Source organism: Bos indicus x Bos taurus, chromosome 9 (genome assembly GCF_003369695.1).
Source record: "Bos indicus x Bos taurus breed Angus x Brahman F1 hybrid chromosome 9, Bos_hybrid_MaternalHap_v2.0, whole genome shotgun sequence".
In the NCBI taxonomy this organism is placed as follows: domain Eukaryota; kingdom Metazoa; phylum Chordata; class Mammalia; order Artiodactyla; family Bovidae; genus Bos; species Bos indicus x Bos taurus.
Genome location: NC_040084.1, coordinates 31322334 through 31444229, shown reverse-complemented (window position 1 = coordinate 31444229; position 121896 = coordinate 31322334). Strand labels below are relative to the sequence as shown.

General features: G+C 38.4%; 1 long non-coding RNA gene across 2 annotated transcripts; it reads left to right on the top strand.

Annotated features, from left to right (window-relative positions):
- Positions 1-372: 372 nt before the first annotated feature.
- Positions 373-74327, top strand: LOC113898182. Of its 2 annotated transcripts, none has more exons than XR_003512560.1 (8): positions 373-1099; positions 4120-4670; positions 19267-19418; positions 22133-22185; positions 30225-30370; positions 33060-33168; positions 35375-35459; positions 74240-74327. It is a non-coding gene; the product is annotated as an uncharacterized LOC113898182 (long non-coding RNA). The 2 variants fall into 2 exon arrangements; XR_003512561.1 differs by having other exon boundaries at positions 386-1099; positions 4522-4670.
- The last annotated feature ends 47569 nt before the right edge of the window (positions 74328-121896 follow it).

The window sequence follows — 121896 nt, the reverse complement described above, 5'->3', positions numbered from 1 at the left end:
ATTCAAGGACAGAGGAGCCGGATGGGATGCAGTTCATGGGGTTGCAAAGAGTCGGACATGAGTGACCAGGCACGCATGCATGGCTACAGTGAACAAGTCAAATTGCTGCCTTACCCAATATTTCCTTTTGAGGATTTCCCAACACCACTATTATTATATCCCAGTAGGAGCAAAACACATCGTAATGCTGAGTGGTGAGAGAGAACGTCTGGTGAAGTAGTTCAGTATTGCACAGGGTTCCCAAGGAAGATGGAAGGAGATGAGGAGGGAAGCTGAGTAGAGAATAGGTAATTAGGAACTTCGTGTGCTATTTTAGAGAACTTATGTTTTATTCAGTAGTATCCACTGGTTTTAAGTAAATTAGTATTATCAGTTTTATAGTAAAGAAAATTCATTCTTAAAATGGCATACTGTACCTGAAAACCAATTTTTATAATGTGTATTAAGATAATTAAGGGATTACAGGACTGAACCTTTGTTACTTTGAGTAGGAGAGATCTGAACATAGTTACGTAAACTCCTAAACATGAAAAGGCTGAATTGCAAGAGAGAGATGGGATAATTGATGGAATAATTTGCCAGAGGCATAAGATGCCAGCTGAAGGATTAATACAGACAGAACAAGGAGCATCTCAATACTAGGTATGAAGAAAGGAGGGGAGAAGAGGGGGCATCTCTGTGCATATCGAGATGGACAAAGGAAACAATTCTCATGGGCTTTACTTAATTTGTGAACTAGGAAGTCATCGGTCATCTAAGAATGATGAAGGGAGTACTGGCAGATGGAGCTTCACTGAGACTTTGGGATAACAGTTGAGCAAAATGGGAGCTAGAGATAAACGTGGACAAACAGAAAGATTATTTGGCAGTGTTAAAGATGAGCAAAATGGGAGCTAGAGATAAACGTGGACAAACAGAAAGATTATTTGGCAGTGTTAAAGATCATCTGAGATGGGATGTCATCAATATATAGTGACTTCAATAGGAATCTCTTCTGCTGACAGCACCTGGCCAATCATAGGAGACTAAGGAAAGCAAGAGGCAGCCATTTGATTGGACAAGTACAGGCCTGGAATTTCATCCTGTGAAGAGGGCACAGGTAATGGGTATTGACAAATGCTATTTCTGAAGCCTGAATCATAATGCCTAAGGCTGGCTGCGGACGTAGTTAACTGTCACAGATTCAGAATTATGATCGGTACACAAAGCAAAGCCCTAGTTGCTTTGCATGTTAAAACAATCTATTGGTAATCAACTTTAATGTCCTCCAACTGTCAGCTCTCTTTTATCTAACAGTTGTGGATGTTTTGAAAGGAAGAATTCAAATAAAGTTGAGAAACACTCAGTTTATGGAAGCAGCCAACTTGCCTTTTGTTCTTCTGAAAATGTTTCCTTATTGTCCACAAACTTCCTTCACACTCTTCTCTTTCGGAGCTTTTTGTTGTTCATTTATTTAGTCAATGAATATTTGAGTGATATGCTCCAGGCATAATAATTAAAATCCAATCACCTGAGCTGGAAAGTTTGTGTTAGTTGCTCAGTCATGTCTGACTTTGAGACCCCCTGGACTGTAGCCCACCAGGCTCCTCTGTCCGTGGAATTTTCTGGGTAAGAATACCGGAGTGGAGTGCCATTCCCTTCTCCAGGGGATCTTCCCTACCCAGGGATCCAGGTCTCCTGCATTGTGAACAGATTCTTTGCCATCTGAGCCACCAGGGAAGCCCTGGGGTCGAGCTGGAAAGTTTAGTCTTAGTATTTTTGAACATGGAAGAATTTGAGAATTATTCTTGGTTCTAACATGTTGGGAGCAACCAGATATTCCTGAGGCTTTTTCAGAGCTAATGGGTCATGCTGTATAACAAGGTGTCAAAAACTCATGAGGAAAAGTAAAATCATGATATGACACTACCAAGGGCAAACATCTCCTACTTGGAAGGAAAAGACTCATTTGCACTTTCAGTCTCTTCCTCTCTCATAATCTCTCTACATGAATTATGAGATTTGATGGCTGTGGTGATGGGGGTTTTAATGTATATAAAACTGTCTTTTCTTTTAATAATTTTTATTGGAGTATAGTTGCTTTACAAAGTTGTGTTAGTTTTGTTGTACAGCAAAGTGAATCAGCTATAAATGTATATATGTGTGTGTGTGTGTGTGTGTATAACACCACCTCTTTTTTGGATTTCCATCCTGTTTAGGTCACCACAGAGGTAGAGTTCCCTGTGCTACACACTAGGTTCTCATTAGCTATCTATTTTATATTTAATTGTGTGTATATGTCAATCCCAATCTCCTAATTCATCCCAATATATAGCTAAGACATTTTCAGAGCTAATGTCATCCATATGTTTATCTCTACATTTATGTCTCTATTTCTGCTTTTCACATAAGTTCATCTGTACCATTTTTCTAGATTCCATATATACGCATTAATATATGATCTTTGTTTTTCTCTTTCTGACTTCGTTCTGTATGACAGTTTCTAGGTCCACCTACATCTCTGTAAATGGCACAATTTCATCCCTTTTTATGGCTGAATAATATTCCACTGTATAAATGTGCCACTTATTCTTTATCCATTCCTTTCTTGATAGACGTTTAGGTTGCTTCCATGTCCTGGCTATGTGATGCAAAGAGTGATGCAATAAATATTGGGGCCCTTATGTTTATTTATCTGAGCTAGACTTGAGATAGCCTTTTTCTGCCTCTTCTCCCACCAGACTACAAGTCCAGAAGGACAGTGAGTGGCTCAGAAATATTTGTTAAATGAATGGATAAGTCATGCTAAATAGATATCATGAATCTAGTAAAGTTATCTAGGCTATGCAAGCCATGGCTGGATTCTGCTATAATCAAGTGACCCCTTAGGGGACCCATGGCTCCTGGGGAGTGAAGTTTCTGAGATGAAACTCTGTGATGTGAACTTCAGACAGGTCAGCCATTCTCACACCCTCTAATGTGATTGGTTGCCTGTTCTTTCTGCATTTTCATCTCAAATATCCTCTAGGCAAATTGCATCTGAGAAACTCATCTGAAGAATCCAAATCATTATAAATTATTTTCTGCCTACCATTACAATCACTGTTAAAGCCTTCACCCACTTCATTTACTCTGTTTCTTCATTTCAGTGCTATCAAGTTCTGGGAGAAACAGAATAGTGTGATGATGTGCTAATTATATTTTTATGCCTTAACAAATATCTAGTGCTTAGGACACAACTTAGTTTCCTGCATATGTTAAAAATAAGCAAATGAACAAAACAAAAAGCAAATAAGCAAATACAAATTACCAAATAATACTATATTCAGATCTTTGAAACATATGTGTTTCAAAGCCATATTCTGATGCCTATGACTATAGCTGTATCATATCTTTCTCTTTTTTCCCCTCCCTCTCAACAAATGTAAGTCAAGAATTTAGTTATCTTCTACCATTCCATAATTTTTTACCCAAGTGGGTTTTGATAAACAATATAGCTTGGGGAGGTAATTTTCTTAGGGGCCTTATTTAATTCTCATCCTAAACCTATGAGATTAGTGATACCTACATTTTGCAGGTGGGAGAGCAGGTTCTGAGAGGTTAAGGAACCTGATAATGAAAACAAGTATTGTGACAGAAGCATAGCATTCAAATATATGATTATTCCAACATCAGGCTGGTTAGGTACTGTTATCACTATTTTAATTAGACAGTTTCAGATCAAGGAGAGAAAGCACTCCACTCAAGGCCACTCAACTAGTAGAGATGTATGACCAAGGCTAGGGTTCCTGCCCAGTCTGTCTCACCCCAGCACGTGCTTTTTCCTAGCTGACTAGCTTGTTTAACTAAGGGCTTTCTCTCAGCAGGGGGCCATTCTTGAGCATGTACAGCTTCCCTGTAACAGGGAAATTACTGGATAGAATTGTATACTGTCTTGTCCAATTAAAAGACAATCAGTGCTGAGAACACCTTACTGGCTGAAAGTGAGTGTTAATGCTTCTATTCTTTAGTCTTGCTTTCAGGAAATATAGTTTATATAGTTTAGGCTTGCTTTCAGGAAACTAAAACATGATAAGCAAAAACAAGTGAAAATTCGATGGCTGCTTACTGCCTTTGTGTTTCCCTTTCTTTTCTCCTTAGCTAGTGCCAAAGTAATCACCTAATACACAACCCCCAGAAGCATTATGCTGACAGATCCTGATGTTCCCCTTCTGTGTTTTCATTGGAGCTGTGCAGTTATGTCTTCAATCAAATGGAAATATGCTGTGAGAGATGCTGAATGGAATTTTTTAAAAGGCAATGAGGATCACAGTGACTACTCCTTGCTGATTTCTGGTGGGGAAGGAATAGCAGGAAAATAAACTAAACACGAAAAAATCGTTGTTTCTTCCACATTGCCATGTAAAGATACTTTGCTTGCTGTGTTCTATACACATTTAATCAGATCAGTCTAGCTGATAAAATAAAAGCTCCCCTCCCCTGGCCCCATGCTAATTATTCTTGTTAATTATTTTTTAATTATCTTTCTATCACTGCTTCTAGAACAACTGTCATAATTTCCACCTCAGAGGCTCCAGACATGACATACCTATAAACGTAGTATCAAGGATGGTGGCTGGTGTGTGAATGCTTTCAGAAGAAACACAGAAGAGAAATCAAACCCAAATGCCATTCTTAGCACATTACGATGGGTGAGTCTCTCAAATTGCTTCTGTTAATTATTCATTAGAGGAACACACACACACACACACTAAACCACTTAACTATTTGAGGGTTCATGTTACCTAGTTCAAATCTGTATCTGTCAAGTGTCTCACAGCATGTTGGACAAAGCAGAGCTCAAATAGTCTGCTATATTGCGTAACCTTACTTCCAGAAATAAAAGAAAAGATAGGCCACACACCAAGTAATTGTGTGGACCTTTGAGGTCTGCCATGTATTAATGATAACTAGCTCTTCTGTGTTGAAGTCATTAGCACTATGCTAGGCACTCTGGAAGGATACACAGTCATTGGATTTTTGTTCTCTATCTCAATTATTTTAAAATGTTGATAGCAAGGAAAAACATGCACGTGTGACATTAGAAAAAAATTAGAGACCAAAGGAGTGAGAGAGGAGACTATCAGGGCAGTTTTCCTGAAAGACGTTTAGGTGGGCGTGCATCATCAGGCATGGATAAAAGCTTAGAGGGTGTAGTGGTGGCAGTGAGCATGGGCTCTTTAGTGGGCAGCTGGCCTGATTGAATTGAGGACTATGTATAAGAATCTTATAGGTAAGGTAAATATATAGCATATATATCATATATGGTATTATCCATTTGCTCAGAATGTCCTTAGTCAAATTCCATTTCAGAGGCCTGAAACCCTGCAATACTCACAGTATAGTAAGTTTTTCTTCTCTAATATGAGATTAGCAAATTGTACCTCAAGCCAGTCTCATCTGTGTGCTTGGTTTTCAGAAAAATTAATTTTGTATCATTGTTGCAATTGGAATATATTATTCATAAAGTGTCATGCAAACTCTTTGTCCAAAAATGGGACCAAACTACTTGTTTAATTAATGTGAAAGGTCAGGGAAGGAACTGCTGCTTAAAAATATTCCATATAAGATTATCGCATTTGCTTGATGCCATCTCTGCTTATCATTTCTAAGGAGATTATAAAGAGTTCATTTCTCCTACCTCAATAAAGCAATCAACTGAAGGCAAGCGTAGCCTACTCTCAAAGAGTTGGAGTATCTAGTTATTCTTGAACATATGAGAAAATTGATCATCTTTAAAGCCCAGAGTCCAATATAGTGCTCTAATGCCTAAAAATCTTCAAATGATTTGACGATGGGATAACACTGGTCTCAGATTTGTTCAGTTTCTAAAAATACAGCTTCGTTGCCTGTTTTCCCCAATGAGAATTAGAGGTCAAGCTTAGAGAAGAGTTATTCCTAATTTTGATAGTGGTATAATTCATAATTCACATGCATTTCATATTTATTTCCTACACAATTCTATGAGATAAGTAAAATGATCACAATCATTCCTGCCCTTAGACATGACTAAGAAGGGCATCTACTAGTCAGTACCTTGAGCTTTAGAAGACAATGAAAATTATAGATATTAAGACACAGTTTTTCCTTTTCAAGCTTTTCTTTTATTAATTTTTTTATATGTGTAGAATTAATTTGATTACAGAGAATTATGGAAAATAACTGTGTTAGCCACAGTGCCTGTTCAAGGCCAGAGGATGCTGGTCTGAGTGTGTGTTTGTGTGTGTGTGTGTGTGTGTGTGTGTGTGTGACATTTTTTGCCCTGGGAAACTAGAGAAAGAATCATATGGAATTTAGAAAGATGGTTAACGATGACCCTATATGTGAGACAGCAAAAGAGACACAGATGTAAAGAACAGACTTTTGGACTCTGTGGGAGAAGGCGAGGGTGGGATGATTTGAGAGAATAACGTTGAAACAGATCGCCAGTCCAGGTTCGATGCATGGGACAGGGTGTTCAAGGGTGGTGCACAGGGATGACCCTGAGGGATGGGATGGGGAGGGAGGTGGGAGGGGGGTTCAGGATGGGGAACACTTGTATACCCATGGCTGATTCATGTCAATGGATGGCAAAAACCACCACAATATTGTAAAGTAATTAGCCTCCAATTAAAATTAAAAACAAATCAGTGCTGTTGCTTACGTCCTAAATCACCAAAGTGGTATGCCTAGACGTTCTCTTCCTCCCTACTTCACCCCCTCTCCTTGGATGGTCTAGTTTTGGTAGATGCTCAGGCTCATCGGCAAATCCTGGCACTTCAGTCATCAGCCACGAGGTCTGGGAAGTTTCTACCTTCTGGCCCCGGCAGATCCGTAATCCCATACAGGCTTTGAGTGGGGCAGGGGCAGGCCCAGGGAGAGCAGAGTGGCTCTCTGTCCTCTGGGTGCTCAGTACTTTCCAGAGGACTAGGCTTGAGGAGGGGGGGAAGGGAGGTTGAGTGGAAAATAGGCCACTTAGGGGGCAGAGTTTATGTGATAACTTTTAGGTATTTTGACATATGCTACATTGGCCTTCATTTGTTGTTTTGCCTTAGTCCATGCTAATATTGGGGAAGACCTGTTCTTTTTTCTACAGAGGAGCAAACTGAGGCTAAAGGGAATTAAATTAATTGACCAATGATTGGTAAATAACAGAGCTGGGATTTGAACATTGTCCTACTGAATTTAGAATCTCAAATTTCAGGTGGAGTTGAAGATAGTTTATGGAGGGAGCACCTTGAAAAATGTAGACTTACATAATAAATGAAACTTCTTGTAGAAGTCCAAGGAGAAAAGCCACATGGGAAAACCTTGTCCTGGAAAGATTTGTCCCCTGGCCTAGAGGCTATTAATCTTAGATGCATGAGGATCAGCCTTGGTTCTTAATCTAAAGGTTTCCAGAGGATTATTTCTTAAAGCTTGAGTCACCAAACGTGAATAGTCTTTACATACATGCACAATACAAAAAATGATCTCAAGTTGAGAAGAGTAGGAAATTCAAAATTAAACCAAGGGAAATAGCGTTCTTTATTGCAGTGCTTCTGAGTCTTAGATTTACTTATTTGGATTTCTCTGGAGTAAATAAGAAGCATAACTTCCCCAAACTGCTTGCTGGTTGGCCTGTTTTGTGGAGCACTTTGTCGTTGTGGAAGTAGTAATTCACAGCCCCTCTACTGCTTGCTCTCCCACTGCAGGCAGCAGAGGGGAGCAGCCTGAGAGCTGCTCTGTCTGACCCATGGCAGCTGAAATTAATGGTTCCCACGTCTGACTAGCACTCAGGCCCCTGGCAAGCAAAGGAAAGACTGATCAGCATGGTTCTGCCATAAAACTAGTTCTCAAGTTACAGTCATGGTGCTGAGAGCCAAAAACACCTGGTTTGAACAAAAGCTTAAGAGTGCTTGCTTTTGGGGGTTAAGCTTCTAGGCTTTCCACATAAATGGAAAATAAACAGAAAGGCAGTACCGTTATTTACTTTTATATTTCCGTTTTGGGGAAAATAGGAGAGGAAATGATCATCCAAATAAATTTGGACAAAGTCAGACAAGTAGAGGAAATGAAAATTATTGAGTGTCTGTGCCTGTAGGCTAGTAGTATTAGAAACAGAACATCCACAGCATGGGTGACAGAAGAAAATTATGAGAAACAAAGATTTTATATTTGAAAAGAAACAGTCTTATTGCTGCAGGATAGCAGAAATGTCTAGAACATGTTATTATGCAATGTGCTTGCAAGTGGAAGGGGTAATTGAAGGGGTATAAATCAGAGCATTACTGACTAATTTTCATGTAGGAAGAATTTGTTTTAGAGACTAAGTTAGTGCTTCTCTAAAAGGTTTAAAAATAAAGTGTCTAAAAACAGGTACACTATAGACTTTTAGGAGAGAATAGACAAGGCAAAGAAATATGTGAAATGATAAGAGCAAGAGAAGATAACAGGATTAGTCATATGGGAGATTTCAAATTCCTTGTTGTGATGTGTGATTTGTGAAACTTTTGAGACAAGGTTAGAATGAGGGAAAAGGACATGATGGATTTTCTAAATGCAGATCATAGATTTATTTATTTTTCAATGTACAAAGCCACAACTTACAAGAGCTGCCCAGAAAAGTTTTTAGGGTAAAATGTTCAGTTCAGCTATAAATAGATGTCCAGAATTGCCACATTCATCAGGAGACATATAGGAAAGTGGAAAATGCATAGTGAAAGTCAATCAATCATGTCCAACTCTTTGTGACTCCATAGACTAACCCATGAAATTCTCCAGGCCATAATACTGGAGTGGGTAGCCATTCCTTTCTCCATGGGATCTTCCCAACCCAGGGATCTAACCCAGGTCTCCTGCATTGAAGGCAGATTCTTTACCAGCTGAGCCACCAATCAGCACAAACTTTTGTAAAGTAGCATCTGTTCCCACAAAATATTCCTTGTGTTATGCAAATATACAGCAGTAATCTCTGCCCCAAGAGTCACCTGAAGCTCTCCCCAGCATTCAGTGTTATTCTCAGCGTAGTATTAGCTGGCATGCCCACAGCGCCTCATGGCAGCTGTGAGGAAGATGTCTTGAAGTTGAATGCATGTAATATGAGGAAGTGCCTGCTTGGGCATCAAAGTTCTGGCCAGTAGGCTTTCCACAAACTCCTGGAGATTAGGAAAGAAAGGAATCAGATTATAAGAACAATATAAACAGCTTATAAAGTAAGTAGTTAACCTTGTTATGTGTATATATGTTTAATTATGAATATAGTGCTGAGTTTTATGTACTTTATATACAAGTAAACTTGTTTATTAACAATCCTTCCAGTAGGGCTTGGTCACATCTTTCGGACTTCTGGGTGGGTGGGAGCCAAATTGCAGCCATGGTTCACAAATTTATGTCTTCTTTAGCCTCCTTGCATTTTGTTTCTGCTCAGTGACTTGCTGTTTTTTTTTTTTTTTTTTCCATAAGAGATCTAGCTCGGAAAATATCTTAACTCGGTAACCCTTCAGACTCCTTTTTCATTTTATTTAAGCCTTGATTTTATTGTGCAAGTGTTTCTGCCTTTAGCACCACTCCTGCTAGCTTATTGCTTCTGCTAGACATTTTCACTGAGCTCTGTTTATGCCACACACTTGCATTATACTATGGAGTTAGAGATATTTCTGTTTAGTCAGGAAAAATGGGAACTTCTCTCTGTTGCACTAAGAATTTTCTAGCATAAAATTATGAGCTATCAAAGCAACAGTTCCCCCCCTCCCCACCAAATAGCAAATTTAAACATTTAATTGCAAACCACACATATTCATTGATTGCTTGATATGGGCCCACTACTAAGTAAAATACAAGAAGATATGCCTGCCTTCAAAAACCTCATAATCTAGCAGAGAAGCTAGGTAGGAATTATATAGTGTGAGGGCTGTCATAGAGGTGATTCAACAGTCTCCTTGTCCTCTTTGACAGAACACTCTCTTGACTTTCTCCCTATTTCTCTGGCTTCTGTTTATTTTAATTTTTCCAATGCAGATTTATACTCTACAGCCAAGAATCTGGAGTTCCTCTAGGGTAGATCATAGCCCTCTTCTCCTCTCTATATATTCTCTTCCCAGTTTGTTTCTCTGTATCCATGTCTACTATTTTAATTTATATGCAGAAGACTCATAAGTTTTCCCTTTACTAAAAACTCTCCTCTGAGTTTCAGACCTATATATTTTCATTTTTATTTGACATATCTCCAGGGAATGTCAGACTTTAATATGATATGATAAAGAACTGAACTCAAGATCCAAACCCCTCCTCTCAAAATCTGATCATCTGCTAGGACCACAGTGAATGGCACTGAAATCCATTTCCTTGTTCAAGCTAGAAAATGAGGGACTATGCTTTGACATCTCCTTTTTATTTGTCTCCAGTACTCAATCTATAGTTAAGCTCTATTGGTTTTCCTTTCTTAATTACTCTCACTTGTATTATTATAATAGCCTCCTTTCTCCACTCCCAGATCTGTATTTTCACTCTGAAGCCAGAGTGATCCTTTCAAAACTCTAATCTTATCAGAGGATTCCTTTCTTAAAATCTTTTCCCACTTAGTTTTTTTTTTTTTAATAATAATCTTATCAAGATATAATTTACATACCATAAAATTCACCCTTTTGAAGTGTGCAATTCGGTAGGTTTTAGAATATTCACAGAGTTATGCAATTATCATCTCTAATTTTAGAATATCTTTTTCTTCTCAAAAATGAAACTTGTAACTAATACCAGTCACACTCCGTTCTTCCCTTCCCTCAGTCCCTGACAACTACTAATCTACCTCTGTCTCTACAAATTTGTCTACTTTTTATATTTCATATAAATTAAATTATACAATCCCATTGTTTTTTGGATAAAGACAAAAATCATTAACCTTGGCTTTAAAACCCTGTGGAGCCTGGTCTCCATTTCTTCTCGTGTCTCATCTCAAATTGTATTCTCCTCCATCTCTTGAATCCATTCACATCAGGCATCTTTCTTTATTCCCTACTTAGAATGCTTCCTGCTGCTAAAGGTTTTTGCATGTGTTATTTTCTCTTTCTCTTCTTATCCAGTAAATTCTGTCTCATTGTTCAACAAGAGCCCAAATGTTACTCTTTCAGAATGGATGCTCCTGACCCTTCTGACTGTATCAAATCTCCTAATCACAGGGTCTGATGACACAGGATGCTTCTTCTACTTTGAAGCCTTTGTCACAGTTGCAGTATTCATTTTTCTTTTGTCATTATTTGATTAATGCCTTTTCTTCAGTGGTCCAAGCTCTGCCTTAGTATCTAGCATAGAGTCTCACAGATGGTACAGACTGATTAATGTTTACTTAATGAATAAAAGAAGATTGGAATAAAGATTTGTGGAAAATAGGTGCTGAAGTTGAGCTGACATTAGAAAAAGATGAAAAATGGAATGCAAAGTTTGGTAGGGGAAGTATGCAGCAAATATTTTCAGAACTGGCCCTTAGCATCCTGGGATATAAATGTAACTCAACCTTCTGCACCTTCTTACCTCATCTTCTCCATCTATAAAATGAGGATTACATTTGTCTTTGTATGCCACAGACTAATTCAAAGACTCAATGAGGTAATGTATTTAAACAAGTTTTTTAAACCATATATCAGAGTTATTAAATTAAAAGTGTTGTTCTTATTAAATAATCTAGAAATATATACTCAATAATCTTGGTTATTTATAGGATATAAAACTAGGTGGTATGGAAAATAGGGAGAATGATAACTTTTATCATTTGTGTATGTAACACATATATTTGTCAATTATAAAGTTTAAATTTGTTTCCTTGATTGATAAGAATATGAAAGGCATTTTGCTATTTTATGAAAAAGAGAAGCAATCGGATCTAAGGTAAGTAAGATGACATATGTGACAACAGGATTCAGTTCAGTTCAGTCACTCAGTCGTGTCCGACTCCTTGTGACCCCATGAATCGCAGCACGCCAGGCCTCCCTGTCCATCACCAGCTCCCGGAGTTCACTCAAACTCACATCCATCGAGTCGGTGATGCCATCCAGCCATCTCATCCTCTGTCATCCCCTTCTCCTTCTGCCCCCAATCCTCCCAGCATAAGAGTCTTCTCCAACAGGATTAGAAGTAGCCAAAACATTGAATACTGGCAGAGATCTTAGATAACAGCTATAACTGAACCAATAAGAAGTTCAAGGCTTGTGTGAGATTTAGTCAGGAAAAAAAAAACAAAAGCTGCATGTGAAAATGGATGTTTCATTTGAAAACCCAATTTTTTTGTTTCATATTGTTGATTAAATATATCATAGCACTGTAATCTAAGAATTTCTCTGAGTTCTGTGTGATTAAAAACTCATCAGTAGCTTCTGTGGGATAAAAAATTTATGTGGAGACTAATCACAGTATCCTGGAGAGGAGAAAAATTGGCATTAGCACTAAATACAGTGCCTATTTAATAAATATGTGTGTGTATATATATATATGTTATATACATTGATATGTCATTTCTATGGTATTAATGATTGATTTAGGAGAAGGAAATGGCAACCCATTCCAGTGTTCTTGCCTGGAGAATTCTATGGACAGGGGAGCCTGGTGGGCTGCAGTCTATGGGGTCCCAAAGAGTCGGACATGACTGAAGGACTAACACAGAATGATTGATTTGGTTGTACATCCAAGGAGTAGAAAGACTATTTATGATCATGTAAATTCCTATTATTACAGAATTTGGGGATAGACAGGGCCTCAAGCATCATCATATTTTAATCCAAGCAGGGTATGGCTCTCTTACAGGTTTACGTTAGCTGTTAGTTGCAGAAACAGGCCTAGAGTACGGGCATTGAGATTTCCAATCTAATATTGTTACTTTACTACTGTCACTAAGACAGTGGCTTCAATTATCTTATTGGGTCCATCCTTCATGTGGCTATCCTTAGTTCTAGCTCTACAACCAGAGATTGGCTTGTTTACATTTCCATTTGCAGGCTATTGTACAAGAGCATCTAATCTGGTTTCAGCATTATTACTCTTTGAATTTTAGGGCTATCAAGATTAATGCCCATTGCATAACTCTTCATGTCTAAGAATTTATAAGCAGCCAGTCTTTAGGTTCACAGAGAAACTTCTTGAATGTCAGAACTAAGAAAAATTTAGGGAACTCTTGTGCTGTCTTACTGGGACTGTTAATTGGTACAGCCACTATGGAAAATAGTGTAAGGTTTTCTCAAAAATAGAACTACCATATGATCCAACAAGGTCAGGAGGGGTGGCGGTGAGGAGATACCCCTCGTCCAAGGTAAGAGAAACCCAATTAAGATGGTAGGTGTTGCAAGAGGTCATCAGAGAGCAGACACACTGAAACCAGAATCAAAGAAAACTAGTCAATCTAATCACATGGACCACAGCCTTGTCTAACTCAATGAAACTAAGCCATGCCTTGTGGGGCCACCCAGGACAGGCGGGTCATGGTGGAGAGGTCTGACAGAATGTGGTCCACTGGAGAAGGGAATCACAAACCACTTCAGTATTCTTGCCTTGAGAACCCCATGAACAGTATGAAAACGCAAAATGATAGGTTACTGAAAGAGGAACTCCCCAGGTTGGTAGGTGCCCAATATGCTACTGGAGATCAGGGGAGAAATAACTCCAGAAAGAATGAAGGGATGGAGCCAAAGCAAAAAAAAAAAAATACTCAGTTGTGGAGGTGACTGGTAATAGAAGCAAGATCCAATGCTGTAAAGAACAATATTGCATAGAAACCTGGCATGTTAGGTCCATGAATCAAGGCAAATTGGAAGTGGTCAAACAGGAGATAGCAAGAGTGAACATCAACATTCTAGGAATCAGCAAACTAAAATGGCCTGGAATGGGTGAATTTAACTCAGATGACCATTATATCTACTACTACGGGCAGGAATCCCTAAGAAGAAATGGACTAGCCATCATGGTCAACAAAAGAGTCTAAAATGCAGTACTTGGATGCAATCTCAAAAACAACAGAATGATCTCTGTTCATTTCCAAGGCAAACCATTCAATATCACAGTAATCCAAATCTATGCCCCAAACAGTAAGGCTGAAGAAGCTGAAGTTGAACGGTTCTATGAAGACCTACAAGACCTTTTAGAACTAACACCCAAAAAAGATGTCCTTTTCTGGAATGCAAAAGTAGGAAGTCAAGAAACACCTGGAGTAACAGGCAAATTTGGTCTTGGAATACGGAATGAAGCAGGGCAAAGACTAATAGAGTTTTGCCAAGAAAATGCACTGGTCATAGCAAACACCCTCTTCCAACAACCCAAGAGAAGACTCTATACATGGACATCACCAGATGGCCAACACCAAAACCAGATTGATTATATTCTTTGCAGCCAAAGATGGAGAAGCTCTATACAGTCAGCAAAAACAAGACCAGGAGCTGACTGTGGCTCAGATCATGAACTCCTTATTGCCAAATTCAGACTGAAATTGAAGAAAGTAGGGAAAACCACTAGACCATTCAGGTATGACCTAAATCAAATCCCATATGATTATACAGTGGAAGTGAGAAATAGATTTAAGAACTAGATCTGATAGACAGAGTGCCTGATGAACTATGGAATGAGGTTCGTGACATTGTACAGGAGACAGGGATCAAGACCATTCCCAGAGAAAAGAAATGCAAAAAAGCAAAATGGCTGTCTGGGGAGGCCTTACAAATTGCTGTGAAAAGAAGAGAAGCAAAAAGCAAAGGAGAAAAGGAAAGATATAAGCATCTGAATGCAGAGTTCCAAAGAATAGCAAGCAGAGATAAGAAAGCCCTCCTCAGCGATCAATGCAAAGAAACAGAGGAAAACAACAGAATGGGAAAGACAAGAGATCTCTTCAAGAAAATTAGAGATACCAAGGGAATATTTCATGCAAAGATAGGCTCGATAAAGGACAGAAATGGTATGGACCTAACAGAAGCAGAAGATATTAAGAAGAGGTGGCAAGAATACACAGAAGAACTGTACAAAACAGAGCTTCATGACCCAGATAATCATGATGGTGTGATCACTGACCTAGAGCCAGACATCCTGGAATGTGAAGTCAAGTGGGCCTTAGAAAGCATCACTACGAACAAAGCTAGTGGAGGTGATGGAATTCCAGTCAAACTATTTCAAATCCGGAAAGATGATGCTGTGAAAGTGCTGCACTCAATATGCCAGCAAATTTGGAAAACTCAGCATTGGCCACAGGACTGGAAAAAGTCAGTTTTCATTCCAATCCCAAAGAAAGGCAATGCCAAAGAATGCTCAAACTACCACACAATTGCACTCATCTCACACGCTAGTAAAGTAATGCTCAAAATTCTCCAAGCCAGGCTTCAGCAGTACATGAACCGTGAACTTCCTGATGTTCAAGCTGGTTTTAGAAAAGGCAGAGGAACCAGAGATCAAATTGCCAACATCTGCTGGATCATGGAAAAAGCAAGAGAGTTCCAGAAAAACATCTATTTCTGCCTTATTGACTATGCCAAAGCCTTTGACTGTGTGGATCACAATAAACTGTGGAAAATTCTGAAAGAGATGGGAATACCAGACCACCTGATCTGCCTCTTGAGAAACCTATATGCAGGTCAGGAAGCAACAGTTAGAGCTGGACATGGAACAACAGACTGGTTCCAAATAGGAAAAGGAGTTCGTCAAGGCTGTATATTGTCACCCTGCTTATTTAATTTATATGCAGAATACATCATGAGAAACACTGGGCTGGAAGAAGCACAAGCTGGAATCAAGATTGCCGGGAGAAATATCAATAACCTTAGACATGCAGATGACACCACCCTTATGGCAGAAAGTGAAGAGGAACTAAAAAGCCTCTTGATGAAAGTGAAAGAGGAGAGTGAAAAAGTTTGCTTAAATCTCAACATTCAAAAAACTAAGATCATGGCATCTGGTCCCATCACTTCATGGGAAAAGATGGGGAAACAGTGTCAGACTTTATTTTTTGGGCTCCAAAATCACTGCAGATGGTGATTGCAGCCATGAAATTAAAAGATGCTTACTCCTTGGAAGGAAAGTTATGACAAACCTAGATAGCATATTCAAAAGCAGAGACATTACTTTGCCAACAAAGGTTCGTCTAGTCAAGGCTATGGTTTTTTCAGTTGTCATGTATGGATGTGAGAGTTGGACTGTGAAGAAATCTGAGAGCCGAAGAATTGATGCTTTGGAACTGTGGTGCTGGAGAAGACTCTTGAGAGTCCCTTGGACTGCAAGGAGATCCAACCAGTCCATTCTAAAGGAGATCAGTCCTGGGTGTTCTTTGGAAGGAATGATGCTAAAGCTGAAACTGAAGTACTTTGGCCACATTATGCGAAGAGTTGACTCATTGGAAAAGACTCTGATGCTGGGACTGGGGGCAGGAGGAGAAGGGGACAACAGAGGATGAGATGGCTGGATGGCATCACTGACTCAATGGGCGTGAGTTTGAGTGAACTCTGGGGGAGATGTTGATGGACAGGGAGGCCTGGTGTGCTGGAATTCATGGGGTCGCAAAGAGTCAGACACGACTTAGCAACTGAACTGAACTGAAATATGATCCAGCAATTCCACTTCTGAGTATTTATTTAAAGAAAAGCACTAACTTGAAAAGATACATGCACCCCAATGGTCATTGCAACGTTATTTACAATAGTCAAGTTATGGAAACAACCTAGTGTCCATCAATGGATGAATGATAAGAAATTGTGTGTGTGTGTGTGTGTATAGTATATATATTGCATATATATACAATATAAGGCCTCCCTGGCAGCTCAGCTCGTTAAGAATCTGCCCGTAATGCAGGAGACCAGGGTTCAGTTCCTGGGTTGTCAAGATCCCCTGGAGGAGGGTATGGCAATCCACTTTAGTATTCTTGCCTGGAGAATCCCCATGGATGGAGGAGCCTCCGGGCTATAGTCCATGGGATCACAAAGAATCAGACACAACTGAAAGACTAAGCACAGCACAGCAGAACATATACAATATAATATTCAACAAAAAATGAAAATTTCCATTTGTAACATATGAATAGACTTCAAGGGCATTATGTTAAATGAAATAAGTCAGACAGAAAGAGATAAATACCCTATGATCTTTCTTGCATGTGGAACCTAAAAACGAATGAAACCCAAGCTTATAGAGGTGGAGAACAGATTGGTGGTTGCCAGAGACAGGGGGCGAGGGGTGGGAAAAGTGGATGGAGGAGGTCTAAAGGTAAAAAACAAATAAAAAAACGAGGTTCTGTTAGGATTTAAGTTTATGATACCTTTAATTTCCATGAATAAATACAATTAATAGGGAGAAAACAGGGTTTATACCCAAGGGGAAAAAGTAAAGAATTTTCATTGCAGCAAGACTTCTGAAACATTATCAGTCTGGTCTCTGTGTGAAGTGGGGCTTCTCTGGTGGTGCTACTGGTAAAGAACCCACCTGCCAGTTCAGGAAACATATTTTGCAGTTTCAATCCCTGGGTTGGGAAGATCCACAGGAGGAGGGCATGGCAACTCACTCCAGTATGCTTGCCTGGGGAATTCCATGGCCAGAGGAGTGTGGCGGGCTATAGTCCATGGGGTCGCAAAGAGTTGGACATGACTGAAGTGACTTAGCATGTGTGAAGTGATGCTGCAGTGGTGCCACGCAGGACAATACCATGTGGCCTCATCATACGAGTGAAAAAAAAGAAAGCAGTAGGATTCTAAGAATATTGTTTTCAAGGAAAAAAAAAAATCCATTCAACATATTTAATTGATTAAGAAGCTGGACGACTTAGTTGTTTGGGCGAGGAAGGAGACATTTCTTTGATAAGAAAATAAATGAGAGAGTGGGTGGGGGGAAACGTTAGGCTTTCAAGAGAAATCAAGCAAACGTCTAACAAAAAAATCATCTTAAAAACATACAGTGAACTGAGTAGCTGAGAGTTTAAAATAAATAACTCTGGATCATGAGCCTTTAATATTCTTTAATATGGCTTTCTTAATAAAAGTATTGGTCTTTTGGTTATTTGCCCAATCACTATACTTGGTTCTGTAGTGAATGATATTCACATAATGATAATATTAACATTTTTCAACCTTTAGAATTGAAACTCAATTTTAGTTATACACCCATGTGATTTAATTATGGTTGCATAAAAGAATATAAATGTTATAAACTTTGATAGTGGATAAGCAATGGTATATAATGACAAAAGCTGACCAGTTGAAGCGTGGGAGGCATTAGAGAGTGGAGTAACAGTTTCTTCATATTCCAGTGAGAGTGTTAGTCATTCAGTTATATCCAACTCTTTGTGATCCCATGGACTATAGCCTGCTAGGCTCCTCTGTCCATGGAATTCTCCAGGCAAGAGGGATCAAACCTGGGTCTCCTGCATTGCAGATGTGTTCTTTACTTACTGAACCACCAGGGAAGCCCTGTCTTCAATTGTGTCTAGTTTCCTGGGCTAGCTTGGTCACTAATTCAGACAAGAAAAAAATCACTTGTGATAATATTTCAAGCATAAAATAAGGATTTTGGAGTATATAATACCCATGGTCATGGAAGTACTATCTCAATTTTAGATATATATTTTTAAATAGCAAGATGAAGTGAAAAAGAAAACTCTTAATAAAAATTTAAAACTATCAAACCAACCAGTTCTCCTAAAAATATTAAAAGATAGTTAAAATATGACATATATAAAAAACAATGTGTATGAGATTGATAACAAAGTGTCCTTGAAGTATTTATTGAAGAAAACAACATTATAACCATAAAGGCTAACACACTGATTGAGCATCCAGGTGCTAGGTATGTTGTGAATAAATAATATATATGAACACAAAGTAAATGCAAGTTCATAGTTATTGCCAGAATTTGAAAGGATGGAGATGATCCCTAGTAGACAAGTGGTATATGCTTTATGCAGGCTTCCGTGATGGCTCAGACGGTAAAGCGTCTGCCCTCAATGAGGGAAACCCAGGTTCGATTCCTGGGTCAGAAAGATCCCCTGGAGAAGGAAATGGCAATCCACTCCAGCACTCTTGCCTGAAAAATCCCATGGACGGAGGAACCTGGCAGGCTACAGTCCATGGGGTCGCAAAGAATTGGACACGACTGAGCGACTTCATGATTCAAAATAAACTGAATTTTAAAAGTAGGTTGGATTTGCCATGTATTAACATGAATCCACCACAGGTATACACGTGTTCCCTATCCTGAACCCTCCTTTATTTAAAAAAAAAAAAGGAAAAAAAAAAGTAGGTTGGAAAAATACTGACTTTGTCAAAAATTCTTTTCTTGATATAGCGGAGACACAGAGGGCAATATTCAGGATAATAGGAGAAGAGAAGAGGAGGGACACCGCAGAAGCACAGCCATGAGACGGCAGACACGGGTAACGGTGGTATCAGATTACAGTAGCCTTTACAGGATGATTCCCTCTGGCCCTGTTTGAAGCAGTTAAGTAACAGTGTTTTTAAAAAAATTTAATGTAAATATGTATACTGTGACAGAAATTGCATCTTTGGTAATCATTTAAACTTCAGATAGAAAAAAATTATGTCAATTAATGTTTGAACGAATAAGAAATTATTCAGCATTATGTGGGGTAATGCAGGCAAATGTGTGAAGATCAGTTAATAGTTAATCTTTAATTTTTCTTCCAATTGTTAAATTCTGTGATTCAAGGCACTTTTATTTGAAATATACAAACAAAATTTAAATAAATATTAAATTTTTTTTTCTTCTTGAACTCATAATTCCATTATATTTTTCCAATAAACTTTTACTCTAATATTATATACTTTTATACTTCTGAAAGTCTTTTACTTGTCACCTATAATATATCTCAGGCTTCCCTGATAGCTCAGTTGGTAAAGAATCTACCTGCAATGCAGGAGACCCTGGTTTGATTCCTGGGTTGGAAATATCTGCTGGAGAAGGGACAGGCTACCCACTCCAGTATTCTTGGGCTTCCCTTGTGGCTCAGCTGGGAAAGAATCTGCCTACAATGAGGGAGACCTAGATTTGATCCCCGGGTTGAGAAGATCCCCTGGAGAAGGGAAAGGTTACCCACTCCAGTATTCTGGCCTGGAGAATTCCATAGACCATATAGCCTATGGGGTTGCAAAGAGTTGGACGAGGCTTTCATTTCACTATCACGTATCTCTGCAACAAATTTTTATAAATTAAAATTTAATTATTTTTTATTTTTCTAGCCATAAGGCTTTAAGTATTAAAAAAATTCTTCTAGATTGAACTTCATGAAAATTATTATTACAATTCAATTGGCCAAAAATTACTATATTATAAATTTTAAAACTTATTAAATGCAAAAAGAAAAATAATATTGACAATCTCAGTAAGAATAGCAGGTTTTTCATGTATGAATATTGGATATAATTTAATTGAGGCCAAGTTCAGCATCAATTATATTTTTATATTTTATATATATGTAAGCACTGAGAAAACTTTAAGTAAGAAGATAGAAATAGAAGTTTTGGTATAATAATATCATTCAATTTTTTGAGCTCTTTCTGACTTATGTGCCAAAAATTCATATAGTGATCTATCATGAAAAATATTTTTATTAATCTAACATCTGACAATTTAATTATGTTCTCTCCAGTTTTGATCCTGACTTGCAAAAGGATTTGTCATCCTGTCATTAGAGTCATTTTCTTTCTCAATTTATAGGCATTACACCTAAAAGGCTTTACTGAGATGTATTCAATCACTATTATTAACAATTCTGATACACATTTACCAATAAACAGTTTTGATAAAAAGCTTTCTTTTCATGCATTTTAAATATACTATTGTTAAAATCTCAGAGCTACAGAATTAGCTAATTTATGGAAAATATTTAAGCTGCTTATTTGGCAAAGCCAATCCTCAAATCAAATCAATCAGCCAAATGACATATTTACTGTCAGAAAAAGTCTGACTTTTCCCTGGTGGTTCAGATGGTAAAGCGTCTACCTGCAATGCAGGAGACCCAAGTTCAATCCCTGGGTCAGGAAGATCCCCTGGAGAAGGAAATGGCAACCCACTCCAGCATTCTTGCCTGGAAAATCTCACGGTCAGAGGAGCCGGATAGGTTACAGTCCATGGGGTTGCAAAGAGTTGGACATGACTAAGTGACTTAACTGTCAGTTTCATTTCTTAATTCAATTACATGCATTCATACGTGTCTTCATGAAACCCTCTCACATCTGAATTCTAATTCTGAGGGAGATGGTCATAGGACTGAGCCCGGCCAAAACTTTATTGCTTGGATGAAATAGAGCAATTTTGAAGTTGTGGTAAGTGATAGAAGTTTGGGGTGAAAATTTCTTAAGATACATAAAAAATAAAAAGAAAATACTAGTCTTAGGCAAACATATCTCTAGTATTTATGGAAGCCTCACTCCTAAAAGTGGAAGGAAAAAAAAGAACATAGGCACATCACAGAACCAGACACTCCTAAAGGGAGACAAGGTCCTCTAAAAATGAGAAAATCTGTTAGTAAGATTTCTAATTATTCTTGGAAGAAAAATAAAGAGGAGACAACCAAAGAAATCAATGACACTTCACATAAAATGTTTTGATGATTCAGGTTCTAAGGAACCCCAAAGATGGGAATGCCACGTGCATGTAGAAGTGTGGCAGAAGGCTGAAAGAATATGAAAACAGGCAAAGGCTAGAAGGGTAGAGAATTATAGAAGACTGTGACAGAAGGCAAGGAGCAAGATGGACAAGGACGAGGCAAGACCACTGTTTTCTTAGATGGTGTGTTACTCAAGATGGTAGATACGTTTCTACTCAACGTATTCAAGAGCAAGAAAATTGGTTTTCCAACTGGAAAAGTAGAATTAAAGTCTGAAACACATGAAACAATAAGTGACACTGATCACCTTTATACAAAAATCTTAGTTTCAATAAGTGACCTTATAGACTGTTGAAAGGACTTATAAACACAGTTGCAGAATTTCTATCAGCAATATTCTATAGTCATGATTAATTGGGAGACAGCTCATGAAGAGACTTATAACTTTTTAAAAAAGTTTGTCAAAGTGTCATAAAAATTGGGTGTTGATATACTTATCAGTGCTAAATGCTGTCTATAATTAGAAACCATAATAGTTTACTAATGATCTCTTAGAAAAATGTTCTTGTCTTCCTTTCTCTCTAGCACCAGTCAGATTCTCTAGGTGGAAACCACAGGGAACCAGATGGCAAATTAAGGTAAGAAGAATTTCCTTAAAATTTATTTAGAGTGGCCCAAATCTGAACCAGCATCACAGTCATGTTCTCAATGCCTGCAGTGGACGGACTGAAGTGGGATCATCATCACAATTGGGAGGGCAATGAGGGGATTCTTTTGGGGTGGGATTGAATGTAAGTGATCTCAGATTTTAGCCCTAGTTCTTAGTTCCTTAGAATTCTGTACATCTGTCTTGGGTGAAAAGAATACATGCACAGGTGCTAAGTCACTTCAGTCGTGTCTGACCCTTTGTGATCCTATGGACTAGAGCCCGCCAGGCTCCTCTGTCCATGGGATTCTCCAGACAAGAATATTGGAGTGGGTTGCCATACCCTCCTCCAGGGGATCTTCCTGACCCAGGGATTGAGTCAGCCTCTCTTGTGTCTACTGCATTGGCAGGTGGATTCTTTACCACTAGCGCCACTTGGGAAGCCCGGGGTGCATAGAATAGACTGGCTTAAAAAGCACACATTTCTTTGAATGCTTTCTAGGTGTCCCCATTAGAACTTAGCAGGAGATGGTGTGAGTTGGTAGTTCCAGAGGAGTGTGGAAGCACATGTGTACATCACTGGTGAGGGTAGGCATGGAGAAGGGGTGCTCTCTACACACCTAGGCTGTGTGGATCATCAGCAGAATCCACAGGGAAGACCAATGGGAGGTGGGGCCTGGATTCCCCGGTGTTGAGATTTATCTGCTTCACTTATGGCCTCTGGCAGAACCCTGCTGCTTTTGTGGATCTGGAGGTCCAGGACAGTTTGAGCAGTATCTGAGTTATTAACAAAATCTCCCTTTTTTTGTTTGCTGCTGTTGTGTTTGCCCCTCATTCCTGCTGGGAAAAAAAAAACAAAACAAAAACAATTGATGTGTTTCATTAATCATTCCTCGTGCAGAGACCTATATTGGCCTCATCCCCACTGTGCTTTATGGCTTTTTGTTTCTGCCTTTTGGGAAAAGAGGGGCTATCCAACTTCCTTCCACATTTTGATTACATGCATTTTTAACAGTTCATTAGTTTTTCCATGGGAAAAATTATTTGAACATAGAAGCCTTGTTAAAAGTAGATACAGAGTAGCTGAAAAGACAACTCTAAGGGAGGGTGTGTGTGTGTGTGTGTGTGTGTGTGTGTGTATATTGACATGACTAGTTTCAGGCATCCATTAAAGTGAAGTTGCATTTTTGTGTGTGTGACAGACCTGATTCAGCAATCTCTTAGCTTCCTTTATTTACAAACCAGAAGCTTCTGCTGTTTTATTAAAGACTGGAGGTAAAAGCTGAAGTGCTTTGCCATCACAGACATCAAAGGGACCTAAGTGTACTTTTCCCCTTATGTTTTAGGTAGTTTTTCCCTTCATGCCTGCTATCAGTCAGAGAGAGTGCTAGAATGTAATACCTCACACCTTGAAGATTAAACACCTTCTCAGCTGGTATTTCTGTTTCGACTTCGTTTCCTGCTACCCTCTATCATAAGCACCTTGCACCATGTCATGTTCATTCTTGGTTCTGTCTGAGCAATGAGACTATGTTTTCCAAAAGCATTTTTCTGCAAATAAGTAGACTCTGCCTTGTCTTTGACGTGAGCTTAGTTGCTGAATGAATTGCTTTGTTGGACAGCAAGATAAGATTATAATAGAGTCTGTAATAACGATGCCAATCACGAATGGCAGGAAGGCTGTTATTCTTGGACGGGTGTATTTGTAAATCATGCTAGATTTCCCACGGCTTAATCTAAAAATGCCACCTTGTCAGTGGTAGAAGCTTACATTTTGAGTTCCCAAGAAAACTGTTTCATAAAGAGCATCCTTTTCTTCTTCATCATGTAATAAATAAGTTCCAGGAAGGCTTCCTCTTATCTAAGGAATCAGTCAGGTCCCATTTTCACTTCTGTACCTAACCCTGTGTGAGTCGGGCAGTTGTCACACATTTTCTTATGTGTAGAATGATTCTTATTTGTATTCGAGGTTGTTGTTGTTTTCGCTTTAGTTTTCTTTGTGCTTAAATTGGAAGCAAATGTTCTAAGGTGGGCTAAGGAGTGTATTTCAGAGCTCTGTGGCCACAGGACAGACCTATAACGAAGGAGAAGCAGGTTGGAGGAAGAGTTTGGGGTGAGGAATTGCCCTTCAAAACAGGAAAACTTGAAGTTATGTATTAAAAGAAAAGGAAAAAAAAGGAAATGCTTCCAAAATTTTATAGATCTTCATGCAATTGATATGTTATGAAGAATAGAATAAAATAGATCTTGTATTTTATTTGCCTTATACTTTCAGAGATGTTCCATTTTTCTTTTCTTTTTTTTTTACATCCTGAGAAAGTAGCTTCTCATGTTTTGGATTTAAATTTTTCTGAACCTTTTCTATGTACCCCAGTGACTAAAAAGAACAGTCACCACTCTGTAGTTCTAATAACAAAAGGACTGTGGACTGTTCCTCTATAAGTAAATGACCTATTTCAAAGCATGTTTCTATGTAAGGTCCAATTAATTGTGAGTTTAGGAGTCTAAAAGCCAGAAATGGCAGCTGATATTTTGTAAATAACCACTATTTATCAATATTTAAGGGGACGCTTTAGGGAACTTATAAGAAAATTATAGGAAAATTTGGATTAAGAAGGAGCATCAGATTATTTCAGTCTACCATTGTAGTTGAAAGACAAACAAAATGAGGCTCAGAGAAATTGAAAATTGTGTCATAGGTTTTGTTGAATGAACTAGCTGTGAAGTCCTGGTCTCTTGAATGTCTTTTCTGTAGTCAAGCTCTTTTGAATATGTTTGGTATCTCCTGTAATATGTTCATAACCAAATATACCTACTTTGGAATACAAACAAAACTTTTTCCAAACCAGAAACGTGTCTTGAGTTGTAAACTGTCAATTGTAATAAGCTAGCAGGAAAAAAAAAAAATTAAAACATGACTAATTTCCTCTTTGAAAAAAGAAGTTCTGAAAGGTTAAACTCATTTAAAGAATAGCATGTTACAAAATGACTTATTGTATATGATAAATTTTAATTATAAAGCACTTTCACAGATATTTCCTTTATTAAAAAACCTGTGAGGTGGTTGACTATTAGCTGCATTTCACAGATAAGAATCCCGGAGCTGAGAATTGAAGAGGCACATCTGAGACAGCAGCACGGGGTTTGCAGGTCCAGGTTTTCTGACTGCAAATCCCAGAGCTCTTGTCACTGTCTCCTAGTTTGTTCCTCAGCGGAAAATGGACCCACTCTTCTTCACCAGCATTCTTTATCTCTCAAATTTCATTCCAGTGTAGGAAGTAATAATGAGAATCTTTTAAAACCAAAGAGGTTATAGTAGAGAATTTCCAAAATCATGCTGCAGCTGAGGAAATACTCCTAGAAAGATGGTTAGAAGGGCAGGATACTGTTCTTCTGGAGGCTGGGATGGGTAGAGGTAGTTGGCATGCTCTTGCTAGCTCCTACGGGCTCTCAACAGACAAATTATTAAATTTACAGCGACTTTGCTCTTTGTTAACTAGCCATTAATAAAAATGAAATTGTGTAAACAGCATTGAATATTATGTTAACAACAAAGATATTAAATATGAAAGAGTTGTTACTTCTTACTTATCTTAATATACTTTACTATTATCTATGCTTTTGATGTTATTTACTTATCTAGTATCTGTAAGGTGGAAATGCTATATAATACTATCTGCTTTTCCCAGTCCTGCATTGATAGTTTGAAATCAACTATGATGGAAGTATTTATACTGTGAAAGTCATCAATGCTAAAAATTATCTCTTTGTTCATTGTCTAGACTTAAACAATTAATATTTTTAGCATTAATAATGCAGCTTAAATTTTAAATCGTGTTGTGTCTGCAGCTGTTACATTGTAAATAGCACAGAAAATTGAGAAAATATTCTTCTAGCATTTGAAAACTACTATCTGATTTAGCAAAGAAATTGCTCATGTCACTGAAAACTGAATGAATTCTGACAGACATCCTTGTTGTTTTATTTTAAACTCACCCTGTAATGTAAAAGAAAACATCAACCGTCTGTGTCAGAACTATACTGATTTGTCAATGACATGAGAATTTCTTTTTTGAATCAGATTGTAATCAAACATTTATACATAATCTATTGTGGCATCGTTGCTGGGGACAGAATGAAAAAGAAACTGATAGTGTTTTTTTTTAGGAAAAAACTCTTTAATAGGAAACAGCAAGTTGCACTGAAGTCATTGGAATGGAATTTATTAGAGTGATGATTGCTGCTCGGTGCTTAGATGCTCAGTCATGTCCGACTCTTTGCAACCCTGTGAACTATAGCCCACCAGGCTCCTCTGTCCATTGGGATTCTCCAGGCAAGGCTACTAGAGCAGGTTGCCATGCCCTCCTCCAGGGGATCTTCCCAACACAGGGATTGACCCAGGTCTCCCGCATTACAGGCAGATTCTTTACCATTTGAGCCACCAGGGAAGCCCAAGAACACTGGAGTGGATAGCCTACTCCTTCTCCAGGGGGTCTTCCTGACCCAGGAATTGAACCGAGGTCTCCTGCATTGCAGGCAACAGTGATTTTTATATGTTTTATCATTGTTTGTAAATTGGGTTGCTATGTTTTTAAAGCAGGAAAATTTATATATATATATATATATATATATTTGGAAAGTCAGTTGTTGAACCCTTATCAGCACACCATGGATAGAGGGCATGTTGTTGGAAAATGAATACTCCTTGCAGATGAGAATATGAGAGAAATTCATGCTTGTCCCTTCCCTTGAACACCAGCTCTGTCCAAGTAATGTTTCCAGTTTTATATAATAGACCTCTGTGACCTTTTCCTATATTGTGTGGAGAGGGACTCTTTTCTGTTTGTGGCATCTCACTTCAAATTCCAGAATGCATTTTACATTATAAAAAATAACCAACTTAACAGACAAATGGAAGACATAAAAAGCTCTCATTGCTGCTGCTGCTAAGTCGCTTCAGTCGTGTCCGACTCTGTGTGACCCCAGAGATTGGCAGCCCACCAGGCTCCCCTGTCCCTGGGGTTCTCCAGCTAAGAACACTGGAGTTGGTTGCCATTTCCTTCTCCAATGCAGGAAAGTGAAAAGTCAAAGTGAAGTCGCTCAGTTGTGTCTGACTCTTAGCGACCCCATGGACTGCAGCCCACCAGGCTCCTCCGTCCATGGGATTTTCCAGGCAAGAGTACTGGAGTGGGGTGCCATTGCCTTCTCCGGTAGTTGAAGGTAAACTTCTGGTGTTGACCTCAATATTCTACCTCGGCTCTGTTGTTTATTTCGCTTTTCTAGTACCCAGTCCCTAGTACAGTGATTCTCCCATCTGAAACTAAAACATATAGCTCAGGTGCATTTTTGGTCCTTTACTGCATTGATTTGACTTCTCCAAAATCAGTCAGAATTTACCTTTCATTCTATCCCCTTGGAGTTCTGTGTTATATTATGCTATCGTCTTAATAGTGGCCCAGAAGTTACTGCTACCCTGGCTTCGAGTGGTACATATTTACATTAATACCTACTCATTCTCTGGTCATGCTTTTATCCCAATTGATAACTCAAGGGTTGGGATCCAAAACACTGTGGCATGATAGTAGTTAGTGATGGTGGGTATTCAATAAATAATTGAGGATTGACTGATAAGATTCCCTTCTAGACTCTTTCAATTATACCACTTCCGACTCTTCCTGCACTGACAGGTGAGTTAGTTATATGATCCCTTCTCTTTTTTTACTGACCTTTGAATTAAAGTTAATTTATACAAAATCCAAAATTACAGATTGAGCATCTACTAGTTTTCTGATAAAACTATCTTTGGTTTTAGAACTGGCTTGCTTTGCCATTCATGTATGCTTCATTGGTTTGTATTTGGGTTTGGCTCGTGCTGCAGTTAATCATATTTAAGTTCCATTTGTAAAGGCCTTGATGAGACAGCAGAAATGTCAAAAGAGAAGAAGAAATCATAGGATGCTATGGTCATCTGACTTCCAGTTGAAAAGTGGAGATTAGTTATAGGTCAAAGTAAATAAAGGATGTCTTTATAGTCTCAAGAAGCTTGCTAAGGTAAAACAGGGGGATCTTACTGAAAATACATTTTTACTTTTAAACCTTCCATGACTCCCATAAGGTTAAAATAGGAGTATAAGGATGCTATGGCTTCCCAGGTGGCGCTAGTGGTAAAGAACCTGTTTGCCAATGCAGGAGACATAAGAGATAGGGGTCTATCCACTGGAGGGCATGGCAATCCACTTCAGTAATCTTGCCTGGAGAATCGCATGAACAGAGGAGCCTGATAGGCTATAGTCCAAAGGATCATAGAGAGCTGGACACTACTGAAGTGACTTAGCACGTATGCACGCGTACGGAAGTGAAAGTGGTAGCTGCTCAGGCGTGTCTGGCTTTTGCGACCCCATGGACTAGAGCCCGCCAGGCCCCTCTGTCCATAGAATTTTCCAGGCAAGAATACTGGAGTGGGTTGCCATGCCTTTCTCCAGGGGATCTTCCTGACCCAGGGATCAAACCCAGGTCTCCTGCATCACAGGCAGATTCTTTATCATCCGAGCCACTTGGGAAGCCAGTGGGAAGGTTGCTAATATATATTTAATATATGAAACAGGTAACTGAATATGAGCGTTGCAAAGACAGGTAGATTAAGTGAAGTGCTTTGTAATAAGATTCCTGACTTCCAACTCTAGCTCCACGTGCTTAGTATACTTAATTCACTTCTCTTAACCTCAGTTTTATTATTTGTAAAACTGGAGATTATTTATAGTGTTTCACATTATTGGACTGTTTTAATTATTAAATACAAAGTGTTTAGCAAAATTTCCACTCACAGATATTGGTGACAACATATGGCCAAGAGGGTTTTCATGATGTGAAATCTTATCAATAGACAAGTTAGGAATCATTTCTCTTTAGAGAATCTTTTCTTTCATGAGCCACATAATGACATTATCTATTATTATTACTAAAATGGTGGTATTTCACGAAAATATTTTAATTAACTACAAATAGACTTAGTTTAAGTTATTTGTTCAGTTTTGAAGGATTGCTCAAGTATTTTTATTATAGGCAATTTGTGAAAATGGAAATTATTGAATTTCACTGGGAATTCTTTTTGTTACAGAGATCATGAAGACCTGAGGGCTATCTGAGATATGACGGGGAAGGTTATGGTACAAAGTGCTGTGGTCTGTCATGGTGCATGGTTTAATTCCAAATCCAGCCTAAGAGTTTCCATTTTATAGCCATGTATTCTGGGAATTTAAACTTTTTGAAAATCTGATGAAATGTTATTAGTATTATAGTATGTTTTTATCATTGGGACTTCCCTGGTGGCTCAGACATTAAGGAGTCTGCCTGTAATGTGGGAGACCCTGTTTCAATCCCTGGGTAGGGAAGATCCCCTGGAGAAGGAAATGGCAACCCATTCCAGTATTCTTGCCTGGAAAATCCAATGGATGGAGAAGCCTGGCAATGGATGGAGGAGCCTGGCAGGCTACAGTCCATGGGGTCACAGAGTGGGACACGACTGAGTGACTTCATTTCTTTTATCATAGGTGCATTTTGTAGTGACTCTTGAAAGAGTTATTTCTTCCTTGTATTAGACGTAATTGTCTGTATTATCAAAACACAATAAGTCACGTAAATATCAAGCTTTTCTAAAATTTATTGTTTAATCTCTGCTATATAAACAGATTGTAATTGGGAAGTGCATACAAAGACTAAGATGATCAGATCTGATTAACCTGGTCTGCTGAACCCTCTTCCCCACCTCTTGCCCGCGCCCCCCCCCCCCCCCAACCTTGGGACATTGCCTCCTGCAGTTTGCTCCTTGGAAGTCTGGATGTAGGCTGTTACAGAGGGTCACCTTGGAGGTCCAAGTAGTTATGGAAATGCTGGTTTTGGAGATTTATGAAGCATATTAGCTTATTGAAATCTTTGAGAAGTCCAGTAAAGCAAGTCGTTTGAACCAGTGTTTTCCTCTTTTATTGCATACTGCTTATAACTTGTATTATTTTTTGATGAAACATGTTTTAGGAAGCTTTACTCTGGATTACAAATTCCTCAGCCAGAAGCACAAAAAAACCTGAAATTGCTTTGAACAAAGTCCTTAGAGTTGATTTGGAATGAGAAGAATTGGGTTTGAGACTTTATGCAATAATTTTACAGCTAAGTAACACTGGGTAAGTTATTTCATCTGTCCAAATCTCAGTTTCCTTTTTGGTAAAAGCATAAAATACCTAATATTTATGTACAGGTTTTTAATCAATATTACGTAAGTTAAAGGAAGTGAAAATAATATATATTACCAGTGGATGAAATTTATTGACTTACATACATACTCCCCTTATAGATTTACTGGGCCTTTTTTAACACACATTGGACCTTATGCACATGTTAATGAACTTAGGTCTCCAGGTCTCAGCCCATGACAAACCAGGATTAAGAAAAACAACTAGAAAGCAATTGAGGCTGTTGTGGAGCAGTGACAAGAAGATCAGTAATTGGAAATCGAAAAGCAGACTGATTATATTGATACATGGCATGATAGTCAGTGTTTATAGTTCATCAAGAAATGGTTAAATAATGAAGGAATCATCCATCTAAAAAGAGGTAGTGCCTTATATTTTAGGGAAAATACCATAAAATAGTTCCTTTAAATCAGGATCTCTCTTCTCTGTACTTGAACACCTGTTTTTTGTACTGAGGTCAGGACATACTGAGATCTCTAATTTTCTGCTTAGAAAAAAATTTCAGGATTAGTTGACTAGCAATGTATTTGTTTGGAGAAACTCTTTCCCTGATTGATTCCCTAGACTGATTTTATTTATTTGTATTGTCAAACATGTCTGATAGTTTATGTAGATTTTCTACGTATATATATGGAGAAAGAAATGGCAACCCACTCCAGTATTCTTGCCTAGAGAATCCTGTGGACAGAGGAGCCTGGTGGGCTACTATACACAGGGTTGCACAGAGTCAGACACGACTGAAGCGACTTAGCATGCATGCATGCATTGGAGAAGGAAATGGCAACCCACTCCAGTGTTCTTGCCTGGAGAATCCCAGGGATGGGGAGCCTGGTGGGCTGCTGTCTCTGGGGTTGCACAGAGTCGGACATGACTGAAGTGACTTAGCAGCAGCAGCATATATATATCAGTTCAGTTCAGTCGCTCAGTCATGTCTGACTCTTTGCAACCCCATGAATCACAGCAAGCCAGGCCTCCCTGTCCATCACAAACTCCTGGAGTTCACTCAGACTCACATCCGTCGAGTCAGTGATGCCATCTAGCCATCTCATCCTCTGTTGTCCCCTTCTCCTCCTGCCCCTAATCCCTCCCAGCATCAGAGTCTTTTCCAATGAGTCAGCTCTTCGCATGAGATGGCCAAAGTACTGGAGTTTCAGCTTCAGCATCATTCCTTCCAAAGAAATCCCAGGGCTGATCTCCTTCAGAATGGACTGGTTGGATCTCCTTGCAGTCCAAGGGACTCTCAAGAGTCTTCTCCAACACCACAGTTCAAAAGCATCAATTCTTCGGCGCTCAGCCTTCTTCACAGTCCAACTCTCACATCCATACATGACCACAGGAAAAACCATGACTAGACAAAACTTTGTTGGCAAAGTAATGTCTCTGCTTTTGAATATGCTATCTAGGTTGGTCATAACTTTCCTTCCAAGGAGTAAGCGTCTTTTAATTTCATGGCTGCAGTCACCATCTGTAGTGATTTTGGATGCAATCTCAAAAACGATAGAATGATCTCTGTTCGTTTCCAAGGCAAACCATTCAATATCACAGTAATTCAAGTCTATGCCCCAACCAGTAACGCTGAAGAAGCTGAACTTGAACGGTTCTATGAAGACCTACAAGACCTTTTAAAACACCCAAAAAAGATGTCCTTTTCATTATAGGGGACCAGAATGCAAAAGTAGGAAGTCAAGAAACACCTGGAGTAACAGGCAAATTTGGCCTTGGAATACAGAATGAAGCAGGGCAAAGACTAATAGAGTTTGGCCAAGAAAATGCACTGGTCATAACAAACACCCTCTTCCAACAACACAAGAGAAGACCCTATACATGGACATCACCAGATGGTCAACACCGAAATCAGATTGATTATATTCTTTACAGCCAAAGATGGAGAAGCTCTATACAGTCAGCTAAAACAAGACCAGGAGCTGACTGTGGCTCAGACCATGAACTCCTTATTGCCAAATTCAAACTGAAATTGAAGAAAGTAGGGAAAACCACTAGACCATTCAGGTATGACCTAAATCAAATCCCTTCTGATTATACAGTGGAAGTGAGAAATAGATTTAAGGGCCTAGATCTGATAGATAGAGTGCCTGATGAACTATGGAATGAGGTTCGTGACATTGTACAGGAGACAGGGATCAAGACCATCCCATGGAAAAGAAATGCAAAAAAGCAAAATGGCTGTCTGGGGAGGCCTTACAAATAGCTGTGAAAAGAAGAGAAGCAAAAAGCAAAGGAGAAAAGGAAAGATATAAACATCTGAATGCAGAGTTCCAAAGAATAGCAAGAAGAGATAAGAAAGCCTTCTTCAGCAATCAATGAAAACATATACAAAACAAAAATCTGAAACCTATTCATCTTAACATCCCCACAGGACCCTTCAAGAAGCTTCCAACCCTTATATTAAATAGTTGAATAAAATGAATTAAAAAGACAGAGAGAGAGAGAAAGAAAGGACCTTGTGACAACTGTAAACAGTTTTGTAGATTGTCTTTCCACTGAGCTCTTCAAGCAAATGTGGTTCTAAACTTTTAATGATTATTCAGTAGGTATTGATGTGATACTATCAGTGACATAATACAGATATAAAAAGCTTTCAGCATACGATCTCTTACAGATAAATCTTGAAAGGTACCAAGGAGGACTCATCAAATATCATCTGAGTGAGATAGTCCTGAGAGCATAACCCATGAATATAATCCATCTGAGACAGCGCTTAACTCCAGGTAAGAGGATAAATGACATAACCAAGAATGTACATGGTTCTCGAGAAACTTTTATCATTCTCCATTATTCTCCTTTGTCAGAGAGAATAAAATCATAGGCTAAAATTTACTTTCCCATAACTCCTACAGAGCATCCTGTTCTTGGTCACTGCGTTTATATTTAATGATGAGGAGGTTGAGGAAGGCTCTTGTGTTTATATTACTGTCAGATTTTTAATTCATTTAAGGTTTTTGTGATTTGTTGAACTTAGGAAATTAATGAATTTTTTATGTTGCAGCAGTATGAATGAAGCCTTAGGGCTGATAGGCCAATTATTGGTTATAAGTGGAAGGACAGTTTATACACTTAAAGCCACATATTCCAAAATGTAGGTAGTTTCTGCTGCTGCTGCTGCTAAGTCGCTTCAGTCGTGTCCGACTCTGTGCAACCCCATAGACGGCAGCCCACCAGGCTCCCCTGTCCCTGGGATTCTCCAGGCAAGAACACTGGAGTGGGTTGCCATTTCCTTCTCCAATGCATAAAAGTGAAAAGTGAAAGTGAAGTCGCTCAGTCTAGATACAAGCAAATTATAGAAATACATAATTTTAAAAGCCAGGTACTTTGATGTCTTTTTATGATTATCAAAGGAGAATTAAAAATCCAGTATTATTTAAAACCTTGTCTTAGGCTTGCTTTTATGCAGACGTTTCTATCTCTGCCGTTCTCTTTTATTTTTGTTTATTTTCTGTTATTAGCCAGATGAAATGTGGATTTGCAGCAGTAACCCTGGCCAGAGATGGCCGAAAGTATGTATAGTCCATACATATTTTCTTCTTGTTCTCATCCTTAGTTCACTGGCTTTACTTTTCTGTTGCTTTCCTTCTATCTCCTTTCCCTCCTCTGTCTCTGATTAATTTTTATTCTCTTCTGCTCCATGACTCCCTTTCCTTTTATTTTCTCAAATATTTCTCTTGTGTCCTTCCTATTCTCCTCATTTCTTTTTTTTCTCTGTGATTCTCATTTCCCCCTACATCACCGTCCACGTCCTGTTTCCTAATCACCTCCTCCCAGCAGTGCTTAGTAATTCTTCCACCGCATAGATGCTTCTTTTCTGTTCCATCATCTCTCTTCCTTCTGATCCCCATGGAGCCACTTGGACACTTTCATCCGTGTGCACTCTGAGACAAGACTCATTTAGATTTGTCTGGTATTGGCAGCAGAAGAGAGTTCTATTTAGAGCAAGGGACATGAGGTACAGTAAGTGTCTCCTGTGTCCAGCTTAGCTGTGATCTGGCTTCTTGCCAGAATCAGGAATCAGTCAGTGTTCAGGAAAAATGAATTTTAGTTACAGGGACCGGGCTGATGTGTGAGGCTTGCTGTGTAGGGGAGGTGACAGGGAATGAACCCTGCAGATCTTTAGGTCCTGGACTGACCAGGTGTGTTTCATTGCTGAAGGGCATCATGCTGATTGTAACAGGCAAAGTTATCATTTCTGTCTGCTTCTTCATTCAATTTATGCCACATATCATTGCCAGACTAATTTACCACTTTGCTGCTTTACTCTCGCCTCTCTTGAACCCCATGCAGAAGAAACTCTGGTTACTGCTTTGTTCACACCTCCGTTCCTTAGCACCTTGCCTGCCACCAGATGAGAGCCCTGGCTTCCCTCTGCACTCCCCTCGCCAAGTTGTCTGCCTTCTTTCACTCATACTCTTTGCATCTGTTTATTTGACCTTTCCTCTCAGTGTCCTTCTCATTTTTTGAAAGACTCAGCTCAGCGTTTTTTGGAGGATGTGTTGCATTTAAGCAACTGCATCTGTAACCTCTAAATTTTTAGCACCCTTATAAAAGCTTATCATTATGATTTTCCTACATATTAGTTTTCATCCTGTCTTCCTTCTCTCTCAAATTATAAGCCCTGGGCATAAACTTTGCACCTATTCTGCCTATATCTAATAAACATTAGAGGATATAATTTCACATTTGATGAGGATATAATTTCACATTTAAAAATGTTTGTGATTAAAGGGGACATAATTTGATGAGGATATAATTTCACTTATTAACATTTTTGTGATTAGATTAAAGCTATTTTCGTGTTTCTACTGTTGTGCATAAATAAAAGTACTTAAAAGAAGGCAGTGATCTTGGAAGGATTGTATAGTATTATGTTTAATTTTTAAGTATTATATATTCTTATCCAGGCTTTTTTTTTTTTTTTACCAGAAAAAGTGTTGGTGAAAAATACATCCTTTGGTGGGCCAGGGTCTCCATCCAAAGTCTTGATGTCAAGTCCTTCCACAGGCTTCAGGTGAGTGTTTTATCGAGTGGTCACTTCGTGGAACAGTCCAGTAGTCCTTGGCTTGGACCGTTTATCTCTTTGTAGGTGATGTCAGGGGCTCTTTTCATGTTTTAAAAAAGCCTTTTGTTTTTATCCTATGGTATAATTTTCTGGACTGGTTTTTGAACACTATCTTTAATGTCAGAATCAACTGGATATTTCAAGTACCTTAATGAATAGTTGCTAGGAGAAAATGATGCTTTGGGTCCTTAATAGACATGTAAATAGACATGTTTCCCATAATACCTATGTCCTTCTCAGAAAGTGTGTTCTAATAGCCACTGTTGAGTGGGCAACCATATGTGTGACACTCACTCCAAACCAGCCACAGCTTAAAATCAGTGGTCTGTTAAGCTGTTCCCTCTTCTAGAAATTTGGAGTGGGGACACAGGTCTCCTCCCAAATCAGCATTTACATTTGTAAAGAATGCTAAGCCTGGAGTGTAAGTCTGTCTTCGACTCATATACACATGGGTAGCTAAATCTGGACAACACACAGGGAAGATAACAGAGACATGGAGACAGAAGCAGAGATAAGACCTCATGACGTGAGCGACAAAAACAAAAAGATATAGATACAGAAATACAGAGATAGAGGGAGATTCATCAGCCAGTTGGGGGAGAGAGAAAGAGGGAGAAAAAGAGAAAATAGAGAGGGAAGGAGAGATACACTTGGAACAGCACTCAGATCCAAACAACTCACTAGTTCTTTATTCCACAAAAGGCCACTCCTCCTCCCTAATGAGGACAGAAGCAGAAACCCTTGTTCTGAAGCCAGGTTGAATTGATTCTATTCCTCTATTCTGGGTATCCAAAATAGTCTAAGACAAGACAGCCTTCCTTTCGTCTGTGCATCTCTAACTCAGAACAACTTACGTTGTAACAGTTTCATGTTCTGGCTGTGAATGAAGGTTCATGCATTCTGTCTTGGTATTTAATAGCCAAAGCTCATTAACAGTCATTACTATAGTAAATCCACAATGAAGATTTCTCCCTGAATAATATTGAAACATTACTGCCAAGTTTTATAATTTCGGGTTCTTTACTAAATTCATTGGTTCATCAAAATAATTAATCAGTGTTTAAAAAAGAATTATCTAAAAATAAGTAACATTAACAATGACAAAGACCCAAATAGTGGTTCATTGTGTTCTAAAGCGTCTGTGTAAAACATATATTTTTTCCATGAAACTAAATGGTGATTTGCATTAAGTTTAATTAAACCAAATAAACAAATATTTGTTATACTAATTTAATGTTTTAAATTACAATTTCATTGGTTTTGTAGTTTTGCTATCATTTAATGTAAAATTGCTTTGGTATTTTATATGATTATAAACCTAAGGACTTGATACCTATTTTTATATTGTATATAAAAATACATACAAATACTTGGATGTATGCAAATATTTATACATACGGATGTTTGTATGCATATCTGTATATATACAGATATTATTAGGAAAATAATTTAGGTAATAGTATAGGGTATCTAATATTTTTCCCTTCAAAGAAGTTCCATGTGTTATCAAATTTGAGAAATTCTGAATTCAGTAGTTGTTTTGAAATGAAAGTTTTTCTTTATTCACTTGACTTTTTCAATTTTTAAAAGTAAATTCCTAAATTTATCCAGTGCACCCAATATTTTATGTATCCTATAGCACTTTCTTAGGGTCCAATACATTTGTTTTGAACAGTTATGTGAAATTTCTCACTGTGTCTCTCTGCATTTTCTTCAGTAATTTCAATCTTTTGTCTGAACACCAAGAAGCAGCTTGTCAGATCTCTTGGTCTGGACACTATATCAATGAGGCCAAGTTTATGGCATGAAGATAGGAAGCTAAGTGGTTTTCACTTGTAGTTTCTAGCTGCCCACGGCAGCTATCCAGCCCTCCTGGACATGTTGTATTATGGTTCAGCAGAGCACCCGTACAAATAACCCATCTTAGCTACAGGTAAAACAGCTCACATTACTGGACCCAAAGCATCATGTTTGTATTTGCAGTTCAGCATGCCACTGTGAACTACAGAAAACTGATGCAAGTAGCACCAATAAAATGAGAGATCATCACACATGCATGCATAAAAGTGTAAATATATACATTTCAGGAGTTGGCTATGCTGGCAAGTCTAAAATCTGTAGAACAGGCCAGGCCACAGGAGCTGATGCTGCAGTCTTGAGGCAGAATTTCTCCTGCAGGGAAATTTGTTTGGCTCTTAAGGCCTTTCCACTGATTGAATGAGGTCCACCCACATAATCAGGGATAATTTTGTTTACTTAAAAGTCAACTGATTGATTGCAGATCTTAACCAAATCTAAAAAGCACCTCCACAGGAATGCCAGAATTAGTGTTTGTTTGGGTACCTGAATCCAGTGACATAGCCAGATTGACACCAAAAAATAACCATCATGGTCTCCAAATCTGATCCTAGTCTTACACATGCCCACTGGTAGGGTCTCGGCTTTCCTGTTCTGAAATGCCCTCAGAATCCCCAGGAGGGGAAGATCTGATTCACATTTATTTCAACTGCTGTACTGAGCTGTTCTCATTTCAGTAATTCTCAGCCTCCATACTGCAGTTGTCTTCAAACATCTGGTGCTTTACTGAAATTCCTGGCCCTCTGCTCAGGCTGCCCTACCAGGGGTGCTGATGAGTCCATGATCTTTGACATCTTTGTTTTCCAGCACCCACTCTGAGTTCTCTCTCCAGTGATTTGACTGGTTGGGTTCTTTACCCGGTGTGGTGGCCCTAACCTCCGTCCACCATAGGGTCTGAACCCTTTGTGGCTTTACCTTTGAATTTCTGCAGATTCCTGTAAAAAGTATTGTGAGAATAAGAGGAACTCCAGTGAGTCTACAGGACTCCCCATATCTCCCCTTATTCCCATTCTGCAGCAGTGGTATAGTCCGCCCATAACAGTTGGAATGGATCACTCCGACAGTGTTACGCACTCTCTGCTTTCAATTCAGCGGCACAAGAGCTCTAAATTATCAGGAAGTATAATTAGTCTCCAATAGAATGGAAGATGATTTCATTCCCAGTTGGAGGCATTTTTCTCTTAGGAAATCATATTTTGAAATTTGTAGAACCCAAGGGTGCAGGAACAAGAAGCAAAATTTTCAACGTAGAAATTTCAGGTTTAATATTGAGGGACCACTACCAATTTCACCCTTTGGTTCTGGGCCTTGACAGTAGAGTGGAGTAGGGACATTACTATATGTTGGTCACTGGTTTAAAGTACCCTAGCCCCACCCTTCTCAGCCAGTGCCATAGCTGTCCACTTCTAGATGATGGGACGTGTGGTAAAGCTCATGAATTTCATAAGTGTGAGAGTATCATTGTTTTTCATTATAAAGTGAATTTCTTGGTTGAGGTCAATGTTTTGTGGTCTAACATTTCACTGAATAAGGCATGAGTAATGATGTATTGACTATGCCAAAGCCTTTGACTGTATGGATCACAATCAACTGTGGAAAATTCTGAAAGAGATGGGAATACCAGACCACCTGACCTGCCTCTTGAGAAACCTGTATGCAGGTCAGGAAGCAACAGTTAGAATTGGACATGGAACAACAGACTGGTTCCAAATAGGAAAAGGAGTACGTCAGGGCTGTGTATTGTCACCCTGCTTATTTAACTTATATGCAGAATACATCATGAGAAACGCTGGAGTGGAAGAAGCACAAGCTAGAATCAAGATTGCCGGGAGAAATATCAATCACCTCAGATATGCCGATGACACCACCCTTATGGCAGAAAGTGAAGAGGAACTAAAAAGCCTCTTGATGAAAGTGAAAGAGGAGAGTGAAAAAGTTGGCTTAAAGCTCAACATTCAGAAAACGAAGATCATGGCATTTGGTCCCATCACTTCATGGCAAATAGATGGGGAAACAGTGGAATCAGTGTCAGACTTTACTTTTTTGGGCTCCAAAATCACTGCAGATGGTGACTGCAGCCATGAAATTAAAAGACGCTTACTCCTTGGAAGGAAAGTTATGACCAACCTAGATAGCATATTGAAAAGGAGATATTACTTTGCCAACAAAAGTCCGTCTAGTCAAGGCTATGGTTTTTCCTGTGGTCATGTATGGATGTGAGAGTTGGACTATGAAGAAAGCTGAGCACCAAAGAATTGATGCTTTTGAACTGTGGTGTTGGAGAAGACTCTTGAGAGTCCCTTGGACTGCAAGAAGACCCAACCAGTCCATCCTAAAGGAGATCAGTCCTGGGTATTCATTGGAAGGACTGATGCTGAAGCTGAAACTCCAGTACTTTGGCCACCTCATGTGAACAGTTGACTCATTGGAAAAGACCCTGATGCTGAGAGGGACTGGGGGCAGGAGGAGAAGGGGACGACAGAGGATGAGATGGCTGGATGACATCACTGACTTGATGGACATGAGTTTGAGTGAACTCCGGGAGTTGGTGATGGACAGGGAGGCCTGGTGTGCTGTGATTCATGGGGTTGCAAAGAGTTGGACATGACTGAGCGACTGAACTAAACTGAACTGAATGATGTATATTGGGCTTTCTAGGTGGTGCTAGTGATAAAACACCCACCTGCCAATGCAAGGGATGTAAGAGATGTGGGTTCAATCCCTGGGTCAGGAAGCTCTCCTGGAGGAGGGCATGGCAACCCACTGCAGTATTCTTGCCTGGAGAATCCCATGGACTGAGGAGCCTGGCAGGCTACCGTCCATAGGGTCACACAGAGTCGGACATGACAGTGATGTGTATTATATACCTAGGGCTGCTGTAACAAAGTGAAAGTTGCTCATTCATGTCCACTCCAGTATTTTTTCCTGGAGAATTCCATGGACAGAGGAGCCTGGTGGGCTATAGTCCATGGAGTCGCAAAGAATCGGACGTGACTGAAGGAGTAACACTTTCACTTTTTCACTGTAAGAAACAAACACGGTGGATTAAAACAACAGAATTATATTCTTGGACAGTTCTTGATGGAGGCTAAAATCTGAAATCCAGGTGTCAGTATAGCTATGATCTCTCAAGGGACTAGGAGAATCCCTTCTATGTTATTAGCCTCTGGTGTTACTGACGTTCCTTGACTTATAGCTGCATAACTAAAATGTCTGCCTCCAATGTCATGTTACACTTTGCCCCTGTGTCTTATACCATCTTCTCATAAAGACATCATTAATAATGAGTTAAGGGCCCATTTTGCTTCATTATGACCTCATCTTAACTAATTACATCTTCAGTGGCTCTATTTCCACATAAGGTTGCCTTGTGAGGTACTCAGGGTCAGGACTTTCAACGTATTTTTGTAGGGATAGAATTCAACCTACAGTAGGATGCTGGAAGAAGCACTGTGGATTGGGAGGCCAAATGCATATCTGAGACAGGTGTTTAGGTTCCGGAGGACAAACACCTATCCCACTCATAAGTAGAAAGGGTAATTAACTTCCCATCGGGGAGCAGGCTGGTCCTTTTGGAGAATGTTGGCATATCAGAACACGTCTTTGGTTTCTATGATTGAAAGTCTGGGTACCTTAGGCATTATAAGAGCTAGATGTGCCTTGGGGATAGCAAGTCTATGTCTCTGAGTTCCTTGTCTATCCTTCAACCTTGACACTATGGCCATTTTGAACAAACACTGGATTGGCTGGGTAAAGAGGCTGAATAGCATCACATCTATAACAGGAATCTCTCTGATCATTAAGAGACTCCTCAGCAATAGATGCCCTCTGGAGGACTTTTATATAGGACATAAAATGCCTAATAGTCCATGACTATCATCTATCCATCTATCACACACCTTTCCCCCAGAACTCCTCTTACCAATCCTCTAATCTTGCTTTTCAAGCCCCTGATGGAAAAGGAATCCCATCAGCTCCTCCCAGGAGTCATTATGAATCTATTCAGTGGACCATCTCTACCGCCACACAAAGTGTACAGATGAACAATACAAAATTCTGCCTACTGGAAATACTTCCCTTTAGGAATTTCAGGCTGACACAAATGGGGCTAGAGTGTAGCAGCTATCTGCTCCTGGATGGGGTCAACATCCATCAAAAAGACAGGTAATTTTTTCCTTCTTGGCTTCTTGGCCAATAGTCATGGATAAATTCCCAAGGGGCCCCAGTGTATGGTTTGAGGAACTGCTGACAGCAATAAGAGTATTACTTTGTGTGTATCTGTGTGTGTGCAACTGGCTTTATTGCAATATTCACTTTATTGCAGTGGTCTGTAATTGAGCTCACAGTGTCTCTGAGATCTAACTGCACTTTGTTATGGCAGCCTGAGCAAACTAACACAGAGGGGAAATTAAGGATTTTACAAAAACTAAAGAGAAATAAAATGCGCCAACCCCTATTCCTTCCCCTACCCCACTGCCAACATCCATTTTAAAACTGTACATTACTGACAGAAAGGGGTGTTTTTAAACTAAGAATCCTGTCTACATAATACCTAGGAATATGAAAAATTAATCTTTAGTTTTGAACTGTGGTGTTGGAGAAGACTCTTGAGAGTCCCTTGGACTGCAAGGAGATCCAACCAGTCTATCATAAAGGAGATCAGTCCTGGGTGTTCATTGGAAGGACTGATGCTGAAGCTGAAGCTCCAATACTTTGGCCACCTCATGCGAAGAGTTGACTCATTGGAAAAGACCCTGATGCTGGGAGGGATTGGGGGCAGGAGGAGAAGGGGATGACAGAGGATGAGATGGCTGAATGGCATCACCGACTCGATGGACATGAGTTTGAGTGAACTCCGGGAGTTGATGATAGACAGGGAGGCCTGGCGTGCTGTGATTCATGGGGTCACAAAGAGTTGGACACGACTGAGTGACTGAACTGACTGACTGATGGCACACTTAATATGACAATCCCTAGGTCCTAGGAGTATGTACTTTGAAGTCTGATTCTACTCAAAGGGATTATTTGAGTTTCCTGGACTTCTTTGGGTATGTTAGATACATTCCATTTCAAATTTAGTCATTCAATGCACACATCTACTTTTAGGGCTTAGTTAACCAAATAAATCCAATTTGGGATGAGTAGCTCAGGTCATATGGTCCCCTAGATATGTGCACAGGTGTTGTTTGGTTGTACCAGGGTCAGTAGCAAACCAGAAATAGTTTTACAAATGGAATAAGTTTTTGCAGGAGAGAGTTTGGGTTTGCCCTGTAATATTAGGATCTACACCATGTTTCTCCTATTGTGACACATTGGAGGTCCCAAAGGGAGCTTTTTTAGTTATACCAGAGAGTTCAAGTACCATTTAGATATTCTGGTTTATGAAATCCAAGGAGGGAGAAGCTTGCATTGTAACCTGATCCTATTGCTATACCTTGTTTGCTCTGGGAAACAATGAAAATGGTGACATTGTGGATTATTCAGGAAATGGGTTACAATGGTATTCCCAATTATAGTGTATTCTTTCTCCAGATTCTAGAGGCTTAAGCTTAATGTGGTGCTCTTTCTTCACAGCAGTAAATTCAAGGTGCAATTAATTGTAACTTGCCTTAGAGGGAATATCCACACTTGTTTAGTCACTAAGTCCTGTCTTTTGTGACTCCGTGGACTGTAGCCTGCCAGGCTTCTCCATCCATGGGATTTCCCAGGCAAGAATACTGGAGTGGGTTGCCATTTCTTCCTCTAGGGGATCTTCCAGATACAGAGATGGATCTCCTGCATCTCCTTCATTGGCAGGCGGCTTCTTTACTGCTGAGCCATCAGAGAAGCCCACATGTGCTCTACAATAAAGGATTGCTAGAAATTTTATAATTTGAAAGTATCCCAAAGCTTTGTGGGATCTATCTTCTACTCACTAGTGCACATGGTTTTGTTAATGCATCTTGGCGCTTGTGACCTCCTGGTTATCAGGTCCAGTCAGATAATATGTCTTCAATGTAATAGATCACAGTGATATTTTCTGGGATTTCAACATGGACAAGATTTTTTTAAGACAGTTATAGGCCTGAGGTGAAACATTGAAGGTACCATTATGCTCCTACTATTGAGATAAAGCTGAACTGTTTCTGACTGTCTTTACTAATGAACATGTGGAGAAAAAACCCACCACAAAACAAACCACTTCCTAGATCAATAACTCCATTCCTGGAGTGATCAGCTGTGTTGGTTTGCTCCAGTATGGGCACTATGTCTTAATTAATCAAAGTAATTCAGGATCATTCTTACCCATCCATTTGGCTTTTGTTAACAGCTAAACTGAAGGAGTTGGTATAAAATAAGGAAGGGACAGGAATTACCATTCCCGATTCTTTTAATCTTTGATAGTAGTACAAGTTTCTGCAGCTTTTTTCAGGTTATTGATTTCTATTTACTACTTGATATGGGACATTCCAGAAACTCTACTTGGCTGTTAACATCATGATAGCATTAATTTCAGCTCAGACAACCAATGTAAGGGTATTCTCAGTTGTTAAGTGTATACAGTAAGGAGCATGGGAAATAACAATCCAAAGAGATACAGCCCACTGACCACTCTAAGGTGGATGTGGAAGAGTCCATTTGTTTCCTGACCTTATGCCTACACTGATTAGTGCTAAATTGTGGGTAATAACTCTTAGGTAGTATGGTTATTTCTCCTCCCCAGGTCACTGTCACTCTGTTAAATGGCCATGGATCTTCTGAGGGAAGGTTTGGAGGAAGATTTGCAGTGTATCTTTGTGTCCACCTTCCAGAGTGATTCCTTTAAAACAACAAAACCAAACAAACAAACAAAAAAACTTGGCTCTATCTGAAAAGGCTCTGGGTTTGTGAACTGGGTAAGAGGCCATGAATTCCCAATATAGTGCTTTTATTTGGGCTCTGATAACATAGACTGAATAATATTTTAGAAGGTTGACAATCTGTTTCATTCCTAAAATTCTCTCACACACGAAATTAACCGCAACCATGTATCCATGTAGTCAAAAGACTTGTATTGCCGATCTTTGTGTGTGGTTTGTTGCAGTAGTGGTGACAACATCACCCCTGAAACTGGGCACTGCCACCTGGCCTCTACCACTCTAAGACCCCATCGTTCTTATTGAGAGTAGGGAGCCCGGTTCTTCAATAGCATCTCTAGCCACAGAAGGCAGCCATGGCAGAACTTTTGGGGGATACTGGTACTCACCACCAAGTATTCCTTTCTGCTTTAGGGAAGAAAGTGTCCTTTGGTCCTTCCTGGAGGTTATGGTAAGAGTGGCTGAATAGTTTACAGATAATAGGTCCACTCCAGCGTCCCCATCTCCCTAAGCCTTTAATTTCTTTCCTCTTTGTTGCAGAGAAGTCCCAACATCTCACCTCATTACTGAAGGTCACCATTGAGTTCAGGCTTTAAGCAAACTAATTAGAGCTTCAGCTGATATGATGTATCTAGAATCTTAGATAAGCTTTCCCATACTGATAAATTCTTCTTGAACCAACTTGATATTTTTAGTTCCTTGATTTAATTCCTTGAGAGTCTATTTATAAACATGCTTTCTCCACTCCCATTTCTTGACTATAAAAATTGACAAGTTCCCATCCACCCTTTCATGCTCAAGCTATCTTATCTTTAAGAGAACTTTTCAATTCTCCATCTAGGCATGGAAGCAATGATTGATGGTGGGGATTAGCCTTGACAGTAGGGAAAATGTCTTCTCAAGGTAATCATTCCAGATGAAGTCATTGAAAGTGATTTTTTTTTTTTTTTTTAGTTTGGAAAGACTGTATTAACTGGCAAGAATGATTAGAAGAATTTGAGAATTCAAGTTAAGGGCCTCATTTCAAGTCTCAGGGTTCCCTCTGTTTTCAACCAATGTTTTATTACAACAAATCTCTTAGATAGCAGTTATAACCCTGGATACAAAGAAGTGGGATCCTGAGACTTGAGATGGGGTGCTAACCTTAATTTAAATTTGGACTTCCAAAACCCCCCTGAATATTTCATTGGTATCTGCAACTCATATCACCTTGTCATGCTTCTGATCATCAGCTATGTCTGTGGTACATAGACTCAAGGTAAGAGATTCATTTAAAGCTAACTAGAACCTTTCTGGTTCTCTATCACGCCTTGAGTTGAAAATTCAAGGTATTTAGCTTATATTTTTGTTTTTGCAATCTCTCCAGCAGCCTACAATCTTTATCACCATAATTTTCAAATGAAACAGATACAATAGATACTTAGTCTTCCAAAACCTTGTCGTCTTCTCTTTACCCTCCCCTGTCCTCCCACCTGAGTAGGCAAGTCATCTGTGTGTTATCAGATATGTGTGGAGTCAATAGTAGAATTTCAATTTCAGGGGCTGTTTCTTGAAACTACTCCTGGAACCAATTACTGTATCAGCCAGGGGCCCAGTGAGAGTCAGAAGACACAATGATGGGACTGTGAGGAGAGTTTAATGAAAGTCCTTGCTAGAGACATGTGGGACTGGGGAGGATAACAAACAGGAGCAACAGTGGAGAGGTGTTCCCATCCCTAAGCCTGAGGAGCAGAGCACACAGTGAAGCCCTGTAAGGGATGGAGCCTCAAGGAGAGGCCGCCTGGCCAGAGCTGTGTTCAGAAGGCGTGCGTCTACTGTGAGAATCCTAGCACTGACTCCAGGCACGAGTGAGAAGAACCCTGCCCTCTTCCTCTTCCTCTTTTTTTGATTTCCTGCTGGACTGCCACTAGGCCAGGTGATATGGTGGGCCAGCCCACTATAGGCATACACAGAGCAGAGCAGAACATGGGTCTAGCTAGTGGAGACTGGAGAATGGCTGAATGGAGAATAATCACAGTATGATGGTGGCAGTATGGTGGCTGTGGGAGTTGGCTGTGCAATCGTGGTGAATTCAAGAAGCATCTCCAACTCTATTCAGAAGTACTATTCCCTTTGGTAGAAGCTGTATTTTTTCAGGCTCCTTGTGCCAACATAACAATCCCTTTTCATACCACATCCCACCCCCAACCCCCCATCCCCCAGTTGTCAGAAATTCTTTCCTACAGGCCTCATAGTCCCCAGGCAAATCAGGAAATATGGCTAGAACTCTTTAAGTGTCCTTAAGAATTCCCAGTTATGGTGACTGTATGTGGTTGTGGCACGTGAGAGCCTCCAGAGAGATCGTTGCCTAGCGCATCTTAGTCTGAGCCAAGATAACTTGTTAGAGTAGTGAAGTAAAAGAAAATTAAGGTGAGCATTACTTGGAAGCAAGATTAATTTATAATGTGATGTGGCAGCAGAAAAGCTGAATGTTTTTTTTTGAAGAACTACATGAAGAATAATCACAGTCCTGACTGTTTCTTCCCACACAATTCAGTTATAATGCTTCAGACATCACATCTGATTTGAAATGTCTGAGTTACATTAAGTTGCAGACATTTGGTGGAAGAAAGGGTGGTGGAAAGGGAAAATGTACAATTAAGTAAAAGAAAAAAGCCTTACTAGCCAAAAATATTTTCCTCTCCTCCCAAAACCCAAAGTGAAATAGATTAATTGGCTTGACTCTATAGGTGGAAAATTAAGTTTTACCTTAACAATCATAATAAGTATAATGTAATTAAGACATATTTCATAGAGACTATATATAGGGAATGTGTACCTTGAGCATGAGAAACCTGGCTAGAAATGATCACTCCTATATCAGTAGCATAATTTTTTCTTGAGAAAAATAAATCAGTCATACACAGAAGTGAGGCGGAGGTGTTGATTGTCATTTCAAGTATAGCTTGTTTATTCATAGCCATGTATTCCTTTCTATGATGCGTTCTTAACTCTGTGAAGGTGAAAATTCACACTGGGGATAGATCTGCAAATGAGGAAACAGGAATCTTTACTCTCCTTCCATTCCCAGAAGTAGAACAAATTTAGCTGTATTTTGCTGAAGGCATGTTTGCTGAACTTGAATAACCTTTACATTGATTGCTATAGACATACAGGTAAGATTGCAAAGCTTTTTCTGTGGTTTCGCAGTTTTACATGGTGTAGGGTTTTGGTCATTGTGTCAATCTACATTGCTTGTCTCACACCATCTCTATTTGAGTAGAAAGTGGCCTTTACTCGAGATACTGGGTTTCTCATCGTTGTGTTGTAGGGGAAAACATGCAAACTTTGAAGCCATTTGGCCACAGTTTGAGTTTTGCTTCTTCTGCTTACTAGCTGTGTGACATTAGGCACACTTTTAGCTCCTGTGAGCCTTGGTTTTCTTTTCTGCAATGTGAGATTAATGCTCATAGTAATGTTTTGACACATCTAACATGGCTGGCATATAGTGGGGATTCAATAAATAAAAGCTGCTGTAATTCTTCATTGTTGTCTTCTCATTTCTCAATTATGGAATTAATATACCTTCCCAGTGGAGTAGACTGGTGATATTTCCAGGAGAGAGAATGTTGGCAGGGCTGGGACTTCTCTCCTTGCCTGAGTGAGACACCGTTTACCCGAAGTAGTCTCTCCATTTCTACTTCTCAGAATAGACTGATTCAGCACCCCCTGGAGGTTTTCACTTCTTCCCTATTAAATGAAAAGTTTGAATCTGAAGTCAGGTAACATTTTGCCTTAAAGCATTGTCTTAAATGGATTTTTTTTCCTGCTTAAAAGAAACTCAGGAAAGATTTATTGTAAATGCTCCCATGAAACCTCTTCCAAAATGCTTCGCTTTAAAGGTAGTCACAAAAGGAGCATTGAACATTGCCGTGGAGATTTGTAAAGTGACAGCAAAACCATTTTCTGCATGTCTATTAGTAGATTTGGGATGAGTTTGAATATGCTAAGAATTAATCTAAAATTCTATGTGCAATTAAATTAAGATCCACATGAAAAGACATGGATAATAGTTCATTTTTAAAAAATGAACTGATTACTAAGAAGAGATATGTTTTAGAGAACTGATAAGCAAGCCAAATTATATTCAATAGCAGTGTATAGTTACATCTTTAAGGCCTGTATATCTTTAAGAGATAATTTCACCAGTATTTAGTTAACTTATATTTATATATACATTTATCTTAAATAGCAATTCTGAATTTAATTCAGATAACATAAGTAAATTTTTCTTTTATTCTTTGAATTTTTATAAATCTCTGCAAATAATCTTTTCATTTGGGGAGAGAGTGTGGATAAAAATCAAGAACATGAATTTTGCCTTTTTAACTGCCTTTTTCTGTTTTTGGGTTTTGAGTAATTTTTGAATATTTGAAGGACGATGAGAGCTTGAAGTTTACAAGTTTGCTTCATCTATATCCTAAGCTCTATCAACTGCTTAATATCTGTTGCAAAGGAATGCTGTATATCTAGGGATTCTTCCTAAATTGACTTCTTTGAAACATAATAATAGCCTGATAGATGAACTAATACTGATCAGGAAATGCTAGTCCCTCTTACAGGCATAATAAATTATTTCTTTTTCTAGTTTAATAATTCCTCATAATTAATACAGAATGGCAAGTTGGAAGGGCTTACCTGATAGCTCAGTTGGTAAAGAATCTGCCTGCAATGAGGGAGACCTGGGTTTGATCCCTGGGTTAGGAAGATCCTCTGGAGAAGGGAAAGGTTGCCCACTCCAGTATTCTGACCTGGAGAATTCCATGAACTTTATAGTCCATGGGGTTATAAAGAGTTGGAAAGTATTCTGGTCATGGCATAGAAATTCTTAGGTTTTATTCCTGGTGATTCAGTTTATTTAACATTGAAGTCTTGTGCAAGTTACTTAAATTTTCTGAATCTCAGTTTCCTCATCTGTGAAATGGAAGTACCAAAAAGCTCCCTATGGAGTATGGCTGATTGGTCTATCCTCAGCATCCACTTATAACTCCTTCTGCTTAGCCTTCTTGCCCTGTAGAAGCTGGAAAGCTAAAAATCTGTATTTCCCAGACTGCCTTACCACTAAGATTGGGAAGAAAATTTGATCCTATTATTTAGATGTATTTATTCAAGATTTTTGGCCACCTCATGTGAAGAGTTGAATCATTGGAAAAGACTCTGATGCTGGGAGGGATTGGGGGCAGGAGGAGAAGGGGACGACAGAGGATAAGATGGCTGGATGGCATCACTGACTCGATGGACATGAGTCTGAGTGAACTCCGGGAGTTGGTGATGGACAGGGAGGCCTGGCGTGCTGCGATTCATGGGGTCGCAAAGAGTTGGACACGACTGAGCGACTGAACTGAACTGAACGGATTCAAGATTTATAAGGTAAAAGTAATAAGACATTCATCTTCCTGCATCTTTATTTTTTTCTTTAGACAAAGGATTGTAAAGATTTGGGGTTTTTCTCTAGGAGTGTTCTGGTGTCCAGTTTTATGTAAGTAGCTAAGGTGACAACAGCAATTGTGTTCTCATTTCCAGGTTACAGCCATAGCATAATGTCCTTTTTTTATGTTTTATTTTACTTAAAGACTTAAAAAATTTATTATAATTTTAAAGATTATTTTACAAAATCTTGGCTATATTCCCCATGTTGTACAATACATTCTTGAGCCTATCTTATATCCAATGGTTTGTACCTCCCACTCCGCAACTCCTATATTGCCTCTAGTAGCCCCCCAGTCCCCACCACTGGCAACCACCAGTGTGTTTTCTATATCTGTGAGTCCATAGCAGAATGTTCTTGACTTAATAATAGTTTCAGTTGTAGCCTTTTGATTTTTACCTTCTGACTGTGGCAGAATCAGCAGCCCTCCTGGTGTTTCAGTTGTGTTGTGTTTGGTGGTTATTCCTGGAGGCCCAGTCTAGAGCTCATTGCTTCTTCTCCCACATTGTAGGCAGACGCTTTACCATCTGAGCTTCCAGGGAAGCTCCATCGCTTCCACACTTCTAGTTATTTTGTAAGCATCTTATTTCTTAAACCCATTTTTCTGAAAACATCTAGTGTTTCTATTTATTGTATTGAATTCTGATACTTGGCCTAAAGCTTTACAAAGATCACATGGAATTAATCACATATTTTAAGATGCTTTGTTAAAATGCTATATAGATGTAGGGATTATTACAATTAATACACTCATAAGATTTGCTATGTTATCCGACTAATGGAATTTAACCAAAACATACCCTATGATATGTCCCCTAAAGCTTTAATGGATTAGGTCAGAGTGGGTAACTCTTCACAGAGGGAAAGGAATAACTGTATTCCTTGATTCCTGAGGAATCAAGTTACATTAAGTTTTCTGCTTAAGCTTTGGCAGTGGAGTCAGGGCTGAATGAGTAGGTAGTACAGGAGGGTAGCCTAACACTTCTTGAATAATTTAGGATCTGGCAGTGCAGGAGCACTTGGTCCTGGGTGACTTCCTTACTTTTATGCTCTATTCCTGATCTCTACTGCCTTTGACTAGAATTTTCTGCAGCACTTGTATATTTGAAGTTTCTGAAAGTCAGAGTACTGGGCTATTTCTTGCTTTCTTCTTTTTCCTATGGATGATGTCCCTTGGGAAACTTAAGGGTTTGAAATTGTAAAGGATTGAACCAATTTCTAACATCGCTGGTTATTCCAAGATGCAATCCTAGTGTATTTCCTGCAAGAAGTCAGATTATTCAGTTAGAAAATACGATGATTCTTGAAACATAACAGAAACGTTATACCTGCTAAATCAGCACTCTGGGTGTTGAGATTTCTGAGTTACGATTAGCTATTTCAGAGTTACTATTCACTTAATGTAGTTGCCTTTAGCATTTGTGGCTTTGGATTTGTGGTTAGTATGATGAGTCCGTCATAATCTTTTTTCATATCCTTGGGGAAAGTACGGTTTATAATCAGTGGGCTGCTGTGATCAAGCACAATCAATTTTAAAGGAAAGACGTTCCTAATACTATTCTGAATTGAAAAGCACTTATTAAAAAACAAATGTTAGTTTTACACTGAATAATGTATAAATACTTGGTGTTACTATGTATCAAAATGATGCTAAAGAGGTTTCTGATTGCAGCACAGTGGTAGGAATTAGAAAGATAATACCTGGTAACCCTGCTTAACTGCCCAGTGGCTTTAATATCTGGAAAGTAAAGCAGGATTTTACTTTACAGATTCTTTCTGCTTTGCCTAATGAAACACATAATTGTACACATTCTGATGTAGTCTCTTTTTCTCCTAGAAAGAATTTTTCAAATGAAGGCTTAAGCCACACTGATAAATGAGGCTACATGAGTCAGTGGTTTTCTCAACACTTTTGAAACATAATTGCTACCCAGGTGAATTAGAAGATTGCCTGGACAACTATGAATTTAGAAAATCACATTTTAAACCCTTTTTTTTTTTTTAGTATTTATCTAAAATGTAATAAATGTTGGGCAAGTGTAAAACACTTCTCAACCTCTGTTAACATTTAGATATGTATCATTTGCAAGTGGGGCTTCCCTGGTGGCTTGGTGGTAAAGAATCTGCCTGCCAAAACAGGGGTCACAGGTTCAATCCCTGGGTTGGGAAGATCCCCTGGAGAAGGGAATGGCAGCCCACTCCAGTCCTTTTGCCTGGAGAATCCCATGGATAGAGGAGCCTGATGGGCTACAGTCCATGCGGGTCACAAAAGAGTCAGACACGACTGAGTGACTAAACAACAGCAACATCTGCAAGCTAATTTCTAGTTATCTCTTTTTCTCTGTGTATCTATGGCTACATCTATCTCTGCATCCATATCAACAATATTTATAAATATGTGTATATACAGATATATATGTAAAGAATGAAATATGAAATAATAATTCCTTATAACAACTTGCAGTATCAAAGAACGTGTACTTCTCGTGACCATCTCCCATTTAGGTCATGAGTTCTTATGGAGCAGGAAGGGCTACTGAGACCAACTACATTTGCTGAGGTAATGAGATGAGGAACCTCCTTTACACTGCCTTTCACGTAATAAAGTACTTTGAACCATGTGGAGCATAGAGAGGATTCGAGTTTTAGATGAAGGAGAGAGGGAAAACTGGCCTGACTTTTCCGTTTTGTTCCCTGACTCCTTGTGCTGTGCTTTGTGCGTGCTAAGTCACTTCAGTTGTGTCCAACTCTTTGAGACCACGTGGACTGTAGCCTGCCAGGCTCCCCTGTCCATGGGATTCTCCAGGCAAGAATACTGGAGTGGATTGTCATGCCCTCCTCCAGGCATCTTCCTGACCCAGGGATCAAACCCACATCTCTTACATTTCCTACCTTGGCAGGCGGGTTCTTTACCACTAGTGCCACTTGGGAACGCCTCCTTGTACTGAATACCAAATTGAAAACCAGGACAGAAATATAAGAAGCCCCCAAGGAGTATGCAGATACTTGAGAAAAGAAGTTGGATGCACTGTCTTCTGGCCACAGTTTAAAAGTGGCAGGCAGTTGTGCACCACACCATCCTGCATTGATAAAGCAAGGGGGGTGGCCACCTGGTTCATTTAGATACGAGAGGGGCCTCCCACTGCCCCCTACCCTCCACTCAGTCTCCAGGGTACTAGCTGGTCCAAGAGTGCCATGTCAGGGAGTCGCTGACAGTGAGCTGAACAGGGATGAACCTCATGACTTGCTTGAGAGGGGCACCCCATGTGCGCACGAAAGAGAGAGGAGCAGAGCTGCTACATCTCTGAGATGCCACCCTTCCAGGTTGCTGCCAGCAGCCAAATGCGGCCCCTGTCAGCACCCCTCCAGATGTGGTTCAGAGACAATAGACTACACTGACAGAAGTGGCGGAATCTAGCATAGAAAGGTGATCTCATCACTCCTCCTCACAGCTTCTCTCCACTATACGTAGGTGGCCAGCTGCTGCCCGCGGAAGGCAGGTGCTTGATACCCCGGAACACTGAAAATGTTCAGCTAGAAACAGCTGGAAAATGAGGGGAGAAAAATATCTAGGATGCACTAGAGAACCAAACTGTAACTGATTTACACAATCCAGATCAGATCAGATCAGATCAGATCAGTCGCTCAGTTGTGTTCAACTCTTTGCGATCCCATGAATCGCAGCATGCCAACCTCCCTGTCCATCACCAACTCCCGGAGTTCACTCAGACTCATGTCCATCGAGTCAGTGATGCCATCCAGCCATCTCATCCTCTGTCGTCCCCTTCTCCTCCTGCCCCCAATCCCTCCCAGCATCAGAGTCTTTTCCAATGAGTCAACTCTTCTCATGAGATGGCCAAAGTACTGGAGTTTCAGCATTAGCATCATTACTTCCAAAGACATCCCAGGGCTGATCTCCTTCAGAATGGACTGGTTGGATCTCCTTGCAGTCCAAGGGACTCTCAAGAGTCCTCTCCAACACCACAGTTCAAAAGCATCAATTCTTTGGCGCTCAGCCTTCTTCACAGTCCAACTCTCACATCCATACATGACCACAGGAAAAACCATAGCCTTGACTAGATGGACCTTTGTTGGCAAAGTAATGTCTCTGCTTTTGAATATGCTATCTAGTTTGGTCATAACTTTCCTTCCAAGGAGTAAGCGTCTTTTAATTTCATGGCTGCAGTCACTATCTGTAGTGATTTTGGAGCCCAGAAAAATAAAGTCTGACACTGTTTCCACTGTTTCCCCATCTATTTCCCATGAAGTGATGGGACCAGATGCCATGATCTTCGTTTTCTGAATGTTGAGCTTTAAGCCAACTTTTTCACTCTCCACTTTTCACTTTCATCAAGAGGCTTTTGAGTTCCTCTTCACTTTCTGCCATAAGGGTGGTGTCATCTGCATGTCTGAGGTTATTGATATTTCTCCTGGCAATCTTGATTCCAGCTTGTGTTTCTTCTAGTCCAGCGTTTCTCATGATGTACTCTGCATATTAGTTAAATAAACAGGGTGACAATATACAGCCTTGACGAACTCCTTTTCCTATTTGGAACCAGTCTGTTGTTCCATGTCCAGTTCTAACTGTTGCTTCCTGACCTGCATACAAATTTCTCAGGAGGCAGATCAGGTGTTCTGGTATTCCCATCTCTTTCAGAATTTTCCACAGCTGATTGTGATCCACACAGTCAAAGGCTTTGGCATAGTCAATAATGCAGAAATAGATGCTTTTCTGGAACTCTCTTGCTTTTTCCATGATCCAGTGGATGTTGGCAATTTGATCTCTGGGTCCTCTGCCTTTTCTAAAACCAGCTTGAACATCAGGAAGTTCACGGTTCACATATTGCTGAAGCCTGGCTTGGAGAATTTTGAGCATTACTTTACTAGCGTGTGAGATGCATGCAATTGTGTGGTAGTTTGAGCATTCTTTGGCATTGGCTTTCTTTGGGATTGGAATGAAAACTGACCTTTTCCAGTCCTGTGGCCACTGCTGAGTTTTCCAAATCTGCTGGCATATTGAGTGCAGCACTTTCACAGCATCATCTTTCAGGATTTGGAATAGCTCAACTGGAATTCCATCACCTCCACTAGCTTTGTTCGTAGTGATGCTTTCTAAGGCCCACTTGACTTCACATTCCAGGATGTCTGGCTCTAGGTCAGTGATCACACCATTGTGATTATCTGGGTCGTGAAGATCTTTTTTGTACAGTTCTTCTGTGTATTCTTGCCATCTCTTCTTAATATTTTCTGCTTCTGTTAGGTCCATACCATTTCTGTCCTTTATCGAGCTCATCTTTGCATGAAATGTTCCTTTGGTGTCTCTGATTTTCTTGAAGAGATCCCTAGTCTTTCCCATTCTGTTGTTTTCCTCTATTTCTTTACACAATCTAAGAGGACTATTAAATTAGGGGATGGGGAAGAATTATAATGCAAGAGCTAAATTAAACAGCCTGATGTAAGGCTGGCTAATTGGTAATCCAGATTTAGAAAATAAACTTACTTCAAGACAAAAGAGCTTTATGTTTTTAAACATCCAACTTTGTAATTGTATAATACAGTCATGCTTTTTAAACATATACTTATTTATTTTTTCCAAAATGAAATCATGCTCTCTCTCTCTCTCTATATATATATATGCACATAACCTTTTTGCTTGCATATATATCAATGCTATAATTTCAGTATATGTCTAATACAAATGTTTTAAATTTATGTGAGGTCAAGCATATTTTCTTTTATGATTATCAATTTTTATGTTGTGTTTATATTTCTGCATCTATAATGTGACATAATATAAAATCATATAATGTATTATGCGAAGCATATAAATATCATCTCTATATGCTTGTGGCACTTTTATGGTTTTGCTTTTAAATTTAATCTTTATTTCCAACTCATTTTATGATAAGTATGAAGCAGGAATCTATCTGATACATTTTTCCATAGTACTTGAGCATTATCCCAATTCTATTAAATTATTTATCTTTTCTGTGTTAACTTGAAGTCATCTTTATCCTTATCTATCAAATTTTATATATTTGTGTTATTCTTTGCTTTGAAAATAACACAATTTCTCAATTATGACAAATTTAGGCTACATTTTAGATTCTGAAAGAGCAAGTCCTCTCTCATTCTTCCTTTTCATAATTTTCCTAGATATCTGGAGAACTATAAGATAATTTTTATCAATTCACTGAAAAAATATTCAGTATTCTGACAGAAACTGAAATAAATCTATAGTTTAATTTGGATAAGTTCTATTTTTATTAAAATGTTCTTATCTCATTATCTGTATGTTTTCCACATATTCATTTGGTTCTTATGCTTCTGACTAAAATTTTATAATTTTCTTCAAAGAAATGATCTAATTTTTTGTGAAGTTAATTTCTTCTCTAGTTCTTTTCCATTTATTATTACTATTCCATGTGAAATATTTTTTCTTTATATTTTATAATTTGGGAAACATATTAATTTTTTGGCTTAGGTGTCCAATCACTGAGTTCACTTTCTTATTTCTAATGGCTTCTTAGTTAATTCATTTATTTTTTTCCTAGGTAGACAAATATTTAAATGTTTTCCCCTATTTCATTACTTTTCACTTATATTTTATTTTCTTATTCAATTGCATTGATTGGCTGATTCAGAGTAATCGGGTATGCATTATTTGTAGAGAGAATGATTATTATTTGGGACCTACTAATATTTGCTATTATCTGGCATGAATGATCAGGCATTCAGTGTTTAAGTATGAAGCCGGACAACTTGTGATTGATTTTAATATTCATCTTTCTATTCAGTTTTTAAGAGTGGGTATTAAATTTTATCAGATGCCTTTTTTCAATGTATTACAAGTTGAGTTGTTTTTTTCTTACTTGATTATTTATAGTATGAACTTTATTAATACATTTCTTAATGTAACACACTTTTGTGGAATAAGCACAAAGAATATTAATTTTAAATATTCAGCTAGATTTGAGTGGTTAATACCATATTTTGTTTGGGGCTTCCCAGGTGGCCCTAGTGGTAATGAACCCACCTGCCAATGCAGGCGACATAAGAGACACAGGGTCAATCCCTGGAAGATCCCCGAGGGGAGGGCATGGCAACCCACTCCAGTATTCTTGCCTGGAGAATCCCATAGACTGAGGAGACTAGCAGGCTCAGTCCATAGGCTTGCAGGGTCAGACATGACTGAAGCGATTTAGCACGCATGCACGTATCTTAAGATTTTGGTCCATTGCATTCACCATTCACATTAAGGTAGGGTCAGTTTTACACGGGTTCAGAGTTGGATATGGGTACACAGATTTTGGGATATTGACTGTGTATCTTGGAATTTTGGGAGGCACAGATGCTGGTACCAGGCTTTTTCAGCCTGGACAAGTCTGCAGAGTAGAAGCTTAGAGTTGAGGGGAAGTCTGGACTTCTAGACTTTGTAGGGTAAAAACCGAGCTGTTGCTAGCCCATTGTATGAATAAGGTAAAACAGTCCTCGCTCCAGGCACGCACAGCCCTGTTCCAGCTCACGCAGTTTGATGTTGAGAATGAGGGTTTCTCCCTTGTCTGGTACTGTGCCCTGAACACTGTGCATGGTGTTCCCTGACCACTGTGTTATCAGGGCCAAAGAGTCATTTCAGAAAAGAACCAAGTTAGAGACATTTTGAAAAGATCTCATTAAATAGGACTATCTATTAAAGGTGAGAGGATAGGAGCAGAAGAAGAATGCTGGTCTTATAGAGAAAGGATTAAAAAAAAATGGTAGGGATTTTTACTGACACAAACAAAGCTTCTCCATGGCCTATGGAGATGATTGTGTAAGTTACATATGAAACGGCCAGCCAGCAGTTATAGAACAGAAAACTAACTCTCTGCTTGGAACAAAATGAAAGCAAATCCATGGTGCAGTTTGGAGCAGGAGTCTGGTGTGAACAGATTCGGTATAGAATTAGCAGATCTTGTTAAATAGCCAGGGATTGAATGTGCCTCTGCTTGTCCTCTAAGGCTGCACCACTCCCTGCCAATAGTAGTATTTTCTTGAATCAGCCCTTAACTTAGTTTTTATTCCAGGGAGAAAAAAATAGTCTCCTAGTTTTTACGTTAGTGTATGATTTACGGCTGGCCTCTGTGTGTTCAAATGAAAAAATAGCACAGAATATTACATGGAAACTTGGGAAGTCAGTGCTCTGAATTTGTTCCAGAGTATCTGATTTATGATAAAAGCCTGTGGCACATTGATGTTGCCTGACCCTATGTGAAGCTGCATTTGATATTTGGACTGTAAGTAGAATTTCCTTCATTTACAATAACATGAAACTCAGCAGTAAATCTTCACAAGATTATTGTAACTCAGACCAATTGGAAGCTATCCTTAGGGTTTACTGAGCAGTGTAATGGCAAAAATTTCAAATCTTAGGTGATAAATAGCAAAAGAAAATTCCCCCTATTTCCCTTCCTCAAAAATTTTATACAAATGGAATGATGCTTCTTGTTCCAATGTCTAGTCTTTGGATCTTTATAAAACCATCAAGAAACAATGCTTTATTACTTGTCTAGAGCTTTGAATTTAAGTGTCTAGAATATTGCTAAAAATAGGTTAGTGCACATTTCTTAGGTGTAATACTTTACATCAGAGAAGAGAGGGAAGCAGAAGTCCCTACACTGTTGTAACTTGAAAAATGAAACAAATTTAACCTACTGCAAATGGGCTGTGTGGTTGTAAGAAAGGACATATTAATCAAACCTCACCAATTAAGGAACAGGTACTTCACTATTAAACTCTAAGATGAATTTCCAGGGCCTGGCTTGATGGAATGGATATTTATGTTATTAAGATATCATAGCAACCAATCTTTATTCTGAGTGCTACACAGAGGTCAAGTTGAAAGTTCTCAGCTGATTACAATCGTGACAATTAATAAAGATGATGTAGCTTTTCTGTTCTAACTTCTCTGAAAACATGAGTATCTAGAGGTAGGAGAGTCTTTTAATGCTAAACAGTAATGTCTTCTGCTAAATAAGTGAGAGATAAATGAATCAAATCATTGTTAATCATCCAACAGATAACTTTAAACTGATTTTAATTAATGTAAGAGCTCTTAGAATTTGTGAAGTTTGAAGTTAAAGTCCTGCAATTGTCTGAAATGATTTTCAATTATGCTTCTTAAAGATGATTTTTCTTGGGAAATTCTCTCCTTGTTCCTGCTCTGATTACTATTGCTACTTTTAAAAATGCTACAGATCTGGAATTTGAAGCTATGTACTCATTATCACTTATATAAACAGCTTGCAGTGGTATTAATTTGTAGTTTTTTGTTTTTAAATTATCAAATTAGCATTTGTAGAGCATCTGCTCTTGGGAGCCCTCATCTAGGCTTTTCTCCATGTCTTCTGCATTTCATAACTGCACACTATTCAACTCTTTTCAGGTTGATAATCTAGAAGGCAACCTCAATTCTTATTTCCTCATGATTAACATGAAAACCGTTAGAAAGTCCTGTCTTATGGCTCCACTTTCAAAGTATGTTCAATATCTGATCACTTCTTATCACCTCTAGGCTACTACCCCAGTCCAAGGCACTGCCACCTCTTGCCTGGGGATTGTAATATCTCTCAACTGGTCTAGCTTCCATTTTTGCAACCCTATAACCCACTAGCCACAGAGCAGCTAATCTTAAAAGACAAATCAGATTATATCATTCCTTTGCTCAGAACCTTCCATAAGCCTCTCATTGCATAAATATAAAATCTAAATTGCTTACCATAGCCTATGTTGTCCTTACATGATCTTGCTCATTCTAACCCCATCTTATACCCCTCTGCCCTTCTCTTACTCAACTTCAGCGACAGCATCTTTCTGATGCTCTTTGAACACACAGGGCTCATTACCACCGCAGAGCCTTTGCATTTTTGTTCTCTCTGCCTGAAACATTCTTCTAACCAGATCTTTCAATGCTTTCCAATAATTCTGGTTTTTGCTTAGTTGTTCCTTGGCCATTTCATCTGAAACAACTCTCAGGATTATCAATTCATAGCCCTTTGGCCTGTTATGTAAGTTTTTAAGCACTTTTTCTAGCTAGCATTTTTCATACTTGTTTGTGTACTTGTTTAATATTTGCTCCACCTCACCTCCCACATACACATTCAATATGGCTTCATGGGAGCAGGGCCTTTATCTTGTTCTCTATAGCATAAGTCTAGCAGAGTAACTGACACATAGCAGATATTCAATAAATATTTGATGAGCAAATGTATGAGTTGATACAGTAAGAAAGAAGGTCAAATGATAATCAAAAGGCGTTAACTAAAAGTCAAGTTATTTGTTGTCAAGGAATTTTAGGTCTAATCAGAAGAAAGAACCCACACCTATGCAAAAGAATATAAAGCATTACAGATTGAATGCATAATACCCAAGTAAGGCAGAGCAAAGCAGGACATTTTGTTATGTATTTTACATGGAGCCATCTGTCTCCCTCCTGTTTCGCTTGCATTTTTCCATATTGCCTAATATGGTCTCTGCACATAAATGTTGACTATGACTAATTGATTATTTTTTGAAATATGCAAGTATGAGTAGAAAGTAACATTGAAAGCCAAACTAAAGTGAAGGCTTGAATTACTCTGAATTACCTGTGATTTAATTTTCCCATGCTTGATAATAAACATAGATAAATATGTATTGATTTTTGTTTAGCTGCTGGACATACATCAAAGCAATTTTTTATGGCATGGTACCATATTTTCAAGATACTACTAGTGAAAAATAAATTATACTTAAAAATCTATATTCTCAATGCTTTCTTTTACTCTTCCATGTCTGTGAAACTTATAAAAATTTGGGGAAATTAGGTTATACACGTTCCTTGAGAATCAAGATTGTTATAATGTGACTGTATTTGTAGAGTTATAAATGAATAGCATACAGTTTACTGAGTTCATCATTGATTCAAAAAATTTCCACTACTGACTTGGATAGACTGGGCATAGTAACTTGAATAAGATATGGTTCCAGCTTTCAAGAAGCTATGATGCACTTATTTATTCACCCAATGTTTTCACAGCTGAGAACTAACAAATTTCAGGCACTGTCCAAGGCATTAGGGATGCAATTGTAAGCAGGGTTGTTAAGGTCCCTACAGAATTTAAGGTTTGGGAATTAGAAATGGTATAGATGCTGACATGTGATTTTATATAAAGGAATAAAGTAGAATAGGATGGGAGCACATAACAGAGAAAACCAACTTTGAGCCTTCAGGAAAGGTCAGCCTGAGGAGTGACATTAAGATTAGACCCAAGAAAAAATCTAAGGGCAAAGGTAGAGCCAGGGTAGAAGGATGGACGTGTATGTGTTAATATATCACCATAGGGCAGCGTAATCATCAGGGATCTAGTGGAAGAAAGGAAGTGAGTGCAGAACCTGCTGGTTGCAATGAAAAAGGGAAGATAAACAGTGCCTTGTGGCATCAACAAAGCCTTGCCCTGGGCTGCTTGCACTTCAAGAGAGTGGATTTTCCAGGTGGATAAGGGGGTCAGATTCAGCATGAGACCCATTTGAAGATTATAACATCATATGAGACAGTAAGCAAGTGAAGTGACCCAGCCTCAAGCAAAGTGCAACTGGTTGTGTGAACTGGTCTAGGGAGCGTGGCTGGTGAGGTCCTGCATTTCTGTCCTCATGTCAGGCACTGCGACCTTTAGAAAGGTAATTAATACTTGAGAAAGTGTGCAAGGCAGCGTTCTGGGCTGACCTGGCTCAGGAACTGCCTGTGGTTAATTCTGGGAGTGATACAGTGCTGTCGCTGGAGACCAGCCATTAGCATTTGCCCGGTTGCCTTGTTGGCTGAAAAATGGGTAGTTAAAGGAGAGAGAATGGACTTTGTTATTCTAGACAGCACAGCACTTGGTCCTGGATATGAAAACTGAGAAGTAGAGCTAAAAGCTTTACAAAATATTTGGGAAGTACCTATTTGAGCAAATTGTGTTAGATAGATGCACATTATGCTGATATCACATACGTGTAGATTAGGATTTCTTTTTATTTTAAACATGAGAAATAAACAAAGCCCATTAATTCTCCCTTTATGGAAAGTAGTTAAGAAAATGGTTAATGATCTGTCTACTGAAAAAACAAAAACAAAAAACAAGTAGACAATCAGAGATTTTTTTTCGTAAATAACAAAATATACATCTAGTATTGACTTCCATTTTTATGGACAAATATGGAGTAGATTGGGAGGAGGGAGATTCATGAAAACAACTTGAATATTCTAAGGCAGGTTTTTTAAAAAGGATTTTATGTGCTTTAGAGAGAGTTGTTATTTCAAAAGACTATGATTTTCTCTCTGGTGCCCTGTTTTGAGAACATGGATTTACTTGGCTGTTATATGCAATTGCTTGCCTTCTATGGTTCTCTAAGTACCAGCATTTTTCATATATGCAAAAAAAGAGGCAAGTGAGTTTGTGAGATGCTGTCTTGTTGTTTGATTAGCTGTGTGAAAGCTGCCTTGTCATGAGAAGTCTTAATTGTGATAATTCTTTCACAGAACTCAGTGGTATCTTTTAGGCAATGCTACTATTTAAGGCTTTGCTTGTGCCCTAGCCAAACAGATGTGTTTATTTACATGTCTGATCTAAACGGGAAGACAAAGGGGACTCTGCCCACGGCGTTATACTTCCTCTAATACAGATAAAAGGGGAGGAGAGAGACAAGCAGTTGGGGCTCACAGAAATGAGAGTGGGAATGAAGAAAAGCCTGTAGGTGTGAGTCAAACTGGGGCAGCTGGGCTTTCCCACTCAGCACTGTAATAGCTGCGTGGGGGCTGAGGAGAACCAGGGGGAGAGCTCGCTGGTGGCCCGGGTTTGGGGCAGGTGGTCTCTTCTCTCTGCGTGCCTGAGATGCTACTGCGAGGGCACTTTGAATCCATGTCAGTTCAGGTGCAGGGAGGCACGTGGGCATGTTCTGTTGCAAGCTGTAACTGCACGTGGACTGAGGGACGTGAAGAGATCGCCCTGCCTGCGTGTGCATGCTCAGTCCTGTCCGACTCTTTGCGACCCCATGAACTGTAGCCTGCCAGGCTTTTCTGTCCGTGGAGTTTTCCAGGCAAGAATACTGGAGTGGGTTGCCATTTCCTCCTCCAGGGGATCTTCCCAACGCAGGGATCGAACCTGCATCTCTTGCATTGGCAAGCAGGTTCTTTACCACTAGCACCACCTGGGGAGCATGAAGAGGGTGTTTTCTCCAAGTTGCAAAAGCTTTGCAAGTAGAGAATTCAACACTTTGAACAGTTGCAAAAGCTTTGCAAAAGCTAGGCAAATCTAGAGTAGGCAGAGTGGAGAAGTCAAATTGTATAATGAAGTGGTCTCTTAGGGATAAATGGAGGGTGGTGGGGCAGGGATGGGACTGGGTCCTTGTCCTGGGTAGGAGGAGGCTGGGGACTAGGGGATGGAGCCATGTGTGCCGGTAGAGAAATGAGAGTGGTGTTCTCATTTGGAGGTTTGAGATTTTCATCTTCTGCCACTTCTTAATTCTTTTCTTCATACTTCATAGCATTAAACTATAATGGAAACCTTAAGCAGAAAGCAAAATCTAACAATGACAGAACCAACAATGACTTTGGAATTTTGTCCCCTGCTTCTACTCAGTGAAGGAAATGATGTTATCATTTGTAACTATTCCTTGAAAAACACATTTATTGTTCTTTTAGTCATAGGTTAGAAAAACAGGTACAGAATCGTGTTTACACACACACACACACACACACACACAACTACAGAAAAATGTACCCTGTAGCTTTGTGAGTGAAACTTATCACTTAATTCTGACTAATTTGGCTTTTTTTTTTTTTTTTTATCAAATTTTGTCCCCCAAAACTCATTCTCTTAGGAAATAAGGAAATAGCTTTACTAAATAGAGCTAACAGCACTAATTTGATTGTGCTGTTTCTCTCCTATGTGTTGAAATGGCACCAGAAGTCAGTCACCTCTCAAGTGTAAGATTAGAGTCAGTCTTGATTTTTTTCCTTTAATTGGTTTGCTCGCTTGCTAACTTAGGCCAGAGCTTCTCTAGTTTCATTCTAAATCTTTAGTACTTACTGTGGGCAGCAAGAGAGGGAGGAGACCTCTATGCCTCATTTGTCACGTCTGTGATGATGCAGAGTCCGAGGCTCAAAGGTGAATATAACCTTCACTTAGCATACCTGTTTCAAATTTGAACATACCTTGACAGGCCAAATACATGGCTGTGCGTGGTTGCATTGTGGATTTGAACTGATTTTAATACATACTCCAGATAGCTAAAGGTTCCCTGAAAATTGTGAATACATTTTTGGTGTGTGTGTGTGGTTTGTGGTAATGTTGAAGACTGAAATGGAAACTTGTTTTACTTATAAGAGGACCCCCAAATATAGGTTTTTTGGGGATGGTGTGAAACTGTATATTCATAAAACTCTGTTTCCATCAGTAAAGAAAAACACTACTCTTATTTAGACTTTTCCTTGCTTGGTCTTTAGAAAAGAAAGAGCAAAAGAAGGACTAGCAAGAAGTAACAGGGTTACGCTATGGTAGCCTTTGTATTTTGCTAATGGTGAAGCCCCCAGTGCCTACCAGGCCACTGGGGGCTGACAGTAATATGAATCTGCTTGGGTGTTTAGTGGAAACAGTGTTTTTCTTCAGAGGGAATGTAGTTAATATATGCACTGCCTTCAGTTCCACTGAGCTTGTTTCTGTGTAAAGGTTCTTTCAAATATAGTAGGTGCTTTCTTGGTAACCAGAGCATTCTAACCGGTGAACTGCCTTGATCTGTGGCTGGCTGTTCTGTTCTCCTGGTTAGTGTACCAGGAGCTGCAAATAAATCAAAGCAGTAGTTAGTTTCCAGTGATGGGAGCACCAGCACTCTGCCTCTTAAGTGATCATTTTTACAGCACAACTCTTATTCCTTAGTTTAGTTATAGCCCCTAATTCTTAGACATAAAGATATGTCACCAGTCAGTGCTCCAAACTGAAAATGGGAAGGGCTAAAACAGCAGAAGAGAGAAAACAATTTTCCTGTTTGGAGACTCTCCACATTCTGCCCTGTGGTTGTTTCAAATGTTTGCTTTTGTATAGAGAGTAAAGTGGTGTTTCTCTCTCAAAATATAAAAACATGTTCAAGTAGAAGGGTAAACAGTGGGTTGCACTAGGGTCTACTTTTATTTCTGAATTAAAATTAAATTGGTTTTATCACATGTAAGAACTCTTTTCATTTTACATTTTAAGTCAAGTATTTTGACTACTTAAGTACAAGCCAGATAGCTTGTCAAGAGAGTAATAATCTGATAAACTTGGTTTAAACAAAACAGACTCCTGGGAATAGTCATAAATGAAGATGACGTTGCCTCCATATTTCTCGTCTTATCCGAGATGATATATTCAGGGGATGTTCAGTAGAAAGGTTTAGTGTAGGATTTCCTGGGCTATGAACTTGATATGATGTTTTGGAAATGGTAATTTAGCTCCTCATTTCAGTTCTGAACTTTTTCTATTTAGTTCAGCAAGCTGGTTCCATTTCCTTTTTTTCCCCTACTCAGCTGAGAAAATAGATTTGGAAATTAACTGGGTACTCTGGGTTATTTCAAAGATCAAGAAAGACAATTTTTGTCTTCATTCTCATAAGTGATACATAAAGGCTGGGAAGTAGGAGAATGATAACTGAATATGGTCAGAATTAATTAAAATATTATATTCAAGAATGAGCTTGAAAGGCAGCTAAAGAAAAAAAATCCTACAGATGCTTAAAATCTGTGAGACGTCAGAATTAGCTGAATCCCCTGTGAATCTTTATTATTGACTAGAGGAAATTGTATGGTATTCTCCTTCTTTGCAAGGCTTGACAATTTATTGAATTGCTACCAAAAGCTTACAGAAGGTAAGAGGAACTTCCCAGAGGCAATTATGCTGCATTTTGCCACTGAAATTTTCTAAGTTTCTCCCTTGTGTGATAGCGTTTTAAATGAAACTAAGGAAAACAACAATGTTAAAATAGACCAGCATGGTCTTGCCTAGAATTAGTGCACATTCACAGAGTTTGAGAATGGTGGTTGAATATAGATGTCTCGGAATATGGCTTAGCTGTCATTTGACAGACGGTCCAAAGCCAGAAGAGAAACGCTCAGGAAGATGTAGTCAAGGCTAAAGCTGATTCTGGGAAGAGCTGAGCAGCTGTTTAGTGGATGTTTTAACGCTGATCATTAGTACAGCCTCTTTTTCATCCTGCCACATTAGTTTGTGATTGTTTTCACTTTTGTGATGATTCAACTAGGCTCTTGATTAGATAGGATGACATCTGCAAAAAGGTTAACTGAAAATATTCTGAAATAATTAGACAGAACTAAATATTTTTTTAGAAAGGATCTTAATGCTCTATATCACACATTAGTTAAAAAAACTTGAAAATTGATTTTTTATTGTCCTTCATAATGCTGCTGAGACATGTCAATGTTTTGCTATTAGAATTCAATTAAACGGGACTCTGGAGAGGTAAGTAAGCCAAAGAAACTTTATCATGTGTAGCTTGTCAGTTGTCGACTCTGACCTTTGAAATCACTAAGTACTTATCTACATATTTGTTTGCTTGTTTTAAGTCAGTTTTATCGACTTAATAAAATGCACGCCTTTTAAGTGTACATTAATGGAATTTTGACAAATTTAAACGCCTGTGTCAACACCACCACAATCAGAGTATATCTAAAAAATACATATCACCTTCCAGAGTTCTCTTACGTTCTTTCTCACTCAGTCCATTTCACCTTGCCCCAGGTAATTACTGATCTGTTTCCTATGTGTTAGGTTTGCCATTTTTAGGATTTCCTATTAAATGGACTCGTACAGCATATACACTTTTCTTTGTAGCTCTCCTGGTTTAGTCAAGTGCTTTTATTTATATTTCAATAATTCACTTCTTTTTATTGATGACTAATATTTCATTGTATGCATATGCCACAAATTACATGTTGTAGGACATTGAGTTGCTTTGGCAAGTTCTGAATAATGCTGTTTCAACATTTGATTATAAATCTTTGTGTGGGCATATGTTTTCACATCTCTTGGATTGATACCTAGAAATGGAATATGATAACTGCATATTTAGCTTTATTAGAAAGTGCCAAACTATTTCCCAAGAAATCGTAACATTTCTTCTAACAATAATGAGACTTCTAGTTGTTCCATTCCCTTGCCAAGATTTGGCATTGTCGTTGTTTTTATTTTTTTTTAATTTCCCACTTTAATGTGTGTGTAGCATTATCTTCTCATGGCCTTGTTCCTGTTGGAGGCCTTCCCTTGTTCCCAGGCTGAATTTTGTTGCTCTGTCTGCACTGTCCATTCAGTGGGGACAATAAATGGACAGGTAATGATATTTTGAGAGATTAGGATTAGTGCCATGGAAAGAACTTCATGAAAGGAGCACTTTCAAATGGGGAGTATATTTTATACTTCAAATATATCCTTTACAATGTGAAACTTTGTAATTATCCCTGTATGCACTCCCATACATTGCCTTCCATGTGCTAAAATTGGAACAATTTAAAAAAATATTTTTTTCTTTACTGTGGTAAAAGTCACAGATATAAAACATACTATTTTAACCATATTTAACTGTATAGTTCAGTGGCACAAGTACATTCACATTGTGGTAAAACTCTCACCATTATCCATCTCCCGAATTTTTCACCTTCCTAAACTGAAATTCTATCCCCATTGAACAGTAACTCCCCAATCCCCCTCCCCAAGTCCCTCTGGGCCCCGGCATGTACTTTCTGACTCCGAATCTGACTGTGCTAAGTGTTTTGTGTAAGTGTTCTCAATGGTTTTCAATGGCTGTGAATCAGGGTCAGTGGGTAAAGTGAGCAGAGGCCCTTAGAGGGCAGCAGAGGACCACACACCAAGAGAGTCACGGGTTGGGGGACAGGGCAGGTGCTTAAGTAAAGGGATCTGTGTCTGTCACAGGCTACAGGGTTAAACTATTTGCCCTTCGATCCTCAATAGTGTGTGCTCAGTCGTGTCCAACTCTTTGAGGCCCCGTGGACTGTAGCCCACCAGGCTCCTCTGTCCATGGGATTTTCCAGGCAGGAATACTGAAGTGGGTCGCCATGCTCTCCACCAGGGGATCTTCTGGACCCAGGGATCAAACCCATGTCTCATGTGTCTCCTGCGTTGGCATGTGGATTCTTTACCAGTAGCACCACCTGCAAATCCTTTATTCTTCAATAGTAAATAAGGATAAAAGCTAAAGGAGTTGGGGTATAAAAACTCACCGACTCAAAAGCCTGCAGGGGTGTGACAAGAAATATACTTCTGAGAATGTGACCGGTGTTAAGACAAAGGGTGTTTAAAGGTTTGTGGTCAACTTGAAACTACAGGGCTCCACCAGGAGGCCTGCAAATTCACGCAAAGGGAATGAAATGAGCTGTGCTAGTCAATTGCTTTGCAGCATCTCTGCACATGTGCTCCAAATCCATGACCTTCGGCTATCACATGATTAGGCTTGAGAATGGCAGACCACACTGAGACACATAGGGACTCCATCTAGAGATGAGGGAGAAGGCAGGAAGTGTCAGCAGGGAAGAGCTGAAACCAGGTATGGACCAAAGCTGGAAATGAGGACTGAGCTGAGGTGTGTTATAAGGGAGGGATGAGGACTGTAAGTGATGGTGACATGAACGAATGCATTCTTATTGGGCACCTACTATGTGTATCTAGACAGGGGTACATGCTTTCTGCTAATTCTCAGAGTAACCCGTGAGAACAGGAGTTACTAAACTCATTTATACGTGGAAACATTGAGTCTCCTTGTACAAATTCACACAGAACTAAGGCCTATGCAACTCTAACTGTAAATCTCTAAAGCAGATGAGAGAATTGGTAAACTGAGACTTGAGAATCAAAGCAGTGTGAAAATAAGGTGCTCTCAGGTTTGCAGGTCATTGCCGCTCAAGACTTAATATGCCACTGAATCCCTGGGAATCATGTTAGGAAACAAATTCCAGCTCAGGGACCTGGTTTGAGGACTGAGACTCTGCATTTCCCAGGTTATATCCACGTCACTGTCCTGTAGACTATTTGTTGAGAAGTTTGTGGCCTTGCTCAACTGGACCTTTTGTTGCACCAATCAGTTTTATTCCACTCTCTCTAACTTGAAAATCCATCACATATTGAAGAATATCACTTCTGTGGGTTGGGGGTTAATTGCACATAGGCTGTTTTATACTATGAGATCTGCTTGTTTTCTGTCAGAACACTTGGATTTTAACTTGTACTTCAATACCTGAGTGACCTCCTGCAAAGCTGCAGTCCTCTTGAAGAATTGCTTTCCTCATCTACAAAATGGGAATAATGATAAAGGAATCTACTACTACACAAACAGCAATGCCCCCCTTTCAATGTTATATTTCACACTGTAAAATATTAATAACTTGACAGATAAGGACCTTGACACAATGTCTGGCACATAGATGACGATCATGGAATGTTTGCTGAAGATTGGATGATTATGTATAATTGATAAAAACTGACATAGCATGTAATAAAAATGTCTGCAAAAAATATTGTTAGTACTTAAGTTGGTTGATATTTTAAACTATACAGTTATAGATTGTGACCAGAGTGAAAAATACTGTAAAGCAAAAATTTTGTTTCATTTCTCTATTTCTCTTTAAGCAAAGAAAGTACATATAAAACCAATCTGTTCAGTGCATCTGAATTATGGTTTTGGAATACTCACAACATTTTTAACTGGTTACTTACATTGAATCAGGCACTGAAGTGAGTGACTTACATATTTTATGTAATTTAATTCTCTGAAAAACATAGTGATATAAGTATTATTTTTCCCCATTAAACTGACAAAGGAAATAGAGGAAGGACATGGAGCTTTAGAAAGGTAAAGTGATTTGCTCAAAGTCAGGGCTAGACCCCACAGAGTGTATATGTGTGTGTGTGTGCATGCTAAGTCACTTCAGTCATGTCCAACTCTTTGCAACCTTATGGACCATAGCCTGCCAGGCTCCTCTGTCCAGTGGATTCTCTAGTCAAGAATACTAGAGTGGCACGCTGGTCAGAATGGCTGCTATCAAAAAGTCTATCAACAATAAATGCTGGAGAGGGTGTGGAGAAAAGAGAACCTTCTTACACGGTTGGTGGGAATGCAAACTAGTACAGCCACTATGGAGAACAGTGTGGAGATTCCTTAAAAAACTGGAAATAGAACTGCCATACGACCCAGCAATCCCACTGCTGGGCATACACACCGAGGAAACCAGAATTGAAAGAGACACGTGTACCCTAATGTCCATCGCAGCACTGTTTACAATACCTAAGACATGGAAGCAACCTAGATGTCCATCGGCAGATAAATGGATAAGAAAGCTGTGGTACATATACACAATGGAGTATTACTCAGGCATTAAGAAGAATACATTTAAATCAGTTCTAATGAGGTGGATGAAACTGGAGCCTATTATACAGTGAAATAAGTCAGAAAGAAAAAACACCAGTACAGTATATTAAGGCATATATATGGAATTTAGAATGATGATAACAACAACCTTATGTATGAGACAGCACAAGAGACACAGATGTAAAGAACAGACTTTTGGACTCTGTGGGAGAAGATGAGGGTGGGATGATTTGACAGCATAGCATTGAAACACGTATGTTACCATATGTGAAACAGATGACCAGTCCAAGTTCAGTGCATGAAACAGGGCACTCGAAGCTGGTGCGCTGGACAATCCAGAGGGATGGGATGGGGAGGGGGGTGGGAGGGGGTTTCAGAACGGGGGGACACATGTACACCCATGGCTGATTCATGTCAATGTATGGCAAAACCACCACAGTATTATAAAGTAATAGCCTCCAATTAAAATAAATTATTAAAAAAAGAAGAATACCAGAGTGGGTTGCCATGCCCTCCTCAGGGAATCTTTCCGACTCAGGGATCAAACCTGTGTCTCTTACACCTCTAGCACTGGTAGGCAGGTTCTTTACCCCTAGTGCCACCTGGGAATTCCATATGTGTATGTGTCTAGGGCAAACACTTTTTCCTGGGTCCCTATCTGTATAAGCAATTTCAGATATCTCAAATCACTTGGAATCAGTCCACTAGCCGGGTCATTCTCCTACAGTCAAGCCAGCCACACAGCCCCAGGAGGAGGCAGTAGGCATGAGTACTGGAGTCCCTTGGGGGTATCTAGTTCATTCAGCATGTGAGAGAGAGGAGGAAGGTGTTGTAGAGGACTGGAAAGCTCCTTGAAGGAGAAAAACAGGCTAGAGGAGATGACTGGATGGGGAACTTGAAGATGGGTGCTCCTGGTGAACAGGACCCATGTAGGCACCCTTTCTGGAAGGCTTCAGTTTCAGGCACTCTGTGGGAGTCTTAGACAATTTTAAGAGCAGTACCCCACAATGTAGGGCCTCCTACTCATGGGCCCAGGGCAGGTGCCCTGCTATCTGGGTTTAAGGGCAATGTTGCCCTAAAGGTACACAGCAAGTAAGACCATATAATCCAAGTCTTTCTGTCCCCTATACCCATGATCTTTACCCAGAAGAATATCATTCACAAGCTGGAGTTAGATCAAACTTTAGAGAAAGTACAAATCATCTTTACTGTGCCTTTATTTTGTCTTCTACCCTGGGCCCTGGTCAGGACATTAGTAGGACCAAATGTGTAGTCTAACCGAAATTTCATCATCATCATTATCCTTATTACTTTAAAGTCACAATATGTTGAAGATGGACACTTCTATGAAATATAATAAAAATGTCCTGGCAATATCAAATTTTATAAGAAGTTATAGATGTTAACTCTTTCTAAACTTTCTTCACATGGACCTCACAGGTCTATGGCTCCCACTTTAAGCAGCCCTGATCTAATCCAACTTCTGGAACTTCTCCCATTTACCAAGGACTCCTGACTGCCATGTTTCCATAATTTGCTATTGAAATAAATCAATATATAATGTGATTTGCAAAGAATTCACAGTGACGACTCATTAATTCATATCCAAATAGGTAAAAATTAGAGAGGCCATGCCTTTGGTTGGAGCTGTCTTCACTTTTTGTTTTTATCTCTTGTACCATTTAGCTGAGACGTTTTGGAGATTGTGGCAATATTTATGATCGAGGCTATTTTCATCTGTGGAGTAAAGGATTGGAGATTGATGGGTCCCTGTGGTTGATCTTTCAAGTTTGACTTGTTAAACTCCCAAAAATCTTCGAATGTGGATGGTTAACTGCATCATATACCTATTAGAGTATTTTTGTAATTTGCATTTGAGTGACTTTTCCTGGATGCACCTGGTATCATGAAATATTGTTTATGGATAAAGAAAATTAATATTGTGGTAGCTATGTCTGCCAGATTTTTACATCTCCCTATCCATGTAATCATTTATATGAAGCTTCCTTTGGTGGGCAACAACTCACAGTTGAGGGAATTTGTCTATAAGAAACCACTTGGCTTATGTTACATCAAATTAGATCAGATCAATTTCCTTCATTCTTAATTCCTTCCACATCACATCAGAATGCTTCTTAAATGAGATGCCTGTAAACAGATCTGAGTCCGTAAGGGAGATGAAGAGATATGAACATAAATGTCAAACTGCTTTTTGGGAAAGGAGAGTTTCCTTTTGTGAATGATCATTTGAGGAGTGGTAGAATGCAGAGCTAGGTTTAAGGGGATATTTGATGAAGAAAATAAGTATCCAAGATATAATGTTTGTATTTTTTGCTAAATCATTGTATATATATATACACACACACACATACATATATATAGATTATTCATTCAGTCTAAAAACTTGCCAAGTCCTTAACTTTTAAGAAAATGATGTTGGGGCTTCATAGAAAGTATAGAAAAATCATGTTTTATTTATAAAAGAAATGAGAGTCTAAGTGAGCATTACAATATTGAAAGGCCTCCTGTGGGTAAACCACTTTATAACACTGATTTCCTGCAAGCATATATCAGCTCACATTAATGCGCATATAGATAGGTGTGACATCTGTTATAGTTTTAGATGATAGATAACATTTCTATGGATTTTCTTGAATCATACTAATTCATAGAGTGTCTGTGATACTTGATTAAACTTGCTGACCAAATAAGCTCAGAATAAATTGTTTTCCTCCTAGAAAACGTTTGCTTTTTTTTTTTTTTTTTCCTTTCAAACATTACTTGAGATCTTGCTGTCCTTGACATCCCTACAGGATTTATTGTCTTATTTCTCATTTGGAGTTTTCATTATACTTTCATTCATCCTAATGATTTTTCATATATATTTGTATTCCTTCTCTGTATAAGTATCAGACAATAAAAACTAAGTGATGTCTCTGGGGGTTGAATTGCTGAACCTATTTTTCTCTGGTCAGAAAAATGAATATTATAATCTAGGTGTTAAAGTCTGAGAGAGACCAGTTTATTTCAACTAATTTCTACCAAGATAAAACCATAAGATGAAACGTTATATTGTGGTTGAATGTATGGAGTACCAAGGGATTTATTAGTAATGATAATTTAAAATGTCAAAAAAAAACGTCAGATGTTCTGTACCATTTTTTTAGATTCTACTTATAAGTAATATTATATGATATTTAGTTTCCTATTTCTGACTTACTTTACTCTATGTGACAGTCTCTAGGTCTGTCCATGTCTCTGCAAATGGCACTATTTTGTTCCTTTATATAGCTGAGTAACATTCCCCAGTATATATCTTGCACATCTTCTTTATCCATTCCTCTGTTGATGGACATTTAGGTTGCTTCCACATCCTGGCTATTGTAAATAGTGCTGCAATGAACATTGGGGTGCATGTATCTTTTTGAATTACGGTTTTCTTTGGATGTATATCCAGATTAGGAATTTCTGGTCATATGGTAGTTTTATTTTTAATTTTTTGTGGAACCTCCATACTGTTCTCCATAGTGGTTGTACCAGTTTACAGTCCCACCAACATTGTAGAAAGGTTCCCTTTTCTTTCTCCACATCCTCTCCAGCATTTATTGTTTCTAGACTTTTTTGTTGTTTTTTGCTGATGGCCATTCTGACTGGTATGAGGTTAGGTAGAGACATGGATGTCCCTTGGACTGCAAGGAGATCGAACTAGTCAATCCTAATGGAAATTGGTCCTGACTATTCATTGGAAGGACTGATGCTGAAGCTGAAACTCCAATACTTTGTATATTTTATATATTCAGTTTTTTGTATACATAAAACTGAATCACTTTGCCGTACACTTGAAACTAACACACCACTGTTAATCAGCTGTATTCTAATATAAAATAAAACACTAAAAAATTTCTATGTCTTAGGGCATATCTCACATCCTAGGAGAACTGTGTACTATAGCTTTCTGTCACAGGAAAATAAGTAGGAAGGGAAATGAAGACTTGTGGTATGTTTGAATCAAGTGATGTCATATTTTAAGCTATTTCCCCCTTTTTTTAAAAACCAGGTGAATATACTAATGTTAATATTGATACTCAGAAATGGGTCAGCTGATATCCTGGGAAATTTTTGTTTTGCTTTGCTTTGTTTCTAAGTTCACCGAGGACCGGTAGTGCGTCATTGGAAGGACTGATGCTGAAGCTGAAACTCCAATACTTTGGCCACCTCCTGTGAAGAATTGACTCATTTGAAAAGACCCTGATGTTGGGAAAGATTGAAGGCAGGAGGAGAAGGGGGCAACAGAGAATAAGATGGTTGGATGGCATCACCAACTCAATGGACATGAGTTTGAGCAAGCTCTGAGATTTGGAGATGGACAGGGAAGCCTGGCGTGCTGCAGTCCATGGGGTCACAAAGAGTTGGACACGACTGAGTGACTGAACTGAAAGACAGATATACAGAACAAACGTATGGACAGGTAGTGCTCTAGACTCTAAATGTCTCTAAGGGCAGTTTTTAATTTATTCCATGTGGAAATGCATGAGAAGACCCTGAGCCTGATAGAATGCTTTAGCATATGATAGACATTCAGTTAATATTTGGTAATGATGATGGATTTTAGGCCAAATATGTTTTGAGAGTTGAAGTCTTCTTGTGAACAAGAGTAATAAAAATGATGAACCTTTATTAATCACTTGTTTCAGGCAAGATGCTAAGCATTCCACATAGATGTTTAAAAATTCATTGTTAGACCAACCCTAAAAGACAGATATTATTACACCTCTTTCAGAGATTAAAGCAGAAAAAAATAAAAAGCAAAGAAGTTGAGAGTTAGAGGTACTAAATAATATTACAGCTGTAAATTGGAATACTTGTGCACTAATTGGAATCAAAACACTCTTAACTCCAGAGTTTATACTCTTCATCAGTCAGTATGCTATTCTGACTTGCCACATGATGTCCCATAGTTGTGGTAATAGCCATCAAAAAGGTAATTTAAGGGAAGGACTGATTTCAAAAAAGACTATCAAAGAAAATCCATATTTGTGGGACATTTTGCCATGGCAGTTGGATGTCTCGATTTTACAGAAGATGACTTGTGAGATACCAATTTAATTAGCCAAATTCCTCTTGGTTCTCTATATAGTTACTGTCTTCCTTTATCATGGAAATGACCCTGAAAATTGTGTCCACCTCTGGCTGTGTTTGTACCCTAACGAAATATTCATGTAGTAGGTCAGTTGCTTCCTAAATGTTTCATGCCATTTTCAAAAGCCATTTTCTGATCACAGAAATGAATGGAGTCCTCTGAGAAGTGACAGGTGGTATGAGAAGGCAGATGATTCCACTTAGCCATAACCTAAGTGACATGCACAATATTAAAATATGTAAGTTTATATGCTTGGACTCTTGCACAGCCTTTCTCTCCTCTTTATAACACTGAATGTGACTGGTTCTTAGCAGCCTATTAGAGACCATGGAGAGTCTATTCTAAGGCCATGATTTATCATGGCATTCACGTCAGGATGCAGCAGACGCTCATCCTGTTGTAGGCCTGGGGAGGGAGTAGATGGCTCGTCCATTTGCGTGACTTGCCTAGCCTGCTATTCTCTCATGACGTCTTCTTCAGCAGAGGGATTATAGACTTTCTAGAAGTTAAGGACCATGTTTGTCAGACAGGGTGTATATATCTTATATCATTTCTTATAGGTAAAACTGTTTCTTACAGGCTGAAATGTTTAGAGTTGCTGTGTAAATGAATATAGAATAATGCCATCTTCCTCAAGGAAAAGTTTGGGAATTTAAATATCAGAATTCTTTATTTTTAGTTTGTTTCTAGCTGTTGTCAAGTGGGGATTTAGCTTTTTTTTTTTTTAGAATACCTCAATAAGTGTCCAAAACTTATATGACATTTCTGTTTTTACAATCTAAGCAACACTCTGGTAGATTTGACATTCATAGAGATTCTTCTCTTCTTCTGATTTTTTTTTCACCTGGTTTATATATTTTGCTATATTTTTACTCTGTACCATTGCATCTCTCTAAATTGCATGTATCTTGCCTTTACTCTCTTATTTTTCTTATTGTAGTTTATAGATAATAATGTAGTTGTATAATGTGTTGACAGTTTAATTATGATTATTGTGCCTTAAAGGCTGGAATAAACACAAAAGGTCAGAATATTCATTATTATCATTGCTATTATTATTATCATTCTGAGCTACTTGTTATCTTTTTTGCTGTGTCAAATTGTGCACAGATGCAGAACTAGAATAGGATCAAAATCAGCCATGTCTTGCAAAATAATTTCAACTTTTGTGCTGTTTTAAATTTATTATTTTTTATGCTGCAATAACATCGAATGTTTTCTTTAGGAACCAAAAAATGCATATTTTTTTTGACAGTAGCTGCCTTCCAAACCTCTTTTTTGATCAAGTTGGTAGGCATAGATGTCAAGCTAAATCGCTTTTTACTTCAAAATGCTAGTGTTCTGTGTATTAGAGGTAACCTCCATGCAGTATAAGCTACTTACTTCAGTGACTTCTTCTGACAAGCATCTGCCTCTTTAACATTTAGTGCACATTGGTGAATTTTACTTGGTTTTGGATGAAGAACTGGGAAAACCAATTATCTCAGTCTTGCACCTTTACCCGATGAGAGATCGGTCATGTACTTTAATCATAGTGTCATGTCATGCCCAAACTGTTTCTTGCTTTGCACTGAGTTGCTGCAACTGTCCATCTTACTTTGATTACTCTCAAAAATGTATCCACATCTATCTGTGTCTAATTTACAGGCATAAACTGCACACTGGTAACAGCAGAGTATGATGAAGGGAATAGTAAAAATTTAATGTCAGAAAGTCTGATTGCAGTGCTGGCTCTATCATTTATTAGATGTTTGATGTTGGGTGTGTTGATGGTCCTCTCTGTGCTTCAGCAGCTTCAATGATAAAGTTTAATTATTTATTAAAATAATAATTTTCAGGATGTTTATAACATATTTTGTGTGTTATACATTATACAATTATATATAAATATAATCTTAAATATGTTACAAATTAGGTATTATATATTACACAAACATCTTGTGTTGAATATATTTATATATTTTATGTGTGATATATATTTTGTTTCTCCTTTCAGTTTCATTTCAAAGTTGATGTGATTTATCTCAGATGAGTCAGTGTTTTCACCCCTTTGGCCATTTTAGTCTTGGAAATCTTTCTTTTTTAACTATGAAAACAAAGGTAAGGGACCTTAACACTCCCTTGTTTGAATAGTCACTGACTCTGACTTACAGGTTGGTCTTAGAGAACTTATCCATGCGATGTGTACTAATTCTTAGTGATATCAATTACTAGTAGGTTCCTCAGACCTAAGAGGTTTTCACTTTAAATTCAAAATATCCCAGGGACAGTCTCTGAATATTGGACTAATATTCCTTGTGTTCTAGGTCTAAATGTCATACTGGTGGAATGGCTAAAATATCCTGGTAGCCCCAGAAAGATAAAATTAATTATCTTTTGATGTCTGGTCCATCAACAAAGGCTCTAAATTATAACTACCTCCAGTAGGTATTAAGTATTATGTCAGTCACAGCTGAAGTAAAAATAGATTCTAAGAAGAGAGAATAGTATAAGCAAATATACTTTTAGATTAGAGATTAGAATTTTCTGTGGCGTTTTCTATGTAGGAAATGGTGAGAAGTCCATTGCAATAAGAGTACAGAATTTCTTCTGTGTCAAGGAAAAATATACATTATCTAGGAGACATCTGATTGCTTTGATTCTGAGAGCTTATTATTATGATGACATTTTTGTTTATTAACTGTGCTGCCCAAAAAAGGTAAGTTTTTGATTTATAAGCATAAATATTAGCAAAGATTATGAAGGAGTATTAAAAATGGGAAAACTAGTCACTATACATTTAACATAAATTTTTAAGAAGTACATATATAGAAAGACTGGTAGTAGAGTTTACTGACAGTGGGGGAAATTTTAGACATATCGATAGCCTGATAAAATATTTATGTTTAGTTCCGCTGTGCTTTCTACCATACAAATGATGATTTCAATTCCTATTCGCCTCCTCCACAACAAACATACTGCTTTTGTCTCTTGGAACAGAATCTGTTTTCATTCATACTCAACAATTAGACTGCTGAGCTGTATAGGTTGGGAAGTCTGAAATGAAGTGAGTGGCTTTTAAATGTTATTGGTGTCCTGTAAAAGAAAGTCTTCTTTATCCACTCTATGAGTAGAAAAAAATTCAAGGTAGCAATGTGAATTGTTTGCAAGTAAGCAAGGAGAATTGATTGAGGAACAGAGATTTAAGAAGAAAAGTCAAATGGTCACTGAAATAATTGAAGTAAAGGATGTTGAAGTACTGACCTAAGGCAATGAGAGTTGAAGAGGCATTTTAGATTTAGAATGTATAACATGAGAACATATTGTTTGGGGTTGAGGAGTTGGAGATGATGAGGAAAACTCTGAAGAATCTAATTTGGGTGATTGGTTAATTGTGATACTGTTAACTTGGGTAGGAAAAAATGAATGAGCTGAAACCATCTGTTGAAAAATGAAGTGGGTTAGAGTGAATTAAGGGGCTGTGGAAAGTTGCAAAGCTTTGGAGTAGTAAAAGAAATAGCAAAAAGGATGAGTAAAAATCATATTTAGCCTTCATGAGGTTACAATCGAGGTTGGAAATAGGAATTGATATTGACATTCAAGTTTTCAATGGCTCCTCATTGACTGCAATAGCAGCTTTCAATATTTTCCTAACCTGAAATATTTGTTGTTGTTTAGTTTCTAAGTCATGTCCAACTCTTTGGTGACCCCTTGGACTGTAGCCCACCAGGCTTCTCTGTCCCGGGCAAGAATACTGGAGTGGGTTGCCATTTCCTTCTCCAGGGGATCTTCCCAACCCAGGGATCAAATCTGTGTCTCCCGTGTCTCCTGCATTGCAGGCAGATTCTTTAATCACTGAGCCACTTGGGAAGCCATGGAAGCCCTACCTGAAATATAGTGTGGCAGTATCCACATTTTAAATATTATCTTATTAGGCTTTTGCATAGACAAAACTGCATTTTTAATTATAAAATTGCCTATTCAGTTTAGTTCAGTTCAGTCGTTCAGTTGTGTCCAACTCTTTGCTACCCCATGGACTGCAGCATGCCAGTCCTCCCTGTCCATCACCAATTCCCAGAATATACTCAAACTCGTGTACATTGAGTCAGTGATGCCATCCAACCATCTCATCCTCTGTCATCCCCTTCTCCTCTCACCTTCAATCTTTCCCAGCATCAGGGTCTCTTCCAATGAGTCAGTTCTTTGCCTCAGGTGGCCAAAGTATTGGAGTTTCAGCTTCCGCATCAGTCCTTCTAATGTATTAATTAGCTGTAAATACAACCCTCTCTCCTAAGTATCTAAGTGAATGAGTGGGGTATTATAAAGGGATAACCTTACATAAGCTCTATTTTATTTTTAAAGATATTTATTTCAGTTTTGATAGTTTAAATCATTATTTGAATAAATTACTTATAACATTTAAACTAATCTGAGCACTGAAACTTAGAACTAGTCTAGACAAAAAAGTTGCTGAACTTGTTAGCCCAGGAAATGGACTAGAGGTCTCCACAGTGAGACCCTATCTCAGATTTTAATGTATTTCAAATTTCTTCAGTAAATTAGCTTTCATTTTTAAATATACAATTGGACTTAACATTCATTCAGTTAGAGATGTTTCTGTGTGCTACACTGGCAAATGTTGACCAGATTTTTCACTGACATCAATTATATCCAATCCAGGGCACATGTCTGTTAATTAAGATCTCCCTTGCTGCTGCTGCTGCTGCTAAGTTGCTTCAGTCGTGTCCAACTCTGTGCAACCCCATAGACGGCAGCCCACCAGGCTCCCCTGTCCCTGGGATTCTCCAGGCAAGAACACTGGACTGGGTCACCATTTCCTTCTCCAATGCATGAAAGTGAAAAGTGAAAGTGCAGTCGCTCAGTCCTGTCTGACTCTTCGCGACCCCATGGACTGCAGCCCACCAGGCTCCTCCATCCATGGGATTTTCCAGGCAAGAGTACTGGAGTGGGGTGCCATTTAAATAGTACTATATGGACTTCCCTGTGGCTCAGCCAGTAAAGAGTCCACCTGCGATGCAGGAGACTTGGTTTCAATCCCTTGGTTGGGAAGATCCCCTGGAGAAGGGATAGGCTACCCACTCCAGTATTCTGGCCTGGGGAATTTGATGGACTGTATAGTTCATGGGGTCACAAAGAGTCAGACATGACTGAGTGACTTTCACTTTCTTCAGTTCAGTTCGGTTCAGTCACTCAGTTGTGTCTGACTCTTTGCGACCACATGCACGCCAGCCCTCCCTGTCTATCACCAACTCCCGGAGTTTACTTAAACTCATGTTTATCAAGTAGGTGATGCCATCCAACCATCTATCCTCTGTCATCCCCTTCTCCTCCTGCCCTCAATCTTGCCCAGCATCAGGGTCTTTTCAAATGAGTCAGCTCTTTGCATCAGGTGGCCAAAGTATTGGAGTTTCAGCTTCAACATCAGTCCTTCCAATGAACATTTAGGGCTGATTTCCTTTAGGATGGACTGGTTGGATCTCCTTGCAGTCCAAGGGACTCTCAAGAGTCTTCTCCAACACCACAGTTCAAAAGCATCAATGCTTCGGCACTCAGCTTTCTTCACAGTCCAACTCTCACATCCATACATGACCACTGGAAAAACCATAGCTTTGATTAGACAGACCTTTGTTGGCAAAGTATGTCTTTGCTTTTCAATATGCTGTCTAGGTTGGTCACAGCTTTTCTTCCAAGGAGTAACCATCTTTTAATTTCATGGCTGCAGTCACCATCTGCAGTGATTTTGGAGCCCCCCAAAATAAAGTCTGTAAATGTTTCCACTATTTGCCATGAAGTGATGGGACTAGATGCCATGATGTTAGTTTTCTGAATGCTGAGCTTTAAGCCAGCTTTTTCACTCTCCTCTTTCATCAAGAGGCTCTTTAGTTCTTCTCTTTCTGCCATAAGGGTGGTGCTACCTGCATATATGAGGTTACTGATATTTCTCCCTGCAGTCTTGATTCCAGTTTGTGCTTCATCCAGCCCAGCATTTCTCATGATGTACTCTGCATATAAGTTAAATAAGCAGAATGACAATATACAGCCTTGACCTACTTATTTTCACTTTCTTAAACAGTACTATAAGGATGTTACTAGAAAGATAAATACAGAGAAAGACTATTCTGAGGCAGATAGCTTCCTGCTTTACAGTCTGTGAAGCAAAGGAGAATTCTACTTTTAAGGCCCTCTTTCCATTACAAATACAGGGTCAGAATTATTACATTGTTTTAATTTGTGATTTTAAATATTATGTATGTTGGGAGTGTGAAAGGTGAAATGGAGGAACGAAAGGTGCTATGAGTTCCCTCATTTCAGGCAGAATCACCACAGCTATTATCAATCCTCCCTAATCAGTTCCCAACAAAGGTCCTGCCTGGTGTGATTCGAGCCAGTAGAATGAGACTGTGTTTGATTTAGAAGGAAAAGAAACCTATATTCTTTAATTAGAGAATGGAGAGGTGCGAGCTGGTGCCCTCCAGTGCATGGTCTTCTCCCTGGGCTGTGGGTAGGGCTGCTTTATAGGGTTCTTGTCAGCAGGGACAGACGGTGTTCTCTCACAAATGTGGTACAGCTGTGCTGCTTAAGACTACAGATTGGAGTACCCAGCAGGCACTGCGTCTCCACGTAATCCATATAAGGCTCACTGCCGCCATCTTGAAGAGTGGCATCCTGCTCGGACTTCTGCCCACGGCACCAAGCTGAGGCCTCCATGCAGCCATTAGGCACTAGGAGCTCAAGTCTGAAGGGCCAGGCCAAGTCCTCTGCCTGGGCCACGCGGTGAGCAAGAGAAACCAGACCAAGCACAAAGGAAAAGAAGAAAAGGTTAGACTTTATTTTATTACCGGATTCTATTTTTATTTCCAGGGACTTGTTAATGGGCTTGTGCTGGTGACACTACTAGAGTGACATCTTTGAAGCGAGGACAGTGCTTTGAAAATAACTCTTGTGTGTGAGGTGGGAGGGGCCACAGAGGATGCAGTCACTAATGTTTTTCCAATATAGTATGATTTGTTGGGCTGTCCGGTTAACCAAAGGTACTTTGCATTTCCAAGAAAAAAAAAGTTCTGTTTTCTTACATTTCAGAAATGTAGGCATGATAAAGAGAAAGAATGTTTGTGAGGTGCTCTTAGGTATTTAAATCTTTTGTGACAGCCAAGAGGAAAAAGCAGCCAGCAAAACAAGTCGATTTGCTAGGGTGAGCAGGCACCCCATGGCTATGTATGGCTTCCTTCTGTGCCTTTCTGTGTGTCCTTGTTGATAAATTGCAAGCAATTCCTTGTGTTGATGAGGATGAGATGGGGGAAAAAAACAAAAAAACAAAACATGGTCCCTGATTCTGTTAAAAAAAAAAAAAATCAATGATGAGTTTGTAAAGATTTAAAGGTAACACTTGAGTTAATTTAATTTCTCTGTGTATGACTACCTTTTATCTCCCTACTCTCAATAAGAGGTTTTCTGCTGTCATTTTCCTGATGTTTGAAAGTGAGGTTTGCTGACCGCTGAGGACTGCTCTCCCATTAGTATTAGTCAGACATGGCTCCCGTGGTTCTGTCATGGCACCCTGGAGTTTCCCTGACACTCCCTGTCCTTGATGTACTTGTTTCCTTTTGGGTCTCTGGCTGGGAAGAGTGGGGCAGCACCTGTCAGATCTGGTTGAGCTGCCTGGGTGCTGTCAACATTTCCTGGCTGCTCTGACCAGGGAGGCAGATTCAGGAAGAGTTGCACACACCAGAACTTTTATGTTGTCAAGTTGGTTCACAAGCATGCATTATCAGAGGAGATTTAATGCAACAGGGACTGAAATAAAGTAAATGCCTGTTTTATCCTATCAGCTAAAAAGCATTTACACGGATGTATTAATTAGTAATTGGCAGATCATTTCTTGAACACCTGATGCACCCATGATAAAGCTCCAGGCCCAGTGAAAGGCATGACAAGAATAAGATGTGAAACCATTCTCTCAAGAAACTTATAATCTCATAGTGGAAGTAAGAATTATGTAATTGAGCATATTTAAGGTGTCAGTTGCCACACAAGAAGCCTAAGGGAACTCAGAGAGAAAAGCATCAGAGGCATTAAGAAGAGAGGAGGCACTCTGGGAGAGGAGTATTCAGGCGATCTAGCAAGCTTGGGAAATATATTCCTTTGAACTAAGTTTGGAAAACTTGATTGCATGTTCCCAAGAATCCAGAATGCCTCAAGGCATCATATTACATGATACGATAGTTTGTGAAACAGTGGAGGGTTTCTATTGGTTGTACAAGATTGTCACCGGAGACATTTAGGAAGATGAAGGAAAGAGTTGTTGAAGAAAAAGGGGTGAAGCAATAGGAACATAAAGGCTCCCATCACTCTGCCATATATTATTCCTCAGAACTGAGTCATTAAATTAAGTATACACTTGAATGGAAGGATTTACACGAAAGGATGAATACCAAGAGGCAGGAATAATTGGAGGATATTTTAGAGGCTATTGCTACAATTCACCTTCTCACACCTGAAATTCATAACATTTCCACAAGCAAAATACCCTCCTCTCTTCCCCAGGTCCCTCAAATTCTCATCTCATTAAACTAATAGCTCAGAAGCCCAGAATCTCATCATCTAGATTAGGTCCAGGTGTAGATGAAACGCTGTTGTAATTCCTTATGCAAATTATGGAGTGGCTAGAATTACCCCATTTCAAAAGAACGGGGAGAGAAAGGAACATAAATGATTCACATTTCAGAAATGGTGCAAAGCTATTTGGTGTAAGGGGGAAGGATGAAGCCATTGGCATAAGGCATTCAGGGCATCAGGGAGACTGGTTTATAAAGGAACTGGGTTCATAGACAGCCTTGCTTTAGCCTTTAGACTCATTTCTCCTGCTGCATTGAATGGGTAATGGGTGTCAGAACTGCACTTCGTTAAGCAAGCTGCCCTTTTTCTCTGGCACTAAAGCATCACTTCACAGCGTGGCTTGGGAACTTCATTTCTAAGCCTTATGCATAGGACCCTGTACAACTGAAATAACTGCAGTGCCAAAAGGTGCCACTTCCTGTAATGTCCATCTGCATAGTTCATTTCACTCTACCTATTAACATTTCTCCCTTGTTCAGAGCAATGATAGTGCATACGACTAAGTTACTATGTAAAAGCTGTATGCTGCTGTGCTGATAATTGGAAACCTTCAACTTTATGTGGCCCAGTGGAACAAAGTAAGCCTGCTGGGTTTACTGTTCTAATGCATTTGTTTTAGAAGAGAAGGATATTTAAGGTGAGTTTTGGGTGCGTGCTTATAGGCTTGACAGGTAAGGTTCTTATGTGATGTGTTAACTGTGTAGAGGCTAATTCCAACTTGGAAATTACAGGGCCAACTCTAGGAGCTAAATAGAATAAGATAGTGTAACACATGATTTTTAAAAAACGAGCTCTCTATATAAAGCATTATACAGAGTCTATCAGAGTTTTAAAAATGTGTAAGACAGTTCCTACTTTTTAAAGCGATTATATTTGTTAATGGAAATAACAGATATGCAGATGCCCATATTACAAGGCAGACTATAATAAGTATCCAAGAGAGATAGAAGCAAAATGTCATAGAATCTCTTCGAAAAGCAAGGAATCAGGAAAAGTTTCATGTAGGAGGTGTTATTTAAAATGGGCATTGAGAAGCAGTAATCTGAGAAGAAGCTTACCATTACAGGCTGATAATAAGACCTGGTACAGGACATTGCAAAATCGTTTTAGACAATAAGAAATAGATTACTTGTTCTAGAGTTGGGAATATCATTTATATATAAATATGATATGTATAATATATGTATATTTCTGAACTCTACTTACACCTTAACTAATATAGAATGTCTGAAGATGGAACAGAATACTCACTTTTGCTCTGCAACTCTTCAGGTTTGAAATCCACTTGAGTATAGGTTACATATGAGAGAATATCAGGAGATAAGATTGGAATGTAGGTAGCTGGGAGATAGATGGTAGGATTTTATTTTTTCAATAAACTAGGAACAAGTAATGCTGGAATTTCCTGATCTGGATTGTCATATATTTGTACATTATGATCTTGCACATTATGGGATTCAAAGGTAAATAAGATAGAATTCCTGTACTCTAAAGACTCATTGTCTTGTAAGGAAAATAAAAACATACATAATGATAATTTAAAACAGTGTGATATATGGGGGTATCAGAGATATTTCCACTATATTTAAGATATGAATCAAACATTTTCTTATTTTCACTATTTGAGCCTATCCAGCCTCTAGGTAACTGAGTGATCACATAAAATACTTTGACAACTGAGCACTGTGAAAATTTTTCTAGAATGGATTTAAAAACAAGAGAAATTGCAAGACTAGGACCAGTTAAAAGGTAAGTTAATGCAAAAGTCTGGGCAAGATGCTTAAGCTTTGTTTCAGGTAGTATCTCTTAATGAAAAATTCCAACAACAACAACAAAACAGTAAAAAGTTATCTTTGCAGTGTAAATGGGATGGTATTGAATTGGTGTTATTGATGGCTTAATTGAATTTCTGATGAAGAGCTGAAGTATACAATCTCAGTCTCAAGGATCTAGAGTAAACACTGGCTGACCTTGCCCAAGAAAAGAAAAAAGAATCAAGGTTTTGGTCTGGTATCTGGACATCTGAATTCAACAGACTGATGACATAGCAGCAACCTAGAGAAATGAGGTTTCAGTTTCAATCTCTTTACATGTCTTTTACCCCTGATTGGTTCCATGCTTAAAGACTGATTCCTGGGCATAGGCACCTGTCTGTAATGAGAATTGCAGTAGTAATAAGAGGACATGAAATGATCAGCACATATCCTTCCACACTCTGGGAAAAAGAATTCCAAGTCCAATTTCTGGAAGACATCCCAATGACCAATATTCTTAGTATAAAATCTACATCTTCATTTCATATTGGAACATAGCACCCAGATTATGAATATGAATTTTTACTGTGCTCATTAATTGTGAAAATATTTTTCTTGTATGTTGTCCTTCAGTTACCATGGGCCAAGAAGCTGGGCAGACTTGAATGAACGAAGACAAGAACATTTGTTTCACACCTGTAGTAAAGTAGGAAATTTCTGATACTTCATCTATCACACTAGCTTTTATTACAATTATTTGTGTGCTATTTCTCTCAGCAGGCTGAGTCCTCAAAGCACAGAGATTCTATCCTATTTATCTTTACACCTCCTGAAATATACAAATTATTTAGTCATTGGTGAAATTTGGCAAAGATTCCTAGAGAATGGTTCTCCATACATGAGTTCATACGATTGGTATGTTTTAAGAAATTTTAATGTGTTGTATCATTTATTAATAACAATGATTTTATAACTAGGTATTATCATTATTCCCATCGTACTAATACAGAAACTAAGGTCCAAAAAAGGTAAGCAACTTTCCTAAGAATGAACAGTTAGAAAATAATATAGCCATAATGCATAATTAGGATATGGCCAGGCTTTGAGCTCTTAAGCACTTTGCTAGTTGATTCTATTCTATTTGTTCATTTTTATCAGCATGTTTTTTATAATGGTAATAAAATCCCTATGTATGTGAGGCACTTTCTACAGCATGGAGGCTCTATATGTTATCTAATTGCCATCACAGAGGCTCACTGTCGAAGGCCCGCATAGCACGTATTACCTTTACATTACAGGTGAAGAAACAAAAGCTCTGAGAGGCTATGATTTCCCCCAGAGCTACAGAACTCATAATTGGAAGAGCTTATCCTAGAATCATGCTTTTATGACTCCATTTCAACTTGGTTTCCTCATTTGTGTTTTGGGGATGATAATATCTACATTGCAGTGTTGTGTGAGTAAAGTAAGGTACCTTACCAGGAAACATGCGTCCGATAGATGTTTTCTTCTCAGCCATTATTATTATAACTTTGTTTACATGGTGGCTAATGTTGATGGCGCCTCTCGAAACAAAAGCGGATTTTTCTTTTCAAGATTGGTTTAGAATTCTGTGTTCTTTCCACTTGGGTAAAGGTTCATTTTCTTGCTCATTCATCTATTTTTTTCTTTCCCTATGATCAAGCTTGACTATTAATGATTCTACTTGATCTTTGTTTACATTGGGGATATATATAAATTATTAAAATTATAGTTCTAATTTCTTATTCATATCCTATCTCTATTATGTTATAAAATTAATATTTATAGTATCTGATATACCTTCCATAATTAATTTTGTGGTACAGTTCTCAAACTCTTTGTTTGAATTTTTATTCTTTGTCATCAAGTCATGACTTAATTTTCATTTCACTTTATTCTTTTTCATTTATATCTGTGAAATTTCACCAACCTTAGCTACAGTGTCATCTTTGAGTCTTTGGAACATACCAGGGTCAAATTCTTCAGATTTGATTGACTATATGTACTGGCTGAATATTTGTGAGATTTGTTGGCCATGTTACCAGCACCAAAAATGAGTTTGAATTTTGTCCTAAAAGGGTCAATAATATGGGGCAATATTATATTCTCTAGGCATCATTATAAAAAGGAGATGATATTTTATTAATTTTGTTTATGTATAATTACTAAAATTTTTCTTGGCCCTGATTGTTGGTACAACTGGGTATCTACATGTAAAAAAATGAATCAAGACACAGATCTATCTTACAGCTTTTACAAAAATTAGCCCAAAATGCTTCATGGACCTAAATGTAAAAGGCAAAAATATGAAACTCCTAGAAAATAACAGAAAATCTAGATGGCCTTATGTTTAAACTTAAATATTTAACTATAAAACAAATTTAAAAACCATATGCAAATAATATAATGCCAATAACCAACTGATAAAAGCTAGTAACATAATTTTAATATGATGAAGCCTAAAATTATTACTCTGCTGAAAACTTTGTTGTGGCTGTTGAAGTGACTGGCATAGTACAGGTTTTGTTAAGTTCAGTGTAATGAGGCTCTCCCATTTTGTGCTGTGACATCACCTGGTTCAGATGCTTCCTTCTTTATTAAGTCCATCTTTTTCTCTTGTCCTTCAACCCAAATAGTGCTTTTTGTTATTTAAATTGTAAATACAGGCACTTATGAGGGCATACATATTACACATCAACAGAACCCAGCAGACTTAAACATGTTTATTTTAATTATTTTCAGTTCAGTCACTCAGTCGTGTCTGATGCTTTGCGACCCCATGAATCGCAGCACGCCAGGCCTTGTCCATCACCAACTCCCAGAGTTCACTCAGACTCATGTCCATCGAGTCAGTGATGCCATCCAGCCATCTCATCCTCTGTCGTCCCCTTCTCCTCCTGCCCCCAAACCCTCCCAGCATCAGAGTCTTTTCCAATGAGTCAACTCTTCGCATGAGGTGGCCAAAGTACTGGAGTTTCAGCTTTAGCATCATTCCTTCCAAAGAAATCCCAGGGCTGATCTCCTTCAGAATGGACTGAGTGGATCTCCTTGCAGTCCAAAGGACTCTCAAGAGGCTTCTCCAACACCACAGTTCAAAGGCATCAATTCTTTGGTGCTCAGCCTTCTTCACAGTCCAACTCTCACATCCATACATGACCACAGGAAAAACCATAGCCTTGACAAGATGAACCCTTTGTTAGCAAAGTAATATCTCTGCTTTTGAATATGCTATCTAGGTTGGTCATAACTTTCCTTCCAAGGAGTAAGCGTCTTTTAATTTCATGGCTGAGTCACCATCTGCAGTGATTTTGGAGCCCTAAAATATAAAGTCTGACACTGTTTCCACTGTTTTCCCATCTATTTCCCATGACGTGATGGGACCAGATGCCATGATCTTCGTTTTCTGAATGTTGAGCTTTAAGCCAACTTTTTCACTCTCCACTTTTCACTTTCATCAAGATGCTTTTGAGTTCCTCTTAACTTTCTGCCATAAGGATGGTGTCATCTGCATATCCGAGGTTATTGATATTTCTCCCTGCGATCTTGATTCTAGCTTGTGCTTCTTCCAGTCCAGCGTTTCTCATGATGTACTCTGCATAGAAGTTAAATAAGCAGGGTGACAATATATAGCCCTGACGTACTCCTTTTCCTCTTTGGAACCAGTCTGTTGTTCCATGTCCAGTTCTAACTGTTTCTTCCTGACCTGCATACAGATTTCTCAAGAGGCAGATCAGGTGGTCTGTTATTCCCATCTCTTTCAGAATTTTCCACAGTTGATTGTGATCCACACAGTCAAAGGCTTTGGCATAGTCAATAAAGCAGAAATAGATGTTTTTCTGGAACTCTCTTGCTTTTTCCATGATCCAGCAGATGTTGGCAATTTGATCTCTGGTTCCTCTGCCTCTTCTAAAACCAGCTTGAACATCAGGAAGTTCATGGTTCACATATTGCTGAAGCCTGGCTTGGAGAATTTTGAGCATTAATTATTTTAGGTTATCTTAAATAAGAACCTGAAATTAGGGGGAAAAAAATCTCAGTACTCTCAGGATTTTGAAAAATGATTTTTTTCCTCTAGGCAAATAATACAGTGGTGGTGGTGGTTGTTGCTAAGTCGCTTCAGTCATGTCCGACTCTATGTGACCCCATAGATGGCAGCCCACCAGGCTCCTCTGTCCCTGGAATTCTCCAGGCAAGAATACTGGAGTGGGTTGCCGTTCCCTTCTCCAGTGCATGCATGCATGTTAAGTCGCTTCAGTCATGTCCAACTCTGTGTGACCCTATGGACAGCAGCCCACCAGGCCCCTCTGTCCACGAAATTCTCTAGGCAAGAATATAGGAGTGGGTTGTCATTTTTTTCTCCTAATACAGTGATTGAAAGGGAATTATTACTTATGTTTCCATATATCAATTCCCTTTTTATTATTTCATTTAAATCTAAATTCCTTTAATTACTTTCCTAAAGGTATTCAGTTCAGTTCAGTTGCTCAGTCGTGTCCGACTCTTTGCGACCCCGTGAATAGCAGCACGCCAGGCCTCCCTGTCCATCACCAACTCCCGGAGTTCACTCAGACTCACGTCCATCGAGTTGGTGATGCCATCCAGCCATCTCATCCTCTGTCATCCCCTTCTCCTCCTGCCCCCAATCCCTCCCAGCATCAGAGTCTTTTCCAATAAGTCAACTCTTCGCATGAGGTGGCCAAAGTACTGGAGTTTCAGCTTTAGCATCATTCCTTCCAAAGAAATCCCAGGGCTGATCTCCTTCAGAATGGACTGGTTGGATCTCCTTGCAGTCCAAAGGACTCTCAAGAGGCTTCTCCAGCACCACAGTTCAGAAGCATCAATTCTTCGGCGCTCAGCTTTCTTCACAGTCCAACTCTCACATCCATACATGACCACTGGAAAAACCATAGCCTTGACTAGATGAACCTTTGTTGGCAAAGTAATGTCTCTGCTTTTGAATATGCTATCTAGGCCGTTCATAACTTTCCTTCCAAGGAGTAAGTGTCTTTTAATTTCATGGCTGCAATTGCCATCTGCAGTGATTTTGGAGCCCCCCAAAATAAGGTTAAGGTCATGCAAATAGGAGTTTTGATTTCTTATGTCTTCTAAGAAAGTTTTATAAGTTGTATAGTGGATGTTGGAAATTCATCATAAACTTAGTACTCCATCAATGTATATATATTACAAAAAATGTAGTCTAATCAAATAATAATGTGACAGAAGTAATTATTAAATATTTTGAAGTCTAGCTTGCTGGTGGTATTAAATTGAAATAAAACTGACGTCTTAACTAATGTTTTTCTACCATTTTGTATATTTGTAGATTAGTATCATAATGACACAAGCTAAATGTGATTACTTCTAATCTTCTCTATTACTCTGAATATAATGTTTGTGTAATGAACAAAAAGCCCATTTGAATCATTGATTTATTTAAATATATTAAGAGGTATGGCTTTGCTCATATCACCATAGTAACCTCTTAGTGTCAGTTTGATTTTTCATTATCTTACTGTTCAAACTTCCAAGTAGTAAGAAGTACACAAATATTCCTGATTATTTATGTTAAAGTTAGTAAGTATTCTGAGTTTGCACATACACATAACAATGGGAATTATTTCATACTTTTTATTTTTTTTTGCTAAATGATAACATGCTTTTTATTTCATATTAAGCAATTTTGCAACTAGACAGATGTAGTCTATGACATTTTATATTTGCATTTATTTCTATAGGGAATTAGGTGGATAAGTTGGCAAATATAACAAAATAAATATTGTGAGTTTAATACATGTTCAGCTTTTACTTCAAAATTTTGGCCAAGTTTGGTTTCATAGGTCACCCAGGACCTCACATGGATCAAACTGATTTGTAACCTCTGGAAAATAAACTAAATCTTCATGGTGAGCTTATTCTGTATAGATGAGCAGATTCTGTAATGGGTGTTTTTATAGACATTTAAGCCTGCAGACTTGTATATTTATAGAGAATCATGGACAGTATTTTCCCATTTTAATGGAATTTCCTATGCTGACAATCAATAAACACACATAGTCATTGCTGAAAAGAGAATCTTGATTTGTTTATAATAATAGAAGTTGCTGATAGGGGCCAAAATACTGTTGTTTTCCCACTTCGAAAAGCAACTGCTGTATCTAGACATAGACTTTCTTCTTCCCCATCACCTGCCCCTGCCATGATTTTTCTATCCTGAATTCCGCTTTGAGCTCTCAACAGCTTTTTTCTTTTTTCAAGTGAGATGTTTTCACATACAATAAGAAGCAACTACCAAGTAAGAATATAATGTGCTTGTGGTTACATGATTCTATATACAGCATTTCTGGTCAACTGGAAAGTTATCTCTGGTAACTTTACATTTTGAAAAATAAGCACTAGGAGTATTATGAGATCCACTTTTATGTTTTACTAACTATGTTTTTATTTTCCATTTTTTTGGCCCCCCTTTTTTTTTGGTCATGATGTCTCTCAAGTCTTCTTCCTATGTTTTTACAGGATAGTCCTTGCTCTTTTTAAAATAGCCCCCGTGTGTCTCTGTGTTTACATTCCTATATGCCTGCATTTTTAAAGAATGAGTTTTGCCTGTCAAGAAATTCTGTGTTAATAGCTCCTTCTGAGCCAAAAGGAAGTTAGAGTTGGGCATAAGACCTTATAATCAGAGCAAAGAGTCTGTGAGCTCCTCAGCTGACTTGGATTCTACTATCTTAACCTTTGTAAGAGTTTCTGGAGAAAATGATGAGATACTGCACTGCCTTTCACTCTCAAAGAACCGAAAGCCCTCAGTGGCAATACGGGATAGGGGAGAGGTAAGGTACACTGTTCCTGGGCACCCAAGTGCACACTTCTCCTGTCATCACAATATATCACTGGACATTGTGCCACCAGACTCCACATTTCTTGGACTGTCTTCAAACTCTCTGCTCACCAATAAGCAAAGGAAATGAGAAAAACTCTTAAATTTCCATAGCTATGCCCAACCCTTTTTTTAGTTCTGTCATTGTCTTTGAAAACAAAATAATGAATTCAAACATTCCTGTAGATTTCCTTCCTTGCTGTGTTCAAAACACCCATATTTTGTGTCTATTGTTGTGCTGCATTAAGGAGTCTTGATTCATTTTCCCTCTCAATTTCCTTGTCTGCGGTAGCTCGTCTTGTGTTTCATCTTCTTTTGTTAAGCTTTGTTTTATTTCTAAGATTGAATTCTCAACCTTATAAAGAGGAGGTGGCCTCACACTTACTTTCCTTTATTCTCTTTCAAGAGTGGTCACAGCATGCATTTTAGCTGAGTTATTCTTGGCAACTGAGCTCTGAATGGCAGAAGAGTTGTTTTCTAATTGCATCCTATCATGTAGCTATGTCGTTTTGTCTTCAGTAAGAGACTTCAAACCCTGTGCTTTTGCAAGTAAATTCGGGTCTCTTTGTTTTTGAGTTAGGTTACCCTTTGCTGTAGTATCTCCTGGAAACTGACATTTTACTGAAATGTAGATTAAGTTCACTTGGCATATTTTATTGTACCTTACACACCTAGCATTAACTGAATCATATGACCCACATTCTTGCCTAAAAGGTATCTTACAGTCTAGTTGGGTGAAAAGAAAATGAAGACTTTGAAAAAACGAGTAACACCAGTGCCACTCAGTGATGATACCGTAGAGTCTATACTTGTACCAAATATGATGTGTAAGAGTGACTCTGCCCTTATAATCATGTGCTACGTGAGATTATAAATTAAGCTATTTTGAGCTTATAAAATTGTAATGATTATAAACTCCAGCTGACCTGTGGGAGGAGAAAAGCAATAACTATGAATTCAAAGTTAGAAAAAGTTTGGGACCAGAACTGACCCCAGAGACTAGAATGGTTGTAGAACTGAAGAGTACCAGAAGAGATAAAGGTAGAGATGGGGAGGGTGAAGTGCGGAGGGAGGTTCTACAAGAGAAGATGGTACATCCTAGATGAGTCTCATAACCCTGGGAGTAGATTCAAACCAAATCTAAGGCCAGCTTGCTCAGTCTAAGTGCTACAGTGGAAAGAGAATACGCTTTGGCAATAGACCTGAGTTTTTGTCACGGCTCAGCCACTTCTAAGCTATGTGATCCTGACTAGTTTTTCTCAATTGTGAAACTGGGGTGATAACTACACAGTAATGGTTTAAGGATTAAGACTCCTGATAGGATTCTAGGCACATGGAAGATATTCACTGAATGCTGGCTGTAGTTCATGTTGTAGTTCACGTTAAAGGAACAGGATCCTGTGGATTCTAGAGTTGTTATTGCAAGCCTGTCTTGAATTGCACTTTTTGTGTTTTAATATTTTGCATTTTGACATAAACATATATATATATATATATTTCCCATTGCTCTAACTTTGAAAATAAGGGTACAGTAAAAAAAAAAATTTGTCTCCATTCTTAGTTGAAACTAAGGAGAAAAATAATTTGGTACTGGAATCAGAATGAAGTGACTTTAGATGTAGGTGGGGAGCATCAGCTATCTGGCTGAAAAATGTGTAGATGGAGGGGATAAAAGCTAATGGTACAAAGAGTGGTAAAGTCAGGTGAAATGTGATTTCTAATCTACTTCACTAGAGTTCTTGATTTCCTAAGTATTTTTTCTCTTTCTGATACTCTTTGTTGTTGTTGTCTGGGAAGGTTAAAGTGGGGCAAGATGTTGTCATTCAGTCACTTAAGTCCTGTCTGACTCTTTTTGACCCCATAGACTGTAGCACGCCAGGCTTCACTGTCCTTCACTATCTCCAAGTTTGCTCAAACTAATGTCCATTTTGTCCATGATGCCACCCAACCGTCTTATCCTCTGTTGCCTGCTTCTCCTCCTGCCCACAGTCTTTACCCAGATCAGGGTCTTTTCCAATGAGACAGTTCTTTGCATCAGGGCCAAAGTATTGGAGCTTCAGCATCAGTCCTTTCAATGAATATTCAGGGTTGATTTCCTTTAGGATTGACTGGTTTGATCTCCTTGCTGTCCAAGGGACTCTCAAGAGTCTTCTCCAACATCAGAGCTTGAAAGCATCAGCTCTTTAGTGCTCAGCCTTCTCTATTGTCCTACTGTTACATCTGTACATGACTACTGGAAAAGCCAGAGCTTTGACTATATGGACCTTTGTTAGCAAAGTGATGTCTCTGCTTTTTAATATACTGTCTAGGTTGATCATAGCTTTTCTTCCAAGGGGCAAGTGTCTTTTAGTTTCATGGCTGTAGTCACTGTCCAGTGACTTGGAGCACAAGAAAATAAAATCTGTCACTGCTTCCAGTTTTTCCCCATCTATTTGCCATGAAGTGATGAAACCAAATGCCATAATCTTAATTTTCTTGATGTTGAGTTTTAAGCCAACTTTTTCACTCTCCTCTTTCACCTTCATCAAAAAGGTCCTTCATTCCTCTTCACTTTCTGCCATTACAGTGGTATAATCTGCATATCTGAGGTTGATATTTCTCCCTGCAATCTTGATTCCAGCTTGTGTTCATCCAGCCTGACATTTCTCATGTACTCTGCATAGAAGTTAAATAAGCAAGGTGACAATATATAGCCTTGACGAACTCCCTTCTCAATTTTAGACCAGTCAGTTATTCCATGTCTATTTCTGAATGTTGCTTCTTGACCTGCATACAGGTTTCTCAGCAGACAGGTAAGGTGCTCCTTGAGTTCCTAGAAGAAATTACCCTTGACCAGTACAGTAGATATTAGACATACTCAAGAGAAATTTAAGTCAAATATTTTGAGGGCAAACTAGGGCATATATGGGGGAAAGTTATGTGTAGAACAAGATAGGGGAGGGAAGAAAAGCTAGAAAAGCAGTGATTCTTAACCCTGGGTATATATTACAGTCACTTATAGTCCTTTGAAAAATCACTGAGGCTTCCTATTCAGAAGTTTTGATATAATAGATCTGAATAGGACCTGGACTTTAGTATTTCTCAAAAACTTCCCAGGTTTTTCTAAATGCCAACCAGAACTAGGAACCGTTGATCTAAAGTAAGGGTGAAAGTCTAGGGAAGATGCTTTTCATATGTGATGCAGAACTCAGGTTAACAGAAGCAGGGAATAAGAGTAGGGACTTAATATACAGACATTTATGTACATGCGTGTACACCCACACATGTGGATCTCTGGTACATATCTAATCCTGATTTTGTCCATATCTTTGTAACATGATGTATAAGTGGACAAGCTATGCTTGAAAGGATAAAGTAGATGCTATTTTTAAAAAAGGTGACTTTCCTTGAAAAGAGTCCTATTTCCTTCAGTGTTTGAAAGTTTTCTTTTTTTTAGTGTTGTATTTAGAGTTGACAAGAGTCTTGTGACTGATAATTTCTCATGAATATTAAAACACGTGATAATTCAGTGGCCAAATAACAAAGTGAAATAAAGAAATAAAAAGAATAGTAGCAATGAACAAATTACATTTACATATAGTATGGGCATTTGAGTGTCACTAAGAAATAAAAAGGCTTGCTGAGTAGCACTAGTGGTAAAGAATCTACCTGCCAATACAGGAGACCCAAGAGGGTTCAATCCCTGGGTCAGGAAGATCTCCTGGAGTAGGAAATGGTAACCTGTTCCAGTATTCCTGCTGGAGAATTCCATGGACAGAGAAGCCTGGTAGTCTACAGTCCATGGGGCCGCTGAGACTCAGACATGACTGAGCACACATATGCAAAAAATAAAAAGCTATTGGATCCATATTAGTCAAAATTTTGGTAAGACTTGAAGCAAGATGGTGGACTGAGTGCATTTAGCTCTCTCTAGCTCCAAATTCACAGAGCTGAAAAGAAAATATGCTGATGAAAAGTAGATTTCCTTATTATAGCAGATATTCTTAAAAATTTTTGAAAGGCTTAAATTATCTGAATTAGAGCAAAGGAGAATGTAATGGCTAAAGGTATTTATGGAAGGAAACTGCACCAAAGGAAAGGATTGCTTTCAGGGGAACAACCTCAAGTGTAAATAAGAGGTGCAAAAGTGGATGTGGAAAGAATCTTTATGATGAATAACTGTGGAACTGAGTTTGGAGCAGCTAGGTGTGTTGATTCTCTTTTTCCCTCTGATTGTGCTATACTCCAGACACCAAAAGTACTTACAATGAGACTAAATCAATAAATTTTTGTAATAGATTCAGAGAGTTAGAGCAAGGCAATGGACAATTACTGACCTACAAAAGTAACCTTCCTTGAGACTGAAGAAAAAATACAAGCAACTCCAGTGCCATAAATTGTGTCCCTTTCCAAAATCATCAGATAGCCTATAATGAAGAGAACCATGTAAGTCTTTACAGGAAATCTTAAATGCACAGATAATCAAACACTCAACAATCACATTGATTTTGAGTGAAACAAAAAAACATAAAATAGTGGTATTAAAATCAATAAGAATGAATTCCTGAGGAATAAGATTAGTGTAACAAAATGTTTTCAACTAAGTGTAAAAAATTTCAGATAAATTTGGGAGGACTTTGTATCCATAAAATTCTTGGAAATTAAAAATTAGAGCTGAAATTTAAAAACTTTCAATAAATGAAATGCATAAGATTAAAGATAACATTGGAACATGGGTTGGAAGATAACATTGGGTTGGAAGATAACAAAGATTTTCATGAAATGTAATACAAAAAGACAAAAGGTTTAAAAACATGCATAAATAAAAATGTTCATACATCTACTTAGCAAGGTATAGATAACACAGATAAAGAAGGAAAAAGCAATTGAAGGAATGATGAAAGATTATTTCAAAGGACTGAGAAGATATACACATTTTTGGTGAAAGATCTTGCTGAACATGCAATAAAATGAGTGAAAGAAGACAGATTCTGACAAAATGTGGTGAAATGTCAAAATATTAAGAATAAAAATAAACCCTAAAAATCTAGATTGGTAAGACAAGCTTCTTATAAAGGAAGACCACTTGCTATCATGATGCAATTAAGATAATTTCTTAAAAAAACAACTGTAGGTTCATTTCATTAACATATGCAAAAATTTAAAAATACTAGCAAATAGAATCCAGCAATATGATAAAACAATATTATAATATATATAATATATATTAGTATATAATACTAATACTAATTAATGCTAATTATAATACTAATATAATATTACTAATAATACATTGTGACTTACATTTTGCAAAAATAATTAAATTTAGGAAATATATTAAGCGACGTACTGCCTTAAATTTTATTGAGAGGAAAAATGTATGATCAGTCGGGAAAAAGTAGAAAAGACAGTAAAATGCCAATTCCTTTTCAAACTTTTTCATTTTGTATTGGGATATAGCCAATTAGCAATACTGTGGTAGTTTCAGCTGAATAGTGAGGGGACTCAGCCATACATGTGCATGTATCCATTATCCCCCAAAACCGCCTCCCATTCAGGTTGGCACATAACATTAAGCAGAGTTCCATGTGCTATACAATAGGTCCTTGTTGGTATCCATTTTAAATATAGCAGTATGTATGTGATCTTCCCAAACTCCTTAACTATCCCTTCCCCATGGCAACCATCTAAGTTCCTTTTCTAAGTCTGTGAGTCTTTGTAAAACACCAATTCTTAACATGAATTTGTAGCAAAGTAGGGCTAAATCTGATACGCCTGTAGTCTGATAAAGGATGGCCCTAATGTGAAGTATACCTATTGGAGACCCACAGAAAATACAATCACGAGACACTGGAACAATTCCTTTAAAGTCAAGAACAAGACAAAGATATCATTTATTATAATTAGTATTCAACACTGATTGGACTTAGCTGATGGTATGACTACCAAATGAACTAAAACAGTTACTGGAGTACCTTGTGTACTCTCTGCTCACGTTTTTCTGTAAACCTTAAACTTCTCCCCCCAACCCCCACCCCCGAAAAAAAAGGTGGTTTTTAAAGTCTTTTGTTAAACTTAAACTTTCATTATTAGTGATTATTGTTTCCATTTCTTCAAATCATTAACATTATTTGGTATTGTTGACCTATATAATTTTGGCCAATTTTGTTTGTGTAGTGTTATCCCATTGTGATATTAATTTCCCTGACCATTCATGAGTTATAGTGCCTTTCAGTAGATCTATTTACAATTTGAATGTCCTTTCCATGATATGCTTATTAAGAACCTTGTGTATTTAAAAAATTGCATAATCTTTATTTCTCCTTACTACTTTATAGAAGTTCTTTATAATATTCTGAATATAAACTCTTGATTATGAATGTTGCAAATATCTTGTCCTACCCTAATGCTCGTCTTATCACTCTTTAAATGTTATCATTTGAGAAACAGGAGTTCTCCATTTAAATTTTAATTTAGACCAATATGCCAATCATTCCCTTTATAATTAGTACATTTGTGTCCTGTTTTAGAAATATTTATCTATTACAAAATCTTAAAGATCTCCTCCAACTTTATCATTTAGAAATGGCAACCCACTCCAATATTCTTTCCTGGAGAATCTCATGGACAGAGGAGCCTGGCAGGCTACAGACCATGGGATTGCAAGACAGAACTTAGCGACTACACCACCACCAACATTACTTGTCACATTTATACCTACAATCCATCCAGGATTAATTTTTGTTTATTGTATAAGGAAGGATCACATTTCTTTTTTTATATGTAAACGCAGCAACCCAACACTGTTTTCCTAAAAAGATCAGTCTTAGCACTCTACACTTAGAAGTCATCTTTTCCATGAGTGACAGGTTTATATCTACATTGAATACTGTCTGTGTCTTCTATTCTGCTTAATCAGTCTGTTTATCTTTCTTTACTCCACACCAAAAGTGTGAATTGCCGAAGATTTTAAATTGTCTTGATAACTAGTAAGGTAAATTCATCTTGCATTTCCATATCCATTTTAGAATACATTCATTTTCCCATAACAAATCTCTTGATATTTTGATTGGAATTATGTTAAATCTATAGATCCATTAGGGGAAATCTGATATGTTTATGACACTGAGTTACATAATAAGAACAGATATATTTCTACTTTATTTGGGTTTTTCATTTCTATTGATAGACTTAAACACTTTGTACATTTTTTGGTGGGTTTTGTTACTTGGAATTTGATGTTTTTCACTTAATTAAATGGTTTTTTTTTTTTTTTTTTACAAATTAAATTTTTCTATTTACTGATGTGTATGGAAAATATATAATTCATTATATGTAGTTTTAAAATGTGTATTTTGTAGTACATGATCCAGTTAATACTTTTTGAAGAAATGCTGATCATTGTATATATTAGTGTTCAGATAATTAAAAAGTATCTATAGAGCTTTAGTCTATATTTTAAAATGTATTTATTCATTTTGCAATGATATCTTTTTATTTTTTATGAAATTTTAAGGGTTATACTCCATTTACAGTTATTATAAAATATTGGCTATATTCCCTGTGATGTACAGTATATCCATGTAGCCTATCTTATACCCAGTAGTTCATACCTCGCACTCCTCACCCCTGTGATGACTCTTTCCTCCTCTTCATGGGTAATCAGTAGTTTGTTATATGTGTGTCTGATTCTTTTTGTTATATTTACTAGTTTAATTTTTGTGCATGATATAAGGAAGGAGCACAGTTGCTTTTTAAAAATTCCACATATAAGTGGTATCCTACAGTATATGTCTGTCTCTGCCTGACTCATTTCACTAAGCATAATGCCCTCCGAGTCCACCCATGTTGCTGCAAATGGCAAAATTATGTCGTTTTTTTTAATGGCTGAGTAGTATTACATTGTGTGTGTGTGTATATCACATCTTCTTTATCTATTCATTTGTTGATGGACACTTAGGCTGCTTCGATATCTTGGCAATTGAAAATAATGCTGCTGTGAGCATTGAGGTGTATGTATATTCAAATTAGTATTTTTTGTTTTTTTTAAAATATATTCCAAGGAATGGAAGTGTCAGACTATATTTTTTGGGCTCCAAAATCACTGCAGATGGTGATTGCAGCCATGAAATTAAAAGACACTTACTCCTTGGAATGAAAGTTATGACCAACCTAGATAGCATATTCAAAAGCAGAGACATTACTTTGCCAACAAAGGTCTGTCTAGTCAAGGCTATGGTTTTTCCAGTGGTCATGTATGGATGTGAGAGTTGGACTGTGAAGAAAGCTGAGCGCCGAAGAATTGATGCTTTTGAACTGTGGTGTTGGAGAAGACTCCTGAGAGTCCCTTGGACTGCAAGGAGATCCAACCAGTCCATTCTGAAGGAGATCAGCCCTGGGATTTCTTTGGAAGGAATGATGCTAAAGCTGAAACTCCAGTACTTTGGCCACCTCATGTGAAAAGCTGACTCATTGGAAAAGACTCTGATGCTGGGAGGGATTGGGGGCAGGAGGAGAAGGGGACAACAGAGGATGAGATGGCTGGATGGCATCACCGACTCGATGGATGTGAGTTTGAGTGAACTCTGGGAGTTGGTGATGGACAGGGAGGCCTGGCATGCTGCGATTCATGGGGTTGCAAAGAGTCGGACACGACTGAGTGACTGAACTGAGGAAGGGAATTGCTGGGTCACATGGTAGTTCTAGTTTTAAGTTTTTTTCTTTTTTTGAGAAACCTACACACTGCTTCCCAAAGTGGCAGCACTAACTTACATTCCCACCAATAGTGTGTGAAGGTTCCCTTTTCTCTGTGTCCTCACCAACATTTGTTACTTGCGGCCTTTTTGATGATAGCCACTCTTACAGATGTGCAGTGGTATCTCATTGTGGTTTTGATTTACATTTCCCCAGAACAGTATGCTACTGGCAAAAAATCATATGCATAGCTCAATGGAACAGGATGGAGGGCTCAGGAATAAACCCAGATGCTTAAGGGTTAGTTAAATCTATGACAAAGTAAGAATATGCAGTGATGAAAAGACCATCTCTTCAAGTAGTGCTGGGAAAACTGGATGGCTCCATGTGAAAGAATGAAATCAGAACATTCTCTAATACCATATACAAAAATTGAACTCAAAATGGATTAAAGACCTAAATGTAAGAGCAACTACTATAAAACTTCTAGAGGAAAACATATGCAGAACACCCTTTGACATAAATCACAAAAGTACTTTTTTGGATCTGCATCCTGAAGTAAAGGAAATAAAAGCAAGAATAAACAAATGGGACCTAGTTAAACTTCAAAGCTTTTGCACAGCAAAGAAAACCATTGACAAAATGAAAACACAACCCACTGACTGGGAGAAAATGTCTGCAAGCGATATGACCAGTAAGGAATTAATATCCAACGTATATAAACAGTTCACACAACTCAGCATCAAAAAACAAACTGATTAAAAAATGGGCAGCTGATTGAATAGACATTTTTCCAAAGAGGAAATGCAGATGGTCAATAAAGCACATAAAATAGAAACATTCTTATTTCTTGCTTTGTAGAGCCTAAAATCATATTTTGTTCCTGCACAGACCTCAGAACTTGGCTGTAGTGAGTTGTGCATGTATAAGGTTCTAGGAAGCCAGCAGACCACTGTGGAGCCTGTTCATACTCATAGGGCTCTTGGTTTAAATTTTCTTTTAATTTATAGCATATTTGTGTTATTCATTGTTTCTTGTCTTGGCTCAGTATTTAATATTTTGTTTGTTGCATTGTATCTAGCATACTTTTTGTTTGAAGTAGGATGTAGAATTGCATCCATTCAAGCTACTATGTTACCAGCAGACTTCTGCAATCCTATTTTTGACATATGCTGTAACTTCTGCTTTCTCTTTTTAAAAGTCTAGATGGCATGATTTTCTCAGGAATGAAAAAAAAATCTTAAAGATTATAATCTATTGTTTCTAATCTATGCTGAGTTTACTAAACTGCATTTCTTCTGTCAACAACTTTTATTAAAGTTAAAGATGTGTCATTTTCTTTTAGATATGCTAGGCACATAGTTGCAACTATCTCAAAAAGGCAATGTTTAATAAAGAGGTGGCATTTTTCATGGAACTAATGCTCATGCTGCATATTTTTCTTCTCACATATTCACAAAATATTATCAGAGAAGAAGGAACTGGATCAGTTCCTTATGTCCATGGTTTATTTAGTCCAAGACGTTGTCTTTTATAAGTATAAATAATTTGGGGGGGCAGAAATCAATTTTGTTCCTCATAACTTCTACTTGAGAAAAGTTAGGATTGCATACCGAATGTTCTAGTTTCTTTAATAACCTATTATGAATTTATCATCCAAAAATTTATAGGAAGCTGTGTTTTTGGCTTATGCCACCAGTTGGGGGTGTGGGCGGGGAATAAGTTTCATGAGCTTACTGCCTGCTGTGTAAATTAGTACTTTACTTTTGTTGTTTTATAGCTGCAGCTTTTAGGCTACCTAGGGTGGCTCTTAGTTCTATTACAGAATTTGGTGAACAAGATTGTAGTGGATGAAATGAGTTTTTAGACTTTGACAACGTGAGGAAACTGCCATATAACTATTTCAAAAATATTATTATATTGCATTTAAGTCTATATTTAAACTGTTGAAAAAAAGTAAGACTACTTTGAAATTTGTATTTTCTGCCAGAAAACATCCAGTTTTGCTAAACCAAAAGCAAATTAGACTGATGGCTAAGGAAGAAGCAGAGCTGTTTTCACTGTGAAATGCATTTAACTGAACTCAGGGCCTGAGAGAAGCAGGATAAAAAGAGCAGAGCTGGAAGAGGTGACTGTGACATAGAGCTGGAAGCAAGAGACTCTGTCCTGAGCTCTATTAAAGAATTCTTAAATTGTCAAAAATAGTAATGAGACTAAGAATAGGCCTAATCATTTATATTTAGTGTTTTTTCTCTAATTGCACCTGCCCTACATATCTTCATTTTATCAAAGTAACATATTTATTCCAATATCTCTAACACTGAACACTTCCTGAGAAAACACCTCACTTTGAGTATTTTGTGCCATCTTAAACTGATGACCTCCAGCCTTGGAAGGCCGTCAGTCCTACCCAACTGCTTTTCTACCGTCTATGATCTGCTCTGCCCCCATTTCTCTCTAAAATATTGCTTTTCTACTCGCAGAAAATTTGCTAAGTCAGGACCAGAAGCTTCAGCTCTACCGCTTACAATTTTGTCTCTGCTTTTCTTCTATTCTTTTCTCCTTCTGTCTGAACTTTGCGAAATCTGCATTCCTTTTCTAATTCAAAATATCAATTCTTGGAATGATGCCACATGAAAATTATATTTACATAAAACCATCACCTCCCTCTTGCCCTCATTTCCTTCCATATTCAATTTAGTTTCTGTGTTTTGTTTTTTGATTACCTCCCTATGGATACAAAACTCTGTCTCTCTGTGTCTATCCTATGCACTTGTAAAAACTGTAACTTTATTTCAAGCATCTGTCTTTTCCATGTCCATAAGCGAACAACTGAAACTTCTGGGAAAAAAAAATCACCCGCCTTGAATAACTAGTTTTATTTTAGTTTCTATAAAGCAGAACTCCACTTAATAATGCCTAGCACCGCTTTTAGGTTTCCCTGGTAAATTTGCTTTACTATTCTTCGGAAGAACTCTCTGAAAACATCTCCTTTTCCTTTAACCTTCCTGCACATTATATACTCCCCACATCCTAAACTGATAGCCTACCTCGTACCTCATTAATCAAATAAAAGCAGACTGCAAATGCTTCATTCTCCCATCACCAAGTTAACAAACGTATCTTCATCCTCACACATCCTCTTTTGTATTCTCCTTTTATAATTGAAGAGATATCCTTGCCCCATCAAGGTCCGTTTCCCTCACTTGTACTCCCATGCCCTAGTATTTCCCATTTTAACTTCAAAACGCCTCCTTTGACCTCACATCTTTTCTAAGCTGACATCCTATTTCTCTGCTGTTTCTCAAGGCAAAACTGTATACCTGACTCCTCCTCCTGTTTATTCATCGTTGCACTCCAGTTTGGCTTCTTTCCATATCGCTATCGTGCAGCAAGTATCAACTGCCATCTTCAGAAACAAAAAGGGCAGTTCTCTGCGTCTCACATGACTTTTAGGGAATGTTCAACTCAATCAATTACTCCCTCATTAAAAAAAAAATTCTCTTTTGGCTTTCATGAAGTGACTTTCTCCTCTCCTCCTACCTAACTGGTAGCTTTCTCAGTCTCTTTAATTGTGTCCTCGTCCCCTTATCCCATTATCAGCTGTTTGAACACTGCACTTGTAGGCCCAGTTTTTTTCCTGCGCCTCTAAGTGGATAAACCAGTCTCAAAACTTGAACAAATCTCTAAACTGATAACTGTCATATTTATATCTTAAACCTTGATTTCTGACCTGAGCTGCAGACTCAGGTATTCAACCAACTTGACACGTTCTGTTGGATATTTAATAGACATCCCAAACTTTTCAAAAATGTGACTTCATATCTCCCCCACCCCTAAAATAATTTTTTCTATGATGTTTACAGAGACAAATACCTTTCATACAATATTTCAAGCAGAAATGTGATTCTTCTTTGATCCCCTGCCTGGTTTATCCTCTTCACCCTGTTCATCAGCTATTCTTACTGATGGAAACATGTATGGCACGTTTGTGTCTACAGCATCAGTGGTGTCCTTTAGATGTGGCACCCTTATGTAATTTACAACCTGAACAATCACGTTCCATTGCCCTTTCCTTATTCTATCACCAAATTCTATCTCTAAATATATATCTCTCTTTACTGCCACTTTGCTAGAGAAAACCACCATGATGTCTCACTTGGATTATTGCTTATAGCCTCCCAGCTAGTCCTAGTATGTTTTCCTTCACTTGATTTTATATGCCATCGACTAATATTTTTAAGGTGTTAATTTCATCATGTTGATTCCTTGATTAAATGCATTACTTTAATTTAAAACTCCTTGAAAATTCCCATATGTTTTGCCCCCCGTCTACTTGTCAGACTTCATCTTGGCCACTGTCTCTGTGCTGGTCTCTTTCCAAGTTCTTTCCTACCTTTGACGTTCTGTACTCGTTGCTTAAAATATTATTTCCCTCTCAATGTTCCTGGATATTACTACATTAGTTGTAAACCTGAAAAGCACGACCTCCAAGAGGCATTTTCTGCCCAACCAATCTGAAGGAGAACTCTTTCTTTCCACAGACTGCTACAGAATAGTGACTATTTCCTTCAAGGCATTTATCACAATCTCTTGTTAATATAAACATTATGGATTTTTTGTTCGTTTACATGTATATCTTCCATCACTAAGATCCATGAGGATAGGGGCATTATCTTGTTTACATTCTATTTTTAACTCCTAGGATAGCATCTCAGATAGCTCTTCAGCAAATAGTTATTGAATTAAATATTTGTTGAGTGCATAAATGACATTGTTATATAGTCACAAAAGTATTAGTGTATTTATCTTAAAATTTAGGCTTAGTGAAATTAGATCACTTGTCCAAGGATACATAACGGGGCCATGATTGACCCAGCTTTCCAGGAGTCAAAGGGTATTTTTGTTGAACTGTGTTGGATGATACAATTTTGAGAATAATTCAGGGAAATCATTTAAGACATTACAGGACCATCCAGTACTTGTTTTACAGGAAGATTATTAGAGAAAAAAATCAGAAAAATTGTTCCTGTGGACACATTGAATCATGAAGAAAAATTTAATCCTTGCTTTGGATGAAGTGTGGAAGGCTTCGCTTGGTACCAACAGCTTGTTTATTTTACATAGAACATCTTCCAGCAGTGTCAAGCTCTGTAGAAAACAGCCAATAAAGGAATTAATAGGGTTTAGGGTTAGGATCGGAGAAGGCAATGGCACTCCACTCCAGTACTCTTGCCTGGAAAATCCCATGGACAGAGAAGCCTGGTAGGCTGTAGTCCATGGGGCCGCTAAGAGTCGGACACGACTGAGTGATTTCACTTTCACTTTTCACTTTCATGCATTGGAGAAGGAAATGGCAACCCACTCCAGTGTTTTTGCCTGGAGAATCCCAGGGATAGAGGAGCCTTGTGGGCTTCCGTCTGTGGGGTCGCACAGAGTCAGACATGACTGATGTGACTTAGCAGCAGCAGGGATAGGATAAGTGACAATCAGGTATGTTATGAGGTTGTACAGATAGAAATAGGAAAGACAAGGCCATTGGGGTCAGGACTGAGAGTCTGTTTAAGTTAAAAGAATCTATCAGGTACTCAAGAGCCAAAAATTGTTATAAGCAAGGACAATCCTGAAACTTACATATCCAAGCAGTAAGTCAGAGTTTGGAATCAAAATGTTCTTGAAGCTCTGGAAAAAGAAAGCACTGGTACCCCAATAGCTGATTTAGAAAATTAAGTGAACCAAATAATTTCAAATATCAACTTAGGCACAGAAGAAAATGGTGTTGAAAGTGAAGTCGCTGAGTCATGTCTGACTCTTTGTGACTCCATGGACTGTAGCCTACCAGGTTCCTCTGTCCATGGGATTTTCCAGGCAAGAATACTGGAGTGGGTTGCCATTTCCTTCTCCAGGAGATCTTCCCAAATCAGGGATTGAACCTGGGTCTCCTGCATTGTGGGCAGATGCTTTACTGTCTGAATACAAGAAAAATGGTAATAGAAAATAGATCTGTGACTTCATATCCCTTGGCAGAGGGATTTTACCTGTTTTGAGAAACCTGGATTGCCTGAGATGGAATATAAAGCTCCAGGTGTCAAAAGATCCTGATAGATTATAATAGGAATACAAGATCATTCCTTTCAGTCACAGCTATTAGGAGAAAACAGAGCAGAGTTTGGGAAATATGAATATATTCATTGTTACTTTAAGTGAATACCATCTTTACAGCAAATTTTCTTAAGAATGTTTCTTATTTATTCTGTTGTTTTAGTAATTGCTTTTGTGCAGCAAAAGTAAAACTGATTGGGAGTCGTTGATTCTAGCCTCAACACCAGTCAGTGTTTTAGGATATCTTTCCTAGCTGATTAATCTCTCAACTAGTAGCAATTTCATAAAGTTACATCTATAAACTTCTGAAAAATCATAGAGAAACTAATATAAACCCACTTTATCTGTTCAAAGCTTTTCTTCCCTTTTGGTCTGTCTTCGTAAAGTAGACCCTTAACTGTTTTTGCTGCCTGTATTGGTTAGTTTTATGTGTCAGCTTGGCAAGTCTATGGTGCCCAGTTGTCTAGTTAAATGCTAATCTGGGTGTTGCTGTGAAAGTATTTTGGAGATGTGATTATCACTTATAATTAGTTGAGTTTAAGTAAAGATTGCTCTCCAAAACATGAGCAGGCTTCATCCAATCAGTTGAGGGCCTCGAGAGCAAAAACAGTTTTCCCAGAGAAGAAGGAATTTTGCCTTAAGACTGTAACAGCTTGAGTTTCCAGTCTGCCAGACTGCCCTACAGATTTCAGACTTGCTAGCCCCTACAACTGCGTGAGTTTATTCCTTAAAATAAATGCATGTGTGTGTGTGTGTGGGCATGGACGTTCATCCTACTGGCTCTCTTTCCCTGGAGAACTGATATACCACCTGTGTGGGGAATCTCAACAGATGTGTCAGCTTGGACTTTTGTTTCAGGGATGGACACATCACAGATTTCACTGAGGGTTAATGTTTTCTGTTGCTTTTTAGTAACTTTCTTGAGGGTAACTTACCAATACATTTTTGGACTCTGTTAATAACACTACATTGTGTCATCTTCTTTGAGGAATAGTCTATAGCAAAATTTTAGTACCTTTCTAAAGGTATAATTGATGATGATAAAATCTAAACTGTGCCCAGGAGTTTGTGCTTATTTTTTCCTATAGATTAATTGTCCTCAGTGGCCCACACTGAAGCATTTTAAAGAATAAAGCTCTAAAAGAGTCCTAAGATAGGTACAATGCAACAAATCATGTGTTTAGTGGATACTGGATCATAATGGATAACTCATAAACTTTCACTGCTTGTGGTTTACATGATTTCCACTTATACTGAAGCTCACCTGCTATTTTACTTCACATGCATAGCAAAATATTTTTTGTACCTTTTCTCCATTTGGTTGGTATTTTGCTATTCCCCAAAGCCAGTCTTTTGCAGACTTAAGAAATTTACTGTATGTTGTTTTAGCCTGATTGCTTATGAAATTCTGATCCCTGTGGACCCAACGGTTTGCATTTCACTCTGAAGGAGCCAGTGTTTTTCTCCACATAACCATCTCTTTACAGCTCAATTCTTTGTGTATGGCAAAAACAAACCATCTCTACATTTCTGATATACATTTTTATTGGTGTGGTCCCTCAATTTTACAGTCATCTTCTGAATACACATCAAATATTGATTACTGAGGTACCCATTGAGTATACAGGGATAAATAGAAACAATAAAGTCAAAGTCGAGTGTTAAAGAAGTTTGAAACCAAGGAAATCATATCTACTTATTTTCAACATGCTTATTTTATGTCTCAAAGCAGTCAGACCTGATTTCTGGTCATGTTTCTTTTCCTTTAGAGATTATGCCTGCTTCAGCATACATTGAATTTTCATTTATTTGAATCCAACCAGCTTTTCTGGTGTGAAAGTGAGATTCATTGGTCTGTACTTCCTCAGTAGTTTCTGAAATTCTTATAGAGGCATCATTAGTGTTTCAATAAGCTTTTCACATAACAAATTGTCTGACTTGGGAAGTGAGGAAATTGAAGATTTTTCAAAGGCATAAAAAAGATACCTTTTTTCCCAATTCTGGAAAAGTTGTTTATTAGTTCAGACAAATATTTGCTTCTAGTGTTAATATTATAAAAGTAAACAGCATATTTTAAGTCGCTTTTAAATATTAAAGGAAAAATCTTAAAGGAATATGAGTAACAGGTATATAATGCTATGTAATATGATGTATTAAGTACAGTAAATGTATATGTGTATAGTTACACATATGTAATATGCATGTAATTTATAAAGCAGAATTCACCAGTACTGGCTGGTGATTTTTACTTGAAAATTAAATTAAAATTAAATTAATAATATTAACCCATTATATATAACCCATAATATAGGAAAACGATCTATCTAGAACGGGTTTTCTACACTAGTTAAAAAAAAAGAACACAAGGGAGAATAGTGGAGAAAATGCATTGTATTTTAATGCATATAATGCATATAGAAATCCAGTGGGATGATTCTTATAATAAATGTCAAAATTAATGGATGCAGTATGTGTGGGAGAGAATAAAAGGAAAGAAGAGTGGCAGTTTGTGCCAAAAACATTTATGAAGCAATTGAGAGTCTTTCGAAATATGCAAAAGGAGAAAATAATTTGAATAAGCCCTGTAAGCAAACAAGAGTAAGTTCTACCTAGACAGTCTTATACTGAGTTGAATTTTTGTGTTGGTTTTGTGGAGTACTTTTCTTTTAGGTTCCCTACCCCCCCCCCCCGCCCCGTGCTTTACTGCTACTTCTTGGAGCTTAGAAAAGGACTGGGTGGAATAATAAGAGGCTATCTAATGTTTGAAAAGAAGAGAGGCCTATGCAAAAATAGAAGGATTCTGAGCCTATTTTGCCATCCTGTTTAGTTTTCAGTATGTACCTACCTTTGACCACGTTAATTAGGGTGGGAGTGAGCTGTTTCAGGCCTTTGTCTTGTACCTCTCAAATACTCAAATGTATCCCTCCAGTAGGTTGGTCTCTTCAAATTCTTTGAGTTACCTCCATTGATCATATTGTCTACCTGCCTTAGCTTGGCACTCTTGTATGTCTGAGGTATCTTTAACTTTTAATTACAGCTTTTAAAACCCTGTTCACCCTTCAAGCACCCCCTATCTATATCTTTCCTTGAGAACTTCCCTTTACCACACTCCCATGCTGACTCGCCTCTCATTTCTCTGATTTCACACAATTTAATGTCTGGATTACTCATCAGCTGTTAATCTGGGTCTTAAGTAGCAGCAGGCTAAGGTAGTAAATTGGGAACTAAGACCAGAAACTGAGTGTCCATAAAATATTGAGGTAAGACTGGATAAGCAAACAAGATCTCTTTCTCCCTTCCTACCTCCCTTACCACTGCCCGCCCCTCCCCCCACCCTAGCAGAAAACCAATGTAGTAAATTCAAAGTATATGTAAAGAACCAGAAGATCAGCAGGATTTGAAGGAGGATATCAATGTAGCAGTCAGAAGTCCAAGGAGAGATTGTCTGGGACAATCTCAGATTTTAAAGTGAATTTTAGGTCACAATTTTGCCTGCCAAAAAGTCACCAAGCTCCAGAAGTTTACTTAGCAGGCATTCCATAAATATTTTTTGCATAAATAAATGAACAGATTAAGTGATTCTTTCCTTATATTTACAAAAGTGCTTGTCATTCAGATAATTAAATGCAGGACCAATTCAATTCTCCTTGGGACTCTCAGCTTTCTGATTGGCTCATTTGAAGGGACATTTTTCATAGACTTATGAATATTAGAGCTAGAATAAAATCAGATTTTCTCATTCATCCTTTTCATTCTGCAAATAAAGAATCTTTTAGGGCTACTTATGACTGTATGAAAGTGTAGATAACAAGTCCCAACCTTAAGTATACTCTTAATGGAAAAATAATAGTCTAACCAGAAAAATATTTTTTAATACAAATCAGTAAATACTAAGTGCTTTTTGTGTGTATAAAAATGCACTATGTTAGGGATATATATAAGACATACAAGAAAACTAATATAAGAGATCAAATAGATTATAATTCCCAAACAAAATGGTGGGGATTTATTTTTGTTTTCATAACATATTTTCATTGAATTTCTATTGGGTTAGTACTTTTATCAGTTTTATTACCTTCACCGTTAACTAAATTTTGGATGACCTAAACATGGAGCCTTCTGATTTATATCACAGTGAAACTGGGTCAAGAAAGAATGAGGAGTTTAATTCTACCCCTCTGAATATCATTCTGTGTGATCCAGATATGTCCTTCTAATATTCCTTTTTTAGGCAAAGTGCATCTTGGCTCCCATTTGTTTTATCTGTGTCTCATACATGTTTGTAGATCTTTGTAGATCTGCATGATTTCATGTACAGTGATAAGAGTTTCTACTCCTTCAGATTCTGTTCTTCATCACTTAATTTGTTAAAAAATATGAAATATTTCAAACCTGTGTGTGCATGCTCAGTCACTTCAGTTGTGTCTGACTTTTTGGAAACCTATGGACTGTAACCTAACCACGCTCCTCTGTGCATGAGATTCTCCAAGCAAGAATACTGGAGTGTGTTGCCATCTCCTTCTCCAGGGGATCTTCCCAACCTAGAGATCAAACCTGTATCTCTTACATCTCCTGCATTGACAAGCAGGTTTCTTTACCACTAGCACCACCTGGGAAAATGACATAATCATTTAATGAAAGCATTAAAGATACATTAGAATCCTCCTATATGTTTGCTACACTAGACTAATTGACAAATCAGCAGGAGAATAAGCGTTAAAAGTCAATCCACTGTTAAAAGCCATTGTAGTAAAAGGCATTGAATATTACTGAAACCTAAGTTTGTCTTAGGCACTGGAAACATAACATGAATTAATGTACGCTCTCTGGCCTCTCAATTTATTGGTGGGATATACCCATTGCTGTTGTTTAGTTGCCAAGTCGTGTCCAGCTCTTTGACCCCATGGACTGTAGCCTGCCAGACTCCTCTGCCCATGGAATTTCCCAGCAAGAATACTAGAGTGGGTTGCCATTGCCTTCTCCAGGGGACGTTCCTGACCCAGAGATTGAATCCACATCTCTTGCTTTGCAGGTGAATTCTTTACCAATGAGCCACTGGGGAAAGCCCAATACCTGTTGAAATTCTGTTTAAAATTCAAGGATATGAAATAGGTTTCACATCTTGCTTCAACAGTGATAGTCTGATAATAGTTGTCTGCAGATCTGTCAATGAGAACTCATAATATGCCTATTGTAGTAAGATAAGCCGGGACTTTTCTGTTATTGATTCATATCTTAACTACATTTGAGCCTCAGATTATACTCTGTATGCTTTTGATCATTTTACATTTTTTCATCCTTGTTTTAATGCTCTATTTTATTTGGAGAGTTGACATCTTTTATATTTTAATGTAAGTGGTTGGGTTTAAATCTACCATGCTGCTCTTTGTTTTTTCTTTTTATTTGTTCCACCTATTCTTTTCCCTTTTCCTCTTGTTCTGACCTCTTTTTGGATTAATTTAGTATTTTTTTTACTATTCTAATTTCTCTCTACTGTTGGCTTATAGCTATTGCTTTTTGTTTTATTTATATTGTTTTAGAGATTGCTCAGTGGTTTACAATATACATTTTAACTTATCAGAGTCTACTTTAAAATATTATGCCGCTTATCGCTAATGTAAGAATCTTACAACAGCAAAGATTCATTTCATACTGCAGTTCTTTATTGTTGTCAAATAATTTGCATGTTAAACCCCAAATGCATTGTCATCATTTTTGCTTTAAAGTGTAAACTTATCTTTTTGTTTTTAATTTTCATTTAATTTTAGACATATAGAAATGTTGTATAGTAAGGAGTAAAATTTAATAAGGAGAAGTTGTGTATACCTCTTTCAGTCTCCCAAATGTTAACATTTTACATGACATAGCACATTTTTCAAGACTAGGAACTTAATATTGGCATGATCCTGTTAACTGCAGATCTTATTAGAATTTTAACTATTTTAGAAAAATTCAAAAAAGAAAAAAAAAGACTTTTATGTTTGCCCCCAAATTGACTATTTTAGATCCAAATCTTTACTTGATACCCTTTCTTTCATCCTTCCTGAAAAAATTCCTTTGGCATGTCTTATAGTACAGATCTATTAGTTCAATAAAAACATCTACGTTTGCTTTATTGACTATGCCAAAGCCTTTGACTGTGTGGATCACAAGAAACTGTGGAAATTCTTAAAGAGATGGGAATACCAGACCACCTGACCTGCCTCCTGAGAATTCTGTATGCAGGTCAAGAAGCAACAGTTAGAACTGGACATGGAACAACAGTGTGGTTCCAAATCAGGAAAGGAGTACATCAAGGTTGTATATTGTCACTCTGCTTATTTAACTTATATGTAGAGTATATCATGCAAAATGCCAGGCTAGATGAAGCACAAGCTGGAATCAAGATTGCCAGGAGAAATATCAATAACCTCAGATACACAGATGACACCACCCTATGGCAGACAGCGAAGAAACACTAAAGAGCCTTTTGATGAAAGTGAGACAGGAGAGTGAAAAAGTTGGCTTAAAGCTCAACATTCAGAAAACTAAAATCGTGGCATCCAGTCCCATCACTTCCCGGCAAATAGATGGGGAAACAATGGAAACAGTGTCAGACTTTATTTTTTTTTTGGCTCCCAAATCACTGCAGATGGTGACTGCAGCCATGAAATTAAAAGATGCTTGCTCCTTGGAAGAAAGGCTATGACCAACCTCGACAGCATATTAAAAAGCAGAGACATTACTTTACTAACAAAGGTCCGTCTAGTCAAAGCTATGGTTTTTCCAGTAGTCATGTATGGATATGGACTATAAAGAAAGCTGAGTGGTGAAGAATTGATGCTTTTGAACTGTGGTGTTGGAGAAGACTCTTGAGAGTCTTTTGGACTGCAAGGAGATTCAACCAGTCCATCCTAAAGGAAATCAGTCCTGTATATTCATTGGAAGGACAGATGCTGAAACTGAAACTCCAATATTTGGCCACCTGATGCGAAGAACTGACTCACTGGGAAAGCTTGAAGGCAGAAGGAGAAGGGGATGACAGAGGATGAGATGGTTGGATGGCATCTCTGACTCAACGGACATGAGTTTGAGTAAACTCCAGGAGTTGGACAGGGAAGCCTGGGATGTTGCAGTCTATGGGGTCTCAAAGAGTTGGACATGATTGAGTGACTGAACTGACTGACTGATAATACAGATCTATTAGTGATAAATTCTCTCTTTTGTTTTTCTGAAAGATTTTTGAAGGATTTTGTTTTGAGTTCTAGGTTGGTAGTTTTTTCTTTTGGTCCTTTAAAGATGTTCTCTGGCTTTTTTGGTGTTTTTGTTTTTTTCTAGCATGAAGTGTGTGAATATTATTTCCTTGTTCCTTTTATATGTCTTTTTCCTCTGGATGCTTTCTCTTTATCACTGGTTCCCAGTAAAATAATTATGGTATTTTCTGTAGTTTTCTTTGTATTCATCCTGCTTGGGTTTGTTTGGTTTTTGAAATCTGAGAATATATAGTTTTTATGGAATTTTAAATATTTCAGTCATTATGTCTTCAAATATATTTTTTATTTCCTGGTATCCTCTCTTAAATATTGGAACTTTCACCTGAATTGATTCTGTTTCATTTTCAGTATACCCTGCTTCATTTTGGAAAATTTTCTTCACTAGATCTTCAGGTTCACTGTTAAGTGTTTCTGTAATGCCTAATTGCCTGTTAATCCCATTCAATAATTGTTTCATTTCAGATATCACATTTTTAATATCTAGAATTCTTTGTATCTTCCACTTCACTCTTTATTCAAAATTTTGTTTGCTGCTGCTGCTAAGTCACTTTAGTCGTGTCCGACTCTGTGTGACCCCATAGATGGCAGCCACCAGGCTCCCCCATCTCTGGGATTCTCCAGGCAAGAACACTGGAGTGGGTTGCCATTTCCTTCTCCAATGCATGAAAGTGAAAAGTGAAAGTGAAGTCGCTCAGTCGTGTCCAACTCTTAGTGACCCCATGGACTGCAGCCTACCAGGCTCCTCCATCCATGGGATTTTCCATCCATCATTTCTCTTATTTCTGGCCCTGATTATATTGATTTATAATTATGAATCTCATTTTTCAGTTTTCTTGCTTTTCTTCATGCCTAGCAGTTTTATACTTTGTGAATATTACATTGCTGATTGGGGGATGTTGTGTTTTCTTTTAAAGAATGTTGTATTTTGTTCTGACAGACATGCTGTGTGCAAAAAGTTTCATTAACTTAGGCTTATTTTAAGAGTTTTAGGCTATGTTTTAAATAGGCTTTGGTCTAGAGATAATTTAGTCCTACTGTGAAGACATGGATCTTCTGTATCTTTACCTTAAGAGTTAATAGAAGCTATATTACAGCTAATGGAAACTCTTTGATGAAAACTCATGTCTCCTGGCTCTGTGGGAGTTCTAGGATCTGTTCAGCCTATAACTTCTGGTTGTTGCTTGCTCAATCTTGTTAAAGTTGATCCTGTGCATGCATGAATATTTAACACTAGATTTAAGAGCAACCCTAAGCAGATTTCTGGAGCCCTTTTCTGTGTGTATCCCACTGTTCTAGAAGCTTGCCCTACAATGTGAATGTCTGTGCCCTCAAATTATAATCTTTATCTCTTCAACCCTATATGACTGTTTCCTCTGCTTTTTTTTTCTTTTTTTTTTAATTTAATTTAATTTTATTTTTAAACTTTACATAATTGTATTAGTTTTGCCAAATATCAAAATGAATCCGCCACAGGTATACATGTGTTCCCCATCCTGAACCCTCCTCCCTCCTCCCTCCCCATACCTTCCCTCTGGGTGTCCCAGTGCACTAGCCCCAAGCATCCAGTATCGTGCATCGAACCTGGACTGGCATCTTGTTTCTTACATGATATTTTACATGTTTCAATGTCATTCTCCCAAATCTTCCCACCCTCTCCCTCTCCCACAGAGTCCATAAGACTGTTCTATACATCAGTGTCTCTTTTGCTGTCTCATACACCGGGTTATTGTTACCATCTTTCTAAATTCCATATATATGCATTAGTATACTGTATTTATGTTTTTCCTTCTGGCTTACTTCACTCTGTATAATAGGCTCCAGTTTCATCCACCTCATTAGAACTGATTCAAATGTATTCTTTTTAATGGCTGAGTAGTACTCCATTGTGTATATGTACCACAGCTTTCTTATCCATTCATCTGCTGATGGACATCTAGGTTGCTTCCATGTCCTGGCTATTATAAACAGTGCTGCGATGAACACTGGGGTACACGTGTCTCTTTCCCTTCTGGTTTCCTCAGTGTGTATGCCCAGCAGTGGGATTGCTGGATCATAAGGCAGTTCTATTTCCAGTTTTTTAAGGAATCTCCCCTTCTGACAGAGAAGACATTTGTGTCTTTCTCTTACAAATTTCAATTTTGTATTCACTGTACAAAATTGTCCGTTGTCTAAACATGGTTGTTTCATCTTTTTTTTTGAGCAGTTTTATGTCTGTTTATGGTGGGAAGCTTAGCCTGGTTCCAGGTAGTCCATGATGAAAGGAGCAGGAATCCATTGAATATTTTTATACAGGGAAGTAACATGATGTGTTCTATATTTTAAAAATGTCATTCTAGCTTCTTTGTGGAGAGCAGAATTTTGAGGATCAGGATGGATGCAGAGAGATCCTTTAGAAGGCTCGTGCGTAGGTGCGTGCATACTAAGTCACTTCAGTTTGCCTGACTCTGTGCAACCCTGTGGACCATAGACTGCCAAGCTCTTCTGTCCATGGGATTCTCCAGGGAGGAAAACTGGAGTGGGTTGCCATGCCCTCCTCCCGGGGATCTTTCCCACCTAGGGATCAAACCAGCATCTCTTATGTCTCCTTCATGGATAGGCAGGTTCTTTACCAATAGTGCCACTTGAGAAGGCTTGCATAGTTGTGCAAGAGTGAGATGATGATTTGGGCTTCTATGTTTTCAGCCTATTTTGTAAGAAGTAATTGGTTGATTTTAGGATGTATTCATGAGAGGAGACTGATAGTTTTCTGATGCTTTGAATGTGTTAGGGAGGAATAGGAGAGGAATAAAAAATTATGCTTAAGTTCTTGTCAAGGGTAACTGGGAGAGTGGGGAGATGTGTGAGTAGGAGCAGGTTTAAGAAAAGTAGGAGAGTCAAGAGTTGTTTTTTAGGACAAATTAATCTTAGTGAGCCTGTCAGAAATGCAAATTGGATATGCAAACTAGAGGCCTTATATAAAGATGGAACCTGATGTCAACAGTTTTGGAAAGTAAGGAGTTAATATTTTTGGAGGCTTTATTATACTGATTTTCACTGTGACTTTTCAAGTAGAAGAAAAGTGTGCTGTGTTTTCCAATATGTTCTCAGAACCTGGTTTCTTAGCAGCATCTTATGGGGTGAGTATTCTGTGCAATGTATCTCGTAAATTTTGCTCTGGGCAAAGGGAAGCTAGCAAATGTTTTAAGTAGGGTTACGTGGTATAAAATATTTTAGAAGAATTGCTTTGGCAGGAATTTGATTTGATGAGAAAGAGGCTGGAGGCCTAGAGAACAGATGGGAGCCTGTTGATATCATCACTTAGACATTTGGGGATGAGGGTCCAGATGAAAGATGACAGTGGGAATCAAAATGAATATGTAGATGCAGGAGAGTGTGTGAAGGACAAAAATCATCAGATGATGCTTTATTTTTAAAACATAGGTGACCCAGATTATGCCATCAGAGATCAGATCAGATCAGTCGCTCAGTCGTGTCCGACTCTTTGCGACCCCATGAATTGCAGCACATCAGGCCTCCCTGTCCATCATCAACTCCCGGAGTTCACTCAGACTCAAGTCCATCGAGTCAGTGATGCCATCCAGCCATCTCATCCTCTGTCGTCCCCTTCTCCTCCTGCCCCCAATCCCTCCCAGCATCAGAGTCTTCTCCAATGAGTCAACTCTTTGCATGAGGTGACCAAAGTACTGGAGTTTCAGCTTTAGCATCGTTCCTTCCAAAGAAATCCCAGGACTGATCTCCTTCAGAATGGACTGGTTGGATCTCCTTGCAGTCCAAGGGACTCTCAAGAGTCTTCTCCAACACCACAGTTCAAAAGCATCAATTCTTCGGCACTCAGCCTTCTTCACAGTCCAACTCTCACATCCATACATGACCACAGGAAAAACCATAGCCTTGACTAGACGAACCTTTGTTGGCAAAGTAATGTCTCTGCTTTTGAATGTGCTATCTAGGTTGGTCATAACTTTTCTTCCAAGGAGTAAGCGTCTTTTAATTTCATGGCTGCAGTCACCATCTGTAGTGATTTTGGAGCCCAGAAAAATAAAGTCTGACATTGTTTCCACTGTTTCCCCATCTATTTCCCATGAAGTGATGGGACCAGATGCCATGATCTTCGTTTTCTGAATGTTGCGCTTTAAGCCAACTTTTTCACTCTCCTCTTTCACTTTCATCAAGGGGCTTTTTAGTTCCTCTTCACTTTCTGTCATAAGGGTGGTATCATCTGCATATCTGAGGTTATTGATATTTCTCCCGGCAATCTTGATTCCAGCTTGTGTTTCTTCCACTCCAGCATTTCTCATGATGTACTCTGCATAGAAGTTAAATAAACAGGGTGACAATATACAGCCTTGACGAACTCCTTTTCCTATTTGGAACCAGTCTGTTGTTCCGTGTCCATTTCTAACTGTTGCTTCCTGACCTGCATAGAAATTTCTCAAGAGGCAGATCAGGTGGTCTGGTATTCCCATGTCTTGAAGAATTTTCCACAGTTGATTGTGATCCACACAGTCAAAGGCTTTGGCATAGTCAATAAAGCAGAAATAGATGTTTTTCTGGAACTCTCTTGCTTTTTCTATGATCCAGCAGATGTTGGCAATTTGATCTTTGGTTCCTCTGCCTTTTCTAAAACCAGCTTGAACATCAGGAAGGTCACGGTTCACATATTGCTGAAGCCTGGCTTGGAGAATTTTGAGCATTACCTTACTAGCGTGTGAGATGAGTGTAATTGTGCAGTAGTTTGAGCATTCTTTGGCATTGCCTTTCTTTGGGATTGGAATGAAAACTGACCTTTTCCAGTCCTGTGGCCACTGCTGAGTTTTCCAAATTTGCTGGCATATTGAGTGCAGCACTTTCACAGCATCATCTTTCAGGATTTGGAATAGCTCAACTGGAATTCCATCACCTCCACTAGCTTTGTCTATAGTGATGCTTTCTAAGGCCCACTTGACTTCACATTCCAGGATGTCTGGCTCTAGGTCAGTGATCACACCATCGTGATTATCTGGGTCATGAAGATCTTTTTTGTACAGTTCTTCTGTGTATTCTTGCCACCTCGTCTTAATATCTTCTGCTTCTGTTATGTCCATACCATTTCTGTCCTTTATCGAGCTCATCTTTGCATGAAATGTTCCTTTGGTATCTCTGATTTTCTTGAAGAGATCTCTGTTCTTTCCCATTCTGTTGTTTTCCTCTATTTCTTTGCATTGATCGCTGAAGAAGGCTTTCTTATCTCTTCTTGCTATTCTTTGGAACTCTGCATTCAGATGTTTATATCTTTCCTTTTCTCCTTTGCTTTTTGAGGCTTCTCTTCTTTTCACAGCTATTTGTAAGACCTCCCCAGATAGCCATTTTGCTTTTTTGCATTTCTTTTCTATGGGAGTGGTCTTGATCCCTGTCTCCTGTACAGTGTCACGAACCTCATTCCATAGTTCATCAGGCACTCTATCTATCTAGGCCCTTAAATCTATTTCTCACTTCTACTGTATAATCATATGGGATTTGATTTAGGTCATACCTGAATGGTCTAGTGGTTTTCCCTAGTTTCTTCAATTTCAGTCTGAATTTGGCAATAAGGAGTTCATGGTCTGAGCCACAGTCAGCTCCTGGTCTTGTTTTTGCTGACTGTATAGAGCTTCTCCATCTTTGGCTGCAAAGAATATAATCAATATGATTTCAGTGTTGACCATCTGGTGATGTCCATGTATAGAGTCTTCTCTTGTGTTGTTGGAAGAGGGTGTTTGTTATGCCCAGTGCATTTTCTTGGCCAAACTCTATTAGTCTTTGCCCTGCTTCATTCTGTATTCCAAGGCCAAATTTGCCTGTTACTTCAGGTGTTTCTTGACTTCCTACTTTTGCATTCCAGTCCCCTAGAAAGAAAAGGACATGTTTTTTGGGTGTTTGTTCTAAAAGGTCTTATAGGTCTTCATAGAACCGTTCAAGTTCAGCTTCTTCAGCGTTACTGGTTGGGGCATGGACTTGGATTACTGTGATATTGAATGGTTTGCCTTGGAAACGAACAGAGATCATTCTGTCATTTTTGAGATTGCATCCAAGTCCGAGAGTCCGAGATTGCATTTCAGACTCTTTTGTTGACCATGATGGCCACTCCATTTCTTCTGAGGGATTCCTGCCCGCAGTAGTAGATATAATGGTCATCTGAGTTAAATTCACCCATTCCAGTCCATTTCAGTTAGCTGATTCCTAGAATGTCGACATTCATTCTTGCCATCTTTTGTTTGACTACTTCCAATTTGCCTTGATTCATGGACCTGACATTCCAGGTCCTATGTTAGGTTAGGTCCTAACCCTAACCCTATGCAATATTGCTCTTTACAGCATCGGACCTTGCTTCTATCACCAGTCACATCCACAGCTGGGTATTGTTTTTGCTTTGGCTCCATCCCTTCATTCTTTCTGGAGTTATTTCTCCACTGATCTCCAGTAGCATATTGGGCACCCACTGACCTGGGGAGTTTCTCTTTCAGTATCCTATCATTTTGCCTTTTCATCCTGTTCATGGGGTTCTCAAGGCAAGAATACTGAAGTGGTTTGCCATTCCCTTCTCCAGTGGACCACATTCTGTCAAATCTTTCCACCATGACCTGCCCGTCTTGGGTTGCCCCACGGGCATGGCTTAGTTTCATTGAGTTAGACAAGGCTGTGGTCCTAGTGTGATTAGATTGACTAGTTTTCTGTGAGTATGGTTTCAGTGTGTTTGCCCTCTGATGCCCTCTTGCAACACCTACCATCTTACTTGGGTTTCTGAAAGCGTAAATGAAAAACTCAGTAATGGTATCATTTAATGAACGTGTTTTACAGGACCAATTCTGTCTGCCTGTCTACCTATCTTTATATTCCATAGGCTAAGAGAAATGAACTTGTTTATCCAAGATCACATGGATAAAATTGGAATAATAGCCAAGTGGTGGTATATTTAAGATTTTCTGAACTATAGACATGAATTGAAAGGATATGAGCAATTAGAAATTGTTAGTGTGAGATATGCATGTACTATCAATGTCTTCTAGGATACAAATTAAATTATTTAAACATGACACTTTGGCATTAAATAGGAATTTTTTCTGTAAAAAGATATATAACATGACATTGTATGACATATACTTAGATATAATCTGATGTTAGTTGATATAAACTAGAGGCTACAAGTACAATCCAAAGCTTTTTAACTTCAAAATTTTGCTTCTAAAGTTGTGGCTTTAGACAAACTTTTGAAACAAAGTAATAGAGCAAATGAAGACTTAAGAATTTTTGGCAAAACTAATACAATTATGTAAAGTTTAAAAATAAAATAAAAAAAAAAAAGAATTAGCTATCTAGAATCATCTTAGTGGATCATAATAACAAAAGCCAATGA